Source organism: Vicugna pacos, unplaced genomic scaffold, assembly GCF_048564905.1.
Source record: "Vicugna pacos unplaced genomic scaffold, VicPac4 scaffold_21, whole genome shotgun sequence".
Taxonomy (NCBI): Eukaryota; Metazoa; Chordata; class Mammalia; order Artiodactyla; family Camelidae; genus Vicugna; species Vicugna pacos.
In genome coordinates, this window is record NW_027328742.1 from 13,982,765 (window position 1) to 14,104,112 (window position 121,348).

Consider the following 121,348-nt stretch of genomic DNA (forward strand, 5'->3'; position numbering starts at 1 on the left):
CAGGGGCGGGGCCAGCGACAGGGACAGAGACAGAGACAGCGACAGCGACAGCGACAGCGACCAGCGACGGAGACAGCGGGCAATGGGAGCAAGTACCTGGCTAGTAGTATGGGTCAGCCCCAATCCTGCCATCTCCAGCTCTGCTGCTGCCACTGCCGCCGCCCCGCCCCCCTGGCCATAGCCGGCCTGCCTCCCAGGGGCAGGCTGACAGGGGGAAACTCCTTCCAGGAAGCTCTGGCAGCAGAGGCCAGGCGGCGGGGGAAGTGGGAGCAAGTGGACTTGCTCTCCCAGGACAGCCGCCCTGTCCCGCCTCCGCCGCCGACGCCGCCACCCCCACTACCACTACCACTGCCACTGCCACTGCTGCCCGCTGTCCATCCCGGGGGCCGAGGGCCGGGCTAAGGCTGCACCCTCCCTCCCCGCACCAGCATCAAGCAGCCAAGGCCCACTGGCGAGCGGTGTGCAGCTCGGGACCACCTATCCCATGGGCTCTGAGGAGGCATTGGGCTTCGGGGTGGGATGGGGGCGTGGGGGTGGGGCAGGGAATTGGAATGGCCTCAAGCCCCGCCCACCCGGCCGCCGGGGCCGCGCCCCTGGGAGCCAGGACTGCGTGCCTGCCGTGGGCCCGGGGCATCCCTGTCTAGCGGCTGTCGCCGTGGTGATCGGAGCCCGGAGCGCCCGGCTCTCGCGAGGAGAGGGCTGAGGGGGTCATCTGGGGTAGGGGTGCACTCCGGGTGTGCGGCGATCTGGCGATGAGGGCGGACAGGGTGAGGGGGAGGGGTTGCTGGGAGCGGAAGTGACCCGGCTGAAGGGTGGGGGCTCATTCCTAGGTGAAGGGTTAGGGGAGTATCTCCGGACGGTGGGGGGACCTGGGGTGAGGCCCGAGGGGTGAGCGCGGTTTACAGGGGCTGTAGCTTAGGACCTAGTGGGGCGCAGACCTGGGGCGGGATTTGGGTGTGAGGAGAAGCAGCTTTGTCTCGGGGGTGCAGTGGATCGGGGACCGGGCGTGGCAGGGGGTGGGGAGGCATTGACTGGGTGGGGGGTCGGCGAGCAGTGGTAGTGGGGCTGGTGGGGTGAGGCCTGGCCCTGGGCCCGTGGTGGTCCTACTTGGGGGCCGGGACCCTGGAGGAGGGCGTGGGGGGCCGCGTTGGTGTTGGGGACCCGGCCAGCCCTGGCCGCGGGCTGGGCTCGCCCCACCGCCCCACCGCCCCACCGCCCCACCGCCCCACCGCCCGAAGCTCCACCGGCCCACCGCCCGGCCCCACTCGCAGCATCCCTACTGCTGGAGTCGCAGCCAAGCCTCCATGCTGCTGTCAGGCGGGCGGGAGGGGGAGGGGCGCGGAAAGCTGCTCGTGCGCGCGCGCGCACGGGCGCCGGGACGCCGGGGCGCTGGGGCGCGCCCAGAACGTGAGGAAGCTGGGCGGGAGCTGGGTGCTCCTGGACCAGCTCCCGGAGGAGGAAGGCTGCCTGGGGTCTCGGCCTCCCGCCGCTTGCTGTCGCCTCTGCTGCCGTCGCGAGCCAGGTAAGGGGGCGCTGGTGGGGGCGCGCAGGTCGGGGAGTCGGCGGGTGAGGCCTGGGCTGTGCAGTTGGGGAGGCGCCCGGGGGTGGGGGGAGGGGTGCGTCGGTGGGGTCCAGGCCGCGCGTCCAGGTTGGGACCGTGAGGCGGGTCCCGGGGCCCCCCCGGCCTGGTTGGGGTGCCTTCCTCCCCCTCCTTAGTACTGGCTGAACCGCGCGGCTTTGGCAAAGTGGGAGCAGCCCCGGGAGATGGGAGGGCGCTGGACGGCCCCGGGCCAGCCGAGACTGGCCCTCAGGCCTTGCGAGGCCTTCCCGCGCGGGTGGCCCTGCCCTGGGAGTGGAGGCCGCCCCGGACCCTGTGGGGCACAGGCGAGCTGGGGCAGAAGCAGGGGCGAGGCCGGGCCTTTGGGAGCTTGTTAGCCTCCCCCCGAGATCCAAAGCTTCTGACCAGCGTATTTTCCGTCTTTTGAGGACTCTCCCTCCTGTTTTGCACAGTGGCTGCAGCAAACGACATTCCCACCGACAGTGTAGGAGGGATCCCTTTTCTCCACAGCCTCTGTAGCCTTGATCCTGTGTGGGCTTTGGAATGGTGGCCACTCTAACTGGGGTGAGATGCCACCTCATTGTAGTTTTGCCTTGTATTCCTCGGATAATTAGCAACCTTGAGCCTGTTTTGTCATGTGCCTCTCATTGGTCGCTGGTGGGTCTTCGCTGGAGAACTGCTTCCTGAGGTCGTCCTCTGCCCATTTTTGGATTGGGTCGTCTTCTGTCCGTTGAGTCGGATGAGCTGTTTGGATATGGTGGAAATGAACCCCTAGTCAGTCTCATGTTTGGCAAAGATTGTCTCCTATTTCGTAGGTCGTGGTTTAGTTCTGCTTCTGGTTTCCTTTGGTGTGCCAAAGCTGATGAATTCAGTTTGCTCCCGTTTGTGTTTGTATTTTTGCTGAGTTTTCTGTTGCTTGGGGAGACTACCCTAGGAGAAAATGGGTGAGGTGTACGTGGGATACTGTTTGGCCTACGTTTCCTACCGAGAGGTGTGTGGTGTCTTGTCTTACGTTTAAGTGTCTAAGCCATTTTGAATTTATTTCTGCGTATGCTGGGGCTGTATGCCCAGGGGCCGGGATTGGGGTAGGGGGCGGGGCGGCTGCAGAGAGGGCAGCAGCGAAGGACGCGAGCTGCCCAGGCAAGCCTGTGGATTTGCTCCCGAGTCCCCCCCTCAGAAGTCCGCCCTCTCTGGGCGCCTTCTTCTGCCTCAGGGTGGCATTTGACATCTCTCCACGTCAATGGAGTCCCGGGAGGCTTCCTCCAATACACAGAGAGACAGACATATAAATAGGCAGACACGCTAGTCTCTTTCTTTGTTATTAACAGATAGATACACTAACCTCGTCCTCCTCCTCCATTACATAGGTACACAGATACATACATACAAAGACAGACAGGCACACACCATAACACACACACACACACACACACACACACACACAAACAGAAGCCTCCTCCTACTCCTCAGTTAGGTAGGTAGATGGACACACCAATCTCCTCCTCCATGAAATAGATGGTCAGAGAGATACACACACACAGCAGCCTCCTCTTCCTCCTCAATCAGGTAGGTAAGTAGATAGACACACTAGCCTCCTCCTCTAGTAGGTAAAGAAACCCACAGACAGACTGAGAGACAGACACACTCACCTCCTCCAATAGAAAGACACTTAGACGAACACAGTAGCCTCCTCCTACTTCATTAGGTGCGTATGCAGACAGACAGACAGAAAGTCACGCTAGCTTCCTCCACCTCCTCCTCCATTAGATAGAAAATTACAGAAATGGACAGACCCACACACACACTTACACACACACACACACACACACACACACACACTACACTCCTTCTCCTCCTCAATTAGGCAGATAGACAAACACACTAGCCTCCTCTGCCTCCTCCATTGCATAGATGGATTGTCAGAGAGATAGATAGGCCGAGAGAGAGACATACTAGCCTCCTCTTCCTCCATTACGTAGACACACAGAGACACACAGACATAGACTAGCCTCTCCCCTCCTCCAACAGATAGATAGGCAGGCAGGCAGGCAGGCAGGCAGGCAGGCAGACGGACAGACACACTCACTACAGGCGGAGTGCAGTCAGGGGACAGTGATGGGGACAGGGTCCGGGGACTGGGGTGCCCCTGGTGAGCCAGAGGATTTTCTCCCATGTCCCCAACGGCCTAGCCTGGGGGCGACCGCCGCTCTCCCACGTTCCTCAGACTGAAGCCATTTAATCAGCCTGCTCTTGGGAGCGGGCGTGGTGCGGTCAGTGAAAGAGGTCAGTGGTGGAGGGGCCGGAGGCACTGCGGCTAAGGGGGCTGCCCTGGCGAGTTGGTAAGTTTCCTCCCATCTCCCCCTCTCCTTGGCCTGGGGACAGCCTCTGCCACCCCAGGTTTGCGGGATTGAAGTCTCCTTGTCAGCCAGGTCATGGGAGGCTGGGGCGGTTCGGTCAGGGGCTGCAGAGAGGAGGCGGGGCTGCCCTAGAAGCCCGAGTGTTTGCTCCCATGATCCCTTGGCCTGGCCTGGGGTCGGACTCTGATACCCCAGGTTCACTAGCTGCACATCTACGTGTTGGATGCCTCCCCGGAGGCAGGCGCGGTGCGCTGAGGGGATGGTGGCCCGGGGCGGGGAAGGGGAGGCTGCAGAGGGGTCAGCAGCGGTGGCGAGGGCTGCCCAGGTAAGCCTGTGGATTTCCTCTCGTGACCCCTCAGCTTGCTCAGGGGCCGCCCTGTGCTACGCCAGGTTCACTGGGTGCACATGTCCGTGTTGTCCGGCTCCCGGGATGCTGGCGCGGTGTGCTCAGGGGGCAGTGGTGGTGGTGGGGGCTGGGGCGGCTGCAGAGAGGGCGGGCGGCAGCGTGGGGCGGGGGCTGCCAAGGCAATCCTGTGCATTTCCTCGCGTGTCCCCCTCAGCCTGCTCTGGGGGCGGTCTCTGCTGCCCCAGGGTCCCTGGAGGCTTGTCCTCAGGTGATCCTGCTCCTGAGAGGTGGGCGTGGTGCAGTCAATGTGCAGGGGCGGGGCCAGCGACAGGGACAGAGACAGAGACAGCGACAGCGACAGCGACAGCGACCAGCGACGGAGACAGCGGGCAATGGGAGCAAGTACCTGGCTAGTAGTATGGGTCAGCCCCAATCCTGCCATCTCCAGCTCTGCTGCTGCCACTGCCGCCGCCCCGCCCCCCTGGCCATAGCCGGCCTGCCTCCCAGGGGCAGGCTGACAGGGGGAAACTCCTTCCAGGAAGCTCTGGCAGCAGAGGCCAGGCGGCGGGGGAAGTGGGAGCAAGTGGACTTGCTCTCCCAGGACAGCCGCCCTGTCCCGCCTCCGCCGCCGACGCCGCCACCCCCACTACCACTACCACTGCCACTGCCACTGCTGCCCGCTGTCCATCCCGGGGGCCGAGGGCCGGGCTAAGGCTGCACCCTCCCTCCCCGCACCAGCATCAAGCAGCCAAGGCCCACTGGCGAGCGGTGTGCAGCTCGGGACCACCTATCCCATGGGCTCTGAGGAGGCATTGGGCTTCGGGGTGGGATGGGGGCGTGGGGGTGGGGCAGGGAATTGGAATGGCCTCAAGCCCCGCCCACCCGGCCGCCGGGGCCGCGCCCCTGGGAGCCAGGACTGCGTGCCTGCCGTGGGCCCGGGGCATCCCTGTCTAGCGGCTGTCGCCGTGGTGATCGGAGCCCGGAGCGCCCGGCTCTCGCGAGGAGAGGGCTGAGGGGGTCATCTGGGGTAGGGGTGCACTCCGGGTGTGCGGCGATCTGGCGATGAGGGCGGACAGGGTGAGGGGGAGGGGTTGCTGGGAGCGGAAGTGACCCGGCTGAAGGGTGGGGGCTCATTCCTAGGTGAAGGGTTAGGGGAGTATCTCCGGACGGTGGGGGGACCTGGGGTGAGGCCCGAGGGGTGAGCGCGGTTTACAGGGGCTGTAGCTTAGGACCTAGTGGGGCGCAGACCTGGGGCGGGATTTGGGTGTGAGGAGAAGCAGCTTTGTCTCGGGGGTGCAGTGGATCGGGGACCGGGCGTGGCAGGGGGTGGGGAGGCATTGACTGGGTGGGGGGTCGGCGAGCAGTGGTAGTGGGGCTGGTGGGGTGAGGCCTGGCCCTGGGCCCGTGGTGGTCCTACTTGGGGGCCGGGACCCTGGAGGAGGGCGTGGGGGGCCGCGTTGGTGTTGGGGACCCGGCCAGCCCTGGCCGCGGGCTGGGCTCGCCCCACCGCCCCACCGCCCCACCGCCCCACCGCCCCACCGCCCGAAGCTCCACCGGCCCACCGCCCGGCCCCACTCGCAGCATCCCTACTGCTGGAGTCGCAGCCAAGCCTCCATGCTGCTGTCAGGCGGGCGGGAGGGGGAGGGGCGCGGAAAGCTGCTCGTGCGCGCGCGCGCACGGGCGCCGGGACGCCGGGGCGCTGGGGCGCGCCCAGAACGTGAGGAAGCTGGGCGGGAGCTGGGTGCTCCTGGACCAGCTCCCGGAGGAGGAAGGCTGCCTGGGGTCTCGGCCTCCCGCCGCTTGCTGTCGCCTCTGCTGCCGTCGCGAGCCAGGTAAGGGGGCGCTGGTGGGGGCGCGCAGGTCGGGGAGTCGGCGGGTGAGGCCTGGGCTGTGCAGTTGGGGAGGCGCCCGGGGGTGGGGGGAGGGGTGCGTCGGTGGGGTCCAGGCCGCGCGTCCAGGTTGGGACCGTGAGGCGGGTCCCGGGGCCCCCCCGGCCTGGTTGGGGTGCCTTCCTCCCCCTCCTTAGTACTGGCTGAACCGCGCGGCTTTGGCAAAGTGGGAGCAGCCCCGGGAGATGGGAGGGCGCTGGACGGCCCCGGGCCAGCCGAGACTGGCCCTCAGGCCTTGCGAGGCCTTCCCGCGCGGGTGGCCCTGCCCTGGGAGTGGAGGCCGCCCCGGACCCTGTGGGGCACAGGCGAGCTGGGGCAGAAGCAGGGGCGAGGCCGGGCCTTTGGGAGCTTGTTAGCCTCCCCCCGAGATCCAAAGCTTCTGACCAGCGTATTTTCCGTCTTTTGAGGACTCTCCCTCCTGTTTTGCACAGTGGCTGCAGCAAACGACATTCCCACCGACAGTGTAGGAGGGATCCCTTTTCTCCACAGCCTCTGTAGCCTTGATCCTGTGTGGGCTTTGGAATGGTGGCCACTCTAACTGGGGTGAGATGCCACCTCATTGTAGTTTTGCCTTGTATTCCTCGGATAATTAGCAACCTTGAGCCTGTTTTGTCATGTGCCTCTCATTGGTCGCTGGTGGGTCTTCGCTGGAGAACTGCTTCCTGAGGTCGTCCTCTGCCCATTTTTGGATTGGGTCGTCTTCTGTCCGTTGAGTCGGATGAGCTGTTTGGATATGGTGGAAATGAACCCCTAGTCAGTCTCATGTTTGGCAAAGATTGTCTCCTATTTCGTAGGTCGTGGTTTAGTTCTGCTTCTGGTTTCCTTTGGTGTGCCAAAGCTGATGAATTCAGTTTGCTCCCGTTTGTGTTTGTATTTTTGCTGAGTTTTCTGTTGCTTGGGGAGACTACCCTAGGAGAAAATGGGTGAGGTGTACGTGGGATACTGTTTGGCCTACGTTTCCTACCGAGAGGTGTGTGGTGTCTTGTCTTACGTTTAAGTGTCTAAGCCATTTTGAATTTATTTCTGCGTATGCTGGGGCTGTATGCCCAGGGGCCGGGATTGGGGTAGGGGGCGGGGCGGCTGCAGAGAGGGCAGCAGCGAAGGACGCGAGCTGCCCAGGCAAGCCTGTGGATTTGCTCCCGAGTCCCCCCCTCAGAAGTCCGCCCTCTCTGGGCGCCTTCTTCTGCCTCAGGGTGGCATTTGACATCTCTCCACGTCAATGGAGTCCCGGGAGGCTTCCTCCAATACACAGAGAGACAGACATATAAATAGGCAGACACGCTAGTCTCTTTCTTTGTTATTAACAGATAGATACACTAACCTCGTCCTCCTCCTCCATTACATAGGTACACAGATACATACATACAAAGACAGACAGGCACACACCATAACACACACACACACACACACACACACACACACACAAACAGAAGCCTCCTCCTACTCCTCAGTTAGGTAGGTAGATGGACACACCAATCTCCTCCTCCATGAAATAGATGGTCAGAGAGATACACACACACAGCAGCCTCCTCTTCCTCCTCAATCAGGTAGGTAAGTAGATAGACACACTAGCCTCCTCCTCTAGTAGGTAAAGAAACCCACAGACAGACTGAGAGACAGACACACTCACCTCCTCCAATAGAAAGACACTTAGACGAACACAGTAGCCTCCTCCTACTTCATTAGGTGCGTATGCAGACAGACAGACAGAAAGTCACGCTAGCTTCCTCCACCTCCTCCTCCATTAGATAGAAAATTACAGAAATGGACAGACCCACACACACACTTACACACACACACACACACACACACACACACACTACACTCCTTCTCCTCCTCAATTAGGCAGATAGACAAACACACTAGCCTCCTCTGCCTCCTCCATTGCATAGATGGATTGTCAGAGAGATAGATAGGCCGAGAGAGAGACATACTAGCCTCCTCTTCCTCCATTACGTAGACACACAGAGACACACAGACATAGACTAGCCTCTCCCCTCCTCCAACAGATAGATAGGCAGGCAGGCAGGCAGGCAGGCAGGCAGGCAGGCAGACGGACAGACACACTCACTACAGGCGGAGTGCAGTCAGGGGACAGTGATGGGGACAGGGTCCGGGGACTGGGGTGCCCCTGGTGAGCCAGAGGATTTTCTCCCATGTCCCCAACGGCCTAGCCTGGGGGCGACCGCCGCTCTCCCACGTTCCTCAGACTGAAGCCATTTAATCAGCCTGCTCTTGGGAGCGGGCGTGGTGCGGTCAGTGAAAGAGGTCAGTGGTGGAGGGGCCGGAGGCACTGCGGCTAAGGGGGCTGCCCTGGCGAGTTGGTAAGTTTCCTCCCATCTCCCCCTCTCCTTGGCCTGGGGACAGCCTCTGCCACCCCAGGTTTGCGGGATTGAAGTCTCCTTGTCAGCCAGGTCATGGGAGGCTGGGGCGGTTCGGTCAGGGGCTGCAGAGAGGAGGCGGGGCTGCCCTAGAAGCCCGAGTGTTTGCTCCCATGATCCCTTGGCCTGGCCTGGGGTCGGACTCTGATACCCCAGGTTCACTAGCTGCACATCTACGTGTTGGATGCCTCCCCGGAGGCAGGCGCGGTGCGCTGAGGGGATGGTGGCCCGGGGCGGGGAAGGGGAGGCTGCAGAGGGGTCAGCAGCGGTGGCGAGGGCTGCCCAGGTAAGCCTGTGGATTTCCTCTCGTGACCCCTCAGCTTGCTCAGGGGCCGCCCTGTGCTACGCCAGGTTCACTGGGTGCACATGTCCGTGTTGTCCGGCTCCCGGGATGCTGGCGCGGTGTGCTCAGGGGGCAGTGGTGGTGGTGGGGGCTGGGGCGGCTGCAGAGAGGGCGGGCGGCAGCGTGGGGCGGGGGCTGCCAAGGCAATCCTGTGCATTTCCTCGCGTGTCCCCCTCAGCCTGCTCTGGGGGCGGTCTCTGCTGCCCCAGGGTCCCTGGAGGCTTGTCCTCAGGTGATCCTGCTCCTGAGAGGTGGGCGTGGTGCAGTCAATGTGCAGGGGCGGGGCCAGCGACAGGGACAGAGACAGAGACAGCGACAGCGACAGCGACAGCGACCAGCGACGGAGACAGCGGGCAATGGGAGCAAGTACCTGGCTAGTAGTATGGGTCAGCCCCAATCCTGCCATCTCCAGCTCTGCTGCTGCCACTGCCGCCGCCCCGCCCCCCTGGCCATAGCCGGCCTGCCTCCCAGGGGCAGGCTGACAGGGGGAAACTCCTTCCAGGAAGCTCTGGCAGCAGAGGCCAGGCGGCGGGGGAAGTGGGAGCAAGTGGACTTGCTCTCCCAGGACAGCCGCCCTGTCCCGCCTCCGCCGCCGACGCCGCCACCCCCACTACCACTACCACTGCCACTGCCACTGCTGCCCGCTGTCCATCCCGGGGGCCGAGGGCCGGGCTAAGGCTGCACCCTCCCTCCCCGCACCAGCATCAAGCAGCCAAGGCCCACTGGCGAGCGGTGTGCAGCTCGGGACCACCTATCCCATGGGCTCTGAGGAGGCATTGGGCTTCGGGGTGGGATGGGGGCGTGGGGGTGGGGCAGGGAATTGGAATGGCCTCAAGCCCCGCCCACCCGGCCGCCGGGGCCGCGCCCCTGGGAGCCAGGACTGCGTGCCTGCCGTGGGCCCGGGGCATCCCTGTCTAGCGGCTGTCGCCGTGGTGATCGGAGCCCGGAGCGCCCGGCTCTCGCGAGGAGAGGGCTGAGGGGGTCATCTGGGGTAGGGGTGCACTCCGGGTGTGCGGCGATCTGGCGATGAGGGCGGACAGGGTGAGGGGGAGGGGTTGCTGGGAGCGGAAGTGACCCGGCTGAAGGGTGGGGGCTCATTCCTAGGTGAAGGGTTAGGGGAGTATCTCCGGACGGTGGGGGGACCTGGGGTGAGGCCCGAGGGGTGAGCGCGGTTTACAGGGGCTGTAGCTTAGGACCTAGTGGGGCGCAGACCTGGGGCGGGATTTGGGTGTGAGGAGAAGCAGCTTTGTCTCGGGGGTGCAGTGGATCGGGGACCGGGCGTGGCAGGGGGTGGGGAGGCATTGACTGGGTGGGGGGTCGGCGAGCAGTGGTAGTGGGGCTGGTGGGGTGAGGCCTGGCCCTGGGCCCGTGGTGGTCCTACTTGGGGGCCGGGACCCTGGAGGAGGGCGTGGGGGGCCGCGTTGGTGTTGGGGACCCGGCCAGCCCTGGCCGCGGGCTGGGCTCGCCCCACCGCCCCACCGCCCCACCGCCCCACCGCCCCACCGCCCGAAGCTCCACCGGCCCACCGCCCGGCCCCACTCGCAGCATCCCTACTGCTGGAGTCGCAGCCAAGCCTCCATGCTGCTGTCAGGCGGGCGGGAGGGGGAGGGGCGCGGAAAGCTGCTCGTGCGCGCGCGCGCACGGGCGCCGGGACGCCGGGGCGCTGGGGCGCGCCCAGAACGTGAGGAAGCTGGGCGGGAGCTGGGTGCTCCTGGACCAGCTCCCGGAGGAGGAAGGCTGCCTGGGGTCTCGGCCTCCCGCCGCTTGCTGTCGCCTCTGCTGCCGTCGCGAGCCAGGTAAGGGGGCGCTGGTGGGGGCGCGCAGGTCGGGGAGTCGGCGGGTGAGGCCTGGGCTGTGCAGTTGGGGAGGCGCCCGGGGGTGGGGGGAGGGGTGCGTCGGTGGGGTCCAGGCCGCGCGTCCAGGTTGGGACCGTGAGGCGGGTCCCGGGGCCCCCCCGGCCTGGTTGGGGTGCCTTCCTCCCCCTCCTTAGTACTGGCTGAACCGCGCGGCTTTGGCAAAGTGGGAGCAGCCCCGGGAGATGGGAGGGCGCTGGACGGCCCCGGGCCAGCCGAGACTGGCCCTCAGGCCTTGCGAGGCCTTCCCGCGCGGGTGGCCCTGCCCTGGGAGTGGAGGCCGCCCCGGACCCTGTGGGGCACAGGCGAGCTGGGGCAGAAGCAGGGGCGAGGCCGGGCCTTTGGGAGCTTGTTAGCCTCCCCCCGAGATCCAAAGCTTCTGACCAGCGTATTTTCCGTCTTTTGAGGACTCTCCCTCCTGTTTTGCACAGTGGCTGCAGCAAACGACATTCCCACCGACAGTGTAGGAGGGATCCCTTTTCTCCACAGCCTCTGTAGCCTTGATCCTGTGTGGGCTTTGGAATGGTGGCCACTCTAACTGGGGTGAGATGCCACCTCATTGTAGTTTTGCCTTGTATTCCTCGGATAATTAGCAACCTTGAGCCTGTTTTGTCATGTGCCTCTCATTGGTCGCTGGTGGGTCTTCGCTGGAGAACTGCTTCCTGAGGTCGTCCTCTGCCCATTTTTGGATTGGGTCGTCTTCTGTCCGTTGAGTCGGATGAGCTGTTTGGATATGGTGGAAATGAACCCCTAGTCAGTCTCATGTTTGGCAAAGATTGTCTCCTATTTCGTAGGTCGTGGTTTAGTTCTGCTTCTGGTTTCCTTTGGTGTGCCAAAGCTGATGAATTCAGTTTGCTCCCGTTTGTGTTTGTATTTTTGCTGAGTTTTCTGTTGCTTGGGGAGACTACCCTAGGAGAAAATGGGTGAGGTGTACGTGGGATACTGTTTGGCCTACGTTTCCTACCGAGAGGTGTGTGGTGTCTTGTCTTACGTTTAAGTGTCTAAGCCATTTTGAATTTATTTCTGCGTATGCTGGGGCTGTATGCCCAGGGGCCGGGATTGGGGTAGGGGGCGGGGCGGCTGCAGAGAGGGCAGCAGCGAAGGACGCGAGCTGCCCAGGCAAGCCTGTGGATTTGCTCCCGAGTCCCCCCCTCAGAAGTCCGCCCTCTCTGGGCGCCTTCTTCTGCCTCAGGGTGGCATTTGACATCTCTCCACGTCAATGGAGTCCCGGGAGGCTTCCTCCAATACACAGAGAGACAGACATATAAATAGGCAGACACGCTAGTCTCTTTCTTTGTTATTAACAGATAGATACACTAACCTCGTCCTCCTCCTCCATTACATAGGTACACAGATACATACATACAAAGACAGACAGGCACACACCATAACACACACACACACACACACACACACACACACACAAACAGAAGCCTCCTCCTACTCCTCAGTTAGGTAGGTAGATGGACACACCAATCTCCTCCTCCATGAAATAGATGGTCAGAGAGATACACACACACAGCAGCCTCCTCTTCCTCCTCAATCAGGTAGGTAAGTAGATAGACACACTAGCCTCCTCCTCTAGTAGGTAAAGAAACCCACAGACAGACTGAGAGACAGACACACTCACCTCCTCCAATAGAAAGACACTTAGACGAACACAGTAGCCTCCTCCTACTTCATTAGGTGCGTATGCAGACAGACAGACAGAAAGTCACGCTAGCTTCCTCCACCTCCTCCTCCATTAGATAGAAAATTACAGAAATGGACAGACCCACACACACACTTACACACACACACACACACACACACACACACACTACACTCCTTCTCCTCCTCAATTAGGCAGATAGACAAACACACTAGCCTCCTCTGCCTCCTCCATTGCATAGATGGATTGTCAGAGAGATAGATAGGCCGAGAGAGAGACATACTAGCCTCCTCTTCCTCCATTACGTAGACACACAGAGACACACAGACATAGACTAGCCTCTCCCCTCCTCCAACAGATAGATAGGCAGGCAGGCAGGCAGGCAGGCAGGCAGGCAGGCAGACGGACAGACACACTCACTACAGGCGGAGTGCAGTCAGGGGACAGTGATGGGGACAGGGTCCGGGGACTGGGGTGCCCCTGGTGAGCCAGAGGATTTTCTCCCATGTCCCCAACGGCCTAGCCTGGGGGCGACCGCCGCTCTCCCACGTTCCTCAGACTGAAGCCATTTAATCAGCCTGCTCTTGGGAGCGGGCGTGGTGCGGTCAGTGAAAGAGGTCAGTGGTGGAGGGGCCGGAGGCACTGCGGCTAAGGGGGCTGCCCTGGCGAGTTGGTAAGTTTCCTCCCATCTCCCCCTCTCCTTGGCCTGGGGACAGCCTCTGCCACCCCAGGTTTGCGGGATTGAAGTCTCCTTGTCAGCCAGGTCATGGGAGGCTGGGGCGGTTCGGTCAGGGGCTGCAGAGAGGAGGCGGGGCTGCCCTAGAAGCCCGAGTGTTTGCTCCCATGATCCCTTGGCCTGGCCTGGGGTCGGACTCTGATACCCCAGGTTCACTAGCTGCACATCTACGTGTTGGATGCCTCCCCGGAGGCAGGCGCGGTGCGCTGAGGGGATGGTGGCCCGGGGCGGGGAAGGGGAGGCTGCAGAGGGGTCAGCAGCGGTGGCGAGGGCTGCCCAGGTAAGCCTGTGGATTTCCTCTCGTGACCCCTCAGCTTGCTCAGGGGCCGCCCTGTGCTACGCCAGGTTCACTGGGTGCACATGTCCGTGTTGTCCGGCTCCCGGGATGCTGGCGCGGTGTGCTCAGGGGGCAGTGGTGGTGGTGGGGGCTGGGGCGGCTGCAGAGAGGGCGGGCGGCAGCGTGGGGCGGGGGCTGCCAAGGCAATCCTGTGCATTTCCTCGCGTGTCCCCCTCAGCCTGCTCTGGGGGCGGTCTCTGCTGCCCCAGGGTCCCTGGAGGCTTGTCCTCAGGTGATCCTGCTCCTGAGAGGTGGGCGTGGTGCAGTCAATGTGCAGGGGCGGGGCCAGCGACAGGGACAGAGACAGAGACAGCGACAGCGACAGCGACAGCGACCAGCGACGGAGACAGCGGGCAATGGGAGCAAGTACCTGGCTAGTAGTATGGGTCAGCCCCAATCCTGCCATCTCCAGCTCTGCTGCTGCCACTGCCGCCGCCCCGCCCCCCTGGCCATAGCCGGCCTGCCTCCCAGGGGCAGGCTGACAGGGGGAAACTCCTTCCAGGAAGCTCTGGCAGCAGAGGCCAGGCGGCGGGGGAAGTGGGAGCAAGTGGACTTGCTCTCCCAGGACAGCCGCCCTGTCCCGCCTCCGCCGCCGACGCCGCCACCCCCACTACCACTACCACTGCCACTGCCACTGCTGCCCGCTGTCCATCCCGGGGGCCGAGGGCCGGGCTAAGGCTGCACCCTCCCTCCCCGCACCAGCATCAAGCAGCCAAGGCCCACTGGCGAGCGGTGTGCAGCTCGGGACCACCTATCCCATGGGCTCTGAGGAGGCATTGGGCTTCGGGGTGGGATGGGGGCGTGGGGGTGGGGCAGGGAATTGGAATGGCCTCAAGCCCCGCCCACCCGGCCGCCGGGGCCGCGCCCCTGGGAGCCAGGACTGCGTGCCTGCCGTGGGCCCGGGGCATCCCTGTCTAGCGGCTGTCGCCGTGGTGATCGGAGCCCGGAGCGCCCGGCTCTCGCGAGGAGAGGGCTGAGGGGGTCATCTGGGGTAGGGGTGCACTCCGGGTGTGCGGCGATCTGGCGATGAGGGCGGACAGGGTGAGGGGGAGGGGTTGCTGGGAGCGGAAGTGACCCGGCTGAAGGGTGGGGGCTCATTCCTAGGTGAAGGGTTAGGGGAGTATCTCCGGACGGTGGGGGGACCTGGGGTGAGGCCCGAGGGGTGAGCGCGGTTTACAGGGGCTGTAGCTTAGGACCTAGTGGGGCGCAGACCTGGGGCGGGATTTGGGTGTGAGGAGAAGCAGCTTTGTCTCGGGGGTGCAGTGGATCGGGGACCGGGCGTGGCAGGGGGTGGGGAGGCATTGACTGGGTGGGGGGTCGGCGAGCAGTGGTAGTGGGGCTGGTGGGGTGAGGCCTGGCCCTGGGCCCGTGGTGGTCCTACTTGGGGGCCGGGACCCTGGAGGAGGGCGTGGGGGGCCGCGTTGGTGTTGGGGACCCGGCCAGCCCTGGCCGCGGGCTGGGCTCGCCCCACCGCCCCACCGCCCCACCGCCCCACCGCCCCACCGCCCGAAGCTCCACCGGCCCACCGCCCGGCCCCACTCGCAGCATCCCTACTGCTGGAGTCGCAGCCAAGCCTCCATGCTGCTGTCAGGCGGGCGGGAGGGGGAGGGGCGCGGAAAGCTGCTCGTGCGCGCGCGCGCACGGGCGCCGGGACGCCGGGGCGCTGGGGCGCGCCCAGAACGTGAGGAAGCTGGGCGGGAGCTGGGTGCTCCTGGACCAGCTCCCGGAGGAGGAAGGCTGCCTGGGGTCTCGGCCTCCCGCCGCTTGCTGTCGCCTCTGCTGCCGTCGCGAGCCAGGTAAGGGGGCGCTGGTGGGGGCGCGCAGGTCGGGGAGTCGGCGGGTGAGGCCTGGGCTGTGCAGTTGGGGAGGCGCCCGGGGGTGGGGGGAGGGGTGCGTCGGTGGGGTCCAGGCCGCGCGTCCAGGTTGGGACCGTGAGGCGGGTCCCGGGGCCCCCCCGGCCTGGTTGGGGTGCCTTCCTCCCCCTCCTTAGTACTGGCTGAACCGCGCGGCTTTGGCAAAGTGGGAGCAGCCCCGGGAGATGGGAGGGCGCTGGACGGCCCCGGGCCAGCCGAGACTGGCCCTCAGGCCTTGCGAGGCCTTCCCGCGCGGGTGGCCCTGCCCTGGGAGTGGAGGCCGCCCCGGACCCTGTGGGGCACAGGCGAGCTGGGGCAGAAGCAGGGGCGAGGCCGGGCCTTTGGGAGCTTGTTAGCCTCCCCCCGAGATCCAAAGCTTCTGACCAGCGTATTTTCCGTCTTTTGAGGACTCTCCCTCCTGTTTTGCACAGTGGCTGCAGCAAACGACATTCCCACCGACAGTGTAGGAGGGATCCCTTTTCTCCACAGCCTCTGTAGCCTTGATCCTGTGTGGGCTTTGGAATGGTGGCCACTCTAACTGGGGTGAGATGCCACCTCATTGTAGTTTTGCCTTGTATTCCTCGGATAATTAGCAACCTTGAGCCTGTTTTGTCATGTGCCTCTCATTGGTCGCTGGTGGGTCTTCGCTGGAGAACTGCTTCCTGAGGTCGTCCTCTGCCCATTTTTGGATTGGGTCGTCTTCTGTCCGTTGAGTCGGATGAGCTGTTTGGATATGGTGGAAATGAACCCCTAGTCAGTCTCATGTTTGGCAAAGATTGTCTCCTATTTCGTAGGTCGTGGTTTAGTTCTGCTTCTGGTTTCCTTTGGTGTGCCAAAGCTGATGAATTCAGTTTGCTCCCGTTTGTGTTTGTATTTTTGCTGAGTTTTCTGTTGCTTGGGGAGACTACCCTAGGAGAAAATGGGTGAGGTGTACGTGGGATACTGTTTGGCCTACGTTTCCTACCGAGAGGTGTGTGGTGTCTTGTCTTACGTTTAAGTGTCTAAGCCATTTTGAATTTATTTCTGCGTATGCTGGGGCTGTATGCCCAGGGGCCGGGATTGGGGTAGGGGGCGGGGCGGCTGCAGAGAGGGCAGCAGCGAAGGACGCGAGCTGCCCAGGCAAGCCTGTGGATTTGCTCCCGAGTCCCCCCCTCAGAAGTCCGCCCTCTCTGGGCGCCTTCTTCTGCCTCAGGGTGGCATTTGACATCTCTCCACGTCAATGGAGTCCCGGGAGGCTTCCTCCAATACACAGAGAGACAGACATATAAATAGGCAGACACGCTAGTCTCTTTCTTTGTTATTAACAGATAGATACACTAACCTCGTCCTCCTCCTCCATTACATAGGTACACAGATACATACATACAAAGACAGACAGGCACACACCATAACACACACACACACACACACACACACACACACACAAACAGAAGCCTCCTCCTACTCCTCAGTTAGGTAGGTAGATGGACACACCAATCTCCTCCTCCATGAAATAGATGGTCAGAGAGATACACACACACAGCAGCCTCCTCTTCCTCCTCAATCAGGTAGGTAAGTAGATAGACACACTAGCCTCCTCCTCTAGTAGGTAAAGAAACCCACAGACAGACTGAGAGACAGACACACTCACCTCCTCCAATAGAAAGACACTTAGACGAACACAGTAGCCTCCTCCTACTTCATTAGGTGCGTATGCAGACAGACAGACAGAAAGTCACGCTAGCTTCCTCCACCTCCTCCTCCATTAGATAGAAAATTACAGAAATGGACAGACCCACACACACACTTACACACACACACACACACACACACACACACACTACACTCCTTCTCCTCCTCAATTAGGCAGATAGACAAACACACTAGCCTCCTCTGCCTCCTCCATTGCATAGATGGATTGTCAGAGAGATAGATAGGCCGAGAGAGAGACATACTAGCCTCCTCTTCCTCCATTACGTAGACACACAGAGACACACAGACATAGACTAGCCTCTCCCCTCCTCCAACAGATAGATAGGCAGGCAGGCAGGCAGGCAGGCAGGCAGGCAGGCAGACGGACAGACACACTCACTACAGGCGGAGTGCAGTCAGGGGACAGTGATGGGGACAGGGTCCGGGGACTGGGGTGCCCCTGGTGAGCCAGAGGATTTTCTCCCATGTCCCCAACGGCCTAGCCTGGGGGCGACCGCCGCTCTCCCACGTTCCTCAGACTGAAGCCATTTAATCAGCCTGCTCTTGGGAGCGGGCGTGGTGCGGTCAGTGAAAGAGGTCAGTGGTGGAGGGGCCGGAGGCACTGCGGCTAAGGGGGCTGCCCTGGCGAGTTGGTAAGTTTCCTCCCATCTCCCCCTCTCCTTGGCCTGGGGACAGCCTCTGCCACCCCAGGTTTGCGGGATTGAAGTCTCCTTGTCAGCCAGGTCATGGGAGGCTGGGGCGGTTCGGTCAGGGGCTGCAGAGAGGAGGCGGGGCTGCCCTAGAAGCCCGAGTGTTTGCTCCCATGATCCCTTGGCCTGGCCTGGGGTCGGACTCTGATACCCCAGGTTCACTAGCTGCACATCTACGTGTTGGATGCCTCCCCGGAGGCAGGCGCGGTGCGCTGAGGGGATGGTGGCCCGGGGCGGGGAAGGGGAGGCTGCAGAGGGGTCAGCAGCGGTGGCGAGGGCTGCCCAGGTAAGCCTGTGGATTTCCTCTCGTGACCCCTCAGCTTGCTCAGGGGCCGCCCTGTGCTACGCCAGGTTCACTGGGTGCACATGTCCGTGTTGTCCGGCTCCCGGGATGCTGGCGCGGTGTGCTCAGGGGGCAGTGGTGGTGGTGGGGGCTGGGGCGGCTGCAGAGAGGGCGGGCGGCAGCGTGGGGCGGGGGCTGCCAAGGCAATCCTGTGCATTTCCTCGCGTGTCCCCCTCAGCCTGCTCTGGGGGCGGTCTCTGCTGCCCCAGGGTCCCTGGAGGCTTGTCCTCAGGTGATCCTGCTCCTGAGAGGTGGGCGTGGTGCAGTCAATGTGCAGGGGCGGGGCCAGCGACAGGGACAGAGACAGAGACAGCGACAGCGACAGCGACAGCGACCAGCGACGGAGACAGCGGGCAATGGGAGCAAGTACCTGGCTAGTAGTATGGGTCAGCCCCAATCCTGCCATCTCCAGCTCTGCTGCTGCCACTGCCGCCGCCCCGCCCCCCTGGCCATAGCCGGCCTGCCTCCCAGGGGCAGGCTGACAGGGGGAAACTCCTTCCAGGAAGCTCTGGCAGCAGAGGCCAGGCGGCGGGGGAAGTGGGAGCAAGTGGACTTGCTCTCCCAGGACAGCCGCCCTGTCCCGCCTCCGCCGCCGACGCCGCCACCCCCACTACCACTACCACTGCCACTGCCACTGCTGCCCGCTGTCCATCCCGGGGGCCGAGGGCCGGGCTAAGGCTGCACCCTCCCTCCCCGCACCAGCATCAAGCAGCCAAGGCCCACTGGCGAGCGGTGTGCAGCTCGGGACCACCTATCCCATGGGCTCTGAGGAGGCATTGGGCTTCGGGGTGGGATGGGGGCGTGGGGGTGGGGCAGGGAATTGGAATGGCCTCAAGCCCCGCCCACCCGGCCGCCGGGGCCGCGCCCCTGGGAGCCAGGACTGCGTGCCTGCCGTGGGCCCGGGGCATCCCTGTCTAGCGGCTGTCGCCGTGGTGATCGGAGCCCGGAGCGCCCGGCTCTCGCGAGGAGAGGGCTGAGGGGGTCATCTGGGGTAGGGGTGCACTCCGGGTGTGCGGCGATCTGGCGATGAGGGCGGACAGGGTGAGGGGGAGGGGTTGCTGGGAGCGGAAGTGACCCGGCTGAAGGGTGGGGGCTCATTCCTAGGTGAAGGGTTAGGGGAGTATCTCCGGACGGTGGGGGGACCTGGGGTGAGGCCCGAGGGGTGAGCGCGGTTTACAGGGGCTGTAGCTTAGGACCTAGTGGGGCGCAGACCTGGGGCGGGATTTGGGTGTGAGGAGAAGCAGCTTTGTCTCGGGGGTGCAGTGGATCGGGGACCGGGCGTGGCAGGGGGTGGGGAGGCATTGACTGGGTGGGGGGTCGGCGAGCAGTGGTAGTGGGGCTGGTGGGGTGAGGCCTGGCCCTGGGCCCGTGGTGGTCCTACTTGGGGGCCGGGACCCTGGAGGAGGGCGTGGGGGGCCGCGTTGGTGTTGGGGACCCGGCCAGCCCTGGCCGCGGGCTGGGCTCGCCCCACCGCCCCACCGCCCCACCGCCCCACCGCCCCACCGCCCGAAGCTCCACCGGCCCACCGCCCGGCCCCACTCGCAGCATCCCTACTGCTGGAGTCGCAGCCAAGCCTCCATGCTGCTGTCAGGCGGGCGGGAGGGGGAGGGGCGCGGAAAGCTGCTCGTGCGCGCGCGCGCACGGGCGCCGGGACGCCGGGGCGCTGGGGCGCGCCCAGAACGTGAGGAAGCTGGGCGGGAGCTGGGTGCTCCTGGACCAGCTCCCGGAGGAGGAAGGCTGCCTGGGGTCTCGGCCTCCCGCCGCTTGCTGTCGCCTCTGCTGCCGTCGCGAGCCAGGTAAGGGGGCGCTGGTGGGGGCGCGCAGGTCGGGGAGTCGGCGGGTGAGGCCTGGGCTGTGCAGTTGGGGAGGCGCCCGGGGGTGGGGGGAGGGGTGCGTCGGTGGGGTCCAGGCCGCGCGTCCAGGTTGGGACCGTGAGGCGGGTCCCGGGGCCCCCCCGGCCTGGTTGGGGTGCCTTCCTCCCCCTCCTTAGTACTGGCTGAACCGCGCGGCTTTCTTGGCCGCCGCTCCCAGGCGGCTTTGGCAAAGTGGGAGCAGCCCCGGGAGATGGGAGGGCGCTGGACGGCCCCGGGCCAGCCGAGACTGGCCCTCAGGCCTTGCGAGGCCTTCCCGCGCGGGTGGCCCTGCCCTGGGAGTGGAGGCCGCCCCGGACCCTGTGGGGCACAGGCGAGCTGGGGCAGAAGCAGGGGCGAGGCCGGGCCTTTGGGAGCTTGTTGGCCTCCCCCCGAGATCCAAAGCTTCTGACCAGTGTACTTTCCGTCTTTTGAGGACCTTCCCTCCTGTTTTGCACAGTGGCTGCAGCAAACGACATTCCCACCGACAGTGTAGGAGGGATCCCTTTTCTCCACAGCCTCTGTAGCCTTGATCCTGTGTGGGCTTTGGAATGTTGGCCACTCTAACTGGGTCGAGATGCCACCTCATTGTAGTTTTGCCTTGTATTCCTCGGATAATTAGCAACTTTGGGCCTGTTTTGTCATGTACCTCTCATTGGTCGCTGGTGGGTCTTCGCTGGAGAACTGCTTCCTGAGGTCGTCCTCTGCCCATTTTTGGATTGGGTCGTCTTCTGTCCGTTGAGTCGGATGAGCTGTTTGGATATGGTGGAAATGAACCCCTAGTCAGTCTCATGTTTGGCAAAGATTGTCTCCTATTTCGTAGGTCGTGGTTTAGTTCTGCTTCTGGTTTCCTTTGGTGTGCCAAAGCTGATGAATTCAGTTTGCTCCCGTTTGTGTTTGTATTTTTGCTGAGTTTTCTGTTGCTTGGGGAGACTACCCTAGGAGAAAATGGGTGAGGTGTACGTGGGATACTGTTTGGCCTACATTTCCTACCGAGAGGTGTGTGGTGTCTTGTCTTACGTTTAAGTGTCTAAGCCATTTTGAATTTATTTCTGCGTATGCTGGGGCTGTATGCCCAGGGGCCGGGATTGGGGTAGGGGGCGGGGCGGCTGCAGAGAGGGCAGCAGCGAAGGACGCGAGCTGCCCAGGCAAGCCTGTGGATTTGCTCCCGAGTCCCCCCCTCAGAAGTCCGCCCTCTCTGGGCGCCTTCTTCTGCCTCAGGGTGGCATTTGACATCTCTCCAGGTCAATGGAGTCCCGGGAGGCTTCCTCCAATACACAGAGAGACAGACATATAAATAGGCAGACACGCTAGTCTCTTTCTTTGTTATTAACAGATAGATACACTAACCTCGTCCTCCTCCTCCATTACATAGGTACACAGATACATACATACAAAGACAGACAGGCACACACCATAACACACACACACACACACACACACACACACACACACACAAACAGAAGCCTCCTCCTACTCCTCAGTTAGGTAGGTAGATGGACACACCAATCTCCTCCTCCATGAAATAGATGGTCAGAGAGATACACACACACAGCAGCCTCCTCTTCCTCCTCAATCAGGTAGGTAAGTAGATAGACACACTAGCCTCCTCCTCTAGTAGGTAAAGAAACCCACAGACAGACTGAGAGACAGACACACTCACCTCCTCCAATAGAAAGACACTTAGACGAACACAGTAGCCTCCTCCTACTTCATTAGGTGCGTATGCAGACAGACAGACAGAAAGTCACGCTAGCTTCCTCCACCTCCTCCTCCATTAGATAGAAAATTACAGAAATGGACAGACCCACACACACACTTACACACACACACACACACACACACACACACACTACACTCCTTCTCCTCCTCAATTAGGCAGATAGACAAACACACTAGCCTCCTCTGCCTCCTCCATTGCATAGATAGATTGTCAGAGAGATAGGCCGAGAGGTAGACATACTAGCCTCCTCTTCCTCCATTACATAGACACACAGAGACACACAGATATAGACTAGCCTCTCCCCTCCTCCAACAGATAGATAGACAGCCAGGCAGGCAGGCAGGCAGGCAGGCAGACGGACAGACACACTCACTACAGGCGGAGTGCAGTCAGGGGACAGTGATGGGGACAGGGTCCGGGGACTGGGGTGCCCCTGGTGAGCCAGAGGATTTTCTCCCATGTCCCCAACGGCCTAGCCTGGGGGCGACCGCCGCTCTCCCACGTTCCTCAGACTGAAGCCATTTAATCAGCCTGCTCTTGGGATCGGGCGTGGTGCGGTCAGTGAAAGAGGTCAGTGGTGGAGGGGCCGGAGGCACTGCGGCTAAGGGGGCTGCCCTGGCGAGTTGGTAAGTTTCCTCCCATCTCCCCCTCTCCTTGGCCTGGGGACAGCCTCTGCCACCCCAGGTTTGCGGGATTGAAGTCTCCTTGTCAGCCAGGTCATGGGAGGCTGGGGCGGTTCGGTCAGGGGCTGCAGAGAGGAGGCGGGGCTGCCCTAGAAGCCCGAGGATTTGCTCCCATGATCCCTTGGCCTGGCCTTGGGTCAGACTCTGATACCCCAGGTTCCCTGACTGCATGTCTACGTGTTGGATGCCTCCCAGGAGGCAGGCGCGGTGCGCTCAGGGGATGGTGGCCCGGGGCGGGGAAGGGGAGGCTGCAGAGTGGTCAGCAGCGGTGGCTAGGTCTGCCCAGGTAAGCTTGTGGATTTCCTCTCGTGACCCCTCAGGTTGCTCAGGGGCGCCCTGTGCTACGCCAGGTTCACTGGGTGCGCATGTCCGTGTTGTCCGGCTCCCGGGATGCTGGCGCGGTGTGCTTAGGGGATAGTGGTGGTGGCGGGGGCTGGGGTCTGCAGATGTGTCTTTATTGATGCAATAAAGCACTAATTATTTCACTGCTCAGGTTGAGTTTTTCTGAACCTTGACTTTCCTTTGATAAAAATGTCTTTCCCTCTTCCCTGAAAAATGGGAACATATCCTGTACCCCTCAGAACCAAGGGTCCTTCCGAGTTGATACGACCTCCACGGAGAGAAAGTGAAAAGGACGCTCAGCGCCTGAGGACCACGGCTGTTTTTTTGCACCATCGCCCATGGGCACTTTCAGGAGCTACAGTGAGTGAAGGCCTCGGGAGCACTTCTTGCCTGGGAGGAGTTCCTCTAGACGCAGCAATAAGGAAAAGTTCTTCCTCAACGTGATGCTTAAATACTGTCACTGCCTGTCAATACAGGCAAGGGCTTCCAGTGCCAAAGTGCTTTAGAAGTGATGCCTGAATTTGGCCTCCTCACCCCAATGACTGAACTGAGGCTTGAGGGCAGAGTTTTGGATGAAGTAGAAAAGACTGCTTTATTTCTTTGCCAAGCAAAGGAGCTCACAGTGGGCTAATGCCTCCAAGACTGTGGGCCTACCAGGGAGAGAAGGAAGAGTGCTTGAATTCAAGGAGTGGTACTGGTTTCCTTAGAGATCACATTCTGGGTGACAAATTGTTGCAAAATTGTCCTTGCTTTTGCTGAAGCAGCTCTTCCTTCCACTGGGCATGTCATTATGGGCACATGGTTGACCTCTGGCTTTGGGAATCTTCTAATATTCTTGTGCTTGGAACAAAGGGTGTGCAGGAAGGGAGACTGTGGAAAAGCGCTAGAAAAAAAAAGTGTGCAGTTTAAAGTCAGGCTGGTATATGTCTCTAATATCTATGCAGACTGAGACCCAGGGCCTCCTTCTGCAGCACCGGCACAGGCCAGGACCTGCATCTCAAGCAGCAAAACACAAGGAAACCACAAGAGACTACAAACGAGTGCCTGTGTGTGCAGTTGCAGTGTGTTATGAACAGTAAGAGACAGAAAACAGAAACCCAATTGCCACTTCTGAGGTGTCGGGGGCAAAAGCACACAGCCCCACCAGGGGGCTGGGCAGACCACCCAGCCACCCCTCCTCTCCAGCCTCACCCTGGTGGGCCAGAGGAGGAAAAACGCCATCTGAACCCTTGAACACCTAAGCAGTTACAAATACCAGATGGTCGCCAATGACAATACTCCCCACTGCGAATTCCTTCCATATCTATGGAAAGTGGGAAGTGGACGCCATTCTCCCCAAACTGCTTCCTAATGAACTGGGGTTTCATCTGGGTTTTTTTCTGATGGAAAAATGCACGTGTTCATGCCATTTAGAAAGGGGTCATGTTAGAGATTGTACCGTAGTTTGACAAAGGTAGGATACATAGCACATCAAAAGCTAAAAAACATCTAAAACCCTGGAATAACATTGATGAGCACAAGCAATAGCTGAAATATTCCTGAAATCATAGAGCGCAGCTTTTAGGAATTGAAAACAAACTTGGAAACCAATGAGGGACGTCAGAGAGAACTTCAGGGGCATTTGTGTCAGCGCCGTCAACATTCTGAATCCAGGTTTTCACGTCATCAAGAAGGGAAGGGGCATTTCCAGATTCATCAGGGATGTGAACACAGTGCGTGGCAGGAGTAATCACACTGCTTTCTCCCTGAGAAGCCGGCAGTATGTCTAATGCCACCTGGCTCTGAAAAGCTGTCTTCCACACTAGGGGGAACTCCGTGCTCAACAGTGTAAAACTCTGCTGGCTATCATTCGGGGCTTTTGTGTGAAGTTAGCCAAGGCCTCTTCGTGCAGGGTCACCTTCTCCAATCCTATATTAGGGACAAAGAAGTTGAGTAGACAATCAAACCAGAGCAGCGTGAGGACAAGCCCCAGCAGCAGCCCCTCTGAGAAGAGGCTGCTGGGTCATCCTTCTCCTTGGAGTAACCAGGCACAGCCGAGATCAGAGCTCAGGCCAGGTGAGCTTAAGCCACTTGGCAAGGAAGACTCGGGGCTGCACACCTACGGGTGTGAGGACTGCGGCAAGTGTAAATGTGAGGAGTGCACCCACCCAAGGCCTGCCATCAGCTTGGATCTGCAACAAGCAGTCCCTGCACTTGGCCCAGAATGTGACTGACTGGGACCTGTGTCTGCATGTGAAAGGCCTCATCTCTCACTTTTCCAATGATGATGAGGACGACTTGTGTCCCTGCTGCCAGTCTCACCACTGTACACACTGGTCGGCCACAGGCGTCATCTCCCTCTTCTTGTCCTGACCATGGTGTTACCTTTCCGCCTAGGGTTGCCCCAGATTGTGCCAGGGGTGTTACGATCTGGTGAACAATTCTTAATGACACTGTAAACATTCACATAGGTTGCTGCAAAACTCCCACTGTTTTTTCCAGACACAATGTGCTGTATCTCTGTTTACACAACACCACCTGTGTCTGAGAAAACCAACCTATGCCCCACTACATGACACAGTCGCAAAACACCACACCACTATGTTGCACATTGGGAAGCGTGTGAACCGATCAGCACATTTTCAGACTGTGTCTTGCCCCACAGAAGCCTTCGCTGCAAGACCCTCACTTCCCTTGGACCCCATGCACACCACACAGTCACAGTAAAACTTAACTTTTACTTTCCAGGCTTCCTGACAAACCGTTCAGTGCAAAGAATATCTATGTGAAGATCCACCACTCTGTAAAAAAGAATACTTTAAGAGGCTATTTTAAATTTGATCTTGCTGGAACTTTTTATAAGGGACCTCAAGTTAAACTTTAAAAGGCCTCCCAAGGTCAGGAAAGCCACGCCACCAGCCCTCACCTGCAGTACCTGCAGGCCCAGGTGGATTTTTCTCTTCCTGAGTTCCAAAATACCTTGAGGTTCCTGCAGCTGCCATGAAGTGGCCTTCCTCATTCACTTGGAAAGGTTGCTAGGAACCTAAGAGTTTCCTGGAGGTCTCAGGTAGAAGGAAAAGATAAATGCTTCAATTCTGTTCACAAAGGTGTAATTTACCAAGTTCCTGTAAGCCATAACTAGCTTCAGGGGAAGATTACCTCATATCTGGAAAATAAAGATTAAAAGCCAGGAATAGTTCAGATAAAACCAAAAATTGGAACTATATTCATCAGTTTACTCCATTTCATGTAACTAATATTTCGTTAACAGTTTTATGAAATAAAAAATTCCATTAGATTTCTTTAATTTCTTACCCAGCTCAGTGGTGTGATCTGAAAATCAGAAACCTGTACTTATCAAAAAGTGCTTTCCATAAACCTTTCGGAAAGGAGGCATTTTGCAAGGGCATCAGAGTAAAAGCCTAACTGTCTATGAGTGACAGAAGGCTCAGGAAGGCATGGTTACAGACCTGATTACAATGCAGCTGATAAAGAAACTTGGTTAATGCTGTGACATACATTTTAAGACAATAACTGGAATTATGATTGATAATATTTTATCAGGACATACCAAATTTTAGGTATTCCATATAACTTCTAGAATCTTTATGCTAATAACATTCACAGGTACCATATAATGTAAGATATTTTGTCATCACTCATTCAATAATGCTTCCTATGTAATTTAACCTATCAAATGAATGCAATCAGTTTGGGATCTCTTTTGGGGTTGCTCCAGGGGCTCTTTGAAGCATTCCAAAGTTAGGTGGAGGTCAAAGAAAGTTAGTTAATATTTGATAATTGGAAAGTTTGTCAGAGTTTTAAAATACTTGGTCAGATAAGATCATAGATCATTGCAAAACAATTCTTATTTGATTAACCAGAATGACAATAAAATATTTCAAGAGCAGCTAGGGAACAGATTGCCTAAAGACAAAGAAATTCGCATACTCTGTTATCAGGAGCCACTCAACAGTTTAAGAAATCTTTCTTTCACTAACAGAGAGTAAAAACAAATGCAACCTTGCCTCTGTCTACTCTTAACAAAATCCGTTTACCTAATTACATTTAGTCAAGCCTTAGATTTTCTTAGAAAATCCCGACCATGTACAAAATTCTTTTCTCAGTGTGTCTTTTCCACAAACCTCCTTCAACTTTCTGTATCCATATTGTTTTGTCCCTTATTTTTTTCTGTTCAGAAACAAGGAGCTCAAGGAGAAAATCATCTTTTTTCTTTTTCCTTTTAACAAAAATCATTTCCATTCCTCACACCTTTATTTACTGAAAACATACTTCCAATTTTTTCTTACACACTGAAGGGCATACATACGGCATGCGGTATTGCAGTAAAATACCACCTTTCCCCTAGTCATGGGTCTGTACCTCGTGTTGAACCAAGCAATCAAAATTCTTCCCAAGGGACTGTGATGAAACAGAAATGATGTCACCCATTTTGATCTCTAAGCAAAAGACACGAAGCAGACCTCAGTCAGCAGATGGAAGCCTCAGAAACCAGAAAGAGCAGAAGCTGAAACTGAACTACAGAAATCCAGAATGGGTTCCAAGTCCCACTAAGCCCGTGATCACTACCCAGGTGGCACCTTCCAGATCAGGAATTCCAGGTAAGGGGTTCCACCAGATTGAGAATCCCTTTTCCAGAGTCTTACCCAGACATGGGCCCGGAGCCCTGCTGTGCACCCCTAGGGACTTTCGCTAATTCTGGCTGAGGGGTCGTGACTTCTCTGATGTTGCTTTTCTTCTTCTCCACATAACTTCAGTGCAGCAGGAAGTCTAAGCTGGTGCAGGTGAGGGAAAAGGGTGTTTCCCCAAATCAACAGTGGCTTCAGCAGATGCCTGGGTGGTCCCTCCTCCATTCTCCACTCCGTTCCCATAGTCCCTACCACCAGAGACAGAAAAGTATGACCCTGATGAAAGAAATTGGAGAATATGCAAATAAATTGAAAGACATCTCAGGTTCATTGGTTGGAAGAACTATTATTGTTAAGAAATATTTCTACTACTCAGAGCGATATGTATATTCAATGTAATGCCTGTCAAAACTCCAAGGGCATAGTTCCCTTAAACAGAAACACAATTATGCAATTGAAACTTGGGTTTGAACAAATTAATAGAGCGTCAAAGTGTTCAAAAATGCAATAATTAAACTTTCAACTTTGTAAGTTAAAAGAAAATAAAGATAAACACAAGTGAATTAGGTTTGAATCATTTAAAATAAAGTAAATTTTAATAAACATTTAAACATAATTAGGAATTAAGAATGAAATGAAGAATGATTATTTTATTAATAACAATTTTAAAAAGCAAAACTTTCAGGGAAGTAAAATAAAAAAGGACAATTCAGACTTCATTCTCATTCAGGATGTAAAAATTTAGAAGTTTTAACTCTAGCTAACAACAAATGAAAAACTAAGTAAACAAACAAAATCAATGACTCCTGTTGGAAGCCTCAGAGAACTGAGGTTACAGGGCCCATTGCCACCCCCAAACTGGAGAGACAGACAGATGGACACAAAGACATCCACTGACCAGAGTAGAAATGCACAAGCAGAAACCTCCATGGACCCCAGTCAGGAAACCCGAACCGTAGCTGACAAACTACTGGAGGCTCAGTGCTCCAGTCTGAGAGTTAAAAACGGCAGGGGCCGCAGTTCCAGGAGGCCCCCCAACTTTTGTTCAGGATTCCTACCAGGTTTTCACATTGACAGTTGGAGACAATGTGCCTCACTTCCAGCAGGGGAAACAGAAAGCAACTATTTTGAAATAGGCCCACAACATTTCATTCTTCTCAATGAGGGCTGCCCTCAAGAGACAATGAACAGACCACGAACAACTGGGGACTGAGCAGAGCATAACTGCCCTGAAATACGCAAGTCCAGCCCTCCCTGGAGAAACCATATAAATGTAACAGATGTAAAAAAAGCAGTAGCCAGAGAGCCAATCTTCATGCATACCAAAAAACTCACATGATAGAGAAACTTAATGTTCACAACCAATGTAAAAAAGCTCTCATTGATCATAAGAACATATTCTCATTGCTGAGCAGACAGGTCTATAACGACTCTGGGTGAGCCTTCATCCAAGCTCCAGCCCTGGGTGCACACAAGAAAATAATAAATAGGAATAATCTCTAAAACACAAAAGAAGGAAAAGCATTATTTTATTTGGAGAAGAAAGCTCTTAGCTTGCACAAAATAATTCTTAGTGGAGAATCAATTCAGTCAATTACACGTTGGGTTTCTATTCCTCACACAGTGACACTTGCAGGACATTGGAGGATTCTCGCTGCAGGAAACACTGTCAGTGTCATAAGTGGAAGAGGGTCTTCAGTGATCACTCATTCCTCAGTCAACTTTTGTGATCTCACACTGCAGAGATGGCAATGTTTCAGTCAATGTGACAAGGCCATCAGCTGGAATCCGTGTCAGAAAACATACTGAAAAGACAGGCTACGAAGACTCCTTTAGCATACCGCTGGGCGTTGGACTTTTGCTAATGATCTATTATTTTAAATTATAAGGTAAAGACGGGATTCCAAAATGTTCCTGGAAATGCTGAAGGAAATTTTGGAAACAAGTAATAATCAAGAAGATAAATCAACTGCAATCGATTCATACTTGCTTACATGCCTACAGTAAGAGTTGTTGCTGAATTTGTCTTGTCAAAACCATGGAACATTATGATGAATGAAAATGGAATATTTTTTTCCTTCAATAATATATTACTAGTAATCCTTTAGTCAATTCCTATAGTTAATGAAATAATAAACACTATTACAAAGATATACATCAATCAGAAGATAACTTTGAATGGTTCTGGAAATTGTGATGCCAAAAATAATGTCTTTAATATTAATTATATATATGGATGTGTGTATGTATATACATATGTATTTAATATTTATGTGTATATACAAAAATCACAAGAATGAGAGATAATTCTGATAAAAGAAAATTGAAGTGTATTTTAAATTTTTGACGGGGCTCCCACACCAGCCCTCACAGGCTCCCTCTTCCGCCAGCTCCCCCCCTGCCCCCTCCACACCCACCCATATAGGGGAGCTCAGCCACCGGCCTGGGCATCTGCCTCGGGTTGCCTTGCTGCTGAACAGCACACATGTGAAATTAAAAAAAAAAAAACACCCCAAGAAATTGCCCTCTGTGCAAGCTAAAAATGAATGAATGAATTAATATGTCTGTCTGTCTGTCTGTCTGTCTGTCTGTCTATAAATATCTCTCTCTCCCATGTGCTCCTCACACCCCGGGACCCGCGAGGGGGCGCGGGCTCCGGCCGAGGGGCCTCTCCGGCCGGCGCGGCTCCCCCGGCCTCCCCGGGCGCGCTGAGCTCAGCGCCGCAGCCGCTCGCAGCAGCTCCTTCCCCGAAAGCCACGGCGCGGGGGCCGCTGACCGACCGTGTGAGTGGGGACGCGGGCCACCACCGAGGGGTGTGCGGGCTCAAGATCCAAGCCGCAGCGCCACCGCGCCCGGGGAGGCGGTTGTGGAGACCGAGCCCGAGACGGCGAAGCGCAGCGACAGCAGACGGCGCGGCCCCGGCCCCGGCCCCGACCCCGCGCGCCGCCCCGTCCCCGCCGCCGCCTCCGCGCGGCGCCGCCCGCCCGCCCGCCCGGCGCGCGCCTTCAGAGCCCCGTCCGCACCGCCCTCCCCCGGGTCCCCGGGCCCCCGCCCGGACCCTACGCCTTCTCCTCCGGGGTTGCTCAGCCTGACCCCTTCCCTCCCACCGAGCAGGGCTGCACAAAAGTAAAAGAAAAACAGAATGGGAGAAGGGCTTTGCTTTTCTTGTTCCCTTTGGCCGGGTGGCCGTGCTGAAACGGTCAGGTCTTTTTGTCCCCAGCCCAAGCTCACAGTCACCTGGGGAGCTCCCGAGGGGCTGGAGTCTGTGAGAGCGGGTTGAAAACTAGCAGAGCTCCACAGAGCCCGACCAGGGCGTCTGCACCGCCGCCCGATCCCGCGGAGGGATCGTCCTCCTCCAGCCGCCTCCCTCGCTCTGCGTTTCTCTTCCAACCCCCGACCTCCTCCGCTCTCCGGCCGAGCCCGCTGCCCAGCGCCAGCTCCATCCTCCACCTGCCCCCTGGCTCCTCGGTCCCCGGCCAGACCAGCGATGCGACGTGAGGCAGGAGGGGGATTTGCGAGGGGACCTGCCTGCTTCCCACTCCCGTGGCTCCCTGCCCGCTGCCTCCTCCTGCCCCCTGCTTCCCTCCTGCGCCTTTCTGACGCTCCCTAGTCGCCTCTGGTGTGCGTCTGAGTGTGCTTTTGAAAAATTGCTCCTTGCTTTTGCAACCCTGAAGCCAAAGTGGGGTGATGGGGGCACCTGAAAGAGAAGCGGGATGTTAAAAAGGCAAGAGACTGTAGATTTGCAACACTGGACGACCAGCGGAGCACCCTGGCTCATCTGATCTCTGCGCCAGGTGAGGACCTTCCCGGTTTTACAGCAAGACTCTCATTGTTCTCAGTGCCCCCTATTTCCTCCGGGTTTAGGATCCAAGGAGTCCCAGGAAAATGTTCTCCCCCTGGGCAGTAGCAAGGGGGTATCAGGGTGGTAGTTGCGGGGAATCTCTCAAGAAGAAGCAACCATTGCTCCCATCTCAGTTTTGGTAGCTGGGTGGAGGTCCGGGTTGAAAGTAAAAGTTCCCCAAATCCCGGTGGGTTTAGGTGAAGGGGATTCCAGGGTAAAGTCAGAGCTGGGAGATCCTGCCAAGTGTGCATCCCCTTCAGTATCTGCCTCCCATCCCTTGCCAGCTCCACAAGTTTAATTTTTAAACAGTAACAAGGAGTCAGTCCTAGAGGGTGGAGACTGGCAGTAAAATTTCACAGAACTCTGAGACCGGCAATGAGTCATTCCCTGACTTAACTTGTCATCGTTGTTGCTGAGAGATGAGTGGGAAAGTGGGACATAGAAGAATGTTGCAGAAGTGGGAAGGGTTCCTTTTTCACGACCCCATAGTACAGCAAGGTGTACGTACATACACTTGATCTTGTAACCGCAAAGAATTTCCCCAAGGAGATGCATTTCATAGCTCTTCCCTGAACATGCTCACTCCTTGCTTTTGATGAAATAGTCCTAAGAACAAGCTGGGAGATAGGTGTGTTTGGCAGGGGATCAGAGGTCCCAGCACTACGGTTTCAGAGACGGAAAAGATGAGATTGTGACCCTCAGCAAGGCCTGCCTCCCCTACCTGGGGATCCCCAGAATTCCACATGCTGCTCACATCTGTACCCCTGTGGTGTCTACCACCCCAGGAGGGCAGGACCCTGTGCTGTCGGCATCACTGCTCTACCCTGGGAACCTGGCACACAGTAGGTATTCAGCAAATCATCATTGAATGAACAGTAATACTGGGTCCAGTTTCTGTGGGTGTCTGTCCCCCCAGTTCAGGGACCCCTCAGGGCCCACCTCACAACTGACATGAAAATAATGGCATCACCAGGAACAACGGCAGTTCCTCAGAATAAGTGGGCTTTTCCAAGCACTCTCCACCTGTTGCAAAGGCCTCCCAGCAGGGAGGTGGGCTGTGAGGGGCAGCACTGCACTCGCCACTGTGACAAGAAGAAAGCCAAGGGCCGCAGAGAGGAGTGCCTTTCCAGTGTCACTGCTCACATTCCCAACTTTTGGGAGACTGGAGGCTTTTCTGCTCTATTCTGGACCTGAAGCCCCAATCCTGAGTGGACATGCCTCCCTCTCTGGAGCAAGGAACCACTAAGTGACCTGTCACTTGTCACCAAGCAGAGGGATTCATCCCAGCTCATCATGCTAACTGCAGATTGGGCTAATAGCAGGATCCTGTGGGAGACATCACACTCTCCCAAACTGGAAACAGGCGAACAGCCCACAGGTTTCCTGGAGAGGATGGTCACATGGCCTCGATCTGGCCAATCAGCATTTTCCATCCTCCCTGGCCACTGGGATTGGCTTAGGGCTGGGCACCAGCCCAATCAGGCTCCACAGAGGTCAGGCCTTGGTGCTGGAATCCTGGGGGAAGAGAAGTTCTATTTCACTTGGGAGTTGAGGGGTGGTGGTGTCAGCCTGTGGCAGTTGGTGGCTGTCTTGCTCTCATAAAGGCAGAGCCGTGTGAAGTTGGCACCAGTGGCAGAGCCCAGAGGTGGGGAAGGATGACTTCTGCCGATGTCTCTGAGCACCAGGTACAGCCCTGCCTGAAGCTGTCTCCCTGTGGATGTCTCCGTTAAGCAAGTCACTCTCTCCTGCCCGGTTTGCTTCTTTAAGCCACTTTGGTTTTCTGTCACTGGTTTAAAAAAACAAAAACAAAAACAAAAACAAAAACAAAAACAAAACTATTCTTTCAAGTTGGCTAAATGGAGACCCTAGAACTGCAACAGTGTGGTGACAGGGAATGATGTGGCTAATAGACTCCAGAGGCTTCTGTTCAAATAAAGGATTGTAACTGACAAGGGAGAGTAAACATGGCCTCAGGGAACAGATTTGCTAGTGGCAGCTCCCAGTTCCTGGATATTAGTGCGCACACACTCAGCCGGGTCTCAGCTCTGCTGTCACACCTGCTAACCCACACCTCTCTTCTCCCACCTGCCCGGCCTCGGGGCTGGACACCCCAGGGCACTTGGAACAGCCCAGGGCTTTGTGTTGTCATTTACACAGGGTGCCCCCACGTCTGAGGGTGAGGGTGATTGGTCCCAGTTTACAGAGGAGAAAACAGACTAGAGGGGCTCGCTGGTGAGCTGTGGGGGTGGGTCTCCAACCTACCATCTGACCTATGACTTCAGAGTGGACAGCCTCCCCACCCTTAGCCAGGATGCTTGCTAAGCCTAGGGGCTCAGGAGTCCTGCTCCGTCCAGCACTCCACCTGGAGGAGAGGGTGGGGAGCGGAGGGGTGGGCTCTTCTCTCTACAACACTCACCCCTGCAGGGACTCATGTGTGACACCACAGACTGTAGTTCCTTTCTTATGACCTGGGCCTCCTTGGCCAGGTGTGAGAGGCGCCTTGACATGTGGGCACTGCAGTCCATGGGCGCACATGTGAGCAGGTGCACCTGTGACTGAGGGAACAGCCCCCCAGGTTAAAGCCCCCCATGCTCGGATGATTACATTCTGGAAGTGAGGGGTGCCCAGGGGTCAGGGGGCCAATTCTCACCTTGGGGGCAAATTGTTGTCATCCAGGGGGATGATATTTTAAATTAAATTACACATTTTCAATCCAATAGTCAAGCCCCTTTCTCAGCAGCTTTGTAGCCTCTCAGCTTTTACTCCTCTCTGGGACCACGTTCTTAGCTTCAAATTGAGTCCCATTATGGACATAAACATATCCCTTTCATGTGTCACCTTCAGAGTAAGAGACCACCGCCAACTTCCTTCCCTTCCCCTTGTCAACACCTCCACACAGGAAGTGAGGCTCTTTTGAAGCAGTTGTGCTGATGTGTGAGCTAAAGATTTAGAATGACCAGGCTAGGAGGGGCCTGCCCCACATGTCGGGGGGGTGGGGGTGGGCGGGTAGCTGGTGATGATTTACCTATAAAACCTCAGCTGGTATCAGGCAGTGACAACAGAGTGGCAACCAAGGGCTGAGCAGGTGCAGAATAAGCGGATTCAATGTGTTTACGCAGCCACCTCTGGGATGGCGGCCCCGGAGCATGACTACAAGTGTGGAAGGTGGAGGGCCCCCAGAGCCTGTACCCCTACCTTCTGAAACTCAGGGTTGAGGTGTATCTTTGAAATCAGAAAACTGGGGTTCAAAGCTTCCACCATCACTTGCTCAATTATTCAAAGCAAATGAGCTTCAGTTTTCTCATGTGTGAAATCGGAACATTGAAGCCTCTCCCTCTGTATATATATCACATTTTCTTTATCCATTCGTCTGTCGATGGACACAGGTTGTTTCCATATCTTGGTTATTGTAAATAATGCTGCAGTGAACATGAGGGCACTATTCTCTCCTTAAAATAGTGATTACATCTCCTTTGGCTATATTCCCAGAAGTGGAATTGCTGGATCATACGGGAGTTCTATTTTTGAATTTTTGAGGGAACTCCATACTGGTTTCCACAGTGATGGCACCAGTTTACATTCCCACCAACAGCGCGTGAGTTTCCCTTTTCCCCACACCCCCGCCAGCACTCGTCATCTCTTGTGTTTTGATGACAGCCATCCTGACAGGTGGGAGGGGATATCGCACTGTGGTTTTGACTTGCATCTCCTTGATGATGAGTGATGTTGAGCGCCTTTTCACGTACCTGTTGGACATGTGTGTGTTTTCTTTAGAAAGATGTATTCAGTTCCTCTGCCCCCTTTTTGACTCAGATTGCTTGTTTCTGCTGTTGAACTGTGAGAGTTCCTTATATGTTTTGGGTGTCAACCCCTTATCAGATATATGGTCTGAAAGTACTTTCTCCTCATCTGTCTGTTACCCTGACCTCTGCTTTCTGGATGACGGGGGTCCAGGCACTCGGGAATCATCACTTCTCACACGTGTTTCCAGTAGTGGGTGGGTGGGGGCTGTGTTCTGATAAAACTGCAGAGCTGTGGGTCACCATCCCCTCTTCTAGGAGTTGGGCTCTCAGGAGTACAGTGTGGGCAGGGATGTTTCCCTGAAGTCATGTGTCTGATAGTCATGTGGCCTGGAGCTTACATCTTCTAGCCCGGTTGTGATGGGGCAATTTGCAAAGGGAGGACCTTGCAGCTAAAACACTGAGCAGGTGCTTGTGTGCCTTGTTGGAAGGACCTGGAAACCATGTTGTGTGGAACAGGGACTTCCCCAGGTCACAAGGCTCAGTTCAGACTTCTGGGATGCCGAGGCCTGCTCCGAGCCACTGTCGCTGAGGAGGGAAGGGCCTCAGGCAGGAGGGAGGAGCTTCTGGACTGCACTTGCCCTGCTTGTCAAGGGTCAGCTCTGGTGACATGCAGCACCTAGCTTAGCTTTGGGCCTGTAAGAGGAGAGATTCTTGGGGGAGGGCTGGCTTTTTCCTCTGACTGGGGGCCTACTGTGTGCCAAGCACAGCAGTCCTCTGAGTCAGTGCTGGAAAGCCAGGCACAGAGAGGTAGGGGAAAGCCTCCAGGCCACGCGGCGGTAGGGGCAGCACTGGGGTCTAATGCAGACCTGACGCCCAGCCCACACTCTCTCCTTTCCCAGGACCGTGGTGATCCCACATGTTGGGATCCCCTGAGAGGGTGTGGGCCCTGGGACCTTCCCTGCTAACATGCCAGGAGCCTTAAGAGGGGGGGTCGGGGTAATTCCTGAGTCCATGATGCCCAGAGGATGCTCTCAGCGAGGGGCCCAGCACACACTGGGCCGAATCCTAGCTCTGTCCTGAGTCACTATCCTCCCTGCCTCAATTCTGCCCACACAGGGCTGGAACAAGCAGCCACTTTACAAGCTTTTAAGGAACCTCCAGGATACTGGAAGCAGCACCCGCACACAGGGAGCACCGTGGGGTCAGCTGCACTTGTCTCCTTGTCTTTTTCTCGCCTCTTTGCTGGATGAGGAGGAGTCCCAGCAGGGCCCTGGCTTGTCCCGATTCTCATGCCCTCTCATGGCCCAGCAGGGGGTGGTGTCCAGGCTGGACTCTGTCCTCTGCTCCTTCTGGGCACCCTCACGCCCTGCACCTTGGCTGCCTGGACACTGTCTTCCAGGGGCCTCTGTGTGCTTCACCACGCACCTGGCATTCCCCAATTCTGGGCTATTCCAGTGCCCTCTGGCCCTGGGCCTCACACCGACTCCGTGCTGAGTGGAAGTGCACTGATGGACATGCTGGGCCTCCTGGACTGTCTGGGGGAGCCCGATATCCCCGTGTTGCTCATGGTCCAGAGAGACCAAAGTGGTGAGAGGGTGTGTCTCCATTCACGTGGATTTGCTCAGAGATTCTTAGCAATATGAGGGACAAAAGGATGACATGAACACAGGAGAGCGGGGTGGAGGGGATGTCAGCAGAGCATGAGGAGGGGGCGATCCCGGGCTGGTCTCATAACCCCCTCAGCCTTGGCTTTCTCCTCTTTAAAGTGGGACAGACTATTGTGAGGTGAGCGGGATCCTGACCCATGGCCAGACACTGTCCTACACGCCTAAGAGAAGCTCACTGACTCCTCGTGGAAATCTGTGGTGCAGGGACAGGCGCTATCACCCATTCCTGCAGAAGAAGTAACTGAGGCACAGAGAGGACAGGTGAGGTGACCACCCCAAGTTACACAGCCCAGGCCTTCTGGTTCCAGTGTCCAGGCTCATGGTCGGTGCCCACTCTGGGTGTCCCCCCTCCCTTCACCCTCCAGTGGGACCCACGGCCGCAGCCTCATCTCAGTGTGATTGTTCATGGGGAGCAGGGTGGGGGCACTGAGGGCCCCTTTCTCTGAGCACTGCTTTCCCAGGAGGCTCAAGGGGTTGGTTGTATTCACTGCTGGACCCCCAGGCCTGGCCCCAGGCCAGCCACCCTGCAAGGCCTGAATCAATGATTATTGAGTAAATACCTGAACATCTGCATGTACCTGCGTGGTGCCCCATTTCCTCATCTCCACAGCACACCTGGCTGCACGGCTGATACTTCTTGTCATCAGGCCTCTTCCAGGGAGAGTCAAGGGGACCAGAGCTGTTCAGCTGGGGACAGCTAGCCTCAGGGGCCCTGTGGCTGCCCCAAGCCTCTCCTGGCCTGTCCCAGGACAATCCACAGGGAGGCCCAGCCAGCTTCCAGGAACAGCAATGAGGTCCTCACCCCAGGGGTGTGGAGTAGGTGCTGAGTGACTCTGCATCTGATGGGGCCCTGGGGGTCAGGCTGCTTTCAACATCCATTCCAGGACTACATCCCTGCTGGCAGCACGGAGCTGGTCATAAAGGACACAGGCCCTGGGGCCAAGGTTATAGCAGGTCCCTGCTCCCTCTCTGTGCCTCAGTGTCCTCATCTGTAACAGAGAACTAGTAACAGGGCCATGGAGGGGCTCACTGAGACCCTCCTCTGTGGCCTTGGGTGGACACTGCCCTCCCTGTGCCTCAGTGTCCTTGTCTGTAACACAGAATTAGTAGCATTTTTCTTAGCCCCTTTGGCACATTTTTCTAAGTCACTTTCCATATTGGGCCCAGGGCTCTCACAGAGCTCACAGATTGGAGAGGAAATCAGAGTGAGGTCCCAGCCCTGGGGGTGCCAGGGGAGGACAGAGGGGCTGCAGGAGGGACTTGGAATCCAGAAGAGCTTCATGGAGGAGGTGAGGTCTGAGCTGTGTCCCCAAGGATGAGCTGTCATCTGGCTGAGGCCTGGCACAGAGCAGGACCCATGTACATGGTGAATGAGGGTGTGAATGAATGAGTGAACATCCCTCTAACAAAGAGTGAGGGGGCAGCCCCCCAGGCCAAAGCAGGAAACACAGGGCACCCTGGGGGAGCAGAGGGCGGGGCTGTACTGTGATGCCTGCCTCACCCTTTATGGGTGTCTTGCCGCCACTATAACCTGTGCACTGGCAAATTTGGAGTCCTCGTCTGTCCTCTGCTCCAGGGTCCTGCTGTTCATTCCCAGCACTGCCCATTTGTCAAAATCTGTGTCCTCAAGTGAACATGGACCCGCCTCATGGAGGATTGTGAACAGGGTGTTTGTGTGCAGCCCGAGGCTGAAGAGGAGAGGAGAGGATGATGGGGGTTCCCCAGAGCGGGATCATGGGCTGGGAGGCATCAGAGGGATGAGGAAGGCCGAGCCTCAGGACTAAAGGATCCCACTGGTGGTGGCCTCTTTCATGAGGGGACTTCACAGGGAGGAGGAAGTCATGGGGCAAGGGCAGAGCTCAGTTTGGGGTTCGCTGACCTGGAACAACTCAGCACAGAGATGTCCAGAGGAGCTGGAGGTAGGGGACAAAGGAGCCACTGAGGTCAGGGTCAGAGCCTGAGACCCAGATGAGTGGGGCAGTGGTGCAGAAGAAGGGGCTTGAGGATGTCAAGATATTCACTCATTGGGACCTCAGGGCGGAGATCTTCGTGTTCACTTCACAGCTCCCTGGTGCCTAACAGAGCAGGGCTTAGGGAGGTCACTCAGTAGACACGTGCTGACAACCCAGGTTCTCCTGTTTCCACATTAAGTCCCTGGTGTGGAGCCAGCTGGCACTCTCTAGAGGAATAGGGCCCCATCCCTGGACTCTCTGTATGCCTGGAGCCTAGTGGCACTTTACCTCCCACTCCCCACTGCATGACCCTTTGCACACCTGCATTTCTACAAGATATAAAACATCTTCTCTTAGTGTGTGTTTACTCTATGAAAACTCATTGCCTCAGGAACACAGGCAATGCCCTTATCAAAGTGGTAAAGCCTGTTGTTCAGGGAAGCCCCTGACAGATCCCACAACCAACCAGGTACCTGTGCATGAACTGATCATGCAGCCCCCTCCTCCTTGTGTGCACAGAACCCCCAATAACAGAACCCACACACCTACCCTTGGTGCTCATGCAGGCACCTCTTGTCTGTGGGGCCCGATGTGGCCTATAGCAGTGTCCCTATTAAACTTTCCTAAACCCTTCTCAGACCCTGGTAATTCTTTACCAACCCAAGTAACTAGCTCGCCATTGTGCCCACAACACCTGAGACAGAATTGGCTAAATTTTACAGACTAATGATGCAGGTTATTTAGCTAGAAAGGTGAGATTAATGCTTACAAATAAAAAACAACACACATACTCAAGGTGGGACAAAGAACCCACAAGGACATCTAAGATCCTCCACGTGCATCCCACTGTGGCCTCAGGGCTTTTGCACTGGCTGCCCTTTCAGCCAGGAACTCTCTCCCTCTGCTTCTAAAACACCTCCAGGTATCTGCTCAAATGTCCTCCCTGACCTTATTTTTCTCCATGGAACTTATCACCGCCGGACATTGTGTATATTTTACTTATTTTTCTCTGTGTCTCCCACCAGGCTGTCTGCTGCATGAGAATGGAGACCTGCCTGTTTCACTCCCTGCTGTGCCTGGTGTCTTGAACCCGCCCAGCACACAGTAGGACCTCAGTGAATGTGTGCTGGGTGTATGAATGCTGTAGGCCACAGACAAGAATCTCCCCAGCAGTGATGGTAAGAGTCGTTCATTCACTACTTACTGAGCCCTACTGTGTGCTAGGCACTGACCTGGGTGGGAGGCACACAGCGAGTGAGGCACACAGCGAGTGAGACACACAGTGAACACACACAGTGTGTGGGGAGGGACACGTGCTCTGGAGAGCACACAGGGTTCAGATAAGTCAGGAGTGCAGGGTGGAGGAGGTTGACATGTTTCTAGACAGATAATTTTGGAAGAAGATACTTTTTCACCAACGTTGGCTCACAGTGAGTATTGTTCTCAAAATTAGAAGGGTTTAGTTAGGATCAAACAAAATGGGGACATAATGAGAAGAGCATATATACACACAGAATATAGACCTTACCCTGCAGTAGCGCCAGGATTCATGGAATCAGAGATACAGAAATGATGTAATCATGGTTTACAAGTAATGTGCATATTTTTAGAAAAAAATTGTTTTGAAGGGTTGTTTTGAAAACATTATATGTTTTGAAAATTAATACTAATATGGGATCTAAAATTTTAATACACCTTACTAGAGTCTTCTAGGGTTGAAATTTATCATCTTTTATTAAATAAAATTGGAAACAAAAGGACAATACATGATGCATTAAAACTATTTTTCTATCTTTGTTTATTATATACCTAGAATTTATACATCAGGTTTTCTGAAATTAATTGTAAATACAATCATACTATTATGAGCATGTTCTCTGGAGTTAATCAATCTTGATAGAATTCCAGAGTCAACATTGAATAACTGACTCTGAATAAGTTACCTATATCCTCTGTGCCTTTTTTCTCACCTAAAAAATGTGGCTACATGTACTACCTATGATATAATAATTTCATGAAGATTAAGTGTATTAATAACAGGAAGCATTTAGAATAGTACCAGGGTTATTCTAATTAACCACTATATTAACTTTTATTATATTTTATCCAAATGTCAATTTATACCTATTTCCCTATTTCACAATCAAATTAAGAGTTTTCTTTCCATACTCTGTACACTATATTATTATCACTTTCTATAATCACAGAACTAATACAAATGTCATGGCACACATATAAACCCAAATCTTTTTGCAGTACTTCCTGTTAAGTATTAGCTTTGATTTCTCAACAGTTTATAGCATTTGAACACTATGGGTCAAAGGAATAACACACAAGTGTCCAGCTTCATCCTTCGGGGGCTGACAGATTCTGCAGGGATCCGTCTGGCCCTCTTCACGCTGTTTCTCCTGATATACCTGATTACCATGTTGGGAAATGCGGGGATGATACTGATAATCCGCCTGGATCTCCAGCTTCACACCCCCATGTATTTTTTCCTCAGTCACCTCTCATTCCTTGACCTCAGTTACTCAACTGTCATCACCCCTAAAACCTTAGAGAACTTACTGACTTCTGCCAAGTCTATTTCACAGATGAACTGCTTCACTCAGATGTACTTCTTTGTCTTCCTGGGTGCCACTGAATGTTTCCTTCTCTCCTCAATGGCCTATGATCGCTATGTAGCCATCTGCAACCCTCTGCATTACCCCATAGTTATGTCCCTAAGACGCTGCTGCTTCCTCATCCTTGGGTCCTATTTGATTGGCTTTCTGGACTCCTTTGTCAATGTCCTTTGCATAAGCAGATTGCATTTCTGTGAATCCAGTGTAATCCAGCACTTCTTCTGTGACACATCCCCAATCTTAGCCCTGTCCTGCACTGACACACATGACATTGAAATCATGATATTCACTGTCACTGGCATCACCCTAATGGTGTCTCTTATCACAATATCTGTGTCCTATATGTTCATCCTGTCTACTGTCCTGAAAACTACTTCCACCTCCGGAAAGCAAAAAGCCTTTTCTACCTGTGGCTCGCATCTCCTGGGAGTCACCATCTTTTATGGCACTATGATTTTTACTTATTTGAAGCCAAGTAAATCTTACTCCTTGGGAAAGGATCAGGTGGCTTCTGTTTTTTATACTATTGTGATCCCCATGCTGAATCCATTCATTTATAGCCTTAGGAACAAAGAAGTAAAAAATGCTCTCTGTAGAGTCACTCGGAAGATAGAGGGATCCAGGCAATTAAAATAACAGTGATGCTAAACTTTTAAATTCATCTATTTTTTTCTTGCTTACAGTGTATTTCCTTGTTCTCTTTCCAGAGATAGTAGAATACTTTTTTTTCCTTCTGTTTTGCTATCTTTCATTTGACCATTTATGATCTGGGCATTTCCAGGAATATGCCTTTAGAAATTCACATAGTAATTGGAAACTATGAAATGTTAAATCTATGGTTTAAGTACTTGTGTTTTTAAGGGCAACTGATTTGCAAAATGAAACAAAATACAGTTGTCACTTTTAAACTGTATCATACAAATTCCCATGTATACTCCAACTTCAGAGAATTTCATTATGGAAAAAAGCTCCATTGGGGGAACAATGATAACAGTTTTATTGATTATTTCATGTTTTATGGAGAAGCAATATAGCAGAGTGATTATGAGCATTTGCTTTGGAAGCAAACACTCCAGAATTCAGACTCTAGAACTGCTGTCCTTTTAGCTGCATAATCCTTAATAAATCACTGAAACTTTTCAGTCTCAAGTGTCCTTGACCACATGACATAAGTAACAATTCCACATCCATATAGTTAATATAAAGATTATATCAGATAATGGATATAAAACATTTAAGGTGGTACTGATAAATGCTGGCCATCATAATCAGAACACTCACTTTCCTGAGTATTTTTAATGCACATGAGCTTTTTTGTAAAGAACACTCCTTTCTGTTTTATAAATTAGTTTTGATTGATTTGAAGAACAAAAATACAAAAGGCAAAGGAAAAACTGAGCGCTTCACAATTTTGAACTTAGAATGTTATATGTTACCATTGGAGAAAATTTGAAAAATATTGAAAAATTTAAAATACTGGAAATGTCCTAACAGTTATTAACAGCTTTGTATGTGTTCTTCTAGATGGACAGTTATATATGTATATGTATAAAATACTTAAGCAATATTTCTGTTATTTCTTATGTAGTTTTTTGAAGCTTTCTGTGTACACTTATGAGTTTAACCATTGATTATTCCTTTGTCATTGAGACCTAAGCTGAATGTGTTCTTTGCACATGAGAAAAATTCAGACTGTTACTTTGCAATGCTTTGGACATGACATGTTTGAAATTCATCACATTAAAAATCTGCATGCAGTGGTGGCTACCTGAAAGCATTTAAAAAGCTAACCTTCTTGTGATTCATCTGCAAGCTTCAGTAAACTGCTTCTTTCTTGAAATTCTGTGTATGTTTTTTAAAAAATCATTGCCTTTCTCCTGATTTCTGTAGGTTTGTTATAATCATTAAAGTAAATATTGAATTAAATGTTTGACTCATTTCTTTTAAATTTTTTAACAAAGATAAATTGTAAAGCTATGAATTTACTATGAATTCAAGTTTTGTGGCAACTCAAAAACTTTAGTCAAGTAATCTGCTAAAATTTCCATTATTTTTAAATTTTTCTTCTACATAATCTAGAATTGGAATTTTCATGTTTTTGCTATTTAAAGGTTATTTAAGAACATATTTTTCTGTTTTCCAAGTATTAGATTTTTTTTGAGTGTGAATTTTGGTAACTATATAGATTGCTTTTACTAAAAAATTATTGTAACAATTTTTTTATTCTTTGAAATTTCTATTGTTTACTCTGTAAAATTATAGTTGATTATTTTTCTTAAATATTTGTTAAATATTAAAATAAAATGTAAAAGTGCAAATTTTTTAGGAGTTAATATAAAAAATTTACTAATTCAGAACTGTCAAATAATTTATTCAAGTCTTTTAAATATACATTATTTTCCTTTACTTAATTTATTTTAAATATTTCTTCATCCAATATGAATGCCATTTAAAACTATAATGACTTATTTTTGCTCTGATATCCATGCTGTCTAGACTCTATATTTAGAGCTAACACTATTTGTTTTGTCTTGCAATTGTCTAAATTATGCTTCTTTGGCTCCTCTTTCATCTTGTATAAGCATTATGTCGTTTCATATGTTTACAGGCCCTTTTCATTTTCCTAGTGTTTTTTATAAACTATGCTTTTACTTTGCTTTCAATTATTTCTATGATTAGGAAATGTATCCCATTGGTTTGTGTTGGCAAATATGGTCTGCAGATTCTATGATTTTGTGGACTACACTTAAGTAGAGAAAATTGCAATTAAATTCAACTAAATTCTAATTAAATTAAGACTACCCTATCCTCTTTACAATTCAGTTTAGAAACCATGGTTATTATACCATTACACAGGTGTAATACAATCTATGGGCAATAAGAAAGATTTAGACTATTTGCATTTGCCCTGAACATTCCTTGTTACATTAGTGCATATCATAGTTTATGTAAAATGTAGCCTGAAGCAGCATACAACATAATACTCTTTTTCATGATGCCATGCCAAAATGCTATTTAATAAAAGTATGATCAAGAAAATAAGACAAGAATAGAGCATGTCAGAAACATAAACAGCTGTGTTTGCCTCAAAAAAAAATGGATAGATATAATGGTGATAACATAATTTGTTAGGCACTTACTATGTGCCAGACAACGTTCAAAGGGCTTTAGAAATATAATTAACATGGTTTATCTTCACAAGATAACTTGCAGTTAGGTATCAGCAATATCTAAATGTTAGTCATATGTAAAGGGAAGCCACCTTTGTACTCATTTAGGCAAAGACACACAAATAATCCTGAAATTGTCTCACTTATCTCACATCCAATCTATCAGCATATAATGTTGATTCAAAATACAGAATATAGTTACACATAACATATCTCTAAAATAAGTCTTTCCAGGTAGTTTTTTAAAGGTAAATATAGTAAAAATTGTTTCAGAAAGTTAAAAATAAATGTATGGGCAAATGTGCATTTAGGTAATACAAATGAAAACAAAGCATTGGTTGTCATTTTAATGTAAAAAATGCAGATTGCAGGAAAGATTAAAATAAAAAAGGATACTTTGTATTGATGGATTTCAATTCATAAGGAAAACTTAAAGGTAAGTGTTATCTGTGCAAATAGTCATGTAGCAACAAATATTCTAAAACAGGAAACTTCTCACAGAGGAAATGAAAAGACAAAAATACATGGACTCATACCAACATTAGGAAAGCCTAATACACAGCAGTTAAAATTTTTTAATCAAGAAAACATTGAAGAGGACTTAAAAACAAAGCACTCATTAAATATGATTATTTTATAGAAATTAATAGATAAATATTAAGCATTGACCATAAATAAGAGAGATTTCAGTTTCTTTTCAAGTGTACTTGCAGTATGTAAAAAAACTGCCATAATTAGTGAAAACAATATTCTGAATTCAGAATATTTAAAAATTTTATTCTGTCTAGAAATGAATGACAAAAACATTTTCAGTTACAAATAATTATTTCAGTTAGGCATTTAAAGATAAGTTACTAAACCACTCCCAAGTGAAAGCGAAATAAGAAAAATACCAGATAGATCTATAGCAAAAATATGACATATTTAAAACATGGGGAATGTCACTGACATAGTGTTCCTTGGAAACTCCATATCCAATACAGAAGACTAGAAAAGAAGGACAAAATAGACTAATGAAAAGAAGAGGAAAATACTTAAAGGAAATACTAAACCAGAAAATCTAAGCAATAACTAACATTGACGCAAAAAATGCTGTCACTGTTTCACAAGTGTCCCTGAGTTGAATTAAAAAAAAAAAGTTTCACAGTTTTTAACCTGTAATATTCATTCATCAAGGGAATATTTATGAGGAACGGTATGTATTAGACATTGTTCTAGACTCTGGAAAATAGATTAGACAACAAATCAAATAGAAATGAAACTGCATATTATGCAAAATAATTGAAAATGCAATGGTGCATTTAAGAAACAAGGAATGTGAGGAGATATAAAGCAGATAAACTGTCAAATAAGATCCTCACTAAGAAGAGAGTTTTAAAGGAAAGAATCATGTGAATAGCAGTGGGGAGAGCTTTCCAAATAGGAATAATAAATGCAGAAAAATTGGGGAGGATTTGTTTCATCAAGAAATGCTCTGTTTATACTGTCAAGTTGTTCTTAAACTTAGTGATCCCACTTTAGGGAAATATATGTAAGTTGTATTCTATGTTCTAAGAATGAAATCAAAAGGATTTTCACAAAATACAAATAATAATAATGGAGGAATGAAAAAGGAAGAAAGAAAAAAGAAAGAAAGGAAGGAAAGAAGGAAGAAATTAAGGAAAAAATGATCTTTGAAGGGCACATATCCTTGCAATAAAAATGAGGCCTGCTGGAAGCAGAAGTAAAAGTGAGCATAGTAGGGATGCTTTCTGTACGTTGGTTTAAGCCTGGGCGATGAGGAGTGGTGGCATCTGCAAAGACATCACAGAGGGGTAAGGGTCAAAGGAAAAGTGAGCAAAGCTGAGTCTGGACCACACCTGTAGGGAAACCCAGAAAGATGTAGAGGAGGTTAGTTCAGACAGAGCCAAATCCAGAGCCAGATGTACCTTAAACTGTAAATTGTGCTTGGTTTGCCATTCTTGAGTTTAAGTATAATCTTGATAAATCCTAATGCCTAGCATCTGTATTCTGTGAAAAATTATACAATTAGTTTAATGTACATGCTCTGGATGAACAAATAAATACAAGAGAAAGGTACCCTCACAAGCATCATGGTAGTGAAACTAGGATCATATCTGTGATCCTTGACTCACTGGCTGGGATTAGACTGATGTCCATGCGTGGATCTAAGGATGAGAAAAGTGCTTTAAACTGGAGTCCAAATCAGTGATTACACAGAAAATGGTACAGGGGTATGTCAGCTGTAGGTTTGCTATCAATTGGGTGGTATTGGCTCAAGCTTGTCAGATATAATCATAAAGTTACTTGCAATTGCAACTTGGAATTCTATCCAACTTAACTTGCATTGAGATGAAAGTTAATACTATACATTTTAAAGAAAAGAGAACATGCATGTGTGACTGTGTGTGTGTAAATAAACAGAGGATATATGCCAGCGTTCATGTGTTCAAATTCTAATCCTCGTAGCACAGAATGCGACTGTGTTTGGAGATAAGGTCTTTGTGATGGTAATTAAGTGAAAATGGAACCTTTAGGGTGGACTCTGATGCAGTAGACTCACAGAGAGAAAAGAATATGTGAAGACACAGGGTGAGGGAGACTGCAATTGATGATACAAAGGCCAAGACTGCAGAAGGCAACTCTGGCTTCACCCTGAACTCATACTTGTGGACTCTGGACTAGTGAGAAATAAATTTCAGTTGTTTAAGCCGCTATCCTGCCGTGCTTTGCTGTGTCAGCACTCATACTATTGTGCTGATGCAGTCAGTATCTACCTATCTGTACCTGTCTGTCTATGTGTCTGTGTATCTGAATGAATCAAGTAAGAAGCAAATGGAAGACTCATTTTTTCTGCCTGTGTGGAAAGTGCACAGGTGGAGGTTTGACTATGATCTTTATTTAAAGGTGTCTAAAAAGAATGGGGAGAGTACTACACTAAAATAATTTTATCATAACTTCTTGATATGGAGACAAAGAATATCATTCTTCATTTGTTTCAATTTACTGGTTAATTTGAAAAATACGCTTTATTAATAAACCAGTGTTTCCCAAACACTCTCTTCATGGCCTCTTTGACATCTTTGTTCCTTAAACTATAAATGATTGGATTCTGCATGGGAATCACGATGCTGTAAAATACAGACACTATCATGTCATGGTCCAAGGCATAGCTAAAACTCAGTCTCACATACATGAAGAGGAAGGTTCCATGGTAAATAGACACTGCAGTTAGGTGAAAGCCACATGTAGAAAAGGCTTTCCTTCTCCCTTCAGAAAAATGCATCCTCAGAATGGCCAGCAGAATGAAGCCATAGATCAGGACAATAAGGATAGTGACTATCTCAATAGAGCCCATGAAGTAGAAGAGTAGAAGCTGGTTTGTGTGAGTGTCAGAGCAAGAAAGAGCAAGGAGAGGAGGGATGTCACAAAAGACATGTTTAATTTCATTGGACGCACAGAAGTACAGGCTAAATTTGTCCACTGTGTCCACAGAAGCATTCACAATGCCACCAACATAAGAAGCAGTGATGAGTGGCACATAGACTCTGGGTGCCATTCTCATTGTATAAAGGAGGGGCTTGTAGATTGCTACTTAGCGATCGTATGCCATTGTGGCCAAGAGGAAGCATTCTGTGGTCCCTAAAATAACAATGAGAAACAACTGGGCTGCACATTCAAAGAATGTAATGGCTTTATTTTTTGACATAAAATCTACTAACATATTTGGGGTAATTACTGAGGAAAGGCTGGCATCCACGTATGATAACAGACTCAGAAAATAGTACATGGGGTTGTGCAGCCGGGAAGCCTTGGTGATCAACACAACTAGTCCTAATTTTCCCATCAGATTAAACAGGTAGATCACTAAAAACAGGGAAAATAGGAAGATCTGCATGGCAGGCTTGTCTGTGAAGCCCTTCAGTATGAATAGAGTCACTTCAGTGACATTCTGCATGGTGACCCCTCAAGAAACAAACTTGAAGCTATTTATAAAATTATAATTCATAGTGCTATGACAAGAGTGAGCAATACTGTGACTTAAGAAATGTGAACCGTATTCTCATATTTATTTCTTGGAACTGCGTAACTTCCCAGCAGCAGTTCTAGAGACAGTGATAAGACGGTGGGCCAAAGGATGATACCATTCACTGTGGAATCAGATGGAAGATTTTGGATTTAACTAACTGGTTCATTTCCTGTCATTTCTAAAAACTATCAAGTCAAATGATTAATTTTCTACTGAATTCTATTAGCTTTTTCCCTATGAAGTCACACTAAAACACAAAGTTTACAGCTAAAGAAAGATTTCTTATGTAATTATTACATTAATATTTATCTCAAAAGCAGAATACATATTAATGTGCAAAGTGTATTAATAAACTTGAATATTTAAAATGCCTTTACATGTAGAATAGGCTGAATAAGATTTGTTTGGTAAACTAATTGCCTACTGAATTGTAGTATTTTATGAGTTAATCTCTGTAAAAACATTTACAGCTCCATTAGATTTTTCTGAAAAGAACTAATTAATTTTTTTCTGAGAATTGAATTGGTTGCCATGGTTGAATAATTTGGTCTTTCATTTTGTTTTGGGGAATCTAAGTTCTCGATAATTAATACTTTTTCTTCTCTCAAATTCTGTGGTGAAATAGGAGGATTATAATAAAAATAAGAAATGTTTTTTCTCTCATAGCATAACATTTGATTATATATCATTGATTTTTTTATACAGGGAAATGACAGGTAGGTAACTATTATTTAAAAGTAACAGTTAAATAAACTTATAGATATTAGTCATTTAAAAATATAACTACAACAAAAACAATCTTTGCACCTAGACATAAAACTTAATATTTAAGAGTTTAAAAAAAACTTAGCAGGAAATGAAAGTTAGAAAAAGCCTTTCCTGTGTTGTCCCATGGTTAATCAAATGAGGACTCTCAGTGTTACCTGAACACGAATTCAGAGTTCTGTTATTCACCTGTAATTACAACACTAGTTGGAGGATAGTTTTTATTTAAGTCATTTATTTTTTATAAATCTACCATTCAAAAAATCTGAGTCAGTCTTCAGGGTACCTAGTGTACTGCAAATAATCTGCACATTATTTACATTCATCCAGTTTCAATTCATTCAGATGAATCCCGTTAGTGAGAGAAAGAGACATATTGATTAGAAAAAGTGGTAGAAGGAGACGAATGTGCATACCAATAACCTTCTGGAAGACAAAGCCAAGGTCACCCAGAGAGAACTGTCAACATATGACTTTAATGCAAGGTGGAATAGTCCAAATACCTTAGGCTCAGTATTGAAGCACTAAGTTCAAAAAGGAGGAGAGAAATAATAACTACTAGTTATTGAACTGTAGGAAGGGGGCTTTGCACATGTTACTCTAGTTCACCTTTGCAGAAACCCTGCCAGCTGAGAAGTGCCAGAAAGGTTGAGTCCCAGATCTCCCCCAGGGTACATGCGCTTTTCACCACTTCTTCCCTCCTCTTACTGTATCCTGGCTTCATTCTGGATCTGATCTTCCTCCTCTCATCCCCCCACCCCCACTGAAATAAAATAAAACATGATCTTTGATGTATTTGGATATTTTCAAACCCTTAAGACAAGAGAAACACTATGACACAAGTAGTAATCTAGAGTGGCTTCCGCATTATGTAACTAACAAAACAAGCATAAAAAAATTACTGATTATTTTTCTCACATCAAAACATAAGCCCCCAGATCGGTGAGTAGGTCAAATGTTTTCTTGGCTTCTGTTGATAACTTTCCCGTTTTACTTTGACTTGGTCTGTCTTCTTCCAGAAGGAAAATAAAAACTTAAACTCACTACTTCTACAAACATGAAACAGTATTGTCCATTTTGCTTTTGTTTTGTTCCAAGAAGTATTGTTTTTCAATTTTTAGACAAACACTGCATGAATTACGTTGTGATGAATGCGTTCTATTCACCAGTAGAAACGGCAAAAACAGAAAGCCTTGGTACTATAACATAATTAATTTTGATAATTTAGATCCCAACTCTTGAAATATTCTGCAGATGATCTGAAAATTTCTCTTACCTGTGGAACAGAAAATGCAATCATCAGTACATTGTGAATATGGTTCCTTCAGATTCTTATATTCAGTTACTTAACTGTTGGTAAAACCCACAGGAGATGCCCCAAGGGGAATATGCTCCAATTTTCTTCTGGTTCAAAACAGCAACATGATGATTTACTCAATAATAAAAAAAGTAAGTGGCTCTAAAATAATGTACTACATGTTGATATGCATAAAATGAATAACGTTTTCAATGTCTGGTTTAAAATGATGCCTTCAAAAAATATATACATTGTCTAACCCTATATAGGAAACCTTAAGATGTGAGACATATTCTTATACCATAGCCCTGACACTGGGTTAGCACTAATTTCTCTGAGAACCAATGCTTTCATCCTGGCAATGTAAGCCATATTACATAGCAACAAGTAGGTAAATACGGTAAACTATAGTAATGTAAAACCACAATATATATTTTGCAGAATCTAGCAGATGGATTTATAGTCAATAAAATTCATTACACATTTACTCTGTTCAAATTACAAAGTGCTTGGTTAAAAAGAGTAAAGTATAAATTTTGAGCTTATTATAAGTTCATTATTCAAGGTAATAAGAAAAGTAAAAAGAAAAAAAAAGCCATGGAAATGTGGAGACCTCAAAAGTTTAAAGCTCTGTAGGATTTTGTAAGCCACGTAATCCATGAATCTTAAGTATTAACCTATAGGGAAGCTATTATATAGAGTATCTATAGATTGTTCAGATTAAATAAATCTATGCAGAATAAATTTTAAAATATCTAATATACACATACAATAAAACACACACAATCATACATACCCACACAAGCACGCACCTAGGACCAAAATGGAGAAAATTAACATTGGTTAACAAGAGAGATCCAGTAGAACTTATATTTTTCTTCAGTTTGCCACATGCTGTCAACCATTCACAGTCACAAAGGGACTGTGAGAGACTGATACAGTTATTATTGTATTAATTAATTATATTTTTTGGTGGTAGTGGGGAGATAATTAGATTTATTTACTTTTAGAAGAGATACTGGGGATAGAACCCAGGATGCATGCTAAGCATGTGCTCCACCACTTGAGCTATACCATCCCTCTGTTCCTGTTCATTGCTGAATAATATTCCACTGTAAAGATGTACCATGTTTCACTTATCCATTCAATAGTTGATGGGCATTTGGGTTATTTCAAGGTTTAGAATATAGTGAATTGGGATGCTAGAAATATTGGCATACAGGTCTTGGTGTAGACACGTTTTCTTTTATTCTGGGTAAATAAGACTGAGTGAAATTGCTGGGTGAGCTGCACCATTTTGATTTCCTCCCAGTAGTGGATGGATGAGAGCTCCAGTTGCTCTCCATCACTGTGAGCACTTTGTATGCTTACCTACTATTATACTTTAAAAATTCTAGTCATTCTGATAGATATTATGGGATCATATTGTGGTTTTAAAATTGTATTTCTCTAATCACAAATGTTGTTGAACATTATTTTTTATAGACTTAGTTGCTACCAGTGTCTAGTGTCTATTCAAATGTATGCCCATATTTTGATTATCTTTCCTTTTGTTTTCATATTGTTGAGTTTTTAAAGTACTTTGTATATTCTGTACAATAAATTCATATTCTTATTCAATATTCATATTCTTTATTGAATAGCTATTCAGTCTGTGGTTTGTTAATTTTCTCAACAAGGTGTTTCACAAAGCAAACTTTAAATGTGATAAAGTGTAATTTAACATTTTTCTTCTAGGATTCATGAATTTTGTGTTTTATACAAAAGTTTGTGACTAACCCACAATCACAAAAATGTCCGAATTTGTTTCTCTAAAAGTGATATTGTTTTAGGGTTTTACATTAAAGTCTAAGATTTATTTTGAGACAACTTTTATATATGATGCAAAGAATGAGTCATATCTGTTTTTTTGTGATATAAAGCTATTCTTTACATTCGTATCATTAGAAAAATACTCTTCTTCCTCTGTAGATTTTCCTTAGCAATTTTGTCAAGAATCAATTAACTGCACAGTGTGAATCTATTGCTGAAGATTATTTCATTGACCTACGTACTCCTTGATGTATTAGTTTTGTGGCAAATCTTGAAATTAGATTGTATAAATCTTACTTTATTCTTCTTTTTAAAAATTGCTCTGACTACTTTACTTTCTTTGCTTTTTTAAATAAATTGTAGAATTACCTTGTCAATTTGTTTAAAAAATAGCTTGTGTAATTTTAATCAGAGTTGCATTGAATATATGGGTCATTTGGGAATGCATTTAATCTTTTTTTGATAATTGTATGTATATCAGTATCATCTTTCATTTTTCCTTTACTTCCTTCTTTTCTTCTTTCCTTCTTTCTTTCTTTAAAAATCAGATTCCATTCCCTATCTTTTAATTTAGTATCTCTGAGTGTAAAGCTTAAGCATCTATGTATTTTTTCACAATTTTTTGAAGAATTTCTTTAAGTACATGGCCTAGCACTAGTCTATAGATTAGTATAAAGGGTTCCCAAAATGACACAAGATGCTACACAACTCAAATTTTGAGCTTCATCTTTGTTAGATCTCTAAGATTCTAATGTTCTATTACATAGAATTTTACAGTTATTCACATACTGTCCTATGTTTGTTGTCAATGTTTCATATTGCTTTATTTATATCTTATCCTCTCTATAAACTACCCAATGAGTTTTAGAATACCTTTCATACTATTTACAAGTGTTCCTTTCTCCTGTTTACCATATGAAAAACCAAAATCCTCCTGCTCCTTCTTGGTCCCAGAAGGGAATTAGTGTGTTTTCTCCTTGGGACATCCCTGTAGAATTCAAGAAGAGCTTGAGAATCTGATATAAGAGTTCAGATGTTCAGAATGCATAGTATGGCTTCATGAAATGAGTAGCTCCATTTCTACAGGTAAGAAAAAAGCTTTTCCATCATTTACAAAATACACCAGAAATTATAATCTTGAATCTCAAACTACATGATATGCTTTAGTATTTAAATTTGAAATAGAATTTTTTTTTATTCAAGACCTTTATTAACAGGTGCTTGCAGTTTGTTGACTTTTTTTTAACATTATTTATTGATTTATAATCATTTTACAATGTTGTGTCAAATTCCAGTGTTCAGCACAATTTTTCAGTCATTCATGGACATATACACACTCATTGTCACATTTTTTTCTCTGTGAGTTATCATAAAATTTTGTGTATATTTCCCTGTGCTATACAGTGTAATCTTGTTTATCTATTCTACAATTTTGAAATCCCAGTCTACCCCTTCCCACCCTCCACCCCCCGGTAACCACAAGTCTGTATTCTCTGTCCATGAGTCTATTTCTGTCCTGTATTTATGCTTTATTTTTGTTTGTTTGTTTGTTTTTGTTTTTTAGATTCCACATATGAGCGATCTCATATGGTATTTTTCTTTCTCTTTCTGGCTTACTTCACTTAGAATGACATTCTCTAGGAGCATCTATGTTGCTGCAAATGGCATTATGTTGTCAGTTTTTATGGCTGAGTAGTATTCCATTGTATAAATATACCACATCTTCTTTATCCAGTCACCTGTTGATGGACATTTAGGCTGTTCCCATGTTTTGGCTATTGTAAATAGTGCTGCTATGAACATTTTTAGTTAACTCAGAGTGGAATAAAAATTGAGTGAAAGAATGCCAGGGAACATAAATAGGAAAGAGTCTTTACACATTTAGGTCAATAGATTTGTAAGTTAGAAATTTTATTTAATTTCTTTGATGGAAGATAACATAAGGCGAATAAAGGGAGTGAGAATAAGAGGCTCTGTTTCAAATGTAGGAAAATTAGTGAATGGAGAGAAAATTTTCTGTCAGTCAACCATTGGGTATATGACATTTGTGGATCATTTTTGTCTCTCCTGGAGGGATATACAGATTTTAAATTTATTTTATTTATTTCACTGACAGTAGTAAGAAAGAAGTCAGTTACAGAGAGGAACAATGGTATCACAGGAGGCAGGGAAAGATGGTGAAAACTACATGCATCATGATGAAGACCTTGGGCTGAAACTTGACTCTGGGTTGTTTTAGCTGTGACAGTTGCTATAAAAGGGAAATGAAGGAATGTATGCAGAAATCCATTCCTGTGGCCTGTGCTCAGCACTTGGCAATTATTAGTTTTTCTCTTTTGAAAACTTGGTGTTTCAATGTTGATTCTAAGATATTTGGATTTTTCTGTCTTCCGTTAAATTATATTTTTGAAGAAGCCTTATATTAATTTTAAAATCTGATTGTAGATTATTGAATTCTTCAAGAGTTATAGTCATTTTCTTTTCATAATTCTAAATCCTTTCAATATATTCTAATATTGACTTAGTTTTACCCAGTATAACTTTCATTTTTGCCTCTAGCAGAAATGCCTGTTTAAAGAGGAATTTAGCTGAAGTATTTAACTTTGTAGTCTTTCACTCTCTTTTTGAGCCAAGTCAATTTAAGCTCACTGTAATGTAGAAAATAGAATTGTGGTGAGCTGTATGTGTATTTTTTGATATCAACAGAATACACAATTCATAACACTTCTTTATTCTCTAAGGAATAATCCAGAGACAGAAAGAGTGAATAGAGTAAAAAAAATGATTAAAATTGATTCACTGGATTTATCCTGAGAGAATAATGTTTTGATATGTATTAATAATCACAAATCACATGTTACATGAAGGTAAAGAATGAAATATCTTATTTGAAAATGAATATATTTATATTCCTATATGACTGAAGCATTATGCTATATACCAGAAAGTGACACAACATTGTAAACTGACTGTACTTCAATAAAAATATATTTTAAAAAGAATGAAATATCTGGATTAAGGTTCTTGCCACTTCTATTCAATGATTAGTTATAACACTAATTTTGTGATCCAATATTTTCTAATGCTTTAAAAATGCATGCATTTAATGACAAAGTTCAATTATAGGGTAGTCTTAAATTTATAACCCAAACTGACATATTCAAAGGAAATTGCTTTGCATCTTTATTGCTTTCCACATTTAATTAGTCTGCCTGGATGCATCTGGTTTTCTCCCCTTGGTCATTTAAATATATTGGTACTTTAAAGTAGGTAAACTTTGGAGAGCAATTCTAACATCAAACGTGGCTTTTAATCTTGAACCTGGCCTATCAACATGCCCTTTCAGATTCTAAATTCTGTTATTTGTCCTGAACAAGAAATATCATTGAACTAATGTCAAGAATTGTATCAGGGCTACTCTTCTTATGATTCTCCTCACATTTAAAACAGTAGTTATTTCAATATTGTGGCATAAATATTAATGTTCTCATTCTATAGGTGACCAGATTATAACAATTACTGAAAGGTCTGGAATGCTGATATTCTGTTCTAATGATCTATACACCGATATACTATCTCATGAGTTTCAATGTCAGAAGGAAATTATTTTTTAGCAAATCACTTGGTATTTTAATGGGCTTTAATATGAAGACAGCTAACAGAATGCAGTGGTCAATTAACCAACTGACCTGATGGTTTAGAAATGGCATGAATTCAATCAGCAAGTGAACACCCATGTATTTCCATTTGATTCTGCAGTCAGGGGCATGAACACTTGACACGCTGCCTTGTCACTTTCTCCTGAGTTGCACCTGGGAAATTATACATCCCTGAAATTAATATGATGACATGTCTCGCATTCCCCTGAGTCACTATACTGAGTCACAATGTTGCTTATTCTTTTGGAGCAAATGAATTGTGGGAAACACTGAATGTTGAAGTAATCATAGGTGATGAACGTATATATCCAACAATTAATAAACTTAAATCCAGATATTTGAGTGAGGGCAGTAAAAATAATTTAAAAATAAATCAGGTAAATTGTACATAAAGAATGTTTCTTTTATAAGGAAATCAAAAATACCTTGAATAATTAGCAAAGACCAGTGGCACCATTTCCACTTCTCAGATGCTTTGGGAATAACCAAGGAATTGCATCAAGTTCCCAGAGGAGTATCTCAAAGGGGACAGACACATAAATTCTTCTGGCTGCAGTCGGACTAGTAATCACATTGGGGAACAAGGAGGCATTCCTTGTTTTAGGTGAGTAGATGGCACTGATTATCCTAATTACTAGATTAGATCCAATGACAATTCTTGACCCCTATCTTCAATTTTAAATTATAGATATGGGTTTTAGTCACCAATGCCAGTCTCAATACTCTGTACCACAAATATTAATAAACTTTTTTCATAACTGGTTTCTAGATAATGATATATTTGGCAATTCTTATTGGTGTTCTTTGAAGGTAATAAGGGACCTCATTTCTATGTGTTATTATTTCTATATTTATACTAGGATTCTAGATCATAGGCCTTCTGAAGAGGGAATCAGCATTTCCTGAAAGCTCTTAAATGTTGTCTAAGCAAAGATGCTGACTGAGTTTTTTTTCTAAGTGTCAATGCCTCAGATATTATAGTTTCTGATCAGGCTTTCAGTTATTCAGTAATACGATGTTATCATTATCTCTTATTGTCATGCATTCATACAGTTTCATTTGTGTTCTACATATTTATAGCCTTGTTTTTCTTTTTTTAGCTAATAATCTATAATTGTCAGATTGCAAATTTCCCCAAGAGAAGATTCTGAGGCCAGGAGTTGGGTATATAAAGTTAACTTGGTAGATGATTCTAGGAAGCAAAAATGAGAGAAACAGGAAGTGTGAGACTGAGAAGGGAGAAAGCTAATAAAGTGTGCAGTAAAAAATAGATTACTGCTGTATGCAACTAAGTTTCAATCACTTAAGATGTAATGCAGTGCCCTTCAGATTTCTTTTAGGGATTACCTAGAAGAAGGCAAAGGCTTGGATATTTATCCATTGATTCTTGTCCCTTATTGGTTGGTTATTGCTCCTCAACACATTAAATCTCAGGCACTTCCAAAGTGCCTAGCCTGTGGTCTGAGCAGGATCTCAAGATATTATGCCTTCAGAAAAAGAGGTCATGGGACATGGGCTTCTACCAGCATGCCAGAAAATAATCTAGCATGGCTGCAAGCCAAGTCATGGGTGGCCCAAAATGACAAGGGATGAGAGACAGATATGTCTGCTACAGTGATATTTGTAACTGTAAGTTAATGGCAAAGCCAAAATAATACAAAATGGACTTTTTACTTGGGCTAATATCTCCACCACACCACATTGAGAGGATGTCTTTGCCCTACTATCTTTACATAAATTTATTTTTATATGAATGGTGAGGCTAAAGGCTTGGGAGTATAGCCTATATATTGACAGCAGGGGAAAAACTGAGTCTAAAATCAATGGCATTAAATGGTCAGGGAAGATTGGTCTTTGAAAGAATCACCAATCTATTGCATGCATTGCACTCTTAGTACTGGTGAACTCACCACTCCTTAGACACTTCATAATCTAGCCCACGATACTGCCTTTCCTTGCTCATAATGTACTTAGATGCATTAAGGAACATTTTCTTCTTGATCTCTTTTTTGTATTACAAATTGTGCATATCACAAGTGAGTAGGAAAAAATATGTTTTGAAGGATGGGAAGAGGAGAGCAGGAGACCTTCCCATATCTCTCCAAAGGTCTGTTATGTGGCACAGATAAAACACCAGCTGTTACTCAGCTGTTAGAATTTGACCCACGCATTTGAGAATCTAGCATTATTCCACGTGATTATAATGAAGAAGTATAGTTTTTAAAAAATCTTCAAGGATTATAACAAGCCACATAATAGCAGTTTAGGGGATGACACTGAGTATAATACTGAACATCTTAAGCAAAAATTTGGTGTTTTCTAAGTAGGACTTGCCAAGCAGCACAGTTGGTCAAATTCCAAATTTGTAATTAGAGAAGATTTATATTGATTTTATGTCCTTCACTAACACCACCTAATTGTAGTTAGTGGTCCTTTATGGAGAAAATTCAAAATCTTTTACACAATAGGGAGTGAAAACATATATAAGGAAGGACTTGTAGCCTTATTAGCTGGGTTGAATGAGAGAAGTATGGGTGTCTTTAAATACTATATGTACATATTTTTAAAGATGCTAACTCACTCAAAGATTGACGAGCCTGACATACTTTTAGAACTGTTCAAGATTCTTCTTTCTTTTATCCTTTCTGGTTCTTTCTCTCCTTCCTTTGCATGGGAATACAGTATTCTCAGCTGGATCAAACATGTATCTCAGTTGAGGCTATTTGCAAAGTTTTCTAGAAAGCTTAGTTGAGATTTGGTGTTTGCATTTGCATAAGAGGATCCCCATGGGCTTCAGATCCATTCCCCAAGTCCTGGTGCAACTCTGAAATGTGTGTTTCCATCTGAAAAGAGTCATTCTTGTTGCTCAGTCTCCTTGTTTCTTTCCAGTTAGTGCTTGGGTGGGGATGATAAGGGGAGGATCAGATGAAAATATCAACTCAGCTCAGTTTCAGAAGAACTCCAAGGATTTGTAAAATACGGCAAATGTTTGGATGAAGAGGTTTGCCACAATGAACAAGCCAGGGTGGAAACTTCCTTTCTTTGGGTATAATTTTTTTGTAGCTAAAGGCATAGACATTGCCATTTTCCTTGTTTGGCTGCTACTAATGAATGCTTATTTTCCCTTTTTGTGTCTGTGAAAGTTACTGGTATGAGGCAGATTTAATCTTCCAAATTAATCTTGAATTCATGTCTTCTGTCATGTTTCTCAATAAAGTTTTAATTTTTCTCCTTTTACAAGTAGTTCAGTTTACTTTTTATAAATATTTTATCAAAGATATGAAATTCCCCTTTTATTTTTAATTTTATTGTTTTTATTTATTCTAAACAATATTATTTCTTTTTTAACATTTTTTATTGAGTTATAGTCATTTTACAACATTGTGTCAAATTCCAGTGTAGAGCACAATTTTTCAGTTATACGTGAGCATACATATCTTGATTGTCACATGTTTTTCACTGTAAGCTGCCACAAGCTCTTGTATGTATTTCCCTGTGCTATACAGTATAATCTTGTCCTGTCTATGTAAATTTAAACAAAATTCAAATACTTCAAATGAATCATGCAATAGCTAATTCCTCTTGTTCCCTATGACCGTCTTTATTTTTCATCCTTATCCTTCATGCAGTGATATCATTTGCCAGCCCCTGAGGCATTTGAGAGAGCATTCTCTGCTTCACAGAGATGTTTCTTTCTGTTGGATATGTATATCCATAGTAGTTTACTAGATGGTTTTAATTTTTACTTGTCTTAAAATGTGCTAGAAAAATATAACAACTACAATATTAAATTCATCATTTCAGAGATATTGGGCTAAGGTCAAAGCAAATGTGGGCATACTTATCTGTTGTTCTTTCCCAGATTGAATCAATTACAGATGTAGGGTCTACTTGGTATGCAATATAGGAAAAACTCAGAAACTTCAAAAATTGGCTTACATTTGCTGAAGTTTCAGATCCACATTTCTTGAAGAAATAAGTCATTTATGTGCAGTACAGTGGGCATATTGGGGACTACTGAAAATTTGCTAAATTATTTTCTATCATTATAAACATCACTAAACAATATTTAAAACTCATAAAAGCATGGTTGAATGATAGTACAATTTAAAAAATCAAATGGATAGTGGAATGAAAATACCATTTGTCTATGTGGAGTTATAATGAAGAGAAGTGGATCAAAGTCTATTAAATTAGTTTCATAGCATTTTTTTTGGAGACTGGGGCTAAATTGCAAGGTCAGGAAGCAAAGGGTTATTACTTTTTATTATAATTCTTTCTAAAATTGATACATTGTAACCAATTATGTGCGGTTTAAATGAAAAAAATTTTTGAAAAAATGTAAGAATTCCCACTCTGATCGAACTTCTCTGATGACATTGTTGACAGAGCTGTAAAGGAAATATATGTACCTTGAAGTGAGAACCAGTATATGACACACAAAAATCAGATGTCTACTTTAGATCTTAGGTTGTAATGGTCTCTAAATTTGCTTCCAGGTTCAATGAGGGGGTTGAGTCTTGTTTTAAATCACTCTGTCAAAAATAATGGGATCTGTCTTACACAGAATGACTGTGAATACTAAACTTTTCACAGATGATGTCTTCTGAAACCCAGTGTCTCTTCTGATGGTTCTTCCCACAGTTAATTTCCTCCATGGCCTGGATGGACAGACACAATCAAATGGAGCTGAAAGAATTCATTCTCTTGGGAATCACAGACCACCCTGAGCTCCAGGCTCCATTATTTGCGCTCTTTCTCATTATCTACATGATCTCACTGGTGGGCAACTTGGGTGTGGTCATCCTCACCGAGGTGGACTCCAGGCTACAGACACCCATGTACTTCTTTCTCAGACACCTGGCTTTCATTGAGTTTGGTTATTCAACAACTTTGGGGCTCAAAATATTGGTAAATTTTATAAGTGATCAAAACACAATCCCCTGTAATTAGTGTGCCACACAGCTGGATTTCTTCATCTTATTCATCATCAGTGAGCTTTTCATCCTGTCAGCAATGGCCTATGACCATTATTTGGCCATCTGTAACCCTCTGCTCTACAGTGTAGTTATGTCCCAAAGCCTGTGCTGGGTGCTGGTAGGAGTCCCCTACCTTTACAGTGCCTCTGTGTCTCTGATAACCACCATAAAGATATTTACTTCATCATTCTGTGGCTATGTCATTAGTCACTTCTACTGTGACAGTCTTCCCTTGTTAAGTTTGCTGTGCTCAAGCACCCGGAAAATTGAGTTGCTCATACTGATCTGTTCAGTGTTTAACTTGGTTTCATCTCTTCTGATTGTCCTTGTGTCCTACATACTGATCCTTAAGGCCATCCTCAGGATGAACTCTGCAGAAAGCAGTTGCAAAGCCTTCTCCACCTGCAGGTCTCACCTGACAGTGGTAGTTGTGTTATATGTGACCCTCTTCTTCATGTACATGCAGCCCAAGTCCAGTCATTCCTTCGATTCTGATAAAATAGCTTCTGTGTTTTTCACTTTGGTAATTCCCATGCTGAATCCTATGATCTACAGTTTGAGGAACAGAGAGGTCAAAGGCGCCCTGCATAGGATGTGGAAAAATCTGTGCAAATTCCCTATATAGTTTAATACGCAATGCATATAAAACAAATTAGACTATAGACAACTGTTTATTACATGTGATGAACTGTTAGAAAGCAGTAATGAGTGAAAGGAATGCAAACTAGAAACATGTTTCTCATTTTCAACTTATAGATATTCAAGTACTGATCAACTTTGATTTGTCCTCAACTTTTAGGGCAAGAGACTGAAGTCCAGATCCCTGTTCTCATGTTGCCACATATTTATGTTGCAATTGAAGGGAAGTCTTTTTCACTGCATCTACCATTAAATAATCTTGTTTTCAAAGGTACACTTGTGTCTTTTAATAAAATATTTCATGTGTGTGTGTATCACACAATATTTAAATACTAGTGCCTGTCATACTGGCATACTGACACATGGAAGATGACAGTGACTATTCTGTGTGCTGGGCATGTATACAGCAATAAAAAATGCATCAAAAATATTGGCCTTCATGATGCTCTAACTCTATCTCCTTTGTGTTTGCTGACACCTCAGATTTCTGTTAAATTATGGTATGTAAACATGTATATGCTCAGGGAAGAAAAATAAAAGTGTAACTGTTTTCAAGTAGCATAATTGTGTTAATTAAAAATCCAAAAGAATTTCAAGCTAAAAAATTAGAAATAAAAGGTAAATTTTGCAAAACTGGTGGATACAAGTTCAGCATACCAAAAGTTCATTATGTTTCTATATACTAGAATGAAACAGGTAAAAATAAAATTTTAAACAATACATCACACTAGAAAAAAAATCTGAAAAATACTCAAAAAAATCTAATGAGTGATTTGTGTGACATTATTGCTACAAATTATGGAAACATTATTGAGTTATTAAAGAAGACACAAATGTAGCAATATACCATGCCCATTGGCTGGAGGAAATAAATGTGATGAAGTCAGTTCTCTCCAAATTTTCTTATAGATTTAATGCAATAAAAAAAATTCCTCTTTTTAAATTTTAAAATAAAATAATCTCTGTATTCTCTTGGTTCCTGATTCCATTTTTATAATAATATAATTATAAGATGTATAATTTTTTAAATTATCTCTACATGTCAGAAATTTCTATGCTTTATGTAATTTGAAGCTCACAACCATCTACCAAGGCACATATTCACAGAGGGCATGTAAGAGATTAAACAGTGATTATACCTTGTATCATGAGGCTATGTAGTGAAATTTGAATCCAGATTTAAGTCCAAAAAATCGTCCACTTTTAACACACATGACCTAGCAACAATTCAATCCTAGTGTCTACTCTATGCTAAGTGGAGAGAAACAATTGAATCCTTCCCAGAAGCTAAGCTTGAGGGACAATTAGAATTTCCTCATAGATATGCTCCCACCCTGTTCTGTGACCAAAGCAGTTAAACCTTCCAATGGCCAATGTCAGCTTCACATCCTAGGACTTGGCCCTGGCTAGTGGGAGAGGAAGGCCCCTGCTTCTAATTATTCAAATTTGATCTCTGAGGAAACATGTCCAGAGACCCCCCAGGAAACCCATAATCTTCTCTGGGTGACCTAAGGTTGGGGGACCAAGTCCTGCAGGGGACATTTGTTCATCCACACCCAGGGGCAACCCTGTCTTCCAATAAGACATCTTTTACTCTGAAGGTTTAAAACACTAATGATGCCAATGGGCCTTTTTCCCTCTCCCTGCCAAGAATAGGATCAGGTATGGACAACAAATTCTAATCCCTCACCCTCTGCCCTTCTCAGAATAACCAGTAAACATGCAGATATGTGTCCTAAGGTGCATGCACTCAATTCCCTGAGGGATGGGACCACTCCAATCTCCAGGCTCTCCTGGACCTAAGTCACTGAAAAATTCCATTTTAAAAAAAAAAATTACTGAAGCTGGTATTAAAATTAATATGGAAATGCAAAGATCCAGAATAACCAGAGCAATATGTCAGAAGAAGAAGAATCCAGAGGACTTCCAATCACAGATATCAATTCTTTTAATAAAGCTAGATTATTTTAAAAATTATGTCATCGGTGCAAGTATAGACAGACAGACCAATAAAATAAGTGAAAATCAAGTCTAAAGTAGAGGGGGGAGGGGAAGGGCTGGGGAGAAAAATGAATGAATATGATATTAAGTGAAAGACCATAGGTTCTCCAAAAGTTACACTGGTATAAACAAATGGAAAAAATATTGAGCTTTACTCAAAAGTACAGACATTTTATATGTTACATTTTTTCTTCGAATATGTGATACAGTTAAAGGATACAGCGTATAAGTAAAAATGTGAGGTTGATTTCACACTTGGAAATCAATCTATGTAATTAATTTTGCTATAAGTTAAAAGAGAAACTATAAAATAGATTTACAATGAAATTAAACACCCATTTGTAATAAACTGTCTAGCAAAGTAAAACAGAAGAAAACAACTTTATGAACAGTATCTACAAAATTTCTACACATAGGGAGAGAATGAATAGTTAGAGCACAGAGAATACAGTGAAAATGCTCTGTATGATATAATTATGGATGCATGTCATTACAGTAAAAAAAAAACTATATAAAACTTCTAATATAATACTGCAACATTGAAAATTGTGTCCTGAAATTGGTCCCAGGATCAGGATACCCAGTCTCACCATTAATATTTAGTATGTATTGAACATAGTAGTTGGTTCTTGATGATAAAGGGAAAAAAATGAGATATTAAAACAGAAAATCACATACTGCCATTTTTTTCTAAATTTGGTGTATGTTATGATTAACTATATAGTGAAAAACCCATGCATAATTTATTAAAAATGGTAAGTGAATTTTACAAAATTACTGGATGCAAAAAGAACTTAGAAAAATCAACTTTACATATGCTACCAACTACAAATTAGAAAATAAAATTTGAGGAAATTTTTAAAAATGACAAAACCATAAAAGATGAAACCTAATTTAGGAATGAATATAACAAAAAATATTTAAGCCCTCAGCAATTGTAGGTATAAAAAATTTAACAATGCATTTAAAAGAGATAAATCAATGTAAACTGATAACACATTTGTCCATGGAATGGAGGACTTATTATTGTAACAAAGTTTACAATCTTTAGATTGATTTATAGGTTCAGTATAATCCCAACATAAATCCTTTCTCCCTTCCTTGCCCCAACTTCCTTTCTTTTCCTGCTTTTCCTTCCATCCTTCCTTCCTTTCTTCCTTTCTTCCCTTCTTTTTCCTTCCTTTTAGAACCTCAGAAGCTTATTGTAAAATTTATTCAGGAAGGCAAAACACCACAAATAGCAAAGATAATCTTGAGGAAAGAGAATAAAGTTGCAGAAGCTACATGACCAGATACTATGGCCTGTTAAAAAGCTTTAATAATTAAAGAAACACTCTCCTGAGGACAGACAGACTGAGCTATGGAATGACTCTAGAAACAGATCCACACACTTATTGTTACCTGACTTAAAACAGAGGTATCACTATTTTCCAAAAGAGAAAGATCTTTTCAATAAATGCTATTAGGTAATTTGTATATTTATTTTGAGAAAAAAATAAAAGAACCTGAGCACCTACCCATACCCTATACAGAATCAGTCCTAGATAAATGTGAAAGGTAAGCAATAAACATTTTAGAGGAAAACATAGTGAGAAGTGTTTGTGATATTGGAATATGTACAAATTTTAAAACAGAACACACGAAGCAATAACTATATAAAATTTTAAAAAATTAATTGAACTGTTTTAAGAAATTCTATTCATCAAAATTAATAATGTGGAAAGGGAAACTCTCATTGGGAGAGGATATTTTTATTAGATGTACAGAATCAAACACGTATATCTCACAGTGGACCCATATGTAAAAGATAAAAATAACTCTTACAAATCAATAAATATTTCACATGAAATACTACAAAAAGATGACACAAGACATGAACAAGCACTTCTCGAAAGAAAGTATCTAAATGACCATTAAACTTGTGAACATGTTTTTAATTTCATTAAGTATAGGATAATGCAAACTTAAACCACAGTGACACCTGTACACTTCATCCCGAAGGGCTAGAAACAAAATATTGGAAAATATCAAATCTTGACAAGGATGTTGAGTGATCATAACTATTTTCACTGCTGGTAGGAATGCACCTTGATATAACTACTGTGGAAATACATTTGGCAGTATTTGCTACTCTGAATAAGAGTATCCCATGACTCAGCAATTTCAATGTAAGTAATGCCCCCAAATAGAAATACATTTAAGACTAAGCCAATCTAGATTGAATATTGATGTTGATAAAAGTAATGTAGGAGTAGCTGTCTTTGGGGGAGGTTGTTTTGTATTTTATCTGTGAGTGCTTCATTTCTGTTTTATTCACTAGTTTGTTTTATTTTTTTAGATTCTACATATAAATGATACCATAAAATATTTGTCTTTCTCTGTCTGACTTATTTCACTTAGCATAATACCCCCCAAGTCCAACCATGCCCTTGTTGCAAATGGAAAAATTCCATTTTTAATGGCTAAGTAGTATTCCATTGTGTGTATATATATATCCATTTTTATCCATTCATCTGTGGATGGAAATGCAAGTTGCTTCCATATCTTGGCTATTCCATGATATTGTTATGAAGATTAGAGTGCATGTATCTTTGCAAATTAGTGTTTTAATTTTTTTCAGATATGTAACTAGGAGTGGAATTCCTGGATCATATGGTAGTTCTATTTTAAAAAGTTATTTGTGAAGTATGCTTTTGTTAATATGTATATTACACTTCAGGAATAAGTTTAAAACACCACAAATAAGGGGAAAGCAGCTATGCATATGTATTATTTCCCCCTGTGAATTTTTAAAACAGTACAAGAATTGTTCTAATATTTCTCCATTTCAGCAGCCATGAAGTCATCAAAGCCATTGCATTAAGAGGAGAAAATGAAAGGCTGCAAGAGAAACTAAAATGCCTGTCTTACAGACACAGTGGTGTGATTCCAGATCTCTGAGCTGCAGCAGAAAAGAATTAACCTAAGAGAAACTGTGGAAAGTTATCTAACAAAACTTTATTTGTATAGGAATATAAAGATACTCTGTATAATTTCCAGATATCCCATTGACTTTGTTTAAAACTTAAAATGCTTCAGGTGTAATTAACAAATGATATCTTTTCTCCTCTGTGAGAGTCTCAAAGGAGCAAAGAAACCCATATATTCTTCTCTGGGCCAGTACCATTTTGTAAACATCTTTCTTATGATTTTTGATGGAAGCTAGGCATTTACTTTGATGTGGTAAGTTTGTACTCTTTGGTAAAGAAATATCTCTAAAAATGGACTTAGCATTATTAAGAAACTAACAAGATCTTGAGATTTTTATAATTATTTTCTTTCACTTGGATCCTTAATCAAGAGGTCAAATATGATATTGTCATTTTTAGTTAGTGGGATTTATTTCAGCATTTCAGATATGCCATGTATTTCTCAAATTTACCAATATCATTGAAAGGATCAATGTCATTTGAAAGTTACTATTTTTGTTGTTGAAGGGAAGGCCAAAGTAAAATATTAAAGCATCTATTTCACTACATGGTGACTCCATCACACCATAATGTCTGATTAGTATTTGAAATGCCATCATATTGTCCCTTGAATGACTAAATGCACATCTAAATGAGATTGGAACTAAGATTAAAATCTATTCAAATACAGATTTAAGCAAAAGACAGTCCTTGCAAAATTATAAAAATGGAATGTGTATTTTGCCTAAAATTACAGTGTCTTTACCATTCTTTTTTAGGAGCTCTTAGTAAAACTCCCTTTATTCCTTCTCAAAAATTATTTTTGTGTTTAAATATATCAATTTAGATATATATTTTTTATCTCTCATTGTAGAATACATTTACTGTCACTTATTTTAGTGTTGAATGTGTATTTGGTGCACAGGGCAGGGACGGAAATGATTTAACCTCCCTAATCTCTCTCCTCAGCATAGCTTTATAGTGATGGTCCAATACTAAGCCTTGCCTGTTGTATTTTTACATGTTTCAAGAATCTTGACAGAAAAAAAGATTTAAAGTTCAGAACCGGACCATCTTCACTGATTATGTAAAATAATATAAGTAGAATTTTGTTTTTCATTTAGTGCTTTACACAGAACTCTAAGGATGGTGAGAAAAATATTTCACAATTTTCTCACATACAAGGAGACTGGTACTTATTAGCATGTATTTAGAAAAGAACACACCCCCTAACCTCATTTATCCAGCCAGTTGAGATTTGTACATAAAAATTTATATAATTTTATATCCACTGAAATTTGTCCCCAAATGGATTGTCTGTTGTTAATTAATTCAGTGTTCCTGAACAAGCCACAATAACCTACTTTCTGTCTCTGTGGATTTGTCTGTTCTGGGTATTTCACAGGATGGATATGTGCAATATGTAGCTTTGTATACTTGGCTTCTTTCACTTAGCACAGTGTTTTAAAGGCTCATGGATGGTGTAGCATGTATCAGTATCTCTTCCCTTTTATGGCTCATTCATTTTCCATTGTATGGATATATCATATGTATTCATTACTAGATGGACATCTATGTGGTTTCTACCTTTTGACTATTATGAAAAATGTTGCAATGAACATTTATGTACATGATTTTGTAGGAGCATGTGTGGTTTTCAGAACTTTGAGGCACATATCCAGGAGTGGAATTGCTGGGTCACAGTGGCAAATCTATGGTTAATTTATAGAGTGACTGCCAAATTATTTTCATAGTGGCTACACCATTTTACATTCCTTAAAACAATGGGTAAAGGTTCTAATCTCTCTACACCCTTGTCAGCATTTGCAATTTTTTTTTTAAATAGCCATGGTGGGAGGGGTGGTATGAAGTGATATCTCATTGTGTCTTTGATTTGTTGGATATCTTTTCATGTGCTTATTGTCCATTTGTGTATCTTCTGTGACAAATTTCTATTTAAGGTCTTTGCCTGTTTTCAAATTTGTGTCATTAAGTCTTTTTGTTGTTGAGTTATAGAAATCGTTTCTATATTCTGTATACTAGATTCTCATTAAATATATGATTTGCAATTTTTTTCTATTGTGTGAGTCACATTTTTAATTCTTTGAGAATGTCCTTTGCTGCACAAAGTTTTGTTTTGTTTTGTTTTAATTTTGATTAAGTCCAATGTATCTATGTTTACTTCTGCTGTTTGTGCTTTTGGTGCCATGTCTAAGAAACCTGTAAACAGCTTAGCTGAGCAGGGGGAGAGAGAGAACTAAGGTGCCATGTGTTGAGCTAGCCAATTAAACCAGCAAGCCATAAATAAAAGATGTAAGACTTAAATCACTTATTACAATGATAATCTCAGATATATCTCATGAAAGTTAACAATTATTTTGATATTCATTTCCAGTATATGTTTCCCAAATGGCTTGGATGCACAAATGCAATCTGACAGTGTTGAATGAATTCATCCTAATAGGAATCACGGACCTCCCTGAGCTGCAGGCTCTGTTATTTGGACTCTTCCTCATTGTATAAATGGTCTCAGTGGTGGGTAATCTGGGCTTGATCATCTTCACCAAGATAGATCCTCACCAGGCTACAAACACCCATGTACTTTTTCCTCAGACACCTGGCTTTCACTGATCTTGGTTATTCAACAGCTATTGGGCCCAAAATGCTAGTCGACTTGGCTGTAGATGAGCATGCAATCTCTCATAACTGGTGTGCCCAGATGACTGTCTTTGGTGTGTTTATCATCAGTGAACTTTTCATTCTGTCTGCAATGGCCTATGACCACTCTGTGGTCATCTGTAACCCCCTGCTCTACACAGTCATCATGTCCCAAAGATTATGTCAGGCACTCATAGCAATCCTCTATCTCTACGGTGTCTTTTTGTCTTTGCTGACCATCATAAAAATTTTTACTTCATCGTTTTGTGGCTATAATGTCATTAGGCAGTTCTACTGTGACTCTCAGCCACTGATGTCTTTGCTCTGCACAGAGACACTGGAGATTAAGTCGATAATTCTGATCTTTTCAGTTTTTAATTTGATTTCATCTCTTCAGATAGTCCTTGTGCCCTATAGTTTGATCCTGGTCACCATCCTTAAGATGAACTCTGAAGAAGGCAGGCACAAATCTTTCTTCACCTGTGGGTCTCACCTGACAGTGATAATCATATTCTACAGTACTCTATTCTTTATGTATGTGAAGTCCAAATCCAGTGATTCATTTGATGCTGATAAAATGGCCTCTTTATTTTACACTTTAGTAATACCCATGCTAAATCCTATGATCTACAGTTTGAGGAACAAAGAGGTGAAAACTGCCTGACTTAGAACCTGGAGAATGTGTGCAACTATTCTACTTAAAATTCACTGTAGGATATGCTAACAGCAAATTATATATTAATCTATGTATACTGTAACTAGCATTGTTTTAGCTCTGTAATGTTACCTCTATGGGATAAACAAAAATCAATGTATGATAAGCATATAAATAAAGAAAATGATTTATTATTTTCAAACCAAAGTATATCACAGACAGATGACTAATTCCTGCTCATACTTTAGATATCTACCCATATCTAGTTTCTAGTCCAAATGGCGTGTCATTCCTACATGTTCTCACACATAGCCTGTTTACCATATAAAGAATAGATGTATGAAATTATCATATATTATTGACTACGATGAAGAAAGAAACAAAAAAAGTCACAACATGGATTTGTGACAAATAAAGTGACCTAAAATGCAACAAAACAATTTACAGCAAAATAACACAGTAAAATATATGCACAGAAAATATTACATTTTTGCAGACCACATTGATCATGCTGGGTATATATCAAGCATAGTAGAATATGTGTCAAGTTAGACAAGAAGAGTTGGAGTGAATATTGGACATAATGGAAGAATAAGAAATACTGAAATGTAACACAGGCAAATGTAATGAAAGAGAAGACCTAAAGAGATCATGACAATACAATATAAAATGAGAATGGGAAGTGTAAGTAACTAATTAGTCTCTCTATGTTCAAAAAGAAAAAAAAAGAAATTAGTGAAAAAATAATTGAAGGAAATCACACTTCATACACATAATGCATTATTACTTTAAGTTCATTTAATCATTTAAATAATGTGATTGGACATTGTTTAAAATGTCTTGATTATCACCTATTTGTGGAGACCATTGTAGATGGGAGGAATACTGACAAGGTTGTTGTATAGATAAAATAAAGAAATCCATTTCCCTGTGGGATTGTATTAGTAAGGGTACTCAGAGAAACAGATTCAAAAGAACATTCATACATACATATGTATACATAGAGATCAGGGGACCTCAGCATTTGCTCTTTAGGACATTCAGCTAATTAGATGAAGCACACCTCTATTCAGGAGAATAACTGGCTATACTAAAATTCTATTGATTTAAATGTTAAAATCTTTAAAAAAAATCTTCACTATGACGTCTAGACTGATGTTTGACCAAATGACTGGGCACCACAGCCTGGCCAAAGGGATGCAGAAATTAACTATCAAAGCAGAAAAAAATAGAAAGTGAATAAAGAGTAAAAAGCAGGAATGCAATCTTAATCACCTACTGGTAAAAACAAATTGTTCTGTACTATTAATAAATCCACCCTTTCCTTTGTAATCTATTATGATTTCAGTGCTTCAGGGAAAATCAAGAAAGTGCTTGGCATTCCCTGAGGGAGAGTCTCATGGGGTGAAAAAGAACCCATAAATTGATCTCACTATGTGTGTCATGAAACACGTGGGGAAGCCAAGGCAGAGTCTCATTACAGGTAAACAGGTAGTATATTCCATGTTGGTGCCGTATTTTACTGATATCCAGCTTGGTGACTTGCAGTAGAGTGCTTATTCTATGACAAAGCACAGTAAAACATGAGGATGTCTGATTCACTTCTGTGTGCACCCTGCCATTGATAATGCATGGAGCAGAACAGGACAGTTTCCATTTTCCTTCAGATTGATGTACAAATATTTTCACAAAGGCTAATGAGCATCTTTGAAATGTCAGTGCCATATTGTTTATGTAATATTTAAGTTTTATATACATACTTACTTAGTCATATGAAGAAGAAAGGTCAAAACTGAGGGACAAGAAGGTCTAACTAAAGAGTCAGGAATAAAAAATTAAAATCATGGTGGAATTAAGAAGCTGCAGGTGGTCAGTTTCAAGTTTGATGTCCTGTCAAATCCTTAGTCAGTTAGTGACTATAGGCACATCTTATTCCTTTCTTAAGAATATTGTATATTTAATGAATATTGAAATCAACGTATAAATATGAATTTTTCTGATCTCTTCTGATCTCTTGTTGAGTACAAAGTGGGTTTCCACCTTGTATTGAGATGTGAAAAGCAACTTTTGGAAGCTCGCAGATCTTGAGTATCCAGTGTTACAGTGATGATACAATGTTCAGTTTCCAGTGCAATCGGACAGAAAGCACATAAAATTTTCTCAAAGAATATAGCTTTAAAAATATTAATCAGATAATCAACAGAGATAGTAAAGTAAGAAAAATTAATTTGATACCTTCCATACAACTCTGATGCTGGTAAGGAAAAGCTCTTCATCCCTCCCTTATCTTACAGAAAACTCGGCACTTATCAATGTGCTTTGTTCCTGTAGCCTTTCAACAGTGCATCTAAACAAGATTATATAACTTCTGATTCCATTTATTTAAAATATGTTTTCCTAACTGTAGTTCAGTATTTCTGACATAAGAAAGACATGTATGTGGGGACGGAATAGGATATTAGAAGCTCACAACCTTATAAACAATGTATTTTGTGAGATGAATGTGGATTTCCTATAAACATATACATAATGTAATTTTATAAACATATTTTATTTGCTTTCTCCTGACACTGATAATTTTCATATAATAAGTATCAATTATATTTACTTTTTTTTTAGTAAGCATTAATACAAATTTTTAAACCACTAATTATTTTTCTTTAGCCAGCCACCCCCATTCTATTCTGGTATTACTCTAGTTTTTTTTAAAATTTTTAATGGCTTAATTGGAATATTCATATACATCTTTACTTAATCACATTTATATATGTCTGCATTAAATGCTATACTTTGTGGCCTTAATGTAAAGGCAGGCAAAATAACATTCTAGAATTATACAATATTCTTGGTATTTTATCTTTTTATTTTATTTTTCCAGTATGATGTTGTGTAATACACAGTGATTTTAGAACTTTTTTTCTGTAAAGTAAAGAATCCCTTTATTCAAAGGATATGTTTATGAAACTTTATTCTATGAAACCAATTTCAAGGGACATCACATTCTCTTAATTTGCTCAATTTCCTCCTACTAACTTAGGTTCCTTCATAGCAAAACATACCTTACATGTTTAAATGATTCAGTATATGTCAGTTATCATGAAAGTGCACTTGGGGAGAAGGAAATATGTTGTGTTAGATAAATGTATATTAATAATATTAAGTGAGATAGAAGATAAATTATGCAAAACAAGAGCACATGGATGATCCCCATTGTAGCCATGGAGATGCAGCATGGTGGGGGGCACTTGGAACTGTTAGCTGGATAACAAAGTTCTCCATCTATTCCTCATCATACCCCTAACAGAAAAGTTAAGTCACTCAAAAAGAATGTACATGTACATGTATAATGATAATCCATTTCCAGAATCATGCTCTTTCCATTAAGAAATTAAAAACAAATACAAAAATTCCTTTGCATTTTAGGGATATTTTCAGGTACCACTATAACTACATTTAACTGTTTAATTATCACTTATCTTCCCAACAGCCCTGCAAGAAAAAGTTGATCTTGCTAATGTGTACAAAGAGATTAAGATACTTTACAACACTTGGCCAAAGTACAGTTTTGTATATGCAAAAAGTATAGGTATATATGAGATTATATCAACCTATGTATATTTCATGGAATATTTCCCTGTATAAAGACAAAAGTGTGGACTATGCTCTGTTAGAATTTCCTTATGTTTATTTACATCTCAGTCTGATATTGGCCAAGGATGTTAATTGTTTTATCCTGTCTCACCTGTAGATATAAGGATGTTCAGATGAACATTTTTTTTAAAGCATGAGCTTCTAAATGTTTCCACACACAATTGGAATTTTTATTTTAATTTTGATATCATTAGCACACATATGATGTAATATTAAGTGATTTTAACTTTGTAAATATATGATTGTCATTATATAAAAGGCAATAGAAAAGTTTACCTTCACTTTTAAAACAAGATCTAAAAGTTATATCATTTTTTTCAGAAATGCTTCCCTCATCTACTTTTATATCATTCCATATCCATATCTACACATATTATCAGGGTTGGATAATGTAGCTCTTTGGCATTTTGGGCTGTATAATTCCTTGCTGTTGAGGGCTGCCATAAAATATTAGGGTAAGTACCAGCCTTACTGGCCTCAAACCACCTCCAGTGGTAACAACCAAAATGCCTAAAAACTACAAATCTCTCTCTATTTCCAACTGTATATTTATCTCTGTTTCTTTATTATTTCTCTGTTTGTATGTTTTATTTATAGGAGGTGGATTTTTTCATTGTGCTTAAAATATACTTTTAGATTTATTGTCTTTATGTCAGCTTTGTACACTTAAAAAAAATCACCAAATTGTACTACATGATGTCATTGACTGCTGATGTTTCTATTCAGAATAGATTCTCTGATAAAACCCATATGGAAAACTACAATCAAACAGTGCTGAGTGAATTCATTCTCATGGGCATCACAGACTGCCCTGAGCTGCAGGCTTTGTTATTTGGGCTCTTCCTTGTCATCTGTGTGATCTCAGTGGTGGGCAACTTAGGCATGGTCATCCTCACCAAGGTAGATTCTGGGCTACAGACACCCATGTACTTCTTTCTCAGGCACTTGGTTTTTACTGATCTGGATTATTCAACTACCATAGGACCCAAATTGTTGGTAAATTTTGTTACAGATCAAAATAAAATCTATTATTTCTGTGCTACACAACTAGCTTTCTTTCTTGTGTTCATCATTAGTGAACTTTTCATTCTGTGGCAATGTCCTATGACCGCTACATGGCCATCTGTAACCCTTTGCTCTACAAAGTCATCATGTCATGAAGGGTGTGTTGGGTGCTGGTGGCGGTCCCCTATCTCTATTGCACATTTGTTTCTCTTCTAGTCACCACAAAGATATTTAATTTACCCTTCTGTGGCTACAATGTCATTAAGCATTTCTACTGTGACAGTCTCCCTTTGATATCTTTGCTCTGCTCACTCGTGAAATTGAACTGATTATTCTGATCTTAGCAGGTTTTAATTTGATTTTCTCCCTTCTGATAGTTCTTGTGTCTTACCTGCTTATTCTTGAATCTGTTCTCAAGATGAACTCTACTGAAAGTCGGCACAAGGCTTTCTCTACCTGTAGGTCCCACCTGACAGTGGTCACAGTGTTCTACAGGACTATGATATTTATGTATGTGCAACCAGAGTCCAGTCATTCCCTTGACACTGATAAAGTGGCTTCCATATTTTACACCCTTGTCATCCCCATGTTAAATCCCTTGATCTATAGCTTGAGGAACAAAGATGTAAAATGTGCCCCACAAAGGATGTGGAAAAAACTATGCAATGTTTTCTCTTAAAGTTTATGTACTGTAGGAATCCTATGCATTAGTTTGTGGGTTTCAAACTTTGGTCCATTTGTCTCCAAAAGGAGTAACAAGCACAAATATGTTCAAAACCCATACAGAGATGGTCTTCTATGTGGCAGTCACACTTCTATGCATTGTACAGACATTGGCACACAAAAGTGCAAACACTATCTGCTTTCCTTGATGAAGAAAGATGAATTATAAATATAATTAAGTAAATTTTATCATACCTCAGAATGCATGAGGACATTACAGACTCTAAGAGCAGATAAGGAGATTGGGTATACCAGATGGGTGCGAGGATAAATAGTAGGTACAGAAGAGGAGTTCAGATGATTATTGTTATTTTCAACTATTAGAATAAACTTTCCAGTGTCTACATGTATATTTGGGCAGGTGCATGTGTTTTTGTGTAAGTATACCCTTCTGTTTTGGCTTCATACTCTTGTAAGGCATGTGTTAAACTTGAACTTATCATGGTTTCAAAGAGGCTTATTGTAGTGGAATGATTTGAACACATCAATCATCTAACTTCATTCAGATGCTCCCATACCACACGGAGGATCTTAGGATCCTGTTCTATTTTCATCAGTGCAGTTGTTTTCATATCTAAGTCCTGCAAAGTTTATTAGCTCAACTTACTCTGGGATTCAGTAACTCACAAAAGTCAGCATGACATCTTCATAATCTAAGTCAGTCTGTGTCTCTATAGCAGTGGAAATACCAATTAAGATATATTTTCCTGATTGTAATTAGCAGTACTGTGCTGTGTACTGGAAAGTTGTTAAGAGAGTAGGTCTTAAAAATTCTCACCACAAAAAAAGAAAATGGTGATCGTGTGATCTGAGATGTTAGCTAATGCTAAATTGTAATCTTATTGCTATATAAGTGGGTCAAATCAACATGTTTGATTAAACTTACATCATATTATGTCAGTAAAGCTGGAAGGAAAGAAGGAGAAATTTCTTGAAGTCCTCCATGAAAGCTTCCAATTTTAAAAATGTTTATTTACATTTTATAGGAATCTTGATTTCTAACTGTATGTTTTGTCTAATAGGATTGCTACACTCATAGTGAAAAAAATGTAACAATGAATATATATATGTTCATGTATAACTGAAAAATTGTGCTCTACACTAGGATTTGACACAACATTGTAAAATGACTATCATTCAATAAAAAAATTAAAAAAATAAATTAAAAAAATAAAATTTAAAAAAACTAGTAGGATTGCTACATTTCCTTATCTTTCTGAAAAGCAAAATTACTGTATTAAAATTGTTTCTTCTTCATTTTTGTATCTTTGCAAGAAAGATCTTCTCTATTCAACTAGGTTTTTTTGCCTCTTATTGGGTTTAATATTGTTTCCTATGAGTGTGCAATATCTTTTATTAGGACCTATTGTTTGACTGCCTTGGCTTGATAAACTCCCTGTAGGAAGCAAAGGAGAGAATGCCATGACTTGGTCTACATTGTATTTCTAGTGAAAATGTAGTGAGATATGTAGCAATTGTATTCATATGTTATGCTTCTGAATAAATATCTTCTAGCCCTTCTAAATTTCCACCTTTTTGTTTAATTTTAATATTTTTAACATTTATGAAACTTTATTTACATAATAGAGAGACTGGGCTGATTGTCCACCATCGTGGAATAGTTTTCTATGTAGTCAATCAAATTTGAATAAGAATAAATCACTGGAATAAATATATTAGAAGTATATTTGCAAGTGAGATTAAATATTAATAAAGTGTTTATATAGTTGATTATTTTAATTGTTAGGAAAAAATATGTACAGAGTATGAACTTGAAGGAGTAGGAAATGAACTAACTTCCCTGATGTTAAAACTGTTTGTGGATTCTTTCTAGGAAATCCAGCAATTTGCTCTCTCTCTCTTATTGCTTGTGCTAAGCAATCCCCAAATTTCTCCCTTACATTCTTTACAACAGTTTTAACCCAGAGGTTACACTCCAGGAAGAAGGTCATGAGCTGATAGATAATCTCAGAAGAATGGTCAGACCCTCCTCAGTTCCCTGATGATGCCAGAAAGATTCATCAAGGTTAAGAGAAATGTAGCAGCAGCCTATAATTCACCTGGCTATTATGATCTTTTCTGTTTCATCTAGTTTTTCTTTAAAACTTCAAGGCCTTAACTTCAAAACAGATGCACATCTCTAAGGCATTTGCCTGGTGAAGCAATAAAGCTGTTCTTTTTTTCCCCAAAACTCTTGTCTCCAAGTTTCCATCTGGCTCTCAGGGCCCAGAGGTGGTTTTGAAGCAACAACCTTTGTGAATATAAATGTAGACAAATAACTTTTGGTTTCCAGAAAATGTACGTTGGACAGATATACAGTGAAATGTTAACATTAGTTATTGGTGACTGCTATGATTATGAAAATGTTTAGTTAATACTTTTTAGTCATGTCCTCAAGTTATTTTCAAAGACTATTTATTAACATTCTTGTAAGAGAAAGGGAAAAACAAAAGCCTGTAATATGTGGATTTGAAAAACAAATAAACTATGACTAAACATAACACAATCTCTCATTTCTAAAATAAATCTTGGTGTGGCTTTTATACTCCTTCAAATGATAAACCATAAGGTAGACCAAAATGCTCCAAGATTTACAAATTTTTTATTACATATTATTCATTTTAAAGGTTATTTTCTATTTCATTATTAAGTACATATAAAATTTATCTTAGTAAGTTGTATATTTTTACACAAAATATAAAAATTAAATCAGAAATTGGAACACAACTGAAATGGTTCATTTGATATTGTGAAGAATATTAGAATTTAATATTGCATTACAAGAAAACACAGCAGTATAAGTTATGCCCATTAAGCAACAATTTTAATAAAAATTCTAGCAAATTGAATCTAGCAATATGTAAAACCAACAATGTACCATGTTAGCCTTCTCCCAGAAATGGGTTTTATCATTCAAAATTAAAATTACCGTATTAAGAAAATAAAAAGGAAAAGTTTTCTGACATCTCAATAAATTCAGCAAAACATATTACAGTTTCATTATGTTTTAGGAATAAAAACTTTGACCAGACTAGAATAAATGGAACTCCTTTGAAATGATAAAGGAACCAATGAAAAACCTGCAGGGAACATCACATATCATGTTAAAAACTCAAATACACTTTCACTAAATCAGAACAAAGGCAAGTAAGCCTCTTCTTTTCAACTACATTCGAATGGTACTGGAGGTTATATCTGTGAGTGAGTATGTCCCCTGCCATATCACCAAACAAAGGATGTTGCAGTCTTCAAGCCATCAGCCACTGCAGCCACCCCTAGCTGTGTGCCCTGAGGGGACTCAGGATGCAGAAGAGCAGGATACTGACCCTGGGTAGTGAAGGTGCACATCAAAGTAATGATTTCAATTAGCCCAGCCTCCGGCATCTTTCCCATACATAGGAAAGCACTAAATTCATTAATTTGAGATGTCTGTTTCCCTTTAATTCAAAGTAATCTTTTGCTGTTCCCGACTACCTGGTTTTTGTTACCAAAAGCTCCTATATGTATTAGCTCCTTCCTTAACTTCAGAGCAGTCCCTCAGAACTATCTGAGAAGCTGTCTTTCAGGCTTAGGTCCTCAGCAAGTCTGCTGAGTAAAACAGAATTCTCAATTTTTAGGTTTTGCGTTTTTGTTTTTATTTGACATGCCCAACACAATATGGCAAGGAAAAAGAAGAGAAAATGTCAGATTGGAAAGCAGAAAGTTAAACTGTTATTTATTGATACAGCACAAGATTATAGAGGTGGAAATCTAATGGAATCTGTAGAAAATATTGAACTAAAATGAGAATTTAGCATGATTTCAGAAGAAAGATCCATATACATTTTTTAAAATTCTGTACACAAGCAATAAAAAATTAGAGATGGAATTTTCAAGTACCCATTACAAATGCATCAAAACTGTAAAATACTTAAAGATAAATCTGAAAAAAAATTGTAAGTCCTGTACACTAAAAGTTAGGAAACTTTTCTGTAAAACATTAAAGATGACTAACACTAAATAAATGAGAGCCATACCATAATTATTTTCTGGGTTATTTAATATTGTTAAAATACTACATTTTTCTTAATGCAAACCCAATAAAAATACAAACAGGCTTTTTTTTTTTTTGGTAGAAATTGAAAAGGGATTGAAACCAAAATACATAAATGAATGCAAAAAAAAAAAAAAACTAGAATAGCTTAATTAACTTTTAAAAAAGAAGTAAAGTTGTAATGCAAAGAATAAAAGAACACTAAATAATGTCTAGTCATATTCCAAAGCCATAGTTATTTTTTAAAAGTGGCACTGGTATAAGACATGACAAACAGATCAATGAAACAATATTGATAGAACTGACACAGAATCGTGCCTGCATGAGCAACAAATTTTCTACAAGGCAAAAGAAAAAAGGCAATTTCATGGAGAAAGGATGAACTTTTCAACAAATGGGGATGGACTAATTAGATATAGGTATGCAAAATATTGAACTTGGGTCTATGACTCATACAAAAATTCACAAAAAAAGTATCATTGATGTAAATGTAGCACTGAAAAGTCTAAAAATTTCAGGATAAAACATAGTAGAAAATATTCATGACTTTGGGAAATGTAAAGACTTCTTAGATAAAACAACAAAAGTAAAATCAATAAAATAAAAACATGATACATTAGAAAACTTCAAAATTAAATCTTTTATTCTTCAAAAGATACACTTAAGAGGATGTAAGAACAGTTTATATTCTGGAAAACATTATTTTCAGGTTTGTATTTCATTAAAGGCTTGTCCCATAATATATAGAGAAATCTCAAAACAATAATAGTAGATAATAATATCTCCAGAATGGGTAAAACATTTGAACAATTGCTTTATCAAATAACATATGAAGATGACAAATAAGCAATTAAGTTTATCCTTTGATCTAAAGCCATCAAAGGTAAGTATTCTTACCAAATCGCTCTCCCAGCTCTGCCTGCAGTGCCAAGATAAGAGAGGAAGGCAAAGTTTTCCTCTGGTCCCTTCTTTTCCAAATTTCGATATGAGAAAATGAATTTCTAAGAATTAGTTCCTTGAGTTCTGACCTGTGGGAATTTGGTTTCGGATGCCCTTGGTTTATTACTGATTGTCAGCTTCCCAGAAATATTCATTGTTTTCCTTTGTCTCTGTCTTTTGTGCTGTTTACCATAAGGAGGAAAATCTATAAATGATGGTCTCTTAAAACAGAGCAAGACCCAGTGGGTCCCTCTTGGATACAAAAGCCTTTCTGTTTCCCCATCCCATGTTTGTAGGGAAAAGACTTCAGCCTCCTAGACCTTCCCTGGGTTCCAAAGGGTAGATTCAAGCAATTGCTAACCAGGGAAGTGAGGGAACACAGACACAAAAGAGAAGCAGCCAAGAAACAACAGTGCACAGATAAGCAGTGTCCTGGTTCCTCCTCAAGGGGCATTTGCACATAATAATGTACCTTTGTGTTATTCTGCAGGAACTAAGGCCCCCAAACAGGTGGAGGATGGCAAATTCAGGCTGAGCACAAGGTTCCTAGGACACCTGTTACCTCACCACCAAACAATCAGAGGAGAGCAACACACTCTGTTGCTCTCCCCCCAATTTTACCTATAAAAACTCTACCCTGCAAAGAGTCAGGGAGTTTCACATCTTTTGAGCATGAGCCACCAGTTCTCCTTGCTTGGCCCTGTAACAGATCTGCTCCAGACCCCAATGTTTAGATCAATTTTGCCTCACTGTGAGTTGGGCACAAGAACTTGCATTCAGCGACACTCCTTGTTGGGGAACACAGTGGGCCAGTGTCTCTGGCAGTAAAAGAATCTACCAAAGATGAAGGAGGAGAAGAGTAAAGGTGCTTACAAGGAACTAATAGATGACAGCAGCCACACAGATGAGAGGGGCCTGTGTGAGCACCGAGGGCCAGCTCCTGGGGTCTTTCATAGGGGAGGGTCACAGGAGCCTGATCAGCTTGTGCACAAGGCTCTGATTGGTTGTAGGTTAGGTAAGACATTTAGGGTCTGTGAAGGGCAGTGGGGTTTATGACTCTCATAAGGTCGGCTGAAACAGGCCAGCCTCAGCAGCTGTGAGGTTAGGTGTTACCCAGGGCTATTAGTTTGTTGGGGCAAACATGCCCAGTAAAGAAGGTACTTTCTGTGTTGGGGGGTCACAGGCAGACATCTGAGAGCCCAGAAACAGGGGTCCCTGGACTTTGAAGGATGTCATTTGGCCCCAACCTCCTTACATCCTTTTTTGTGTCCTGAGAGCTTGTAACCAGTGGGAATGTTCCTCCAGGCTCCTGCCACCTGAGGGTGCAGGTTGTCCCGCTTAAATTGGAAGGATGACTGGCTGGGCCAGAGACATGAAATGACAGGCAGCACTTTTGCCAATTCTTCGGGAAGTTAGTCACAAGAAAACTTTTCAGTCCATAAGGGGACTTTGTCATTTCGATCATAATTGCCTTCTTAGTGCTGGGAAAGTCCCACCCACTGTCACCTACCTGTTATCACAGATTAGTGCTTCTACGCCTGGAGGCATATGAAGGTCTTTGCTTTCTTAGGCTGCCTTTGGGAGTAATTTAATGGGAAGGGCACTTGTGGTGATGGAATAGGTCTGTATTGGAATGGGGCTGCACAGAATGAAATAACTAATAGTGCACTATGCAGTAAAGGGAAAAAACAGCAACACAGATGTGGTGAACAGACCTAGGAGAGAAAGTCAGAATGAAATGAGAAGTAACAGTGACTAGTTTCTGTCTCTGAGGGACAAGTAAAAACAATCACATGGGCAACAAATCCAGGAGGCAATACCTCATAGCAGCATCATGTATTGTTTTAATTCCTTAAAATTTTGTAAGTAATGTTAACAAGGCAGTGTTTAAATATTTCTACACGGTCATACATTCAAGAAGACCACTGTGGAGATGCTGACTCCTGACAGGCATGCCTGATAGACACAGTACTTTAATTGAGCATCTTTAGGGCTACAAAAGGAGCTTGGTTTAACCAAGAGTGAAAAATGGAATGCAGGGAAGAAAGGAGGAAGAGAGGAAAGAATACAGACAGGAAGTCTGGAAGGAAGAAAGGAAGGAGAGAAAGAAAAGGCAATGGAAACAAATTGCCCATGACAATTAAAGGACAATCTCCAGACATTCTGTTGTGCTCTCAATACTTTAGGGATAATCAAAAAATTGCTTGGCATTTCCTGAGGGAGAGTCTCCAAAGGGGAAAGAATTTTTCTCACTACACCGTAAGAAACACTCGAGGGAGTCAAGACAGAGGCCATCATTACATGTAAAACGATGGACTATTTCATGTGACATTTTTAACTTTCCAATATCATCAATGCTAAAGTGACATTTTCAAAATTTCACTTTAGCCCAATGGCAAAGCCTGAGAAATATGAGGCCATTTCTGATGCATTTCTCTTTGCTTTCCAGTACTCTGTAATACCTGAGCTGGAATAGGATACCTCTTCTTTCCTCTTCATATTAATTTTTTGAGTGGTTGACCAACTAAATGCTGAAAAGTGTCTTTGAGACATCATCATGTTATTTCTTTTACAGAAACAATTCCATCTATAGCAGAGGCCAAAACTGAGAGCAAATGAAGAGACATCACTAAAGAGATGTGAATTTTTAGAAATTGGCAAAATTAAGAAGCTGTGAATATTTTGTCTCTCATTTTGATATCTTCCCAAATTTGTAGTTAATTAGTGCTCTAGGTGCTTTTTTTGTGGCCCCCCAATTATAATTTAATATTTAATGATTATTTAAATAAATGTATAAGTATGAGTCTTTCCAGACACCTTGAAGGGACAAAGGGGACTTCTGCTGCACACTGAGATGTGAAAAGTGTTATTGGGATATTAGCAGACTTTAAAGGACCCAGTTTTATGGTTATGGTAGAATGTTCAGCATGTTTTTCAATTTCAAATGATCTGACAGAAAGCAGATATGATTATCTCATGGAGTACAGCTTTAAAAAAATTACAATCAGTGTTCAACAAAGTTGTTAAACTATGAAAAAGCTATTCAGATCTTTTCATAGAATGCTAAAGCTTATGAGAGAGAGAGAGAGAGAGAGAGAGAGAGAAATAATCACTTTCATCTTTTCTTACCTTACAGGGAAATTGGAATTTACCAAGTCTGATGTTTCTCAGCTTTTCATATTTTCAAAAGAAAACAAAGAAACAAAAACAAGATTTATATTGCTTCTTAATAAATGTATTGAAGACATTTCTCTAAAATAACTATCTACTGATATCCATTTCATACATCTGATATAAGAAGAGTTGTGTGCATCCAGGTAAGGCAGGCTATCATGAGGTCACAAAATTATAAGCAATATTTTAAGTGCATTAAATGCAAATTTCATATAATCACTTTCATATTTAATATTATAAAAGCATGTGTTTTTATTGATTTTCTTATAGAACAGACACTACTGTCACTGCAGTTTTTATTGTATGCAGTATCATTTCTATTTTTTTAAGGAAAGCATTCAGGCTCACCGTATTTTAAATTTAATAATTCTCTTACCTAATTTGCCATCTACCTTACTCTGGTAAATTCTTGATCTGTGTATTATTAGGGACATTCAGATACATTTCTATTTGATCATATAAAAATGTTTATCTGTGGTTTATATTATATCACAGTTTGAAGGAATTCCTGTGGCCTTAAGATTTAGAATTTAAGGAAAAAACCAAGGACCCACACACAGCCATTCTATATTGTATATAATTTCAGATCTATACTGTTGTGTAACACAAGGACTTCAAACACTTTATTTAAAGTACAAAATTTCTTTATCCAAAGGAGGTTTTTTTTTATAACATTCAATAAATAAAAACAATGCAAATTACTCTTCTTTCTTCCAGTTTGCTCAAACTTCCTCATATACTTCTAGGTTCTTGCATGATAAATTGCACTTGAATTGTTACATGCAAGTTAGTAAATGTCAATTTTGGTGAAAATGCCCCCAGGGGAAGACAAATATTTTAAGAAATTTATATCAAAATAAACTTACATTCATATTTCTCTAAAATAGCTAAGGCATTTGGAAGATAAATAATTCCAAAATAATAGCACCTTGGTGGTCCAATTTTAGTCACGGAGAAGGGGGAAGGGCAGGGCTTGGAGTATGTCACAGGCATCCCATCCTACTTGACCTGTTCCTCACCCATTGATCATAGCCCTGACAGAGAAGATGCCACAGTGCAGAAGAATTTACCCATGAATATGTAAAGAAATGCTCCATGAGTTTAATTATTGTCACTATTAAAAACAATAAAAACTGTATGCTTAACTTTCAGGTAGTATAGACACATTGACTTATTTAATCTTTATATTTTGCACCCAAACATCCTGTGAGGATGTATCAGTTTTGTATATGACAATAAAGTTTCATATAAGTTAAATTATTTGCCAAATGTAATCTGGTAGCCCTTTACATAATCTATACATGGAGTTACAACAGAGATTTTATATGTGTGTGTGTGTGTGTGTGTGTGTGTGAGAGAGAGAGAGAGTCTCATATGTTTCTTCACATAAAGACAATTCTCACTGCAATCTGTTACAATTTTCTTATTTATACACCTGTCTAGTATGTGCCAAGTGTCTTAATTGTTTCCGCCTGTATCACTCATACATAGGATTTTATAGAACTATGTGCTGAGTAGTGGATTCAATACTTTTTGGAGTTTCTGGGTCTACATTTCCATTAGAATTTTTGTTGAATTGTGTAATATAGTTGATTATATAATTGGCACATGCATTGAGTCATATAATTAAATGTAATTTATACATGTCATTATGTGATTGCAATTATGTAAATGACTAACAGAAAACCCAAAAGAACAACACAATAACTGTTTACATATGTAACCTTCAAAGTTTTAGGTTTTAACATGTATCTACATGTATGTATGTATGTATGTATGTATCTCTTTAGCTATCTATCATCTATCTATATCAGCTTGGCTTTTCAACCTTAGCACTATTGATATTTGGGACAGATATGGGTTATTTTATAATATATATACACACACATATATATATATATATATATATATATATATATATATATAGCCATTATATGCCAGTAGCACCCATCTCCCAGCTGTGATAACCAACAAATCTTCTGGACATTGACAAATGTTCTTAGGTTAGTTAAATAACTTCTATTTGAAAACCAGTGACTGTCTTTGTCTCTGTTTCTACCTGTATTCATGCACATTAGGATATGTAGTAGATGGGCTGATTTTCAAATATCCTAAATAGGAAAGTTTAAATGTATCTTATTTATACTATCTTGCACACTAAATATCTCCCAGGTGATAATACATAAAACCTGTTGACTATGCTGATGTCTCTATTCAAAATAGGTTTCCTGAAAAACCTGGATGGAAACACACAATGGAACAGTGCTGAAAGAATTCATTCTCATGGGAATCACAAACCACCCTGAGATGCAGGCTCCGTTATTTGGGCTCTCCTCATCATCTACATGATCTCAGTGGTGGGCAACTTGGGCGTGATCATCCTCACTATGGTGGACTCCAGGCTACAGACACCCATGTACTTCTTCCACAGACAGCTGGCTCTTACTGATCTAGGTTATTCAACAACGGTTGGACCCAAAATGTTGGTAAATTTTGTTGTGGGTCAATACTATCTCTTATTATTCTTGTGCTGTACAATTAGCTTTTTTTCTTGTTTTCATTGTTACTGAAATTTTTATTCTGTCTTATGACCGTTATGTGGCCATCTGTAACCTGCTGCTCTACCCAGTCATCATGTCACAAAGGGTGTGTTGAGTGCTGGTGGCAGTCCCCTATTTCTATAGCACATTTGCATCTCTTATAGTCACTGTAAAGATATTTCATTTGTCCTTCTGTGGCTACAGTGTCATCAGTCATTTCTACTGTGACTGTCTCCACTTGATATCTTTACACTGCCCAAATACTCATGAAGCTGAAATGATTATTCTGATTTTAGCTGGTTTTGATTTGATTTCATCCCTTCTGATAGTTCTCATGTCTTACCTGCTCATTTTTGAGTCTATTCTCAGGATAAACACTGCTGAAGGCAGGCGGAAAGCTTTCTCTACCTGTGGGTCCCACCTGACAGTGGTCACAGAGTTCTACAGGACTTTGATTTCTATGTATGTGCAACCAGAGTCCAGTCATTCCTTTGACACTGATAAAGTGGCTTCCATATTTTACACCCTCATTATCCCCGTTAAATCCCTTGATCTATAGCTTGAAGAACAAAGATGTAAAATACGCCCTACAAAGGATGTGGAAAAAACTAACTTAAAGTTTACATGCAATATGAGTCCTATAAACTGGCTATGGACTTTAAATTTTGCTATGTTTGCCTCCAAAAGAAATAAATGAGTTCAACATATATTTATGGATTATCTTACATATGCCAGGTGTTTCTAATTATTGTAAATAAATTAACAAACAAAATAGTAAAAATATTTGACTACCTTGAGTGGGAACTATCAATTACATACATAAGTAAAGTAAATGTTATAATACCGTAGAATGTGTTAGGTGGATATAGACCAGAAAAAGCTGTCAATGATTCTGGCATTTTTCTCATCTATTAGAATAAAATTGTAGAGTGTGTGTCTGTGTGTCTAAGTCTTTTCTTTTACTTCTGTTTTAACCTTCACACTCTTCCTTGTTATGTTTTATCTGTGTATTTGATGACTTGAAGTACTCTGTCATATTAGGTTAATCAAATATCTTTATTTTAAACATGGGATTCCACTTTTTTACTCATCAATTCCTTCACTTCTGTATATGAATCTAGTAGGTTCACCAAACATCTCTAGGTTCTGTTTGGTGCATGATTTTTGTCTCAACCAATCCTTTTGGTTGATATCACAAGATAAATTTTGTGGTCCCTCATAAGCTCCCAGATTTGTACATTTTGTTCCCCCAAGTCGTTGTTCTTTTTTTTAATAACTGGCAGTTTGTCTTAGGAGATTGTAATATATTCCTGTCTTTTTGACAAAAAAAAAAGGAATTATCCATGTTTAAAAGTTATATTCCTGTTGTTTCTGTATCCTTGTTAAAATAGAAATCCACAGCAAAGTGAAGACAAGACAACATCTAAGTAGATCTGTAATAAATTGAAGGAGGGCAAAAATTACTATTAACTTCTCGAGAGCATGCATGCTGAAAAGGAAACCAGGGAGTTTCCATTTTAAGAAATACCACTAATGACTTGTAGGAGGAATTCTGTAAGGCACAATACAAGAGATAAATGTTCTTTCCTGAAAAAGAGAAGTCTTTGAGGGAAATATTCATTCTCCATCATCTTCTGCTTCTCAGAATTTGAAGAAGCTTTTTATGTGAGCTTCAGCCAATTGAGAAATCAATTTAAGGACAAGAGAATATATTGATTATAATACTATTCACTACTTAAAGAATGAAAGCCATAAAGCATGACATGTGATCACTTTTTTTTTAAATTAAGCTCTGTTGAGCTAGGATTTGTTAAATGACCCATTACATGCATGGTGACAGTACTCCTAAATGATACAGTGGGGAAAGGCTGAGTGTCACATGCAGGTGCAAAGTTTGGGTACTATGGTATTTTAGGGTGTAGCATTCATATAGAACAAGATGTGAAAAACACCTTCCCAAAAAGGTACCACATATTGAGTGTTGCCCTGACTCATGGAAACACCCAAAGACTGCCCAGCACAGTGACTGGAGGATGAAAGGAACATACAACTCAGGAATATTTACCAAATTCATGGAAAGAAGCTTCACTGATAAACCTACACAATGTGCCATTGAAAGAGTACCTGAAAATGGGAGAGAGAAACAATACTAATTGAGAAGCTTGAGTATGAAAATTAGATGGTATTATCTTTAGAAAAAGAAATTCATTAGGTATTTAATGACTCACAACAACCATCATATTCCCAAGGGTCAAACTGCATATGCGTATGGTTTCTTCATTGGAGAAAGGTGTCACTGGGAAAGAAGGAGAGTGTGAGAAACAACAAATCGGTACTACAAATATCCCAGGATCCCCTGGAGAAAGAGCAACCACTGGAGAGCTGACAGTGATGCTATCAAGAAGCGAGCTCTCAAAGTCCTGGAATGGGAGGGGTTCTATTCTCATTTCTAGTATATGTGAGTGGAAATATGAGGGGCATGCCCATCACAAGGGCACGTGGTGCCTCTCCATTTCCTACTATCTCACATTTCAACAGAAGTTTACATTGTATTTACAGGCAGTCTTACCTTCATTAGCTTCTTGATGATAAGGATTAAAATATTTTGTATGAAATCCTAACAAACTTGTGTTTTGCATAGCAATGCATATCCAGTTATGGGAAGCCTTGACTTCTATCAGTTTGTGGTCACATAAAACAAAAAAATAAATATTATCCACTATAGGAAGCCTTGAATCGTACGCCATTGAACACGCACCACTAATAATCTCTGGTGTGACATAATGCTCTGGAGTGTGTGATTAAAATTAAGTCACTCCTTTCTGCAAATACTCGGTGGCAACAACACTTTCAGTGGCTAAGCTGACTGGCCACAACTAAGAGAGGTTCGAGGCCCTTGAGGGCCAGACTTCTCATGCCAGCTCCATCCGAAGGGTTTTCCTGGAGGTTCACCATCGTAGGAAGAGCATGTCTACCCAGATAGAGGCAGAGGCCAGAGAGAGACCTCTCATCCAGGAAACATGGCTGTGTTGCACAGTCTGCTTGTAAAGCTGATGAGGAAATTTGCAGTTGTCCTGTGACTGTCACAAACCTGATGAAATAAAATGTGCACAGCAAGCCCTCAGGAGGGAAGGACTGGCTGACGTGTCATTTGCAAGGTAGTCTGACTTACAGGTCAGGCTTAGGCTCTCACACTGGTGACTGGAAACCCAAGCTGGCGGGACCTGGCCTTCGCTGCTGGGTTATAACGGTGTCCACAAACTGAGACTGAGGTCTATTGAAAGTTGTCTCTACTGACTCTCTTGGTCTAGAAATGTATGATCTTGGAAAAGAGGGTACTTTGGTTTGGGAAATCTGTTAAAGTGACATGGCAATATTAACTGACATGTGATTTGCTGAGTGTGCTGCAACCGTATGGTACAGCAGGGGCTCCGTAACTTCCCTTGATAACCTGAATGAAAATAAAACTTATGAAAAAAGTAATCACAAGGAACACATTATATGAGGTTGACCTAAAAGCCGCATAACATAAAAACAATTGGGGGTCGCATTGTTAGAGAAAGTAGTACCTTTAGCTTTAGATAAGTTACACATATAGTAGCTTTGTGTCCAGAAAAAAACTGTAGGAAGGTAAAAAAGAATTGAGAGATACAGGGTGCAGGGAAAGAAATGTTATAAAACATATGAGGGGCTGTAGTTATGGGTAATATGTTTTTGTTTACAAAATCCCAACTTGGCATTGGATAATTTGGGCTCTATTAAATGGTCAGCATTTTAACTTGTACAGAAAACATTATAGAAATTGATGTAATAAACATTTCAAAAATATCTAAGGAATATGTAGCAAATACAAAAGTCAAAGTTAAAAAAGTGGAAGAAATTCCTTAACAGTTAGTTTGTGTAGTTATTTCTAGTCCACAGAACACCTGACGATCCTCTACTTGATAGAACTCACTTCCAGAATTAACTTACAAATTAACAGAATTTGTGGGGACTATATGTAAAAATAGATAAATAAAAATATGCTTCCAAAAATGATGCATGGAAGTCTGGTTGACATGATTGTATGCTGCATGGAGCATATGAGGAGGCTATGTTACTAACAAAGCTGAAAAACTTGAGAGGTCCTATAGCCGGTGGCTTCCGTGAGCTGAGATTTTCCTGCATACAGTTTAGTTTCTGGTGCCCAAGTTTGTTTCAAACAGAAAAGTCCTGGGGCAATGGAGGCTGAAACCAGGGGTCATTAGATCTCTGCTGTGGGGTTATCCATGCTGTTCTGTCTGTCCTGTAGAGCCTCTTAAAATTAAATAATTCTTTTTTTATGGAGGTATAGTCAGTTTGCAATGTTCTGTCAATTTCTGGTGTGCAGCACAATTCTTCAGTCGTACATGAATATATGTATATTCATTTTCCCATTTTTTCATCATAAACTACCATAAGATTAAAATTAAATAAATTTGTTACTGACATCTCTCCCCTGCAAATATCAAAAGTGTAACGGAAATATTATGAACAAACTTTTGTCCATGAATTTGAGACCATACAGGCAAATTCCTTGAAAGACTGAAAGTATAAAACACACTAAATTGTAATAGAGAGATTTTAGAGCTATATATATTTTTAAAAATTGAATTAATAGAAAAACCTCGTAAGAAAACCAGAGGCTAAATGATGGTATCATTGAAAAATTCTACTAATATTTAATGAAAAAAAATTCATACTTTCTTCTTCCAAGAAGTAGGAGAAAAGAGGTCACTTTCCAGCAAAATTTTTGACGTCACTATAACTGACACACTGAAACCAGACAAAGACAATACAAGAAAAGAATAATACAGCTTGCTAATCTGTAAACTCAAGATCATAGTCATAAAAAATCTTCAATAAAATATTAGTAAATTTAATCCAATATATAGAATTAATAATACATGATGACCAAAATAAGGTTTATTTTAGGGATGTAAGTTTAGTTCAACATTTAAATATCAATAATGTAGTTAATCATATCAACAGAATAAAGAAAAAAATTTGATTTCTCTCAGTTGATGCAGAAAAAGCATTTTATGAAATTCAGTGTGCATTTACAGTAGGAAATAAAATTAAACTCTCAACAATCTGGAAACAGCTAAGGGCTCCCTGCAAAATGATACAGGACATCTACAGTAAATCTTACATGAACAGCACACTCAACTATGAAAAGATAAAAATTTTCCTACTAAAACTGGAGAAAGGCAAGACTGTTTTTCTCACAACTATTAAAGATCATAATGGAGATCCCAGCCTGTGGAATAAGGTGAGGAAAAGAATAAAAAGACATACTGATTTGAAACAAATCAGTGAAATTGCCTCTATCTGTAGTTGGCATGATTGTTTATGTGGAAAATGAAACTGTAAAAGTTACTAGAACTAATCACTCAGTACAGTAAAGTCACAGTATGCAAAGCCAACATACAGAATTCTGCTGCATTTCTGAATATATGTAACAAACAATTGGAAATTTCAAAAGTTATACAAATTATTACAATAAAACCAAAAATACATGATTTTATTATAAATCTGACAGAATATGATCAAGCTCTACTTGTTGAACACAGCAAAACTGATGAAACAAACTGAAGATGTGTAAATGGAGAATTATATTTTGCTCATGGATTGGAAGCCACAGTATTTTTAAGATGTGAAACACCTATTAATTAATGGGAGAAATCTACAAGGTGATTCCAAACTATAAATGGAAGGGCAAAGAAATTAGAACAGGCCAAAGAATTTTAAAAATAAAAAAGGAAAAAGTTAGAGGACTCACTTGTTCTGTCTATTTTTTATTTGTTGTGTGTCTACTATACACTTAAAGGCAAAATGAGAGCTACTTATTCAAAACGTAACAAAAAATAGCAATGTTAAATAATCGCAAAATTAGAAACACAATTCAAAACTTCTAAAGAGGCGGGGAATTGATGTTTTGTTACCTGGGGGTTGAATTTCATATATAATTTTACTATACTTAACATCATGATTTCTGCAAAGCTATGTCTTCAAAACATAACAAGACACCTTTATTGTTTTCCTCACCTAGTAAATTCCAAGGATGTTAGGAACAATGTACAAAAATGGAGGATGAAGATCGATCAAATATGTATTTTTTATCATAATGTTACAATCACTCTTCAGACCATTTAAAACACAAATAAGTGAAGGCAGATTTTGGCTATAGACATTATATCTATATTCGTAGAAATTTGAAAACCAATTATTTTTCTTAGTAAGTACTTTATTTTTATGTCTTCAAATACAAGTATTATTTTACAATTATTTTCTCTAAACAACCAAAAATATAAATGTAATACTGTATTGTGTACTGACTCAGAAATTCACAACCCAGTATGCCAGAAGAAGACCTCTGTGATACACTGTGGTTTTCCTCATGCAGCTGTATGATTACACAGCTTTCTCCTATTGGCTGTCTCCTTATATGGCAAATAAGTGTATAGAATGAAATTATCTGTGCAGTCCTTAGAAGCTTTAACATTCGTGGAAGTCTTTGAAGTGAGAACCAACTGGTACAGTATTATAGGGTTAACAGTGATTTCAAATTATCGGGGGAAATGTTTCATTTCTATGGCTCTTCTCACAGCATCTTTTACCTCTTTGTTTCTCAGACTGTAAATCAGGGGGTTTAACATAGGAATCACTAGTGTGTAGAACACAGAAACCATCTTCTCTTGTTCTATGGAATACTGGGAGCTGGGCTGAATGTGACTAGAGCTTAAGGTACCAAAAAATATGGTCACAGCAGTCAGGTGAGAGGTACAGGTGGAGAAGTCTTTCTGTCTGCCTGCTGCTGAGCAGGTCCTCAGGATAGCAACAGCAATGAACATGTAGGAAATGATCACAGTCAAGAAGGTAGCCATGGCAATGACTCCAGAGAAGATAAAGAGCAACAGCTCATTCATGGAGGTATCAGAACAAGACAGCTTTAGGAGTGATGGAATATTACAGAAGAAGTGGTTGATAACATTCAGCCTACAGAAGGACAGTTTCCCCAAACTTACTGTGTGTATTGATGAGTTAATTATTCCACAAATCCATGACCCAGCGACCAGCCCTGCACATTTCCTCTTAGGCATGGCTATAGTATAAAGCAAAGGATTCACCATGACGACATAATTGTCGTACGCCATTACCAATAGCAAGAATCCTTCTGCGGTCACAAAGATCCCAAAACATAAATGCTGTGCCATGCAAGCAGAGATGGTTCCCTTCACAACCACGAGGTTGGTCAGCATCTTGGGTGCTATGGCAGGTGAGTAGCAGGCATCCACAAATGAAGGGCAGCTGAGGAAAACGTACATGGGAGTGTGGAGCTTAGGTGCGATGTGGATTAACAAGGTCATGCCCAGATTCCCCACCAAAGTAACAGCATAAATCACCAGGAACAACATAAAAAGCACAACTTTCAGTTCAGCCCTGTCTGTCAGTCCTAAAATAATAAATTCAGTGACAACTGTAAAATTCTCTTCAGCCATTGGTTGATTCTTTATCTTGACATCTGAGGTGAAAAATACATGCAGGTTAGAATGGACACAGGAGAATCTGGTATTTATTATTAAAAGATAATAGAAACACTATAGGCTTCTGTCCTTGGAGCTTGATTAGATTGCTTCGATTTGTGTGTGTGTTACATACAGTTCTATTCTGTAAGAAAATGATGAAAATGCATTTTGTCTCTCACAAATTTAATTCTGTTTCCAAAGTGCCTGCCTCTATAAGAAAATGACACCTGGCATGAGGGACATTGATGACAAGTGAAAAGAATTTGCAAAATTTAATTTAAGCCTTCTATAAAACTCTTCATTTTTAGGGATAAAAGAAGTGCATTACAAGAAGATCTCAAATCAGCTCTGGTATTACACATGTAACTACTACACAAAAGCACTATGATATAAGCAGAGATAGGCAAAGATTATGAGATGGGGTCCTGACCGCCAAAGATGATGTCATGATCCTCTTAAAAGTGTGTAAATATCTGGCCCCTTCTGATGCCTCCTTATCAGCACTATGGAAGAACATCATCAGAGGAGTCACTCAACCACGAGACTTGGAGCACAGAGAGCCACATCTTGCCTGCATTGAGCAGTTAGAGGACATCACAAATTACATGCTGATTTTTGGCTTATGCACATTATGCTTATATGCTTATGTATCTGTTGTATAAGTTTCTATAAAGTGGCATGCCTAATATTTTCTATATTTAATTGTTTAATATATCAATTATATTTATACATACATAAATGTATGTATGTATATACCCACATACACACATGCATATATAAGATAAAATGTAGCATGTGGATAACCACAGTTACTTATTGGTCTGGAATACTTTTTCTTATCCTTTATATAATTTTATATATATATATATATTTATATTTATATTTATATAAATTGTTATGGTTTTCTAAATAGAGTTTCCATTCATTAAATAGTTTTTGTTACTTAGGCTTTTTATTCTAATATAGCCTGCTTTTTTAAGAAAATATATTTATCCAAAATAAAACAGAGCTCACCCATATTCTGTATTTAGTCAAGATTATTTATATTTTTAGGAATAAAGATATAAACACAATGATAAAATTTGGTTTATCTACATCAATTCTATTGATTTATTTTAATTAATATACTTAAGTGTATTTTTAGGAATAAAGATATAAACACAATGATAAAATTTGGTTTATCTATGTCAATTCTATTGATTTACTTTAATTAATATACTTCAGTTGCCACAAAAGGAAAGTGGTTGGCATTAGCCCAAACTGTGATTAAAAGATGTTTCTGTCATTTATTGATTTAATGACTTTGGTAAAGTCATTTATCTTCTCTCAGACAGAATTTAATTACACCTACATCACACAATTTCTCATACACTTCTTAGACACTACAAAAATTTACTTGCCAAAATGTATGAGTTCTTTCAGCAATTCAGCAATTCAGCAATTGGTATTTCAAAACCAAATATAGCATTAGTCCATGACATCTGAATTATCCAAAACACTAGCTAGTAACTTTGTGTGAATATTTAAATAGAATTTGATGAAATTTCTTCTCTTTGAATTAATCCCAATTCAAGTGTTCAATAGCCATTTGCAGCTAGTAGCCACTGTACTGAACGGCACTAATTATAGAACATTTCCATCACCGCAGGAATACGTGTGTTGGTTAGAATGCTCCCCTAGCTCTCTGACTCATCTTTTTAGAGTACCAATTAAATAAAATTTTCTCAAAGAAGGATTATATATTGTGAATAGTGTTCATTGAAAGAATAATTAAGGAGATGGGATTTCCAGACAGAATTTAGAAATTAAACTATATTACTTGTTCAGGGATGCCCATCTGCAAATCTTAAGGTGGTATTGTGAACAGAACTGAATGAGAGGTGGCATGGACAGAATGGAATTGAATTAAATATTCTACACATTCATGATTCTATCTGATTTAAAACAAACTTTTGGATAATAAGGACATTTTAAAAAGAAAAGAAAAAGATAAGTTTTTATAAAATAAGTTTAACTTACCAAAAGAATATATTTAAAATCTCAACTCTAGAAACATCATATCCTTTTCCATGTTTCCTTACTTTTAACAAAAACAATATATTCACAGTATGTAACTGAAGACACCTCCAGGTAAAAGGGTTGAAGGTAAATCTGTACTATTAATATACAACAAGCAGAACAATGAACCAACAAATGAAATCTTAAAGTATTATTTTTCCCTCTAAGAGGACAAATTTGGATAGAAGGGAGAACTGTATACACATATACATTTTACATCAGCCTCTAATAAGCTCTTACAGCTTAAATGTTACAGAGCAACGCATGAAACTTTGAGAGACCCTGCTCTCAAGGGACTTTACATTTTCCCATGACTCATAAATCTCTCTGAAGTGTGTAGTTAACCAAAATGCTATAAAGAATTTAAGAAAACATCAAGCTGGGGGGAGGGGATTCTTGAATTCAGTAACATATAATAGGAACAATAATTGAGAAGAATTTGCCCCATAGAACAGAAAATGACATAAGTGATAAATTGTTAGACATTGCTAGGTTTGTTACAAATTTTGTCTTTATGCAGATGTCCAAGATAAGGAACCTGAAAATGCTGTTACTTTTAAAGACTCTTTAAAAACAACACACACACACAACACACACAAACACAAGTTCTGATGGTTAGGTCACCTATCTCTAATTTCAGCTTACTGTGTAGAATAAGTTGGAAAGAATACTTCTAGAAATGTGTAAATTCAAGGCTTTCATTCATCAAACCAATATTTACTGAAGGATTCCACACTCTAGACATCATGCTACACACCAGAGACAAGAGGGTTACCAGAATGATCAAATCTTTGTTTTTAGAAAGATTGAATAAAAATATACCCCCAAAGACACTTAGATTATCTAGAAATCTGTTATTAAAACAGGAAATAGGCTTTTATGAATCATAGGGAAAACATGGATCATCACTATAGGGAAAAATGGGAAAGATGCTCAAGTTAGACTGGTAGGGAAACGGAGGGGTTTTGTCAGTCTTGGTACCTGGAATGTTGAATTTTAATAAATCTGCTGCTGAAAACAACTGGAAAATTAGAGGAAGGCATGTAACAGGAGTTTTCATATATTTGATGTCTGTCAGCACAAAACTAGGACCTGTGAGAGAAGGGACATGATTACTGGTCCCTGACGTGGAGTGATGGTGGGTACATGGAGAACACAATAATTATATTGAGATAAAGACACAAAATCAGATCAGGAAGGGATGAGGTGCCTGGAACACGTGGAACTGGGTCCTGGAGTGGAGACACCCACGCTGACAAAGTGATTGCATATCAACGTGAGATGCTGGTTGATTTCTAAACTGCACCTACTTATTAAGGTGATATTCTGTGACGCTAGATCAAGAAATGCTACTAGGGGAAAAGAAGCCACCAGGGATCTGCATGATGAAAACTACCAGTTCACAGAGGGTTGGGACACATTCACATCCTGTCAGAGCTTAGTCAGGAATCTCACTGAATCTCTAGGGCTTTCAGTGGAGACAGCAGAAGAGAGAACTGACCCAGAGAAAAGGATGCACTGAACTCCACTCTAACAAAGCTCCACATTAGCTCACAAAAAGATTAAGCAGACTTGCAAGTAAATAAATTTCCTGCCAAAACAAAGCTCAACAGTGTTTGAAGAAAGATTTAAAATTCTGGACTCAACTGAAAAATGTCCACAATGTCCAACATCCAAAGAAACATTTACATGCTTGTTGAAGAAGCAGGAGAATGTTATGCACAATTGACATTATGAAACATTAAGAAATATTAACATTATGAAAAATAAAATATCATTTCTGGACCCAGGAAAACCAGAGATGATAGAATTGGCAGAAAGAACTTTAAAATAGTAATAAACATTTCTAAGAATTCAAAGGCAACATGAACATTAAAAAGAGAAGAATCATGATGGGAAACCAAATTGAGTGATTAGGGCAGAATATCATATCAGATATGAATATTTTTTTGTGTATTTGTTAAAGGCATAATAGACATTACAGACATAAATTAGTGAATTTGAACATAAGAGAATAGAAATTATCCACATTTAATTACCAAGAGATTAAATAGAAAGCATTATAAGTGTAGACACTTGAAAGACCTAAAAATAATACATACAGGAAAAAAAAGATAAGAATGAACACAGACTTTGTGACAAACTAATGAGAAGCAGAAGAAAATTGAGCAACCTCTTAAAACACTGGAAAAATATCAGACAATAATTCTATATCAGGCAAAAACATAATTTAGAATCTCAAAGAGATATACATTTTTCCTTATTTGTTTCTGGTAATGACCAAGTAAGCTTTGCTAAGACATGCCACCTCACAGTTAAAAAACTAGTTTCTTAGAAAATACAGAACAAAACAAACCTGAAAGCACTGGAGACAGAAAATCAGGCAGGTTCTGAAAGGCATTAGACATGAATGGAACAAGAGATTTTCTCATTTTACAAATTCTATTTTGAGAAAGGCCTTGATCTGCTCCAAATGGGAACCTTGTATATAACACACTGCCTTTCTGAGCTAAGGAATGGAAAGCCAGAATGGGGACAAACACAGTCAAAGGAAAATAAAGGATGCATTCCAGGAAGGGGAAAGCCAGGGAATGTTAGATTCATACTCTGTGTGTCAAGTTAACCGACGCTGAGCCATGAAAGTGTGGAGCAGGTTACAGAATGCCAGACAGAGCTAAAGATATGAAGTAATATTTGTATTACCACCCAGGAGACAGGGTTTGTAGTTTGAGTCAAACCATGTTAATTTTCTGATAAAATATGAAAGAAAACGAGCAAATAAAATCAACCTTCTTAAGAAGGATATAACAGTCTTCAGACATTTTTGTAGCATGATACTACAATGTCCAAGATAGATTCCAAAATTCCTTGACATGCAAATGTACAAGGAAATGAAAGCAACTAAAGTGATGACAGGGAGTGGTTCTTGGTTCTGCTACCTTCTCAGTCATCAGAGTCTGTGTACCGTGGGCCAGGGTTTCACTAACTATATGGCCTCTCCTACCTACTCCATCCCTTTACCCACATCTGTTTGTATACGTGGAGCTCTCAGATGGGAGAGAGTTTTCTGCCCCCTAGTGGTAGCACAGCTCTGCTTTGTATCACTGCAGGATCCTGGGCCAAACAACTGAAGCGATAAAACCTCTAGAAGAAAATCTGAAAAAGCAGTTTTGTCCAGCACACATATAAAATTTCCCCCCAAAAATGATTAACAAACAACCAAATTAAAATGGGCAAAAGTTTAGATACTTTAAAAGAAGCTACATGAATGGCCCACAGATACAAAGAAAAGTGTTCATCATATTTAGTCATCAAGTAAATGAAAATTAAAATCACAATGAAATAATTTCCTCAAATTTCCATTTCAAAGTAAAAATAATTTACATCAAATATGGGGATGGAGAAAATGGGAATCTCATATATATTTATCGGTAATGTAAAATGCTATAATAAGTTTGGAAAGCTTGAAGTTTTCTATAAACTTAAATATACATTTACCTTATGATCCAAAAATTTCACTTCAATCTAACAAAGAGAAATTAACCCACCTGTCCATAAATAAACTTATATAGGAATGTTTATAGTAGACTTTTTCATAATAAACCAAAACTTAAATATCCATCAATAGGAGAATAAAGAATTGTGGCATATGCGCAAAGTGGACTGTGTATCCATAAGAACACAACAGAGATGAGCTTCCACATCATTATACTGAATGAAGGAAACCAGACTGAAAATATGTATTGTGTGATTCTACTTACTTGAAATTCAGAAATGGGAAAAATTAATTTAGGGATAGAAACCAGAGCTGCAGTTGCTGGAGGTAGGACAGTATTATTTGGGGAGTCAAGAGATAAGGAAAATTTCCTCATGATGGGCGTAGTCTAGATGTAGGGAATATAAAGCATCAGGGAAATGTCTTTGGTGTTGAAAATGTTATATATCTTGATTTAGGTATTAGGAACAAATAAAATATTCTTCAAAACGTATCCATCTTCAGCTGTATGTGAATTTCCCTCAATTCTTTTACTTATGGAAGTTATAGAGAGACAGCATAAGTGAAATCTTATGAGAAGGAAAGTAGTATCTTAGATTTTATTCTTAATGAGGTTGTACTGAACGTTACCCAAGTGTGGTGGGATTTCAACTCAAGAAACACTACAGCTGAGGCAATCATTAGAGTAACACATGGCATTACAACAATCATTGTGGGTTTACCATATGAAAGGACAAGGCAGGTATAGCACTCATTTAAAGATGAGGTTTTAATTTCTTTATATATATTTAACAGTGCTTACTACATAGTTTTATCTGAATAATAAATTCAAAGAAAAAATCTTACATGATGATGATAATGTCATGTAAAATGTATCATGAGTTTTGAATTGTTCCAGTTTTACTAGGATAAAGCTGATGTTAAAGTATTTTTCATTGTTACTTTAATCATCTACTCTGTATGGGAGTGAGTGCATTTATGTAGGTCTCCATGAACTGTACAAATCATTTATCTTATTTTGTTACTTTCCTAAAATTGTCTCTTATATTTTTTCACTAGGGAATATATAGGATGTCCTGGATAATTAGTAAACATACAGGCAATTAAAAAAAATCACTGAGATAATTTGGGCTTAATCATCTGAATAAATTATATGCTATTTCCTCAGGCATCATCACAGAGAGAGAGGAAAGGCATTTATTCTCCCTACCCAGAGAAAAAGTAAATGTAAGTTTGGAGAAGAAAACCCAATTCTTCATTAAAGAAGAGTTGATCGGAATGTCGATTTTGATTACCACCTGGGTGTTGGTAGTTTCCCATGGTGTCTGATTGCTGATCATTGACACTCTTATGGTCAGTGACAACTGATACTTTACACCACAAAAATTCATTATCTGTCTTTTTGACTGGAGTAGTACAGTATTTTTAGGACTTTAAATCCTATGAATTTACTAGATGTCATACATCCATTTGATTTCTGAATGTTGAAAGTGCATTTGGATATTGCAAGTGAAGAAGTTGGAAATATCTGAAAAAATCATTACTGATCTCATCTATTAAAATCTATTAAGGTTAGGATTTCTAGATAAAATACAGGATGCCCAGTCACATCTGAATTTCAGATTAAATCTTTTTTTCTTAGTATATGTCCTATATAATATTTGATAAATATAGTTTTAAATAAACACATCCAATGCAATGTTTGAAAAATAATATGTTACAATATGCACTATATTATAATATTTTATAAAATTTTGCAATATTTTTAAATGAACATAATTTGAATATAAGGATATAAGTCCTTATATATAAGGGTAACCTCCCATACATGAACATATAGATTTTTTAGTTGTCTGCTTGTTTTCCATATTGGTCGCTTACCCTTTGGTTAATTTTATTTTCAGAACAGGCTTTACAAACTGAGTTAGTAGACTGGCAAATAAATAGAATTATTTAAGAGTTATGGAGAAAGCCCTGAACCCCAAATAATTCCAAACTGCTATCACCAGGTCTGAGGATGGAAAAGCAGTCATTCTTTTGCATACTTTTTGCATCCTGCCTGCCCTAATGATTAGCCTTAAATGGAAGTATATAAAATGTTGCATCAAGATGTCCAAACATGACCAGAGATATCCTTTCCCAAATAAGAAGAGTGGGCAAGGTATTAATATCACTTGAATGTCCTGATGGCAATGCTTTTCCATAAATGCCCAGAAATGAGATTGATGGATTATATGGGGAATTGCTAATCAACAGATTTGAAATTTCAATTATGTAAGATGAACAGTATCAGAGATCTGCTGTACAACATTGTGTATAGTTAGCAATATTGTATTGTGCACTTAGTACACTCTCTTACTAGAGTGGGCAAGCTCGAAGAATCAGGACATCTTCAGAGGAAAGTAGTAAGTGACACTGAAAATGGAGACAAACTCAATAAACAGTAGAATCATTCTCAGCAGCACTGAAAACTTCAGAATGGTAAGATCAGGACTGGAATTTTGAATTCCTTTGCTTTACTCAGTGTGTCTCTCATTCTGCAAGAAAACCTTAAGAGAAGGTCCTGAAACATTTGATTGTTATTTGTAAAATGGTAAAAAACAAAGAAACCTGTAAGTAGAATGGGATTCAATGGAGAAACAAGACAGAATCATCTAGGAAAAAGAGATAAAGCTGGCTCATCACCAAGTAATTTAGATAAGGAGCTTGTTCCCAGAATAGAACTATCACCAGTGGCATCTATAGAGAAAGTTGCCTAGTGTGGTGGGGGAAACTCAGGCAGTGCATGGAAATCAGTGTTCACACTGCGTACCACTGTCTCTGCATGGCCCAGCAAATATCTGTTTACCAAATATTTGCTTTACCATCTCCATGTGAATTGCCTCCCTCCCTTTGAAATCCCAAACCACTGCCCCCAATATCCTCTTTTGCCTTTAGCTGAAGATGGTATTTAAGCTGAGGACTTCGGTCATTTGGGTGAATTACTCAAATTTCCTGGGTCTCTCTCATGCATACATGTTATATAAATTTTATTTGATTTTCTCCTGTTAATCTGTCTCACAGCAATTTAATTCTTAGACCAGCCAAAAGAACTTAGAAGGGTAGAGGAAAATTTCTTCCTCCCTGACAGCTCTGATGAAATAAAAATTTATATTCTACGGTAAGCCAAAGAACTTTAACCATAAAAATTGTCCTCTGCCCTTTAACTTCTTCTCCCCTCTGCTATGCATTGTGTGTCTGCATTATGCACCAAACCCCCCATCAGCAGAAATACCCATCAGCTCAACCACAAAGAGGTACATTCTGTCAATAAGATAACTCCTTAGGAGACAGCTTTCCTTTTTAATCTTGTAAGGGACCACAATGACCCATGACCCACTACTCACCTTCTATGGGTAGAGCTGGATTGTGTAAACTGTCAATAATACGTCACTTAATGCACAGCCCTCTGTTTCAAAAACTTATGTAACTATGTTTTGACCTTTAATATGTGGACAGTTCTCAGAGCTTTCTGAGAGGCTGTTCCTGGATTATAATCCTCAATTTCATTAGAATAAAATCCTCCATTTCTTTCTTAGTTTGACTGATTAATTTTTCTTCAACAATGCCCAGAACTTTCACCTGATAGGAAGGAATTCCTGCCTTGGTCCATTTGGACTGGGCAGGCTAGAGCTGAGCATTCTATTATGTTGTAGTAATTCTGTCCTGCATTTTGCCTGATTGAGCATGTTGAACTCCACTGACTCCTCCAACTGAAAATCATGCTTGCAGAATTCCAGGTTTTCATGGAGAAGAAACTGAATGTGAAAGGAAGGGAATCCAGGTGGATTAAGATAAAGCAGGTTCATTATCTTCAACCAGAGTGGTTCCACTTAGTTTTACTGACTTCCTACATAAATTTTATAAAATGCAGTGGATGACATTATCACTGAAATATTTTAAAATTCCAGTATTATGCTCTTTATATAGACTTTTGTAAAATCTGAGAGCACTACAAAAATTCTCAGACAAAAATGGAAGTGTATGAAAGAAAAATCGGGATACGATTGTGTAGATGAAATGAAGTCTAACATTTCTCTGTTAACACCAGTATGGATTTTTCTAAATCAATGGACATGTTCCAAATATTTCTGACTCTTTAGAGTCTCATATGTCATAACTGAGCATGTGTTTCATTTGACTACCCTTTCTTGGGAAGTAAAAGATTCTGTCATTTATTTTAGTATCAAAATCAGATGTGGAAATTATTTTTCTATGTCCTATTACTAAGAAAACATCCATTCTGTCTTTGTTCAGGGGACACTAAATGAAACTAATAACAACCCCGCTAATTTTTCCCAGAAAAGCTAACAGGACTAAATGGGCCAGCAGAATCTATCATCATTGACTGAATTCATTCTGATGGGAGTCACAATGCAGCCTGAACTGCTGGTCCCCCTTTTTGGGGTCTTCCTCATCATCTACACAGTCAGTGTTGGGCAATCTGGGCATGATTATCTTGACCCAAGTGGACTCTCATCTACACACACCTATGTGTTTTTTTAATCAAACATCTGGTTTTCATTGATCTTGGTAATTCTACTGTCATTTGTCCCAAGATGCTGGTAAGTTTTATTGTGGATCAAAATACCATATCCTATTATGCATGTGTCACACAGTTGGCTTTCTTTCTTATGTTCTTTATCAGTGATTTTTTTATCCTGTCACCCATGGCCTATGACTGCTATTTGGCCATCTGTCACCCTCTGTGCTACAGTGTCATCATGTTCCGGAGACTTCGTCATGTGCTGGTGGACATCCTACTATACTACGTACTGATTCTGATACACATACTTTGAATGCATTCTGCAGAGGGCAGGAAAAAAGTTTTCCCTAAATGTGGTTCACATCTGACAGTGGTGGTTGTGTTCTATGGGTCTCTGCTCTTTATGTACATGGAGCCTAACTCCGCTTATTCCTTCCATACTGATAAAATGGCTTCCATGTTTTACACTTTAGTGATCCCGATGCTTAACCCCTTCATCTACAGCTTAAGGAACAAAGAAGTAAAAAACACCTTTTATAGAATCTTTAAGAATCAATGCAAACTTTGTATCTAATATCCAATATAGAATATTGTTTTAATAAACTATGATAAAGGCAAATGTTACTTGATAATATTTCTAACAATTATAATTGCATTCTTTTTGGCTCCAGAGCAAAGGATAATTAAAATGCAGAGACAAATGCATTGTTTTGCTTATATTCAGCCAAATGAATCTTCATATTTTAGATCTCAATTAAATGTCACTCATTCCCCAACATCCCAACAATCCATGCTGTTGATTCAATGTTTCCTTTAATGATTCCACAGAATTCCCCATCTCTGCCAACAGAAACAATTATTAAACTCTATGTCAGCAAATTGTGTTTGTTTCTGTCAGTTTTTTTTTCTTTACGGCAGGTATCTTTTCAATCATGTTTTCATTGTATTTTCTGCACAAAACATCAGTGTAAACAGTAATCCTCTTAAAGAAAGCAGATAATTGGATCATGATTTTGTTTTAATTCATTCTACTAGTCTCTGCTTTTGGAGACTTTAATCCATTTACACTTAAAGTAACAATATTACAAGGTTTCTTTGAGTTTCTTACTGAACATTAATTTTGGCATGTCTACAGTGAAAGTCTACAAATCTATTAAAAAAATAATCACAGAATTATAAGCTGAATAATTCCAGAGATGAAAAAGCCCAGGAAGAGATTAGAGTTACAAAAAGCCAGAAAGCAGAATCTTTGTTCAGCACCTGGGCATCCAGTATAGAGGATCTCAGAGGTAAAATCTACTTTAGGCTTCTATTCATACAATTTGAAAACAAGTCCTAAACAGAGCCACCAAATCCCTGTTTAAAATGTTTAACATTCTTTTAAGAAGACAGAAAAAATACAATGCTTATTAACATAAAAATTCACAATATTTAGCATTCAATCCCAAATACTAGACATATGTGAAAGCAGGAACATGTGATCTCACCCAGGAGATGATTAAAATAGATTCTTAAATGACAGTGATGATAGAATTATTGGGCAAGGACTTTAAATTTATTATAAATATGTTCAACATACTGAATAAATTAATTAAAACACTAAACTTTTGAGGAGGCAAAAAAAAGTTTAAAAATAACCTAATGGGAATTCAGAAGATGAAAATAGAGTACTAGATATAAACTAATATTTGCTGAATAAGAGTAACAGCAAATTCTACAGTGAAAAATAAACAATAACTTCTCTTAAACACATCACAATAGAGGTTACCTAAAATAAAGCCAGAGAGAAATAAAAATACTGAATAAATACCATGAAAATAGTCTTAGTGATCTGTAGAAAAATAACAAGCTACATATTGTACATTTAAGTGTAGATCCAAGAGGGAAGAAGACATTACATGGTGCAGCAAAACCACTGGAAGAACGTTGGACAGAATTTAAAAAAAAGAAACCCTATAACCCAAGGTATAAGAAGCTAAAATAATTCTAAGCAGGATAAACAGAAAGGAAATTATACCGGATCACATCACATAAAATATCTGAAAACCAATGATAAAGAGAAATCCTTAGAATTCAACCTGTAATTGTCAACCTATAGGTTGACATAAGGATTATATTTCCATCAAAAATATTCTTGGTTAATGGACACTGTATTATCAAATATTGTATAATCTTTTTCTACAAAGTCATTTGTTCATTTGCTCGTGCATTTTGTGTGCATGTGTGTGAGATGCACCTAATATGCATATTAATTGTGTAACTGAGATACTGACAAAATTATACCTATGTTATTCAGTGTTTAGTGATGTATAATTTATTTCATTAGACCCAGGCATGAAATATTTTTTATTTTTCCTAATAGAACATTTAGAGAATAATTAATGCGTATACAAGACACCCACCCTCAGGTAATTATGTACTTTTTTTTTTATCCTTGAACCAGATCAAAACTTTAACAAAATGAGTCTCAAGGGGATAGAAAAACACTTAAAAACATTCTGCAACAGACAATGAGGATTAAAACAGTAGAAAGTAAAAGCAGATTCTTCAGTAAGGTGAGTAGAAACACTGGACTTCAACAATTTCTCGGGACATACAGCTTAAACTCAATCATCACCGTAGACCTTGAAGGGTGTTAAATTCTACAAAACTGTTTCTCCCCTTGCAATGTACTTTCCGGTCATCAGTAGAACTCATGTGCAGGACAGATCTGTTATATCATCTCTGATACTCTGTTCTGTGCATTTAGATCATCTCAGTTTTTAAAATAAACTTAATGCTTCAGTTATCTATCTTAACAAGAATCTTTTTCTATCCTAATTCAATTGGTGTCCCTCCTGTCCCACTTTCCCTTCCTCTGTACTTAGGGTGACCTTAACAAAGCAGAAGAATGTCTCTGTGTTTATGAGGATATATTCTGAAGACAGAATAACTTTTATTAATACCATTTATTACCTGAGTAACATTAGTTATTTCACTTCCTATGCCCCAGTTTCCTTGACACTTAGATGGATTATGCTAATACAGTTGACGTTCAAACAACATGGGTTTGAACTGCACAATCCACTTACATGCAAATTTGTTTTCAGTATGTATGCTACTATGTTTATCAGTGATGGTTTGTTGAATTTGCAGATGCAGAATCCCCTGTGGATGTGGAAGGTGGCCTTTAAGGTTTAAGCATTTGCAGATGTTGGTATCTACAGCAGGTCCTGGAATCAATCCCCTGTGAAAACAGACAGCTGACTTTACAGTTTATTTCCTAGAGTGATTGTGTGGATCATATGATTTAATATATGTGAAGTGCTCAGTTAAATGCCTGGCATTTAATGAGTTCTATATCAGTGCTTGATATTCATTTGTATTCTTCTTTCCAGTGGATCTCTTTACATAAATTTCCATAATCCATCAGCATTAGTAAATAATAAGAGTGGAGAGCCCTCTTTATGCATAAGAGGTATGTGTGATTGGAAGACCCTTCAAGGTGACTCAATAGTCAGAAACAACTGATGTGGCAAATGAGGACAAAGATACTAATAACAAAACACTGAAACTAAAATACTACAACATTGGAGCTTGTGTTGGGAAAACAAGCTGGGCTAGAGTCAGTGAGAAGTACTGAAATCTGTACTCAGTACTCAGAGGATTTTCTGATCACCGTCTAACTTGTCAATCCAAACGTTTAGAAAGTCTTTTTGTGTCTTGCAACTTTAAAGAGATATGATGATTGTTAATAATATAAGGTTTATGGTTTGGGTGTAGATTTTTTCTTTTACAAATTACATGGAAATTTTTAAAACCTGAAATATAATAAGTCACTTGATATAGTTCAAAAGACTTGGGTTAAAAGAAGTAGGCCATAGTAGCCGTCTCAAAAAATATCTTCAAATTGTCTTGCCCCCTTATAACATGCTTTACCAAAGTTTTAATGAATCTGTGTTTCACATTGGTCTCAGCAGATTGGTAGTGATTCTATCAACTAGGAATGCCTGTGGGCACTCAAGTGCCCCTTACTATTTGTAGTGAGCCCCCACAGACATTTCCCCAACCAGAGCTAGTGTGTGGTGGCTGGACCAGCCCTTGTGAATTTTATTACAATTGCAGGATGCACCTAAGCAACAATTTTCAGGGAACTTTTGAAAAACAAGATTTATTGCCCACATTCTGGAGGGTACATGGCATACTCAGGGCCAGGCAGAGAGGCTGAGGAGAGAGGAAGAGAGAGAGAGAATATCATGAGTTCTGGCTTGATTGTGGTCAAGGGCGGGCACCTAGATTCACTTTTTAATGGTGTATTTAAAACACAAGTAGGAATTAAAATGCAGGAAGGAAAAAAGCAGGGTCAATCAAGCAGTCAGTTACCTACAACATCTAGGGTTTTCTAAAAGAGAAGTTAACAGACAGGGCAGGCTGGCTACCTGATTGTGTAGCTGGACATATATTTATTTGAGGTGGATGTCTTTGAAATGGACTGACTCAGCAATCAAAAGCTTAATGTCAGGAACTTACATTACAATAAAAAATGCTAATCATTAGGCTCTTTCACTGCAGTGTGAATGTAGATGTGTACAGTTTTGACCTGATGGGAAGAGGAATCTTTATTTACAATTTGAGACAAAGAAAAATGACTGAATCTCATGCATCATGTATGAAATTCTCTTAGAAGATAGCATCTCAAATATAATCAATATTGATTTTACACACAGGTTACCAGGATGAACCATATGGAGAAACATAACCATACTGCAGTATTCAAAGTGACAGGATTTATTCTCCTGGGGCTCACTGACAGCCCAGGGCTGCAGGTGCCTCTTTTTGGAATCTTCCTAGTCATATGCTTGGTCACAGTGATGGGCAATCTGGGCATGGTTATATTGACCCATTTGGACTCCAAGCTACATACTCCCATGTACTTTTTCCTTAGACATTTGTCAACTACTGATCTTGGTTACTCCACTGGCCCCAAAATAATGGTCAACTTTGTGGTGCACAAAAATACAATTTCCTACTATTCGTGTGCCACCCAGCTAGCCTTCTTTGAGGTTTTCATCATCACTGAACTGTTCATCCTATCAGCAATGGCCTATGATCACTACATCGCCATCTGCAAGCCTCTTCTCTACAGGGTCATCCTGGCAGAGAAAGTGTGTTGGGGGCTGGTACTTACTCCCTATCTCTATGGCACATTTGTGTCACTATTTCTCACCATTAAGTTATTTCAGTTGTCCTTCTGTGACTCTAACATCATCAGTTACTTTTACTGTGACTGCTCTGCTCTGACACACATGAGTTACAATTGATCATTTTGATCTTTTCAGAGTGCAATTCGCTCTCTTCCCTCTTGGTTGTTCTTGTGTCTTACATGTTTATTCTTGTGACCATTCTCAGAATGAACTCAATGGAATGGAAGACACCAAGCCTTATCCACTTCCAGCTCCCATCTGACAGTGGTGGTCGTGTTCTGTGGGTCATTATTGTTTATTTACCTGCAAACCAAATCCAGCCATGCTTTTGCTATTGATAAAATGGCCTCTGTGTTTTACACCCTAGTGATTCCTATGCTGAATCCATTGATCTATAGCCTGAGGAACAAAGAAGTAAAAGATGCTCTGAAGAGAACTTTAACCAATCAATGCAAAATTCCCCATTAATATCTTAATATTCAGTTACAAAAGTAGGTCCGACAATTGTTATTTAATATTCTATCACTCTGATTATAGCATCAAAAAGTGGGAATGTTTTATGAGATTGTTTTTCTCTTTTTCTGAATAAAACATTTTCTCTTTAAACTCCTTGTACTCTTTTCCACTTCAATTGAATAAATATTGTAGCCAGATAATTTTCAAGGTCATAATGGAACTTAAATTCTTTTAGACATAAGGCAGATTATGCCAAATTCTTGCTCAAATTTTGACTTGCAGAGGTGAAGGAAAAAGCCTTAAATAGTCAACATGGACTACCATTAACCAGAAAATTAGTAATGTGTATGTTATAGCAGTCACTGTAAGTTAAATAAAATTAGACCATGAAAAGTGCGTAGGTCAGACAAGAGGCAAGAAAGTAACAAAATCTCTGATTACAACACAACATGAACAAGCTGCTTCAAGAATCTGAGCTGAAGAAGAAACAAAGCGTGAACTTCAGAATGGAATTTTCAATCTGATTGCATTCAAATGTTTTAATGTCAAGGATGGAATGAGCATTTGGGAATTTTTTTTTAATTAAGAACCATGAGAAAAATTTTGGCTAACTCTGGGTCTCCCATAGACCATCACACTATAGCTAACTTTGGTTTATAGCCTCCCAACAAACAAGTTAAAATTCGCAAACACAAGAAAATTAAGTTTTCTGGTCATTTACTAAAATGACATCAATCTTTTGAAAATCTTTAGCAGTGATAACTAAGATTAGAGATGACTGGCACACTCTGGTGTTAATTGCACTTTTGTCACATCTATTTTGTCTTCTTCATGGGTTTGTATATACACAGAGCCAATATTTTGAATGGACTCTGCTAACAACACTTTATTCCGATTGTGTACTTACTCAACAAATAAACGGATTCCATACATCTTAGTGTTCTCTTTGTTGTTTGAGGTGGTCTTTTTAAAGTTTTTAAAATATATACACTACCCCAGTCATTCTTGCTTCAACCTATGTCAGCATTTAAAGAGAAAATTGTGGGGAAGTAAATCAAAATATGAACTAGGGTCTCTTTATCCCAGATCTATGCAATTTGTTAATTTTGTCCCTTTTTTAATATACTGTGGTTTACTTTATTGAGAGTTCATCTTAAGTGTTTTCACCACAAAAGAAATAAAGAATTATCTATGTGAGGTAAAGGATATGTTAATTAGCTAATTATAATAATCACATTACCTTTATATACATATATCAGAATATCATATTGCACACTGGAAATACATACAAATTTTATTTATCAATTATAATCTCTATAAAGCTGGAAAATATTTTAAAATTTAAATAGAAAAGATATAAAACATAAATTAAGCAAAAGAAAAGAAATACAAAATTGCAGTCTCCAAAAATATCAATTTTGTTTACCATGGTAGTTTTCAATCCTGTCCCTAAGCGTATTTACTGTTATAAATAAATTTTATTTTCTAGAGTAATATTTTATATTATACTGCAAATACTTTTTTGGTCACATTTATTTCTTTACCAAATTACAGCATTTCCATTACTTTATACAATATACAAATACAGTTAATTAATATTAATAGCATTCTGCAGTATCATTCATACAGAAAGAACTTTTAAAAAACCCTAATACATTATATTCTCTACAACTTACTTTTCTAACTTGAGAATTCATCATTGGTATTTTTCTTGGCCAATAAAGATTAATTTTTGTTTTTTCATTTTTAACACCAGCATACAACAGTGGAGTCCAGATTAATTACTTTATATTTGACCATTCTTTAACTGATGGACACTTGGTTGTTTGCAAGTTTTTATTTCTTTTGCCACTACTAAAAATGTTGTAATAAATAGCTTTGTGCTTATAACATGATATATGATTGCTTTTTATTTCTAAAATAAATTCATAAGGGTTCTTCCACATTCTATGTGTTGCTGGGTAAATGGTTTACAAATTTGCATAATAATTTGAATAAAAAAAAGCACTAAGGAAAAGTATTATGCACTGTGATTGTTCTTCCATGATTTAAAAAAAAATTCAAGAAGGGATACTAATATTTACTAACATATCGTTTTCACTGTGTGATGATAAAATTGCAAAGTGGTGATAATAGGTGAGTAACAGCAGCTATTATATATTGTAGATACAATGTGAATGGTTCTAAAATGTTCCCTTCTTTTTAAACTTCACTAAGGTCATAGTCTTAATTACCACAAAGCACATATTTCATCATAATTATAATGATGAATAGCTTAGAAATAATGCTTCCAACGTATGTAAAAGTCCCTTCATATCTGTCCACTCACACCTCTTCCTCAGGTAAAACTTCTCATGTTCTTATGTTTATATTCACCACATATGTAATTAATGGCTTGATGCAGCAAAAGCTTTTAGTTAGGAAATTGGAATATATTTATATTAATTTTTAAATGGCAATAATTTAAGGCCCTACTGACTCAATTGCATTCACTCAACCCCTAGTTATTTCTAAAAGTCCTTGTGATTGGTTTCCTGACTCTGGAATGATTTCCTCAATTCCTATCTAATTATTCCTCTATTAAGACAGCAAAGTATACTCTTTCTTGAAGGAACTTTCTCAAACACTTCAAGTTTCCCACATGTAACAGGAAATAATTCTGACTTCAAGGTGTTGGGAAGAGATGTCTCCAAAAGGAAAAATTATCTCTTTTTAATATTTTATCCTCACCCTCTGAGTGACTCATCCCTTAAGTTAACTCTACAGTATTTAGACCAAAGTATACCTTTCAATGAGACTTAATTTTAAGTTCAAAATCAATTTTAATATTAAAATAATTTAATAACTGCTACTAAAGGTGACCACTCTTGAAGTGAGCAGGCAAATCTGGACCTACACTCAAGGCATAAAGTCAAGGTTGGTCATGTCTGGCTTTTATGTCTGTTTCCATTTAGCAGAGAGAAGACCCAGAACAGCTGAAACAATTTCAAAGAAGAACAAAGTGAAAGAACTTACATGGCCGATTTCAAGACTATAAATTTATAATAATCAAAGTAGAGAAATATATGATAGAAATAGATACAGAGAGGAATGGAACAGAGTTTAGAGTCCAAAAGATGTGCACATGTGTGTATTCAATTGATTATCAGCCAAGAAACAAAAGTAAGTCAATGGGCTCCAAGATACACACAAATGTCCTTTATAAGTTAATGACTAAAAGACAATCTAAAAAGATGGAGGAAGAGACCTGAAAAAAACACTTCACAGAAGAGATATGAATGGTAAGTAAACACATTCAAAAAGGTTGATAGACTGGGATTTCAAAATTGTAGAATAGATAAACAAGATTACACTGTATAGCACAGGGAAATATACACAAAATGTTATGATAAATCACAGAGAAAAAAATGTGACAATGAGTGTATATGTCCATGAATGACTGAAAAATTGTACTGAACACTGGAATTTGACACAACATTGTAAAATGATTATAAATCAATAAATAATGTTAAAAAAAAACAAAAAGATTTAACATCCTTAGTCATCAGAGAAATGAAATTACAATAACACTGAAATACTATTTCTCCACCAACTAGTGTGGGTAAAGTGAAAAATACTAGATTATCAAGTACAAAGTACCATATTGGTAACTAGGTTCAGCTTCTAGTTTAATAAACTGCCAAACCATATACATATGTCCAGCATTCCTCCATACTAAGAATACTTGTGAAGATTTTTATAGATTCTAATAATTTGTATTACTTCTGCAGAGCAGATTTCAAGGAGCCATTTTCTGCCCACTGGAGATGTGCATGTTTTCAAGTGTTTTGAAACCTAGAGCAAGGTGCCCAGAATAAGTACGTCCCTCAGGTCATGATGCCTTATCACTTTTAGGCCAGGCAAAGCCCCTCTCTTTTATTATTTATTTTTCATTCCAATTTGTTCTGGGCTAAATTTTGTCCCACCAGAATTCATATGTTGAAGACTAAGTATCTCAGAATGTAAGTGTATTTGGGGTCAAGGCCTTTAAAGGAGTAATTAGTTCACATGGGTTGTCAACGTGAGCCCTAATCCAATAATGATTGATCATTTATCTGCAAGCCAGGGAGAGAGGCCTCACAGAAGAACCCAAATGTGCTATCCTCTTGATCCGGGACTTCTAGACTCCAGAACTGAGGAAATATATTTCTGTTGTTTAAGCCACCAAGTCTGTGGTGTTTGGTTATGGCAGTCCAAGAAAACGAATACATTTCCCATCTTTATTTCTTTATTCAGTCCCCGCTACCTCCATGAGGTAACCATCCCAGTGTATTCAAGGTGAATCTGTTTTCTTGTGTTCTTGAAAAGTATAAACCACTGTTCCATGTGCATGCATGTATACCCTATATAAATGGCATATCACTGTATACTTCAACTTCCAGCTTTAAATTTAAGGCCTGCAGGGGAAAATCTTATAACAAAAAAATAAATATTGTTGCAAAGAGAATTTAAGCATCAAAGAAGAGAATTTCTTCAGGCCAGTTTTCTTCCTACACTATTCTGTAAGTCTTTAAGCACACAAGAATATGTATCTAAAACAGTTAGTCTTTAAAAAATATATTTGTGTGACTGGAAATTTATAGACATGACACAAAGGCTTTATTTTTAAAGATTGTTTTGATTCCTCTCTAGGAGTCATCTTCTGCCTTTGCTCACCTGAAATATAATCATAAAGAAAATATTAAAATAATATTTTTATCACTGAGGATTGTTTTTCGGAGGACACATCCTCCTTTTCTGGGGGGGGTGGGGGGAGTGGTAATTAGGTTTTTTAATTTAATTTAATGGAGGTGCTGGGGAATGAACCCTAGACCTCTTGCACACTAAGCATGTGCTCTACCACTGAGCTCTACCCTCTCCCCACATCTTCCTTTTAACATCCACTCTATCCAATTTCTTAAAATAATTACTGTACGGATCTTGTGTCTTTGAAGTAAAAGTGGGAAAAAACCCACTAGAGATAGTGGCGTAATATAAATATAATTTATAGATGGAGTTTGTTACAATTTCACCGTTAGCCCAATGGTCTCTCGCTTTTCAATACTGCAATTTTTGCAATAACAAATCTCTGATTGCAAATGAGTTACCTCTACAAATACACTTCAATCTGATATATGGAGTTGAGGTCCCTTCAGTAATGTAGGTCAGCCTGCCACAAAATAAGACTGCAGGGGTGTCTGGCTGAACTCCTACAGGGAGATCTTGTTAAGGAGCCAATCCCAAAAGACATCTTCCCAAAGGATGCAGAAGACAATTTGTGGATGCTAGAGTCTCCTGTGCTTCAGAGTTGGGCTCTCAGTGGTTTATGAGGCCCCATCAACCTTCACTGCCACAGAAATTTTAAGAAGCTAAAGCAGATTTTCTATTAGAGGTGGGAAGAAAATATTTATTTTATTTCTGTAGAAATAACATTTAAAAGATCCAAAACTATACCTTAAACTGAGCCAATTCACTTTCATTTTGGAAGACAATGGGCATTATGAATGATTAAGTAATATGCTACTTAAAGTAAAGCTTATTTCCAAGATTTATAACATTTTTGGAGACAACACATCATTAAATATCATCCAGCTATTTATGTTTCAAAATTAGAATTGGCGTCCTTAGGTCTTCTGTATTTAAATAAATTATATCACTACTGAAACAATAGATTTTTGCTATTATTTATATCACAGTTTTATTTCTGTAATATTATTTAAAATGAAAAAATGTGTATTTCACAAAAATAACCTGTGAAAGAAAACTGGGTACACAATTGCCCAAAATTTACATGATGTTCCTTTTTGAGAATAAAACTATATATCACAAATTTTCTCACCAGGTTTCCTAAAGCAACTGCTTAAATTGTTCTAAAAATTTTGCTCATAATTTCTATCCCTTTCCAATCATTTAATTCATTATTTTCATAATAGAAATAGTTATTGTTTTAAAATGGAAAGCTGATCATATTTTTCACTTACCTTAAAATTTACCAATGCCTTGCATTTCACTTAGAATAAAATTCAAATATTTATTGTGACCCACATCATCTGATTCTACTAATTCTGCATTTCCTCATTATTATTCCAGTCACACTGGCATCCATTAAATTTCTCCTGAAAAGCAAACAAGCAAGAAAAAACTCCAAAACTTAGTTACTTTTTACCCTAGAGCAGCATCTTCAAGAAATACATTCGTGCCTGGAATCCTGGAATGTTCGCCCTGTGGTTTATTCAATAGTAGGTTCCTTTCTGTCCTTTAGGTTTCAGTTCAAATGTCACCTTTCAGAAAGGCCTTCTCTCAATATCCTGTTTGAAATATTTCTCCCAGGTTATTCTTATGCATCTTTGTGTATAATTTACTGACACTGCTTCCTACAGTCTACAGTTATCTTGTCCCTATGTTTTGTTACAGCTCTTTGTCTCTTTCTTATTATTGGAATTGTAGATCCAGAGGTGAGGGACAAGTAATTTAACTGAATCTTGAACATCCCTTGTCATGAGTAGGAAAGAAATGAATAAAGGTATGATTCAAAGAAATTAAGGGGAAGAATGATGTTTGGATTCAGAAGCAAATGAATAAAAAATGCTCAGTAATGTTAGGAGTTATTGTTGTATTTATGGCTTCAATTCTTTTATATTGTTGCTTCATTCCCTTTCCTCACTGGAGAACAGTTTTCCTTTTTTAAAAATTGTATTCTTTTTCAAGAGAGAAAATATTTCAAAAAGTCTGACAGTTCAGGCATTTATGATATATATCTTTTTTCAAACCTATTTCTTGAGGTTTGATGAATGTGATTGACCTACAAAATGCTGTACCTCTTTAATGTACACAACTTGATGAATTTCTTGGCCACCTGAAGTCAAGTCTCATATACACATTCCTTTGCTTATTAAAATTGCCACCAACCAATCTGGGGTGACCTGCCTCTTTCTTTGGTCTCTCCTTTCCCTTCTTATATAGGTGGTTTTAGATTTCACCTAAGAAGCTCTCAAGTTTGCAAACCAATACCAAGTTTTCTTCATGCTGCTTGTCAAGTACTGCACTCTGAAAACTACTACCTCAAAAGACCTCTTTAACATATTTGTATGCAGCTCCTGGTGCATTTCCCCTCTTAAGAGGCAATGCCTACATCTCTTTGTTGGAGAACTGCTTCAGGTTACCTGAAGTGGTAATGCCTGCATGCCAGGCAGAAGTTACTGGAAATTTATATCCCATGGGAGACAGCCCTTTGTCAATGACTGACACATGTGCAGAAGTATACAGTGGACCCTTGAACAATGCAGGTTTAAACTACATGGGTTCACTTACACATGGATATTTTCCAATAGTAAATACAGCAGTACTACAAGGTCTGTGGTTGGTTGAACTGGGGAATGCAGAGGAACTGCTGATAAGGAGGACTGACTCTAAGTTATGCACAGATTAACTCATGCATTTATGGTTTAGGAGTTGTATAGGGTCAGCTATAAATACTCAGTCTCCTTTGCTCACTCAGAGGAATTCTGAGGTTTAACTTACAATTTTCCCAGAAATATTCCATGGAATCTGACCAAAATTTCTATCGTGGGATGTTGACACTACACCATTCCTTGGCTTACTTCTTTTTTTAGGTCCCACCTCTCATCCCAATAACTATTTTGGGTGCAATTCCTAATAAATCACAGTTACACAAATCATTGACTCAGTGTCTCCTTTTGAGTGAACTCAACTTGGTATTATAATTTCTATACACTACATTATTTGTGTAATTTTCCAGCAAGCCATGTCATTTTGACAATAAACATATTTTGAAACATTAAAATTGTTTGGCATTTATCAACATTTCTTAGCCTGCTGAATCTTACTTGAGTACTTTCAGCACCTCTTCCTACCACAAAATTGGCTTAAAAGTTTAAAACACAAAACTTGGAAAAAAGTCTGAAGAATTCTTTAGAATATCTAATCAGACCTAGTTTGTTCTTAATCACAAAATTCTGGATCCTTTTTCTGAGGGAGAATGAAGACAAATGAATAGATGTGGATGTTGGGTGGTATGGACTTGACTTACGATAGAACCACTAGCTGAATTACTATTGGAAATTTACTGTTTCCCTTTTAAGGTGTGCATTTTCTCATCAGTAGAATAATGGGATTGTGTTAGGTATATGGCTTTAATTTTTTACAGAATTATTTTGCTCAAAAATGAATTCTTAATGTTAATAACAATAAACAATAAAAGCTACATTTACTCTGGTAGAATGAGGTGATAGACACAAATCTCTGTCCAGTTGCTGTTCTTAACACATTTTCTACAAAACTGACTTCAGATGACTCAGAAACCACTTGAGTCATCACCAGAAAACCAGCTTATTTTTAAAGCACTGTCTGAAAATGGTGGGATTCAATATGACCTATGATCCCATGCTGTTCAGTAATTTTCTGGTTTTCAACTTCTCATAAGCATCCTAGGAATTCTACTTTGCCAAGGGAAATCCCTCTCACTAGGTGTTACTCCTGAACCATGACTAAATCTCCTCCATTCCTTATAACATTCATGTCCATTTTTATCAGCAATTGTAAGTTTTATTAAGTGCAGTATCACTCATGAGGATCTAAAGTCCACTATGGACTGAAAATTGTAAAATCTAAGATTAAAAAAATAAATTTTGTCTCTTGGAAAATTTGAGATCTGGACAGCCAACACTGGTTAGAAAATGTTATTCTTTTCAAACTCTTAAGGATAAATTTTCTTTAATAATGCTGCTAGGGAAAACATGAAATTGTGAAAATTGCTGTGAAGTTCTGATTAAAAATATGTTATTGAAATGAGGTTAATTTTAAAGACATGTTTGGGGATCTAAGGTTTCTATGATCCCCATTTGTCATAATTTTTGTCATAATTTATTCCCAATACAAAGAAGTTTCTAAATAACTATATTAACACATTTAGTTTATTTATAGAGGCTCAATTCCCAGGTTCTTACCAATCACTCTCTGGTGACAACTCAAAAAGGAATGTGAAATAAATGAGTCCCAATGGTACTTTCTCACTGGAGATGCAATGAAAACTTCTTTCAGCTTTTCCTGGGCTTTCAAATGAAGATCTGCTGCGTGGGGGGTTAGGGAGACTCCCAAACTTTCTTTATACAAGTGAAAAAGACAATGTTGAGGAATGTTTCCCAGGGAAGAATTGAAGAGAACACTATGCACATATACATATCCACATCCATATTCATGTTTATGCATGTGTGTGTGTGTGTGTATATACATGTATATGTGTATATATATGTATATAAGTATATATATTTATACATAAGGATAAATCTGAATTTATTCTGATATCACTCCTACCCTAATCCAGGGCCACAGTATTCACTCTAGCTTCAATTGCATACTTATCTGTAAAGTTCCTCTCCAACAGTGAGAAACCTGGTCCACTTAAAAGATGTTTAATTATTTGTTCAAACTTAACACATATGTACAGTAATTCAAGAATTAACTTGAACTCTCCCACGAAAGAAATTTACAAACTAGAATGTAAAGTTTGTATTCAGTTTCTTTTGCCTATAGTTTTACACTTTCTAATCAAAACACAATTTTCCAAATTATTTAGGTCAGTAAATCCCCCAACTTGAGTGTAGCTATGTCATACATCGATAACAGAATTAAATACATTTGCCATAGTGTGGCCGGCATTCTGCCAGCCACTGGTATTGGCTAACAATCTAGTTAACTTTTTATTAATTTGCATTTTAAATTTGCCCCTGCAGTATTCAGTTCTATGAATTTTATGATAAAAATGCATAGAGTCAGGTAACTTAGGTAACATGCAGAACGGTTACTTCATCTTAAAAACTCCCTGAATATATTTCCCAGTCAAGAACTGTCCCCTCCCCAAAGCTTTGATCAACTGAATTGGACTCTTTCTCCTAAAGTTTAAGAAATGAGAAAATAAAACATTCTCTGGGAAGAGCCTTTGATGATATATAAAAAAACGCATGTTGAAATAACATTATAAAAACACAATCCTAACAATTTGTGGTTAATAACTCCACTATGTTGTCATTCAAATTCAAACTAATTTATTTGTATGCATGACTTTATATAGAAGATTTTTAGTTAATTTTCCAACATCCCTATACCAAATACAAACCATGCCATTTTATAACAAGACATAAACAAAACCAGGGCTTTTTTCCATCTATATTAAGTATGTTTGCCCATTTAAAACAACATTAATTACTGTGTATTCACAGAATAATTACTTATCTTAAGCATATTTCATGCTAGTACACATATCCTGATTTACACTGACAAATTGCTATCATGCCAAGCTGTGCAATGTAAGGATTTGCTGCTTCTTCCTGTTCAGTGAACTGCTTGTGTTAATGCATCATGTACAGTGTCACACACTAACACAACGACCCTCCCACAGCCATTATATTGAAGCCCAGTGCCACATAGAAAACTACACAGTAAATTGTATATTCAAAGTCAGTATATGAAGCAGATAAGTCCCCTGCTGTTTCCTCACAAACCATATTCACTACCGTTTGCTTATCCATCATCAAATCCACAATCCCTAGGGATGCAAACTTCCCCTTGCTTTGGACCCTAGAGTTTGCATCAAATGCCTTACTGATCCTCTCACTTATGTGTTTAATTCACTACATATAAGTTAATTTGTGTTTTTCACCTTCTCTCTATTTGAAATTTCTCAGAGATATATCTGAAGTATCTAGTGTACCTTCAATTAAATGCTGGACCTCCTCAATTACTAAGACAACAGAAAATGTACTATATTGGAAAAAGAAAAATAATTCCATAATTCCTTTCCTCCCCCTCACCCCACCAACCCAATAAAACCCTTTTCAGTACTGAGGATTATTTTATTTCTTTAAAGATGCTGTTTTTGTTAGTTTGAACTGCCATAACAAAATACTATTTTAAAAAACTGGGAGGCTTTTACCAACAGAAATTTATTTTCTCATGGCTCAGGAGGCAGAAAGTCGAAGATCAAAATTCTGGACAATCTGGTTATTTGTAGACGCTCTCTTCCTGGATTGCAGATGGCTGCTACCTGACTGTGTGATCATGTGACCTCTTCTGTGTGAGTGCATGTGGTGGGGGTGGGGGGATAGGAGGGGAGTGTAGAATGAGCGAGAGAGAGAGAGAGGGAATACTAGTGTTTTTCCTTATAAGGGCACTAATTCCATCATGAGGGTCCCATTCTCATGACCTCATCTAACCCTAACCTCCTCTGGGAGGTACTCAAAGGCCCATCTGCAAACACCATCACAGTGGAGGGGAGGGCTTCAACCTGTGAATTTCAGGAGGATACAGTTGAGTTCATAGCAGATGCATTGTTTCTTAATATGTTTTAAAATAATATTCTTTCTGAACACCCTTGCTATGGACACAGATTGGCTAAGAAATCAATCTGGAAGACTGCTGTTTAGATGGGGTCACCAAGGAAATTAAGGAATAAAGGATAGAGATAACCTGAAAGAGGAAATTAATATTTCATAAGCATTTCAAAGAGTAAGCCAAAGAGGGTCTTGTCTCAACATGTTCAGAAATAGATCCTTGGAAGAGTTAGATATTTAGTTCTTTGAAAGATATGCTGTTGGAAAGATTCTTATCTTTTATAAGGATAGATTTAAATCCTGTTTTTGAGCAAAAACATTATGAACAATTATGACAGCAATCAGTAAATGATAGCAGCTCAAAAATGAGGAGATGCTAGGGCGGTTCCTCAAACAGGAGAGCAATGCTAATTGATCTCCAGCAGGCTGTGGGCTCCCTCTGGGGTGTGGTCTGTAACTTTCCTGATGATCTTACATCAGACCCTCAGTAAGATTCCTTGGGGTAGGTCATTGATAAAACCCTGCAGTTCACTGCTGCACAAACCCACTCGGAGAAGAAATAGGAATACCTTCTACCCAGGTAGTTTTAAAGATTGTTTTTAAAAATTGTGACAAAAATCTGAATTTTTAAAATCAACTAGAATAGAATAGATTTTAAAATAAAACTTTTTGGGTGACATTTTAGAAATGAGGGCAAAGAGTGTTTCTTCTAATTTTATTTCAGCTGTATAAGTAGGTGTTATTATATGATATACATTTTATTAGTTTGGAGTAAAAATTTGAGATCTCTAAAATAGAATCTATTCAATCATTTGGACAAGTCAGGCACTTAATTGATTATATTGTAAACTATGTCTAAACTGTTTTCATTTTTGCAAAAGTTAGTCATTTTACCCAGAATGAGAGGTGAGCACCTTATAATTGTCATCACTACATCCCTTAATATATTTGAAATAAC

General features: G+C 41.9%; 2 protein-coding genes and 7 pseudogenes across 3 annotated transcripts; 7 read left to right on the forward strand and 2 right to left on the reverse strand.

Annotated features, from left to right (window-relative positions):
• The first annotated feature begins 24,215 nt into the window (after nt 1–24,215).
• On the forward strand, nt 24,216–29,491 carry LOC140694358 (protein sprouty homolog 2-like; annotated as a pseudogene).
• A 7,169-nt stretch (nt 29,492–36,660) lies between these two features.
• LOC140694282 (olfactory receptor 8H1-like) lies at nt 36,661–42,635 on the forward strand. 2 transcript variants are annotated; one of them, XM_072957597.1, is made up of 3 exons: nt 36,661–36,766; nt 39,483–39,635; nt 40,751–42,635. In XM_072957597.1, exon 3 carries the CDS (start codon nt 40,770–40,772, stop codon nt 41,715–41,717), a length of 948 nt encoding a protein of 315 aa, XP_072813698.1. In that variant the 5' UTR covers nt 36,661–36,766; nt 39,483–39,635; nt 40,751–40,769; the 3' UTR covers nt 41,718–42,635. The 2 variants fall into 2 exon arrangements, with proteins under 2 accessions (XP_072813698.1, XP_072813699.1); XM_072957598.1 differs by having other exon boundaries at nt 36,677–36,766; nt 40,734–42,635.
• LOC140694281 (olfactory receptor 8K3-like) lies at nt 39,497–61,982 on the forward strand (annotated as a pseudogene).
• LOC140694283 (olfactory receptor 8K3-like) lies at nt 39,503–86,676 on the forward strand (annotated as a pseudogene).
• LOC140694359 (olfactory receptor 5T2-like) lies at nt 47,262–48,224 on the reverse strand (annotated as a pseudogene).
• LOC140694507 (olfactory receptor 8K3-like) lies at nt 68,592–69,703 on the forward strand (annotated as a pseudogene).
• On the forward strand, nt 74,084–75,029 carry LOC140694509 (olfactory receptor 8K3-like; annotated as a pseudogene).
• A 5,670-nt stretch (nt 86,677–92,346) lies between the features above and the next one.
• On the reverse strand, nt 92,347–93,279 carry LOC140694360 (olfactory receptor 5J2-like). The gene has a single exon (XM_072957627.1). The coding sequence runs from the start codon at nt 93,277–93,279 to the stop codon at nt 92,347–92,349; it is 933 nt and encodes a 310-aa protein (XP_072813728.1).
• Nucleotides 93,280–108,100: 14,821 nt separating this feature from the next.
• On the forward strand, nt 108,101–109,056 carry LOC140694514 (olfactory receptor 8K1-like; annotated as a pseudogene).
• Nucleotides 109,057–121,348: the final 12,292 nt, after the last annotated feature.

Coding starts and splice junctions, on each gene's coding strand:
- LOC140694282 (XM_072957597.1), top strand. CDS start 40,770: ATGGGTCAAAGGAATAACACACAAGTGTCCAGCTTCATCCTTCGGGGG.
- LOC140694360 (XM_072957627.1), bottom strand. CDS start 93,279: ATGGCTGAAGAGAATTTTACAGTTGTCACTGAATTTATTATTTTAGGA.